General features: G+C 37.9%; 16 protein-coding genes and 1 long non-coding RNA gene across 28 annotated transcripts in view; 5 read left to right on the top strand and 12 right to left on the bottom strand.

Moving 5' to 3' along the window:
* Positions 1-4,075, top strand: part of LOC149948207 (fatty acid hydroxylase domain-containing protein 2-like) — a 5,700-nt gene extending 1,625 nt beyond the window's left edge. Inside the window, exons 3-7 of the mRNA XM_090171037.1 lie at positions 870-1,075; positions 2,641-2,913; positions 3,066-3,217; positions 3,694-3,746; positions 3,860-4,075. Of these exons, the coding sequence (XP_090027163.1) occupies positions 870-1,075; positions 2,641-2,913; positions 3,066-3,217; positions 3,694-3,746; positions 3,860-4,075 (900 nt within the window). The remainder of the gene's footprint in view (positions 1-869; positions 1,076-2,640; positions 2,914-3,065; positions 3,218-3,693; positions 3,747-3,859) is intronic.
* An 11,796-nt stretch (positions 4,076-15,871) lies between these two features.
* Positions 15,872-17,338, bottom strand: LOC149948206 (uncharacterized). The gene is made up of 2 exons (XM_090171546.1): positions 16,482-17,338; positions 15,872-16,422 (listed from the first exon to the last, which is right to left on the bottom strand). Exons 1-2 carry the CDS (start codon positions 17,089-17,091, stop codon positions 16,157-16,159), a joined length of 876 nt encoding a protein of 291 aa, XP_090027672.1. The 5' UTR covers positions 17,092-17,338; the 3' UTR covers positions 15,872-16,156.
* A 153-nt stretch (positions 17,339-17,491) lies between these two features.
* LOC149948205 (uncharacterized) lies at positions 17,492-19,482 on the bottom strand. The gene is made up of 3 exons (XM_090171686.1): positions 19,006-19,482; positions 18,841-18,919; positions 17,492-18,045 (listed from the first exon to the last, which is right to left on the bottom strand). Exons 1-3 carry the CDS (start codon positions 19,195-19,197, stop codon positions 17,783-17,785), a joined length of 534 nt encoding a protein of 177 aa, XP_090027812.1. The 5' UTR covers positions 19,198-19,482; the 3' UTR covers positions 17,492-17,782.
* On the bottom strand, positions 19,314-21,258 carry LOC149948204 (uncharacterized). Its single transcript, XM_090171036.1, has 2 exons — positions 19,900-21,258; positions 19,314-19,319 (listed from the first exon to the last, which is right to left on the bottom strand). The coding sequence occupies exons 1-2, from the start codon at positions 21,256-21,258 to the stop codon at positions 19,314-19,316; spliced, it is 1,365 nt and encodes a 454-aa protein (XP_090027162.1).
* A 19,141-nt stretch (positions 21,259-40,399) lies between these two features.
* Positions 40,400-46,042, top strand: mus312 (mutagen-sensitive 312). Of its 4 annotated transcripts, none has more exons than XM_090173148.1 (18): positions 40,400-40,721; positions 40,785-41,008; positions 41,078-41,556; positions 41,610-41,700; positions 41,958-42,073; positions 42,136-42,186; positions 42,244-42,423; positions 42,501-42,594; positions 42,656-42,883; positions 42,940-43,074; positions 43,139-43,291; positions 43,347-43,501; positions 43,567-44,902; positions 45,000-45,285; positions 45,345-45,480; positions 45,547-45,676; positions 45,730-45,819; positions 45,877-46,042. In XM_090173148.1, exons 2-18 carry the CDS (start codon positions 40,943-40,945, stop codon positions 45,976-45,978), a joined length of 3,828 nt encoding a protein of 1,275 aa, XP_090029274.1. In that variant the 5' UTR covers positions 40,400-40,721; positions 40,785-40,942; the 3' UTR covers positions 45,979-46,042. The 4 variants fall into 4 exon arrangements, 3 of the variants coding, with proteins under 3 accessions (XP_090029274.1, XP_090029273.1, XP_090029275.1); XM_090173147.1 differs by having other exon boundaries at positions 43,567-44,944; XR_016480572.1 differs by lacking the exon at positions 45,877-46,042 and having other exon boundaries at positions 43,567-44,944; positions 45,345-45,476.
* fand (Pre-mRNA-splicing factor SYF1 fand) lies at positions 45,985-48,730 on the bottom strand. Its single transcript, XM_090173150.1, has one exon. It carries the CDS (start codon positions 48,617-48,619, stop codon positions 46,040-46,042), a length of 2,580 nt encoding a protein of 859 aa, XP_090029276.1. The 5' UTR covers positions 48,620-48,730; the 3' UTR covers positions 45,985-46,039.
* Positions 48,731-62,587: 13,857 nt separating this feature from the next.
* LOC149948201 (uncharacterized) lies at positions 62,588-64,675 on the bottom strand. Its single transcript, XM_090171035.1, has one exon. The coding sequence runs from the start codon at positions 64,673-64,675 to the stop codon at positions 62,588-62,590; it is 2,088 nt and encodes a 695-aa protein (XP_090027161.1).
* Positions 64,676-66,420: 1,745 nt separating this feature from the next.
* LOC149948200 (uncharacterized) lies at positions 66,421-68,188 on the bottom strand. The gene is made up of 4 exons (XR_016480442.1): positions 67,994-68,188; positions 67,865-67,913; positions 67,689-67,729; positions 66,421-67,292 (listed from the first exon to the last, which is right to left on the bottom strand). It is a non-coding gene; the product is annotated as an uncharacterized LOC149948200 (long non-coding RNA).
* A 1,043-nt stretch (positions 68,189-69,231) lies between these two features.
* On the bottom strand, positions 69,232-70,372 carry LOC149948199 (uncharacterized). The gene is made up of 2 exons (XM_090171034.1): positions 69,835-70,372; positions 69,232-69,773 (listed from the first exon to the last, which is right to left on the bottom strand). The coding sequence occupies exons 1-2, from the start codon at positions 70,370-70,372 to the stop codon at positions 69,232-69,234; spliced, it is 1,080 nt and encodes a 359-aa protein (XP_090027160.1).
* Positions 70,373-71,034: 662 nt separating this feature from the next.
* Unc-76 (fasciculation and elongation protein Unc-76) lies at positions 71,035-74,428 on the top strand. 2 transcript variants are annotated; one of them, XM_090173144.1, is made up of 8 exons: positions 71,035-71,477; positions 71,889-71,997; positions 72,072-72,224; positions 72,281-72,383; positions 72,536-72,792; positions 72,860-72,935; positions 72,994-73,059; positions 73,213-74,428. In XM_090173144.1, the coding sequence occupies exons 1-8, from the start codon at positions 71,167-71,169 to the stop codon at positions 73,227-73,229; spliced, it is 1,092 nt and encodes a 363-aa protein (XP_090029270.1). In that variant the 5' UTR covers positions 71,035-71,166; the 3' UTR covers positions 73,230-74,428. The 2 variants fall into 2 exon arrangements, with proteins under 2 accessions (XP_090029270.1, XP_090029271.1); XM_090173145.1 differs by having other exon boundaries at positions 71,038-71,477; positions 72,560-72,792; positions 73,213-74,426.
* Positions 74,429-75,550: 1,122 nt separating this feature from the next.
* LOC149948197 (uncharacterized) lies at positions 75,551-77,863 on the top strand. Its single transcript, XM_090171033.1, has 4 exons — positions 75,551-75,562; positions 75,776-76,289; positions 76,376-76,585; positions 77,658-77,863. The coding sequence occupies exons 1-4, from the start codon at positions 75,551-75,553 to the stop codon at positions 77,861-77,863; spliced, it is 942 nt and encodes a 313-aa protein (XP_090027159.1).
* Positions 77,864-82,196: 4,333 nt separating this feature from the next.
* Positions 82,197-93,651, bottom strand: Myo81F (unconventional myosin 81F). 4 transcript variants are annotated; one of them, XM_090173139.1, is made up of 36 exons: positions 93,432-93,651; positions 92,389-92,495; positions 92,229-92,291; positions 92,025-92,168; positions 91,850-91,958; positions 91,198-91,772; positions 90,975-91,124; positions 90,823-90,915; positions 90,667-90,741; positions 90,548-90,598; positions 90,244-90,483; positions 89,908-90,183; positions 89,260-89,834; positions 89,136-89,159; positions 88,837-89,044; positions 88,250-88,774; positions 88,088-88,182; positions 87,724-88,027; positions 87,433-87,657; positions 87,226-87,360; positions 87,010-87,168; positions 86,874-86,944; positions 86,521-86,808; positions 86,367-86,457; positions 86,161-86,281; positions 85,820-86,097; positions 85,632-85,765; positions 85,062-85,560; positions 84,844-85,002; positions 84,694-84,775; positions 84,429-84,565; positions 84,232-84,351; positions 83,921-84,160; positions 83,779-83,862; positions 83,266-83,385; positions 82,197-82,804 (listed from the first exon to the last, which is right to left on the bottom strand). In XM_090173139.1, exons 1-36 carry the CDS (start codon positions 93,457-93,459, stop codon positions 82,646-82,648), a joined length of 6,744 nt encoding a protein of 2,247 aa, XP_090029265.1. In that variant the 5' UTR covers positions 93,460-93,651; the 3' UTR covers positions 82,197-82,645. The 4 variants fall into 4 exon arrangements, with proteins under 4 accessions (XP_090029265.1, XP_090029268.1, XP_090029266.1 ...); XM_090173142.1 differs by having other exon boundaries at positions 84,429-84,541; XM_090173140.1 differs by lacking the exon at positions 93,432-93,651 and adding an exon at positions 93,197-93,413.
* A 96-nt stretch (positions 93,652-93,747) lies between these two features.
* Positions 93,748-106,316, bottom strand: LOC149948194 (CD151 antigen-like). Of its 3 annotated transcripts, none has more exons than XM_090173134.1 (7): positions 105,785-106,316; positions 100,972-101,094; positions 96,013-96,204; positions 95,779-95,952; positions 95,553-95,708; positions 95,404-95,487; positions 93,748-95,265 (listed from the first exon to the last, which is right to left on the bottom strand). In XM_090173134.1, the coding sequence occupies exons 2-7, from the start codon at positions 101,068-101,070 to the stop codon at positions 95,197-95,199; spliced, it is 774 nt and encodes a 257-aa protein (XP_090029260.1). In that variant the 5' UTR covers positions 101,071-101,094; positions 105,785-106,316; the 3' UTR covers positions 93,748-95,196. The 3 variants fall into 3 exon arrangements, with proteins under 3 accessions (XP_090029260.1, XP_090029262.1, XP_090029261.1); XM_090173136.1 differs by lacking the exon at positions 105,785-106,316 and adding an exon at positions 101,195-101,489; XM_090173135.1 differs by lacking the exon at positions 105,785-106,316 and having other exon boundaries at positions 100,972-101,095.
* LOC149948195 (uncharacterized) lies at positions 98,061-99,772 on the top strand. The gene is made up of 3 exons (XM_090173138.1): positions 98,061-98,170; positions 98,689-99,134; positions 99,540-99,772. Exons 1-3 carry the CDS (start codon positions 98,134-98,136, stop codon positions 99,723-99,725), a joined length of 669 nt encoding a protein of 222 aa, XP_090029264.1. The 5' UTR covers positions 98,061-98,133; the 3' UTR covers positions 99,726-99,772.
* A 5,330-nt stretch (positions 106,317-111,646) lies between the features above and the next one.
* Positions 111,647-114,925, bottom strand: LOC149948193 (uncharacterized). 2 transcript variants are annotated; one of them, XM_090171510.1, is made up of 9 exons: positions 114,771-114,925; positions 114,555-114,643; positions 114,254-114,467; positions 114,071-114,196; positions 113,776-114,015; positions 113,584-113,694; positions 112,661-112,762; positions 112,211-112,297; positions 111,648-112,150 (listed from the first exon to the last, which is right to left on the bottom strand). In XM_090171510.1, the coding sequence occupies exons 1-9, from the start codon at positions 114,792-114,794 to the stop codon at positions 112,040-112,042; spliced, it is 1,104 nt and encodes a 367-aa protein (XP_090027636.1). In that variant the 5' UTR covers positions 114,795-114,925; the 3' UTR covers positions 111,648-112,039. The 2 variants fall into 2 exon arrangements, with proteins under 2 accessions (XP_090027637.1, XP_090027636.1); XM_090171511.1 differs by lacking the exon at positions 112,661-112,762 and having other exon boundaries at positions 111,647-112,150.
* Positions 114,926-118,868: 3,943 nt separating this feature from the next.
* Mob2 (MOB kinase activator 2) lies at positions 118,869-137,180 on the bottom strand. Of its 2 annotated transcripts, none has more exons than XM_090173133.1 (5): positions 136,925-137,180; positions 124,582-124,850; positions 124,414-124,510; positions 123,354-123,478; positions 118,869-123,085 (listed from the first exon to the last, which is right to left on the bottom strand). In XM_090173133.1, exons 1-5 carry the CDS (start codon positions 136,927-136,929, stop codon positions 122,370-122,372), a joined length of 1,212 nt encoding a protein of 403 aa, XP_090029259.1. In that variant the 5' UTR covers positions 136,930-137,180; the 3' UTR covers positions 118,869-122,369. The 2 variants fall into 2 exon arrangements, with proteins under 2 accessions (XP_090029259.1, XP_090029258.1); XM_090173132.1 differs by lacking the exon at positions 136,925-137,180 and adding an exon at positions 135,072-135,457.
* Positions 137,181-137,568: 388 nt separating this feature from the next.
* On the bottom strand, positions 137,569-138,556 carry RpL35 (Ribosomal protein L35). Its single transcript, XM_090171506.1, has 3 exons — positions 138,462-138,556; positions 138,083-138,219; positions 137,569-137,832 (listed from the first exon to the last, which is right to left on the bottom strand). Exons 1-3 carry the CDS (start codon positions 138,462-138,464, stop codon positions 137,601-137,603), a joined length of 372 nt encoding a protein of 123 aa, XP_090027632.1. The 5' UTR covers positions 138,465-138,556; the 3' UTR covers positions 137,569-137,600.
* Positions 138,557-139,960: the final 1,404 nt, after the last annotated feature.

Genomic DNA, 139,960 nt, shown 5'->3' with positions numbered 1-139,960 from the left:
GTGAAAAGGGGGCCCAGACTCCTTATCTGCCTATGGGCCCAGGATCTCTAAGTCCGGCCCTGTCACTGTTACGGAAATCGGCAGGGCCGTACGGAAAATATCGGGCCCGGGGCAAATTATCACGTCGCGGGCCCTTCTGACTGAAATTTCCAGCTGGTGCTGGCGAATGGCACTGAGATACGCTCGTAACGTAGCGGGCCCTTAGGAAGAACGCTCGTGGGCCCTTTTCCGCTGTAGTCGCCGTAATCGATTCGAAATAGCTGTAATTGTTCAATGATTACGTAATCGGTGACCAGAAAAAAGTGGTTAACCCCTCAATAGGCGCGCGAAGGAATCACTATTTGTTTTCTAGTTGAAAGGAAACTTAAGGGTCAAGAATACAGTAAAAGCCTCTTTTTCGTTCAAGCTGGACGTTTCTGTTTCAACAATTACATCATTGAATTATCTTTTTCTTATTAGGCTGAACCTTCCTCTAGTGCTTGAAATAATTTTGATAATTCTAATTTTAATAGTTAACGAGATATAAGGTCCTAACTAAAGGGTAGTTGGGGCGCTTGCCCAACTTGTTTAGCTCCGGGGGCCCGAATTAAAACGTAATAACTTAATTATTTTAAAATTTTAAATTGTCAAAATTATTTTGAGCACTAAACAAGAGGCTGTTCTTCAATAAATATTAATTTTATAAGTTAAAATACAAAATTAAAAGAGTTCAGCTTGAAATAGCGTGAAAGTAGACCATGACCACTGTAGTCTTCCTCCTTAAACCCTTCAAAACTAAAAAAGCGAATTTCGGCCAAACAAAGAGGAGTGCCCGTTTTGAAATAGAAAGATATTTAAATGCAATGTCCGGCGTGTCTAATTACTGGTAGATTGCTCCGTGGCGCATTTGGCAAGTGGCGGGGAGCGTTTTGTTCAATCAAACGGTGGTCACTCTCCCCGTTCTGTACGCGTGTTTCCTTTTCAAACGCAAAATTGGTTTCAACGAATCGCCAATCCCGCCGTCCCTGGCCAAAACCGCTCTGGACATAATCGGCTTTCTTTTCATCGAGGAAATCCTGTTTTACTATTCGCACAGGTAAATATAGTTTTTCTCAAAATTAGGGAGCCACATCCTATACAGCGGTTGCGGTTGGCCCCAAATGGGTGCGTCGCCCTAGTCGCCCAGTGAACCTACGAAACGTGAAAGGTTTCGCTCGAAGGGAGTATCAAGTGTTTTCCCCATTTCACACTCATTTCCGTTTCTCATACTCTGGTCTTAACAGTGAAAACCCTTTCACTAACCCTTTCTCTTATCTGTTCAGATTAAATCTGTTCGTCTTTTCCGAATGTCTTAACTGATCTGATTTTTAAGTTAAGAACCAAGTTAATGAAATAGCTAGCCACTACAGATTTTACAAAAATATTACGTTGTCTGATACATTTTATCGGTCTATTCAGCTAACTGTTATTTGCGGATGGTTTTAAAATGGGTTTATCTGAGCTTGATATAGTTCGTAGATAACCTATTGCGGTTTGAAGCACTAACAAGGAGACATCCCGAAGTGTAACCCACTGATTTTGTTCAAACTCGGGGGTTTGGTAGACCTTCATGTAACTTGAAAAATCCTAAAGGGAATTTATTCAATGGGCAACCGTTTTGCCATGGCAACCAAAAATGTTTTTGACAACAACAAATGGAAATTTTCCCATTGAAAATAACATGGGATTCTGACCGATTCCTAGGACCCCCTGTTAAATATTTGAACAATTTTCTAAATTTCTAAAATGCCAAAAATAGAAAAAATAGATAAAAATTGACAAAAAAAAACATCAAAATTGATCAACTTTTGATCAATTTGAGGTCAAAATCCCATGTTATTTTCAATGGGAAAATTTAATATTTTGTGTTGTCAAAAACATTTTTCGTTGCCATGGCAAAACGGTTGCCCATTGAAAAAATTCCCTTTAGGATTTTTCATGATACATGAAGGTCTACCAATCCCCCAAGTTTGAACAAAATCGGTGGGTTACACTTTGGGATGTCTCCTTGTAAGTATGATAGGACTGTTCCCCAAAGTATGTATGACACTGAAAGAGTTCGGTCTGTCGCGGAAAAAGAAAATTACGAGTGAAAACGCGTTTAGGTCGCCAATTCAAAAATGCCTACCTGCAATAGAGGATAATAGTCAATTGGACCTTCCCATTCTATGACTTATCATTATTTTGACCAAGAAAAAGTTATTTATACTGTGGAAAACATTTCAATTTCCAATAAGCCTTCACTGATCCTTTAAATAAACGATCGGGGGTGATTTAATGGGTACAGTTACCCAACACAGACAAGTAACAGCTCGCGGAGAGTTCTTAGCCACGTAATAATTTATAAGGTCATTGGCGAAACATTAAACCAAATTAGCGTAATAAGAGTACGAAGTGTCATACTTAAGGTATTACGTTACTTATGGTGGTGGAAATAGGGGCTCCAACCAATTTATCATCCTAAAAAACAATCAACACTTCTCCTAGCAGCGAAAAAGAGAATTTTTCATCTTTATACTCCCTTTAAAGCAATATGGCGGCGGCCACTGCGAATGAAACGCAACCGCTCTATAACGAAAACCAGCCGGGCTTTAAGAAAAGTTGACTTTTGCTTCTGGACAGATTGTTACACACGTCGGCGTTTTACAAGCATTTCCACAAGAAGCACCACGAATGGATTTCGCCTATCGGCATCTCCGCCATATATTGCCACCCGGTGGAACACATTTTGGCCAACCTGTTGCCCACCATCTTGGGGCCCACGCTGCTGGGATCTCACGTCGCGACGCAGTTTGTATGGTTGTTGATGACGACACCCTTCGGCGTGATCGTCCATTCAGGATACCATTTGCCCTTGTTGCCCTCGCCAGAAGCTCACGATTTTCACCATTTTAAGTAAGAAGCTTTAGCGCATTGCGTCTTTGGGTTGGCTAAGTTCGCTTAACACCCCACAATGGTAGAAATTCTTCTCGGATAAAATTCCTCGATTAGGCATATTCAAAAGTTGGGGCAGTTTAAACTGTATACAAATTGGGGTTCGCGTTTAGGTATACCAATAATTACGGGTTATTGGGCTTCATGGACCGTCTTTGCGGAACCGATCACTCTTTCCGGATGTCTGGAGCTGGTGCCCGCCACTTCCTGTTACTGAGTTTGGTACCTCTAGGCCAGCTCAATCACTCCAAGAAGGAAGTAGAACGTGAATGGAAGATTCGTCAAAGGGGCTAAGGTGCCTAAATAATTACATAATAAAAGACAAATGTGATCATTTCATCGAAGACGTTTGCCATCCACGAGAAAGCTACAAACTGTATTCAAATGTACCACTGGTCGTGTTTTGTGTAATGATAAAAAGCCCAAGTATTGTAAATAATTATATAAAAAGTTGTTGTTGAATATGGCCGACATTTATCTTCGTTAATTAATTAACTCACTAAAAATTTCCCATATTACCAAAACTAATAGCCATTAGGTTGAAATTATTATTAATGAAATTAAAAATTAGCAACTACCAACGAATCCCAGATTTCATTTTTCATTGAGTTCACTCAATCTTAGAATTTCTAGGTGCTCAGAAAATAAGATGTGCACACGCACAGTGTTTCAAAGAGGCCAAATCTTGCCAAAAAATGAGAAATGATCTGTTACAAATAATATTCAATTTTTTGTAATAAGGAAATAACGGAGAGTCACTTAGCAAGAAACGTGTTTATTTACCTTCCCTGAAGGTACATGTACACAGGATTTTCGTTTGAATCATTCGATAGATCTTAGCGAATTTAGAAAGTGGGAAAAAATCAGTCATAAGTTATTTGAAACACCAGTTAAAATTATTTTCAAGATTAGAAAAGACCATTTTTTCCGAAAGAAACACGTGGATAACCATAATGTGGATAACCATAATGTGGATAACCACAATGCGGATAACCATAATGCGGATAACCATAATGTGGATAACCATAATATGGATAGCCATAATGTGGAAAACAATAATGTGGATAACCATAATGTGGATAACCATAATGTGGATAACCCTAATTTTTCTAACATTTATTAGCAAACGTTACAATTAGTCGATTTCATTTCTATTTAAGTTTCCCTTCGCAACCTTTCGAGAAAATTAGATTTAAAATTTGGAAATTAAATTCCAAGCGAAAATGTTACTAGAAAGAATTGTAGCAGAATAGCCCTACCGTTATGCAAATTAGTGTTGCCACTTGATAAAACTAATTTGCACAAATAATTTGATTCGAGAAAGAATATTAAGGTTATCTAATTTGTACCAGTAATTGCTTGAGCACGTCTAAAAAAATACAATTCTCAAACAAATACTGATATCAGTTTAAAAGCGTTTTCCTTAAAACCTTTCGAACAAAAGCCAATATTTATCGAATAGAGCTCGTGGTTTGGATAAGAGATATCCGTTTTATTTGTTTTTATCCATAACCGAAAATTATCTGAATAAAAACTTTTTTTTTGTATATTAAATCGTTTTATAACCGCGAATAATATCCATAAATAAACACCTAACCGAAATTTTTATGAATAATCGAAAATTTCGCGGTTAATTTATCTGTTCCGGCGAGCTCTATCATCGACAAAGGTAAATTTATAAGATTAAAGATTATTAAATTAAGTTTAATTATTTTATATCCGCTTTTATTTTTAAGAAAAGTCTCATTAAAAAGATAAAATGAGTTATTTTTTTTCTCTTACAGACCACTTTATTTCATTTAATTTTTTTATATTTGTAAATTAGTTTTACTCAATTTATAAAACCTTCCTCTCATTGCCGGCCAATAAAATTTATATCCAAATATGGTGGTTTTAGCCTAGAATTCGATAATATTCTACAAATTTTAAAACCCAAGTTTCTCTGAAAGTTGCGTAGGGAAACTATAAAAAATATTAAATACACTAATTGTAACATTTACTAATAAACATTGTAAAATTATGGTTATCCACACCCTTTTTTCAAATGTTTCAAAATGGTCGTTTCCAACACTTAAACTAATTGTAACTGGTGTTTGAAATAACTTATGACTGTGAATTTTTTTCCACGTTCTAAATTCGCTACAATCTATCAACTGGCACCAACGAAAACCCTGCGTTCTTTCGGGGAAGGTAATTTCACCTTTAGAAATTTTTGGCGCTACGTTACTCTCCGCTATTTCCTTATTACACAAATGTAAATGTTATTTGTCACCATCCATTTATTAATTTTTGATAAAATTTGAGCTCTTTGAATCAATTCCTTTTCTCATTAATTGAGGAGCTAGCTACAGCACATGCGCGTTTACCCACTTCCTGCCGGAACTCAGAAAAAATTTGAGCTCTTTGAATCAATTCATTTTCTCATTAATTGAGGAGCTACAGCACATGCGCGTTTACCCACTTCCTGCCGGAACTCAGAAAAAATTTGAGCTCTTTGAATCAATTCATTTTCTCATTAATTGAGGAGCTACAGCACATGCGCGTTTACCCACTTCCTGCCGGAACTCAGAAAAAATTTGAGCTCTTTGAATCAATTCATTTTCTCATTAATTGAGGAGCTACAGCACATGCGCGTTTACCCACTTCCTGCCGGAACTCAGAAAAAATTTGAGCTCTTTGAATCAATTCCTTTTCTCATTAATCGAGGAGCTACAGCACATGCGCGTTTACCCACTTCCTGCCGGAACTCAGAAAAAATTTGAGCTCTTTGAATCAATTCATTTTCTCATTAATTGAGGAGCTACAGCACATGCGCGTTTACCCACTTCCTGCCGGAACTCAGAAAAAATTTGAGCTCTTTGAATCAATTCATTTTCTCATTAATTGAGGAGCTACAGCACATGCGCGTTTACCCACTTCCTGCCGGAACTCAGAAAAAATTTGAGCTCTTTGAATCAATTCATTTTCTCATTAATTGAGGAGCTACAGCACATGCGCGTTTACCCACTTCCTGCCGGAAATCAGAAAAAATTTGAGCTCTTTGAATCAATTCCTTTTCTCATTAATCGAGGAGCTACAGCACATGCGCGTTTACCCACTTCCTGCCGGAACTCAGAAAAAATTTGAGCTCTTTGAATCAATTCATTTTCTCATTAATTGAGGAGCTACAGCACATGCGCGTTTACCCACTTCCTGCCGGAACTCAGAAAACATTTGAGCTCTTTGAATCAATTCATTTTCTCATTAATTGAGGAGCTACAGCACATGCGCGTTTACCCACTTCCTGCCGGAACTCAGAAAAAATTTGAGCTCTTTGAATCAATTCCTTTTCTCATTAATCGAGGAGCTACAGCACATGCGCGTTTACCCACTTCCTGCCGGAACTCAGAAAAAATTTGAGCTCTTTGAATCAATTCATTTTCTCATTAATTGAGGAGCTACAGCACATGCGCGTTTACCCACTTCCTGCCGGAACTCAGAAAAAATTTGAGCTCTTTGAATCAATTCCTTTTCTCATTAATCGAGGAGCTACAGCACATGCGCGTTTACCCACTTCCTGCCGGAACTCAGAAAAAATTTGAGCTCTTTGAATCAATTCATTTTCTCATTAATTGAGGAGCTACAGCACATGCGCGTTTACCCACTTCCTGCCGGAACTCAGAAAACATTTGAGCTCTTTGAATCAATTCATTTTCTCATTAATTGAGGAGCTACAGCACATGCGCGTTTACCCACTTCCTGCCGGAACTCAGAAAAAATTTGAGCTCTTTGAATCAATTCCTTTTCTCATTAATCGAGGAGCTACAGCACATGCGCGTTTACCCACTTCCTGCCGGAACTCAGAAAAAATTTGAGCTCTTTGAATCAATTCATTTTCTCATTAATTGAGGAGCTACAGCACATGCGCGTTTACCCACTTCCTGCCGGAACTCAGAAAACATTTGAGCTCTTTGAATCAATTCATTTTCTCATTAATTGAGGAGCTACAGCACATGCGCGTTTACCCACTTCCTGCCGGAACTCAGAAAAAATTTGAGCTCTTTGAATCAATTCCTTTTCTCATTAATCGAGGAGCTACAGCACATGCGCGTTTACCCACTTCCTGCCGGAACTCAGAAAAAATTTGAGCTCTTTGAATCAATTCATTTTCTCATTAATTGAGGAGCTACAGCACATGCGCGTTTACCCACTTCCTGCCGGAACTCAGAAAAAATTTGAGCTCTTTGAATCAATTCCTTTTCTCATTAATCGAGGAGCTACAGCACATGCGCGTTTACCCACTTCCTGCCGGAACTCAGAAAAAATTTGAGCTCTTTGAATCAATTCATTTTCTCATTAATTGAGGAGCTACAGCACATGCGCGTTTACCCACTTCCTGCCGGAACTCAGAAAACATTTGAGCTCTTTGAATCAATTCATTTTCTCATTAATTGAGGAGCTACAGCACATGCGCGTTTACCCACTTCCTGCCGGAACTCAGAAAAAATTTGAGCTCTTTGAATCAATTCCTTTTCTCATTAATCGAGGAGCTACAGCACATGCGCGTTTACCCACTTCCTGCCGGAACTCAGAAAAAATTTGAGCTCTTTGAATCAATTCATTTTCTCATTAATTGAGGAGCTACAGCACATGCGCGTTTACCCACTTCCTGCCGGAACTCAGAAAAAATTTGAGCTCTTTGAATCAATTCATTTTCTCATTAATTGAGGAGCTACAGCACATGCGCGTTTACCCACTTCCTGCCGGAACTCAGAAAAAATTTGAGCTCTTTGAATCAATTCATTTTCTCATTAATTGAGGAGCTACAGCACATGCGCGTTTACCCACTTCCTGCCGGAACTCAGAAAAAATTTGAGCTCTTTGAATCAATTCCTTTTCTCATTAATTGAGGAGCTACAGCACATGCGCGTTTACCCACTTCCTGCCGGAACTCAGAAAAAATTTGAGCTCTTTGAATCAATTCATTTTCTCATTAATTGAGGAGCTACAGCACATGCGCGTTTACCCACTTCCTGCCGGAACTCAGAAAACATTTGAGCTCTTTGAATCAATTCATTTTCTCATTAATTGAGGAGCTACAGCACATGCGCGTTTACCCACTTCCTGCCGGAACTCAGAAAAAATTTGAGCTCTTTGAATCAATTCCTTTTCTCATTAATCGAGGAGCTACAGCACATGCGCGTTTACCCACTTCCTGCCGGAACTCAGAAAAAATTTGAGCTCTTTGAATCAATTCATTTTCTCATTAATTGAGGAGCTACAGCACATGCGCGTTTACCCACTTCCTGCCGGAACTCAGAAAAAATTTGAGCTCTTTGAATCAATTCATTTTCTCATTAATTGAGGAGCTACAGCACATGCGCGTTTACCCACTTCCTGCCGGAACTCAGAAAAAATTTGAGCTCTTTGAATCAATTCATTTTCTCATTAATTGAGGAGCTACAGCACATGCGCGTTTACCCACTTCCTGCCGGAACTCTGAAAAAATTTGAGCTCTTTGAATCAATTCCTTTTCTCATTAATCGAGGAGCTACAGCACATGCGCGTTTACCCACTTCCTGCCGGAACTCAGAAAAAATTAGCTCCATAGTTGTCATTGGTGATAAACTATAGATAGCGCGCTACGGAAACCAATCATGTGTGCACCTCGGTTTTTCACATTTGCGCAGATATAGTTTTGCATTTTCTGGCCGCTAGAGCACTATCAGAAATGGTTTTTGCGTTTTAGCTGTGCCGAAATATCCCTGCGCGTTAATTAACCCATGAACCGATGGAGGCCCCTTTTGTTTTGGAGGTCTCGTGCCGGAAGTAATAATCATAATAGTTATCAGCTAGGCTAACACCCAACGCACCACCTTACGCCCAATTAAGCTAGCGACTTTTAATGCCTTTAATTCAGGTGGCCGGGTTACAACGCGTAGGAGGGTGGTGACCATTGGTTGGCGACACTCTTGGTCTCCAGTCCCCGATCCTCCAGTCTCGACTGGAAGGTTGGGCCTCCAGTCTCTGGTCCTCCATTATCCTCTGGAAGGTCGGACCTCCAGTCTCCGGGTCCCCAATCTCCATCGCGACTAGAAGCCTCCAGTTTCCATAGAAATCCAAGGTCTATTACCGTTCACCTCTACACGTTTTTATAGAAAAGGGAAAATCCGTTAACCCCCAAAGAACCGTTCAGATTATGCAATTTTATTGGTGTAAAATCAGTGGTTCATATCCGATGAACGAATTAATGAGTCACCCTACGTTTTTCACACCATTCCACTAAACAATGTGTTTATATTTAATTTTTGTGGGTAACAATAGTTGAAATTATCTGTATTTTGTTATTATCGTCGACTCTTCTGGCTGTTTACTGTATGAAATTATTTATGTCTGCTGTTTGGACGATAGCAATATTAGATAGTAAGCGGCCGACGGGTCAAAGGTTTCTAAGTTCCCGCGTCAGTTACGGAATATCTAAATTTCATTGGCCGAATTTCAAATATTTGTATATCTCAAACATATTGTACACGCAAATTCGGTCACCTACCCGAAAATAATGCCTTGTTGTTTACCCAAAATGTGTACCAAAGTTTGCTGTTCACAATGCGTAATTCACTGCCAATTAGTTAGACAAATACGGTGGCCAAACTAACTGCTCTTTGAAAGTTGTAGGGCTGTGGGATTAGTGGTTTTAGGCAATCGAGTCGGTTATCGAGTGTCAATTTTTTTTCATCGAGTATTTGAGTAGAGTAATCTAGCACTTGATTAGGCGGAAACTTTCTGTTATTCGAGTCGAGTAACTAAACAAAAACCTCGAGTAATAATTTTTACGAGTCGGGTTATCGAGTACTTGATTAGGAGCTGGTTTTATTCAAGAAATTATTAAATTAAATTTAAAAGGAGTATAAAGTAACTTTCAATGCTGAAAATTATTCTTTTAATTTAAATGAACCACAGTTTCCACAACTTTGTAGGTACCGTTTATTGCCCCCCTCCCCCCAAATAAAAGTGGTAAAAACCCCTCTTTGAACTATGAAGCAACGAGGATAGAAAAAAACAAATACTCGACGAGCTTAGAGAGCAGCTCAAAAAAAGGCCGAGTATTCGCACAGCCCTAATAGCCTGAACGCCCCCTTATGCGGGCAATCGCTTCGTTACAAATCCGTCAATCGCAAAGTTCTCTGTTTCGAATGTTCCTTTGGTAGTAATTAAGGTTTATTTTTAATGTGTTATTTTCCGTGGGACATCCGACCTGCTGAGACTCGTTGTTTCAATGCAATATCATTACCTTCACATAGGTGGGTTTCTGCCATCTTTTCAATGAAAAAAAGATTGCATTTTTGAACAAACTGGTTTTCACTTATCGGCTATCTTATTCCCATCTCTTCCCTATCCAATAAAGGCAGCGTTACCACGTTACTCTTTTCTCCGCCGACTTTCGCCAGAGGTTTTGTTTTATGACTACGCATCACATCTCAAATTTATCGCATTACTCCGACTAAAAACGTAAAATGTTACTTGAGGAATATTTACTTATAAAAAAACAAAATATTCACAGTATGTGGTCTATTTTTGCTTGTTCCGGGATTTCGGAGTAGGGTGAGAGGAGTAAGGCTATGACGTCATTTTACTCTGATTCTGTGGTGGCGAATAGTTCGAGTCGGAGTAAAAACGTTATTCCAAAATGGCTGCCTGTGGCCTTTTTAGCGGATAAATTCCGGCTAGCAGACGACAAAATCTGATTTACTCCTTTACACCTCCTTTTCAGAAGGAGTAAAAAGAGTAGCCCAAATACTCCGGGACAAGCGAATAGTTTGTGGGGCGGAGTAATTATCATCCCCGGAACAGGCGAATAAAACGTTTTAAGGTAAAAAAGGGTACACTTTTAGTCCGAGAAGAGGCGAAAAGAAACCACCTATGTAAATGTTTTAGAGTGTCACGATATAAAATATTTATCATCGCGCAATTTAAATTAATAGATTCAAAATTGTGTTCCTAGTTTTTGGCGCTGCACCATTCCTATAAAAATTGAATAATGATATTGGGAATCTATAATTTACTCAAATAAATAACTTATTACGGAAACTGGTGTCAATGTTTTTTCGTTCCAGATTTACGGATAATTTTGGAGTAATTGGCCTACTGGACTATCTTCATGGCACTGATGTTCATTTTAGGCAGCGGAAGAACATTTAGAAGGGAAGTTTGACGTTTTCATTCAAGAGATCCGAACTATTTCCTGGTAAAAAGAAGTCTTAAATTTGGTGTATTCAGAGTAAGAGAGATAGCAAGTAGTGGAAATGGGGCGCGCTCAACGTGAAAGCCGTATTTCTATAACAGACAAGCGCTTTTTCTGATGTGCCACGAGATGCCCACTGTCACGGAAATTGTAAACAATTTCTAGTTTTATAAATTAAACTTTGGAGGCTCATTTAAAACTTTTGTAAAATAAGGTTGATTATTCTTTAACTATATTAAATTTAATGAGTTATGTAAAAGGGAATGGACTATCAAATTTCACGTTTCGTAATAGTTTCGTTAGGCAATTTGCCGAAAGCCACCACCAAAGCGCTGGCGTCAGACGTTGCTCTACGCCAACTTAACTCCCTATTGAAAGTGCTGTCCCTGTTTTTTGGTTTAAACTATAATTCAGGTTTTACCGCGTGCTGTATATCTTTCTATTCCAAGACTAATCAGCGGGACTGGTTTGAGTAGGCAAAAAGAATCGGCTCAGGCCGTCAGATTAGCTAACTCAAATCATAATAAAGAATCGTTCTAAGATCGAAAACGTATGTATAGCTGTCACAGCCTGTCAGTGATATCAAAGATAGTAAAGATTTCATACCCTAGAAGGGCCTAGATTCGAATTAAAGGGGCTCCAAAGTTCGGTGGCAAAAAAAAAGAAAATTGAGCATGCTTTTCATCCCCCCAAACCCCTCACTCGGCCTTGGCAGAGGCGGGCAGAGTCAACCGTAAAATTCGCACTTTACTGACTTTACACACATTTTGCCACCGAACTTTGGAGCCCCTTTAAGAGAGCTTTCCGATAGTCTTAGTCAATAATTCAAAAATCAAAAACGCCGCCAATCTGTTTAGTAAAATAGTTATGTCGGCCATTTTCGGTATGGAGATATAGGCCGGAAGGCAGGCAAGGCTGCCAGATTTCGATAGATCGAAAACAGCCAACTCTCTCAAATGTTTTCGTTTTCAAAACGAAAATTTTGCGGCGTAGCTATCGACCAATCGACTAAGACTATTGACAGTTTTGTAACGAAGCGTTTACCGACTTCTGGCACTTGACCTCCGAAAAATCGGCCTTCATCGGTTGCTGTAGGTCGCTGTCTATTGGCGTTTTCCATTGGGACTGCTCCGAGCGTGATCCGGATTTGCCTTCTACGTCATCGCTCTACCACGGAGAACTCCGCTAGGTGCTCGGAGGACTAGACTTCCAGCCCTCCCAATGGAATACGAATTTTTCTCGGAGTCACTTTGCTTAAAAATTGCTCTTTTTTGGTTGCCCCGTCCCTCGAGTTGGGGCAGCTCGGATCAATCCGCGAGGGAGCAACAGTGCCAATGGAAGACGTGCCTCCTTTTTGGAGTTGCCCTTTTTGTCCCAATGGAACACGTTTTATATTTAGGAGCGCTCCAGGAGCGCTCAGAGGACTCCAATGGAAAACGCCATATAGCTGGTAACTATGGAGCTTAATTTTTCAGACTTCCGACAGGATATGGGTAAACGCTATTGACCACACTCAAAGCATTGAATTCGAAACTAGGGTACGAGGTACACGCACTTGCTAAATGGAAACCTAATTTTCCTCCGTATTCCCTTAACTATTTAATAAATGATGACACAAATCATCCGTGATACTTACCTGTCATTGCCCAAAGTCCGAATGCTGAAGGTATAAGTTTACCTTAATAGACGATTCAATAAAACATCTTCAAGGAAATTGCCAAGAAGTAATATTTCTGAGAGCCAGGACCTCCAAGTTACTGTTTATATAGTGCTTGTTGAAATAATGGAAACTTTTCATCTGTTTATAGAACATCGTGTTTTTACTAAGTCTTAATATGTAAAATAGAACTACCTGGTTAAAAGGAAACACTTGTTGCTAGCTTAGCACGCCGCCAGCGAAAATCTTCGCCGTAAACCGCATTCTAATTGTATAGATATATAGTTTCCTGGTATTACAGTTTTACTTTTTAGGCTATAGCGGCTTTTATAATATGTTTAAAACACAGCTATGAGCATTTTTGTTTACCAGTTACTCGCGCTCGCTCCTCTCTTTTGAGCAGCACAATTTTCACTATTTTCTTTTCGCTCTTTTTGAGCATCGTAAACCAAAATTGGAAATTAACCCTTTAGCTAAACTCAGAAAAATTTGAAAATGACTCCAATCTCCAAAATTGATATTATAAATTAACTATTTTCTGCTTTTAATTACCCTTCTTATTACCTTTACTTTACTAATAATTACATTCTCAAATCACCCTATTACCCTAATTGTGGCATTAATTTTAATTACAATTAGTCGCTCCTATCATTTTCAATTTGAACTCTTTAAAAAAATATTTTACCGCTCTATTTCGCTCAAAATGGTAAGAGTGCAGCCAACACTTTTATGCTTGAAATAAATGTTTAATTTAAAATTTATTGAAACATTTTTGGGTCTTTTAAAATATTTAAAGTCCATTTTAATTGTTACAGACGAGTCAAGAGAAGAATATTTCACAAGTATTTTTCTAAAATTGGCCAGCCAATTATTGAGTCAACTTCATGGCCGTTTAACACGACAACGCAACATTTCGAAAAGATTTCCAACGTACTCAAAAATGGAAATGAAGATCCAATTGCAAATACTACAGCAATATTTCCATCATTTGTACTAATTGCATGGTCGAAATCCGGCATGGTCGAAATCCGGCAGTGTCGAAATCCGGCAGTGTCGAACGCCGAATTCCAGTGATTTATTCTAACATTTATACCTCATTAAAAAATATTTTCAACGCTTTCGGTAACAACACGTCATTGAAAGGTCTTCTTTGACCTATCACACAGTCGCCATTAAACGGACAGTCGATACTTTTTATAAAGTAGAGACGTTAACGTATTTTTCTTTAAATAAATTGTTATTTTGTAGAATTTTACCTTTAAAGTTTTATCTGAGTATCCTAATTTAACCATAGTCTCTTCTCATTGGTTGTTTTGGACGGAGATACGCGATTTGCTGAAGCAGCAAAATTAAACTCGCTCTTTCAACCGATAAAACTGCCCAAATCATCAAACATTTCAATTTTAATTTTTTACTTTATAGTAGAAGCACCCAACGAAACTAGCCAAATTGCGCTGCAATTTGCTAATTTCAGTCACATTTACCACCATCTATCGGTTTCAAAAATTTACCACTGAATAAGGCAGCGCGTTCTTAAAATTAATGTCGACATTATTGAAACTGGCGAATTATAGCCACGGTGTACATTTTATATTGGCCCATTTTCTGTGAAAAATTAGATGCAGAACAAGTAAAAAGTATATCCATCTTTTGTTCCAGAACAAGCGAAAAGTATCCTACAATTTAGACCAATCAAACGGTTTTCTTTCCTCTTTACACCGATTGCATTTACTACCGAGACGGTGTAAAAAATGTAACATACCAAATACATCGACCTTTTACAAATAGTTTACGGTGTAGCAGCGTAGCCAGAAGGGCACAGAGGGTTTATGCCCCCCCCCCCCGCCCAGAAACGTACGGTTTTGTTTATCAATCAGGCCTCCCCGCCCGAACCAAAATCGTGGCTACGCTACTGCGCTGTAGTGTAGTTAGTGTCAATTTGGGTAGCGAATTATTTGGAAAAGCGTAACATGTGTAAACTTTTTATACGGCCGGTGTCGCTTACGTAACAGCATAGACGAAGAACGGGTAAACCCGTTCTTCGTCTATGGTAACAGGCTCCATTTGCACAGTGCTGCCAATATTATTTCTAGTATTTCTGTCACCCCCAAATGGTTGTAATATCGACCGCTCCCTCATCTGGATTTAAGTGGATTATGAAATTTTTTTGGCTGTTTACACTGTGGTTGGTTGCGGTCCTTGCGGAAGTAATCTCTGAAATTGTTAGTCTTCATTGGTGGGGTGGCGGAGTGAATAGCACTTTCGCCTCGCCGCAAGAGGAGCCGGGTTCGATCCCACTGCTTGTGGCACTGTGTGAAAACTCGGAACTATTCCTACTGCATAAAGTTTCCACTTTAAAAAAGTCCGAAGGTGTTAACGGTAACAGTGAGTGTAGGCTGTAGGGAACTGTTGGCTCGTGTGGCACGAAGAGCTTACTACCTCCACCCTCCTACTCAATTTAACCCGGCCACTTGGGATAAAGGCAATAAAAGGCACTAGATGATTTGGTGCCTTGGATATTAGCCTGGAGCTGAACCATAATTACTAATCAGCTGAGCTGATTAGTAATTATATCCTTGTTTGAATTTCGCGCGCTACGATGCGAGAAGATAACTAATCTTTACTATAATTTTACCATTAAGAATCCATACAATTTCAGATTATCATTTTTTTACTTACTTTCCCAATTATAACTTTCTCCTGTACTTCACAGCAAGACTACATAAAAGCTTGTTCTAGTTTCGGCGTGTGTAACTGAATAGATTAAATAAATATATGGTTTACCGCTATTTGGATATAATTACCATGAATGTATTCATTTCTATCCTATTGGCTTAGGTGGTACCTTGGTAATGACATAATTTGATATTCATGCTTGAAAGAAATGCATTCATAATTTGATCTAATCCTTTGATGTGTCAAAATTGCCAAATCTGTTATGACCGATCTTAAGTTGAACACTATTTAAATTAAGTCTATATTTCCTGTACACCAATAAAAACTTATTTATAATATATAGCAGGTTTCAATTTACTCCCCAATTTTTATGAATTATCTTCAACCTTCAAAATTCAGGCTTCGTCATGACACACTTCATTCCTCCACTTTAATAAATTTTATCATTATCATGTATGAATTATTACACTTCCTACAAATTTAGAGTGGGGGATGAAGGGATACCTTTTTATTAAATATCATCAGTACCACAAGTTTAATGCCAATATCGGTCACACAACGAATATTTTTAAAAAACAAATTTACACAAATGGCAATTTCTCACAAATGGAAGAGTATGGTAAAGTAAAATAAAATGACATGAAGGATTATTATGGTCTTTGTAACTGGGGTATTTGTAATGGAGTAAGAGAGAGCGGTATGGCTATGGAGACTGGGACTTGAGCGTTATTCTTTCCCCTAGAATGATCAGTTTTTGAACTAGTAGGGCCCAAGTGATTGTTTGGATCTTGGAGACTGTTTCCACTTCCTTGAAAAGAGTAAACCGACTCGTTTTTGTGACTTTTTAAGTGTCTTTCTAAATGTGCCTTTTGTCGGAAGCCTTTTCCGCACATTTGGCAGGGATATGGTTTCTCCCCTAAAAAAGATATGATTTTAACTAACGTAGCCAAATCTGAGAAACAAAAGCAAGACAACCTGAATGAATTCGAAGGTGTTTCTTGAGCGTATCGCTGCTGCCAAAACGTTTAGCGCAAATGTGGCAGGCGTATGGTTTTTCGTTAGTGTGCACTCGAAGGTGTGTTTTGAGACGGCTACTTAAACCAAAGCCTTTGCTGCAAACGTAACAAACATATGGCTTTTCCCTGGTATGAATTAATTGGTGAGACTTGAGGTGAGTCTTCTGCCGGAAGCTCTTGTTGCATATATTGCAAATGAATGCCTTTTCTCCGTCGTGAATCATTCTGTGAAGCTTATAACTAGTTTGCCCGCGGAAGTTTTTGCCACAAGTCTCGCAAGAAAAGGGGCGCTCGTCTTTGTGAATTCGTACGTGAGTTTTAAGGTGAGCTTCTTGACGAAAGGTTTTACTGCATAAATCGCATTGGAAAGGCCTGTTTTGATCTTTTTCATCAAAGTGATGCCTATGATGATCTCCGTTTTTTTTCTTCCAAAGTTTACAGCAAGGACAAGCTTTTTCTATAACTCGAACGGTGTGTAGGTGCTCAGATATTTGCCCATTAGGAACTAGACCCAAATTGCTTTTACTTAGAATACCACTCAGAAATAAATCCTTAGTGTTGGACGACATTAATTTGTCCTAAGCCACGGTCTCTTCTAGGGAGCGTCTTAGGAGAGAGAGTCAGGCCTAAGTTTGAAAACATTCAACCTAGGCCTAAAAACACCGATATTTAACAAGAATTACCATTCGTATCAGTCATTCATACAGAACTTTTAAATTATACTCTAAACTAAGCGTTTAATTTGCATTTTACGACACCGAATTAAGCCTAAAGACCTTGGCACTTGGACATTTTTCATTGTAGAGGGCTAGAGGAAATTTTAGTATTTTTCCTACCAAAAACAGTGGTGTCAATTTTGAAAATGAAAATTTCCTTATGTTAAAAATTGACACGAAATTATTCTATTACCTGAACTTAAAACTTGAGCCATAAAAAAAATCTTTTTAGGATTTAATATACAACACATTTATTCACTAAAACTCACGTAATACATAGTACAATCATATTTGATACAAATTGGCGTTAAACAATATATTTTTGAATAAATTGTTTAGCTAGCCTAAAAAAACAGCTAGTTAATGGAGAGAACACCCTAATCCACATTTTGATATCCTTAAAATTTTGTAATACCATTTCATAGATTTTATAATCATTGTTGGGCAAGAGTCAATGAATGACATAACTGTCCATTAGTTAAATGTTTAAGTCCGAAGTGCGCAATGAAACTGTTTTATTAAAGACACAATCAATATCAATGGCTTAAGGTCTTTGTAAATGAGGTATAGGAATATGCAATGTGGTCTGCGAATGTAAGGTATTCCCTGACACTGAGGCTATCATGTGATTATTATGTTTTCCACGATAATGTTCGGATTTGGAAGAGGTTGGCATTTGCTGGTTGAGACCCTGTATTTGCTGTACTGAGTATACAGGCTCTTTATTGTGACTTTTTAAATGTCGTTCAACATGTGCCTTTTGACGGAAACACTTGCCACAAACTTCACAAGGAAACGGTTTTTCCCCTGTAAAGAGAAATGATTTCAACTAACATACATATTAGGACACTATTTCTTAGTTAAAAATTTAACTAAAATCTACTTTTGTACCAGAAAAATATTAACAGCAATTATTTGTATTTGCCTGGTGACAGTCATTTTGGGTATCAAAACCACCATGCAATTTAATTAAATTATATTTTAATTGAGCGGAGAAAGTACATTCTCACAAAAGACTTCATTGGCAAAATTACTGTTTTCCCTGTTTAATTTTTAACTCCCATGATCATGCATTTGAAATTGAAATAGTGAAAAAAATTGGGTTTCTGAAGGTGACTTTAGTGTTTACATTTTCATTTGAAGAAAGTGCATGCCTTTCAAATTAAACTATTATGTACAGTTTTTAACATGCATAGCGCTAAATAAAATAATTATTATTAATTATCTTCTTCAGCTGGAAGATTATATAAATAATTAAAATACGGAATGTTTACCAAAAGGTAAACATTCCGTATTTTAATTTATACTCTGAATATTATACAAAATGTGACACAAGCTTGACAGAAATGAGTTTGTAGTAGTTTTAAAATATTGCACTTTGAACTATTTACACAAAAAGAAAACATTTGAAAATGATTAATTTTTTTTGTACATTAACATTCAAAGTTCTAGTATTTTACTTAATCACTCTGTATAATATTTTAATATTTTGTTCATTTTTTTTGTTTACAAGGCATGGCCTGCTCAAGTTTGTGTCAGTTTGAACTTTTTTTTTTAAATTTAATTTAAGTATCTAAGTCTGAGAAACAAAAGCAAAACCACCTGAATGAATTCGGAGGTGCTTTTTTAGAGTATCACTGCTGCTGAAACGTTTAGCACAAACGTGACAAGGGTATGGTTTCTGAAAATAGGTCCATTCAATTTCAAGGGGTTTTCAATTTTTTTTCATGAGTGGCTCCTGGGGGCCAGCTAAATCATGATTTTTACCTCGTTAGTGTGCACTTGTAAATGTTTCTTAAGATGTGCTTCTTGTCGGAAAGACTTATTGCATACTTCGCAATTAAATGGCCGATTGGGATCTTTTTCGCCATAATGTCTATGCGGCTCCCCTGTTTTGCTATTTTTCCTCCAAAGTTTGCAACAAGGGCATGGTTTATCCGGAACTCGCAGAGCTAACATGACACCTGGTAGGCCTAAAGCAAAAGGTGAAGGGAATAGTTTCCAAAAGCGATCCTCTGGTGAAATGGATACACTTTGCTGTAGGCCTTGGCTTTCTGAGATTAGTTTTTCCAGTTTCAGGCCTAAGTTCCAAATTTTTAACTTAGGCCTTATTAGATTCTCTAAATTTCTATACTTAACATTGACTACTTTATAAAATAACTTTTAAAACATTTTTGCAGACGAAACTAAAGTAATACCAGCAAAATTCCGACTCTCGAGTGAAGAGTCTCAAGCATAGAGATAGAAAAGAAATAGAGGGAAGATTACCGCGTTAAGGCACCCCTGTTTTTGACCGGTAAATTTCATCCCCCCCCCCACGCATGTATGAAAGCGGAGATGAGCAGAATTTGCATGCCATCTATCCTTCCTTTGTTTACATCAAATGACAGTTGATTTTCTAATCTTATCTTACTATTTTTTAACCTTAAGTGTATATATATTCGCTTACAGCGTTTATTATTACCGTCACTCCTAATATGTCGTTCATCTTGTAAAGTACTCATTCTTAATAAACGTTTGTTTTTTTTAAAATCACTACGTTATGATTTTCTTACTAGTTTCATTAGTTAGTTAGTGTAGGGTAGCTCTGCTGATTAACATTGGATTTAAAACTCCAATAGGTTATGGGCCCAGCACGCTCCCACTGCGCCACTCTGCTACATGCCGTTTATCCTGATGACCCATGCGTTCATGCCAGACTTGGAGATCTGCTTTCCGGTCATTTCTCGGATCTGCTGCGATGTGAGCGGAGCATGATGGCTGCATGACTTTGATATCCAGACGATACAGACTCTCGACCTTGCCAGGTACACAAAGGTTCCTTTTGCCTCCGACAACTTCATAGAGACCGCAAGAATTTGCTGTGACCTTGAACTCCAGATTCTTGTTTCTCTTCATTGCGCTTTTCAGCGAGAAAACATTGCAGGCAAAGTCATGGATGTGCCAGACATTGTGGACTACCTCTTGATAGAGTTTCTTTCCGATCCGGAACTGAATCCTTATGTCTCCTTCACCATCCGCTGTCATCTGCGTCTTGTTTCCAATCTGAAGAGTTGCTGGAGTAGCGAACTTGCGGAAGTTTAGGAACTTTGTGGCGTCGTTCGTGATATGCTGTGTAGCACCCGAATCAAAGTACCATGCTGCTTCAGACGATGAGCAAGCAACGAGACCATTTGCTGCGATCAGACCCCCGATGCTGGTGCGATTACTTTCGTCAACGCTCGTCCTTCTAGGAGTTTTCCTTTGTCCTCGACAGTCTTCCGCTATGTGACCAAACTTTCGGCAATTGGTACATTTTGGCTTACGTCTTACGGTTTTCTTCTCATTTGAGGTGCCAGAGTAACTTCCGTTACTGCGTTTTACCATAAGACCAGAGGAATCTCCAAACGCGTCGCCCTCTCGAGTTGCACGGCCGATTAACAGACGTTCTAATTCTGCGACAGTCTGTTTCTCTGTAGGCATCGTATCCCAAAGCATACCAAATTCTCGGTATTCGTCCTGCGGTAGGGACTCGAAAATACATGCAATAAGGATGCAATCGTCGAACGTTACGTCCTTTTCTGTCTTTGCCGTTGACAAGATATCTGTCCAGAGAGAACACATCTGGGCAATGTGGGTGGCCATATCGACGTCCGGTGACTTCGTAGTTCGCATGAGCTGCGCCAGAAGCTTTCGGAGACGATTTGAAGACTTCTGCTCGAAAATTTCAAGTAGTTTGTCCCACATTTCCTTTGGTGTCTCGCAATTGGTAATCATGTTTTGGACCTTCTTGGATAAGGTTGACCAGAGGATACCACGGACCGTGCTGAACGCCACTCGGTACTTCTTCTTGTTTGAAGTGTATTCGGACTTCTCTGCTGCTGTTGCTCCAGGTACCGGTTCCGTAGGTTCAATCCATTCGCCAGTAAGAATCTCGTATACGTCTCGAACGGTGAGGATGTCGACTAATTGTCTTTTCCAACTCCTCCAATTCTCCGGACCTGATAGTTTCTCGACGTCTTGACGAAAAAGACTATCCATGGTTACTAACGGGAACTGTTGACAGGATACGGATTACGGTGATGGTAACTGAAACCGGGATACAGCAGACTAGATCATCAGCATAGTAGTGGCGCAGTGGGAGCGTGCTGGGCCCATAACCTATTGGAGTTTTAAATCCAATGTTAATCAGCAAAGCTACACTACACCAACTAACTAATGAAACTAGTGAGAAATCATAACGTAGTGATTTAAAAAAAACAAACGTTTATTAAGAATGAGTACTTTACAAGATGAACGACATATTAGGAGTGACGGTAATAATAAACGCTGTAAGCGAATATATATACACTTAAGGTTAAAAAATAGTAAGATAAGATTAGTGATTAAAAATATATCTTATTTACAATAAACATTTTTTAACCTATTAAAAAACTAAACGAGAAAAGCCGATAACGTTTTTTTATCTTCAACACATAATGTATTTCATTTCACCGCGCATCGATGGCACCACGGTGACCCCCTAGCATATGAATTATTAAACTGGTCCTTCTGACCAGTGACCCCCTAGCTTATGAATTATTATTTGGTCTCATATAAAATGTTCTAATGCCATTTATAAGCCTAAAAAAACCTATATTACATGTTTCGAAGTTAGATTATGTTGGTAACATTAACTTTACACGTATTCAAAATAGTTAACTTTATTTTATGAGTACCACAAGAATAGTACAATATAGTACTATCTCACCTAAGACTTCTACCATAGCCTAGAAGACCCTCGTAATTTACCGTATTATCTCTCTTTCTCTAGGCCCCGTAACTCCAGAGTCCCCGGTCCGTTACCGCGTAGCCTACCGTACTTGGGGGAAAGCGAGACTAGAGGATTGAGGGTTTGAGGCCGGAGGGGGGTTAGACAGTTCCACTCGTTTGAGGGATGTAGTAGTAAGCGGAGTCGCTGTACATAGAAATCCAGTGAATAGGGAAATCAAAATTGATATAAACCTTGAATTAAAAGGTCATCTCCTATTATTTGGAATTATGAAACTGGTCACCTTCTGTTTTTTTGTTATTATTTCGAATTAATAAACTGGATACGGTGACCAGTGACCCCCCAAATTTTTAATAAATAAACTGGTCTGAGCAATTAATTAACTGGTCTTTGACCACCTGACCACCGTTATTTCCAAGGCTGCTCATGGCTTCCTACATTTGATGTAAACAAAGGAAGGATAGATGGCGTTGCAAATTCTGCCTATCTCCGCTTTCATACATGTGTGGGGGGGGATGAATTTTGCCGGTCAAAAACAGGGGTGCCTTAACGGCGTAATCTTCCCTCTACTTCTTTTCTATCTCTATGACAATAGCCGAATAATTTTGTCAAATTGGTCTGCTCGCCGTAGTTTACGGCCAATTCCGAGTTATACTTTTACTGGACAGGTATTTAACTTAAAACGTTCCGACGTAGCGGGCCCTCAGGCATGCTTTCCCATTACACGAATTTTGTGACACGATTAATATGCGTTGACGAATTCTTCACGAAAATTCAAACGGAAAGTGTAAACTAATCTTACCAGCAATATTAAGTTAAGAGGAACCACCTATGGACTGCATTGCAAACAGTGATAAAAAACGCAATTAAGTAGAATAGTTCATTATCAAAAAAGATAAAAAAGCTAAACCCTAAACAAATTTGAAGAAATTTAAAAACTTACAAATAGCTCAAGGCTTCGAGCTTAGGAAATATAGCGCCATCTGCCTTAACATCCATAAACTAAATTGTCGATCAAAGAATTCCGCAAAAGCTGTGGTAAGAAACATCATTTTGCCCTCTGCGAAAGAAACCTAGATCAATCCAAGACCAATGGAGAATTCATGGAGATGACTAAATCCAACGAAACTACGGAGATCACTCCACACTGAAAAACTGCATCGGAAACAACGGCTAACAAAGTCATACTACTACAAACTGCAAGAGCGAAGGTTCACGGCACTAACGGCGTCTTTCGAAAAGTATGATGTTTAATTGACGGTGGAGCACGGCGTACGTTCGTGAAAGAAGATATATAATTGAAATTGCCCGTGGTCGGAGAAGAGACATTGAATATCTTCAATTTCAGAAATTCAATTTCACAGCAGGTTAATCGTCGAAGGGTGAAGGTCATCATGGAAAATCTACGTGATTTGCCCCGAAGTATCGAAGCCCTGGAGACACCGTACATTTTCAGCGCCGTCATATCAATACCAGAAACAATTAAGGAACATTGGCGGAACTGAGATCAAGTTGACGAATTGGATGGTGAAGATTTTGAGCTTGGAGCCTCGGAGACTCTATTCGGATGGTCCCTTTAAAGACCGACTATCGCTTCATTGTAGACAGTCTCGGTAAATTCCGTAGCAGCTATGACGGTTGGCGCCGTAGAAAGAAAAGCCACGCCTCTCAAATCAGATACAAGAACTTGATTCATTGGGGATACGTGATGACGGAGTAGCCGATAATAGTGACGTGAGTACGCTTGAGAACTTAAAAACTCTATAACCTTTAATGGTGAAAGGTCCGGCTACCTTAGAATGAACATCGAGATAACCTTAGAAGCAATGACAACGTTGCCAAGAAATGAATGGAAAATCTTATGAAGCGACCAATTTCTATTCGGACAATACGAAACCGTAATACGAGAACCAGAACGGCATTATCGAGAAGATAAAAAACGAAGTATTCAAATCAAATAATCCAACGTATTATTTACCTCATCAAGAATGTATTGAAGTTACTAAGAATATTGGACTACAGGGTTCTGATTTCCATCCTCGCAGCCTTTGTAGCTTAAATTCGTCTGCTTTCCCATTCAAGTTTGCTATATGGTATGACCTTGAATGCCTCTTAAATGCAGACGAACTTTCTCCACAAAAGCTGCGAGGATGGTACCACGGGTTAATGCTATGCTGAAATATTCTTAGTAACTTCAATACATTCTTGACCTCATCAACAACATTCCTGATCGTTTACGACGGGCAATCGCATGAAGCTGGATTATTGTCTCTGAATCAATGCTTATTTTCCGGACCGAATCTTAATCCAGACCTGCTAATCGTGCTCGTACGATTTCGAAAATTCATGATAGCCTTCACGGCTGATATTGAAAAGGCGTTCTTCATGATTTCCTTGGCACTCAACGACAGAGATGCAGTCAGATTCCTGTGGTTCGACAATCCATGGGATACGAAGATAAAGACGTACCGACTTGCTCGCGTTCCGTTTGGGGTAACGTCGAGTCCTTTTCTGTTGTCAGCAACAAGTTGCGCCAATCGTCTGCCAATCTCGGTCAATCTATCAAAGACAGTCTGTATGTCTCAGGAGAATCTAAGGTGGAGTCTGGATATAGTTATAAGATTTCTATGGTCGGCAAACGAGACAGGACTGTACTGCCGAGTTTAAGTATTAGAGTATCCGGTATTTTTTACCTTTAGGAATCACCACGTATTGGCATTTAAGGGGTTGGAAATTGAGACCCAGGTTACGATATATGCCGAGATGTTATTAAAGGCAAGTTGAATATCAGCATATATGGCTAACAGGGAGACGCCGACAGTCCAGGCTGCGATGCCGTCTGCGAGTTATCCTTGTTCTATCCCCCTGGGGCACAGCCCTGGGATCTCGTCCATCATATCACTGAATAAGATAGGACTGATGGAGCTACCAGGAGGTACACCTCTCGTGATCGGGAAAGGTGCAGAAGAAGCACCATTGATCCTGACATGAGCGGTGCGATTCCTGAGAAGGAGATTGCCCTTAGACCGCACTGTTGGAGTTTTTACAACAGCGCGCAATGGTGAATGCTGCCAAAGACGTCCAGTGGAAGAATATTGTCTATCTCCAGGAACCAAACAAAGCGGCCAAACACAAGTATTTCATAAACATTTCCTAAATTCGGGAACAGAGAGATGTCTCTATAGGATGAGGCAACCGTAGAGGACTTTCCTGGTTTAAGAAGCGGGTGGAGAACAGCGGCCTACCATCTCTGCGGCATGATGCCTTCCTCCCAAAGACTATTATATAGGTTCAGAAGCGCCAGACGAAAAGCCGGAATAAATTTTTTATTATTAAATTAGACACATTGTTAATTCCTTGGGAAGTATTGTGGAGGGTTGCCAGAATTCCGTAGAGCTAGTCCATAAAATTCTTCTTGCGGCTTCTTCGAGGAGTTCACACCCAGTTATTGTTTTGGGTGACTTCAACGCCCACAACGCCTTGTGGGGCTGCACCCACACCAACCCTCTGGGCCATCTTTTTCAAGAATGTTTGGAGGACCAGGACCACTTAGTTTTAAAGGAGGAGCTTCGCCATTAGCGGGACGTCACCAAGTGAATTATCTGGAAACGTTTCCAGTCGGCCGCCTGATAGCACCAAGGTCCCGAAAGACGGCGAGGATCCAGCGGGGTAGTGCCTATATAAATGGGAAGATGATCGCTGATACCGTGGTCTAGGACCTTCCAGGGCAGGCGTAGGGCCAGCCCAGAGCTCACGATGGTTAGATATAGAGCGGTGTCCGAACCACGAGTTGGAATCACCAGTATTTCGAAGAACCAAAGTGTCGTGATCCTCCAGTCTGAGTGTACGTATGACGACTGTACATTGAAATCACCCAAAATAATTACTAGTGTCTGGACTCTCCGAAGAAGATGGTAGAAAAACTCTCTGATGGTGGTGCCTCGAGGGTCGTTGAAAAGTGTGACCCAGCCCTAGGCAAGGTGAACTGTCAACACCAGGCTCTCATCCCAATCACACGCTGGCGAAGGTAGGCGAAACACCGGGATCAAATTGGGAACTAACGTGGCCACGCCGCTCCTGGAACCCTGTATTGGAAGAGACGAAGGAACGCGATTCGCTCTATAAACCTCGTAGAAACCAAAGTGTAAGTTGACATTATCCGACGTAGTTAGAAACGTTTCCTGGAAAGCAATGACGGTGAGTTTAGGTCACCGAGGAGGTCGATTATGTCCGGAATTCTCGCACGAACCACGTTGATGTTCCATTGAAGAACGTTGAGTGGCCACTCTTCCATCGTTTGGTGTTGTTGGTGAAAAATTGTGGCACTTTCCCCTCGGGAAGACTTTAGGGTGGTGTGGGTAGCGACAAAGTTATGCTTAATGATCTCTGAGAAGGATTACAATTTGTAATTATATGGCTCTCCGTGAAGCCGGTCATAGATCTCTACTACACTGGTGACTAATTGGTATATCAAGGCGGAAATGTCATCCACCGTGAGATATACCGGAGCCCAGCAACAGATTTTTCTTCAACAGGGGGTGGTCGCGGGGTGGGCCACCTTGGCGTCACACTCCTGTGTCTATCAACCACCCGGGCATAAGATTTCTGCTTCACTATTGCACGGGCTTACCTTGCGTCGAGCTTGAAATAACGTGTTTACCCTTCGTAATAGGAGACAGTCCGATGGCTTCGAGCTGGGCGACGCCCTACAGTTGACGCGAAAAAAGCCGTTGATGTGCACCTCTGAGAAGGGTCGAAGGCATGATCCTTCCCATTGTACAGTTGGCGCAGATCTTATGTGTTACTTGTTTACGACATGTGGACGCAATGTGACCGTAATGCTCGAACTTGTAGCATTGTAGGGGGCGCTACGAGTAGGGCAGCAAAGGAAGACTTTAGCCAAAATGTGGTTCGGATGAATACCAATGAGATAGGTGTTGGTACAACCGCCTAGACGCCAGACGGACTTAAAGGGAACTTTGCGTTTGGGTAAGGCCTCCTCTACATCTTGTTTGGTAAATCCGTTGGGACGTGAATAATCCTTCTCAAAGCGATGTTCTTGACCGTAGGATTATCCTCGACTTGAAATTGGAAATCCCCCAAAAGCAGTTGCAGCCTTGATTATTTCCACGAGCGCCGACCCCTGTATGAGGGGTTTGAAGTTAACGCCTTCGCCGAAAACCCGTTGCCACCGTCAAAAGGGATGCAGCCTTCTAGCGATCCTCTCGTTGAGTGCGGCCGTAAGAGTGGTCAATATCATGATCCGCATAGAATATTGGCCAAACCATGGAACTCCGTACCCTAAATTCGAATTCTGAGAGCCTTTCCGATTGACGGTTTTGTAACGAAACGTTTACCGACTTCCGGCACGTGACCTCCGAAAAATCAGCCTAAATCGTTCGCTGCCATCTAGGAGCAACAAACACAAGGAGAACGCAGCTAGCCTTTAAACAGGCTAACGCAGTGTTGTGTACAAATTTCATTGGACGAACCTTTAAGCTGAACGTTTTACGGGCGGGGGGGGGAAGACAATTTCCGAATTTTCCCCTTCCGACGCCTGCAGGCGTTGAACCGTCTAACCAATGGAATGGAAAAATTTGGAAATTGTCTTCCCCCCCCCCGCCCATAAAACGTTCAGCGTAAAGGCTCGTGACGCTCGTCCAATGAAATTCGTACACAACCCTTCGTTAGCGTGTTTAAAGGCTAGCTGCGTTCTCCTTGTGTTTATTACTCCTAGCTGGCAATATAGAGATATGAAACTCCTCCTGAAAAGCGACCCCCGTAATTTTAAAAAAATCCTGAGCGGAGCGACGCCTACGGCCGGAAGAAAGCGCATTTTTCGAAATCCCAAACAGCGGATTTCAGATGCAAAAATGTTGGTTGTACACTATTGGACCGAATCCCGTTTAACCGAATCCCATTGAACCGAAAAGTATTTTCGTTTATAGCCCAACATGGCGGGATTCAGTTGAATGGGAAATTTAAATCTGGTTCGTTTTCACTTCGGGTAGGTTAGTTCAGGTTGGGTTAGGTTAGGTTAGGTTAGTTCAGGTTGGGTTGGGTTGGGTTAGGTTAGATATGGTACTCAACTATTTAACGTCGGATCTTATCAAGGTTATTATCCAAAATTAAACCCGGAAAATATCAAATTTCAAGGGCAAAAGGTCTAAAAATACACGTCGGTACGAAATAGTAAATATTTAAGACATAGTTTAGTCCAAATTAGATATACTATCGTCACGTAACCTACGATATATAAATATGTATCACTAACGGTATATTGAAAGAAAAACGCGGTTTTCGGTCGATTGGAATTCGGTTGAATGGTACATTCGGACGAATGGGATTTCGGTCCAATGGTCTACAATCAAAAATGTTTAGTCTCAGAAATTATTATCTTGAGTGTTTGTAGCAATAAAGAAATATGCCTGGAAGTAATTGTTCTGTAAAGTTATGTAATAGTTCTAAAGAAAAGCCAAGGATCTCCTTGTTTAAGTTTCCAAAAGAGAAAGAACGGTGGGAAAAATTAATTAATAGCTTTTGTTAGGTCTATCAAGAACGCATAGAGGTACTAAGAACCATGAAAAACTTAAATGGTGGCGCCATGAAGTTATACTTTTCCCATGGCTTAAAGTGTTGGTTGCACAAAAAATCGATAGTAATAAAAACGAATGAATGCGGGCTTGTTTTGAAGCCCAGGACGTTCTCTTTCCAAAAATGTCATTGTCGTAACAAATTTTCAAGCCTAAGTGTACTAACTTTGAGTCCGAAACTGACCTATTTCGCTCCCCAAAATCCTGAAATTTTCGGCCAATTTCTCTCCTTCGTAGCACGAGCAATTTGGGGCCAATCAAAGCTGTAGTTTTATTCCTAAAATAGAAGGAACTGAAGTGGAGGGATTCTGTTTACTTGTAGAAGTTTTCAAACCAGAGGTTTTTAATCATAATATTAGGTTTATTATCGAAATAAAAAAAAAGAATTTACGGGCGCGCGACCCGACGTTTTAAGAAGAATTTACAAGGAGCCTTCGGTTTCATATCGTTTTCTACTACGTAGGCTCAGGGCCGGCGGATCGTGTTAATCTCGGGTGGGTAGTCAGACGAGGGGGGGGATTTATTGGGTTATCCTACATAAAACGATAGGCCTATATAATACTAATTAAGAGAAATTGATAGAGGTAAAAACTACAAAAATTTAGTATTCTCAAATTTATTATCACATAGTATTAATTGTGCAATGCAAAAACTGTACTGCGCTTTGCATTTTCGGAAATGAACTGATTCAACAATTTTTCCAAATATTTTGACGCGTGACTTCATATAGGTCTTAAAATTCATATGACTCTACGTGTAAAGATGTTTGAAGGATCTGAGTACAAATATTTAAACTCAATTATATAGAAAGGTAGAGACAACGTTATAAAACGTAGTACTGACAACTGTGGGTACTTTCCCTACCCCAGTTTGTGGTAGAAAACGTCGTTCCTTTAAATTAGGCACCGATTATTTAAATTACAATTATTTAAAAAATAAATGGAGCCTTTATGGCTTTGGTGTCAAATAAGCAGTTTTGGGAGAATCAGTTATTTATTATTTGAACACTTACATTAGAGCCCACTACTAACCGAATAATCAACTCAATATCATATAGGTCATATACATTTAGTATCGTTTACCTTCTAAAAGTTATAGTGTACGCACTTATCAATCCTACTTCAAAACGCGAGGTAGAAATGTAACAGCTGATAACTATTTTATATAAATGTTTGATACAGAGAGACTAATGACGACAAACATTAACGTTAAAATACACTTATGAAAATTATGCTTTTATCATTTTATGTATTTTTAAATTTTGATTTTGATGATTTACTTCAATCTATTTTAATCGGGGCAGTGCCGCGTGCATAGTTTTCAACATCACCGATATTTAAAGCATGAGATAAAGATAGTGTTGTATTGATCTTCCGCATCACTTCCCGATATAAGTCCGTCTTTACCGTATTTTCAGAAATAGAAAGGGGATTGACGCGAGGGAAATAAAAAAAAACTTGTCAAAGGTCTATGTTTAAGTTGTGATTTGCCCTTTTGCGAAGACTGCGTTTTATTATTCACGCTTGTCTCATTAGAATTAATAACTTATATTTAATAACCTATTTTACAAATTTACTTCTGCAGTTTTTATACTGAAAAGTGTCACGCGTTACTCGGACTCACTCCTACAATGGGGAGAAGAAGAAGGTGGGGAAAAACAGGGAAAGCGGTTCTTCTCTCAGTGACGAATTTTTAATTGTGGCCGGTACAACGAAAACCATTAAAGGGAATATAACCTGCAAGGCAATCTTTATGGAAGACCCCTTCAATTTTTCAAGATTCCCTCTACAGTGGCGCCAAATTTTTTTAAAGCCAAAGGCAAGAGCGGCCACAGCTGCAAACGTTGGTGTTCCACACCAAATACCTGAGGTTATATTCCCTTTAAATACGATCCCGTTTATGAACTAACTTCATCAAGGAGGGGATAGGAAAAACACGTAGTCCCGGGAAAATTGTGCAAATTATTATGTAGGCGGCATGGCTCTATTATTCGTTGCAAAACCTTTTCGAGGAGAGTGGAAACCTAGCTATTATGTGACAATGGCCGTGGCTCTATCCCCACAGTACCGACTTTGATGACATCAATTCCGGGTGGGTAAAATACCCACCCGGAATTTCCCGGGTTGGTACTTCTACCCACCATACCCACATTATCCGCCGGCCTGTAGGCTTGTGTATGTTTATTTCAATTACTACTGCATAGGACTTTTTCCTGGGTGTTAAATCAACCTGTTTTTAATCCCAGATGTAAAGAAATATATTACAGACAATTAGCCAATGATACGCTTCGGATTTTCTGACGTCATGGGTGCCGAGAAGTCTGGAAATTCGCAGAAAAACTCGATTTCAACCATTTCGACTTCTTTTTATAATAATTCAAAGACCACTTAACCGATTTTGATTAAATTTTCTGTACTTGCTATAAAATGTTTGCTCTTTCTAATGAATCATTAATTAGCCATAGCTAAAATTTCGTGCAATCAACACTTTAAGCTGAACTTGTACCTTGGTGTAATGGATTTTTACATAGAGAGAGAACCGTAGACTGCTTAGACTGCTTCTGAAAGTATAACAACAAGGCAGCATGGGCGAATGTTAATTAGGTTCCAAGTTCTTAGTACCTCTATGCGTTCTTGGACCTATCTTTAATATGTGATTTTTCAATAAACTTAACTCTGAGAAATGGCTGATCAATATCGGAAGAAGCGATCTTTATTTGAAAGATGCTATTCAATTACAAATATGCGCCCTACATTTTGAGGATTCTTGTTTTTGTGAATAGTAAAACAAAAAAAGACCGACACCAAACGCTATTCCAACAATATTTTCGAATTAATTTAGGCCAACAAGTAAAAATTGAGTTTTAAGTATTGTTTTTTATAAGTTAATTTAAATGAAACTTATTTTCAAATGGAATGATAATTTAGTTAGTTGCTCAAACGTAAAGGTTTGTAGAACTTAGTAGAAAATAATATCAAGGACTGTCATAAAACAACTGGTACGATGAAATTTATATATTAGTAACGGCAGGAGCTGGTAACGGGGTCATCAGTTCAAACTCAAATTTCAAATAGAAACTAGTAAATGGTATGTAGAAATGGTGGTCTTGGTGGAAGAGCTCAACAATAAACCTACAAAAAGGAGCTGTGTAGCCTGTGTTTCAGTTGGAGCAAGTTCCAGCGAAAATATATCTACAGAACTTGATTGTAAACAGTTTCGTTCGAAACAACTCTATTAAATTTTAACATGATTTTCTTTATCAGTGGAAATTCCTACAATTGAAATTCAGCAGGCTACTAAAGCTAATATCGAGACAAAGTTAAACAAAACAACGGCAAACAAAATGGTTCAAGTAGCGGATTTGAAAACATATGCAAATAAAAATATTCAAGCAGAAGATAGCAAAACATACGAAAACAAAAAGGTTCAAGCCGTTGGATTTAAGACCAAAAAGGAAACATCATATTTTAGAACTATAAGCAAACAGAAATCTTAAATAAAAAGGTTGGAATGGAAAATTAAAAAACTAAATGAAAAGTTGGCAAGTAACGTACACAAAGGTAAGAGGATTACAAGAATTATTTCAAGAACAATTGATCAATCTTGGTTTATTTCAAAAGATGATATGCATCAGTATCTTTAATGTGTTGATTACTCGAAAGAAATAATAAATTTTTTTGTACAACTTTCCATTCGTAGTACATTGGAAAAACATAATTTAAACCACAAGTATGACAAAGCCCAGAAACGTCTAGATCGCAAATTACTTAAGGTTCAAATCCGCAAAATACTTATCAAACATTTTAGTCGTTAACCATTTGGTTAACATATACTTGGATCAATTTGGATTAATAATATTCCAATTATTTATCCAAGAAATATCCTTGGATTAATCATGGACTATTTAACACAGGGACACTCCGTTCCCAACTTCCTATGTTATACCTATAGGCAGAAGAAAATAGGGGGAAGTACGCTTCTAGTCAGCTTTAGCAAGGCGTCACTTTTCACGAATTTTCGCGCCATAACGGTTTGCCGGGAAATCGCGGATGAATACATCGTTTAAAAAAACAATTTTTCTTAAATCGAACAATTGTAACATATTTTCCTTTTCATTTTCTGCTAAATGAGCTAAAGTGTCTTTGCTTTCGACGTTTATCGCCGTGTTGAAATAAAACCAAAGTGGAACTACTTTTTCAGTTTGGTTTATTTTGCGTTAAAAGGCGTTTTCGTGGGTCACACGACGACTTCTACGGCTCAAAGCTACAGATACGTACTTCCCCTATTTTCTTCTGCTATAGGGAGCTCCGAAAGACCCTTATTAAATGCTCTTCCTCTTTTTATCTTCACACCATGTGCATCATACAGAATTAGACAACAAATTTAAAGTATATACGAACAGTGATAGGAAGATAAATAAACAAACCAAAAACAAAACTATTATAGACTCGGTAAAGTTATCGAATGCCAAAGGCGCGGAGCAGAGTACACACGTCCGAAATAATCGGTAATACACCTCGAGAAAAGGCCATACGGAGACCCGATACAGAATGGAGAAAGTCACCTGCAGTAAGCGACGCCAAAAACGAATGGCGGGGACCTCTAGCTGCCCGACATTCAAAAAGAATGTGGTGAAGCGTCTCTATCGCCCCGCACTGTCCGGATCGACACACCGAAGACGTTCCCAAGCGAAAACGGAAAAGCACCGCAGCAGTTGGAAGCCGTTCACAGTTAACACGTGCTACTAACGAGTCTTGCCAACGTGGCAACCGAAGACCCGCAATACAGTCCCGTGACGGATCAGTCTTGTACCACCCGACGCCCCGAGCCGAAACAAAGTGGTTCCATGAAACCTGCCAAGAGTCCGTAACCAGAACCGAAACCTCTGTTTTAAGGTAACTTTTGGTGCGAGGCAAAAAAAAACCATCGACTGCGCAGGATGGTCGATAGCCGCTACTGTGGCACATTTGTCCACCATCTCGATCCCTGGGATACCGGCATGAGCCGGACACCACAATAGTTTAACACGCCCGGGGTAACCGTGACAGAGGCTCCGGAAACGTAGCACTTGAGGGTCAGGGCCATCCCCCAAAGTCATAGCCAAGGCCGATTGTGAGTCGGAGCTTACGACAATGTTCCCGAGACCTTCACTGCGAGCGAAGGCCATCGCCTGATTAATGGCAAAGAGCTCCACCGTGTTAATCGGGTGGCCCGGATCTACAATGAACGGACGAGCGACATCGCGATCGGGAATGCAGACGCTGGCGCCGGCACAGCTGGAGACGTCCTGGAGGGAGCCGTCGGTATATATGACCACGGAATCTCCGGCCATTGCATGGAGTTCGAAAAAGAAGAGCTGGCGCAACTCGACATCCGAGAACTTGGACGTTGAAGAGCTCAGCCAGCGACAGTTGACGTCCGCCTGGACAGGGGTCCAAGAAGGAGGGGAAATCAGGCTGGGAGAAGGAACCAAATCATGAAGCCAGTCAAGATTAAGAGTGAAAAGTTGACGCCAGTATTTGAGGATAGTTGGAGTATTATGTAACGTCCAGATGTGTTCAAAGTGACTGAGACGGGCCACCGAGCCAGTTATGTAGCGCCTGTAGTAGTCGGGAGTATCGGCGGCAGCGGCCAGGTTGACAAACTGCATACCCAGCAGATCTCTACGGTGGGAAAGCGGCATGATCGCCGCTTCAGCTTCCATTAACTGAATACTCGTCGACTTGGGAATACCCAAGATGACACGAAGCGCAGCATTTTGGAGACGGTCCAAGCGCCGTAAGTGGGTGACAGCCGCGGAGTTATAGACGATGCTAGAATTATCGATCCGGGAGCGAATAAATTGCAAATACAACACCTTGAGGGCGCGGCGAGAGGCTCCCCAGTATGTACCAGAAGCCGCGCGCAACAAATTTAGCCGTTACATGGACGATTGATATAAGGCGTCAATGAGGGTAACACCGAGGTAGACAAATTGTTCCACCCTCGCCAAAGGAGAGGTCCCGAGTTAAAAGTAGATATCATCGTAAAAGGCCACGCTTCGTTTGCGGGAGAAGACCATGTATTTGAACTTAGACGGTTAAAAAGTTAGGCCCCATTCGCTACAATACTCCACCATATTATAAGTGCAATCTGTAAGTGCGCCTGCAGAGTGACGGCATGAAGTGACCCAGAGTGCCAAATCATCGGCATGCTCACCGTGTAAAACGCCCAGTGGGCAAGAGTCCGTGATGGCCCCGAGAATGACGTTGAAAAGCGTTGGGCTAAGTGAACTCCCCTGCGGGCAAGAGTCCGTGATGGCTCCGAGAATGACGTTGAAAAGCGTTGGGCTAAGTGAACTCCCCTGCGGCGCGCCTCGTGCTACCTCGAAAGTGTCCGAGACCGTCTCCCTAATTCGTATTGCCGCCGTCCGTTCACGTAGAAAATCTGCCAGCCAATGGGAAAGTGAGCCTGACAAACCCTTCGCCCGGAGTTTGGTGAATTCTTCCAAAATCGTCTTTCAAATCCAAAAAGATAGCCACACAAGAGTGTCCCCTGGCAAGGGCCAATTGAGTATCCTGCACGAGGCGCACTAAGTTATCCGTGGGCCGCCTGCCCTTACGAAAGCCGGATTGGGAAACCGGGATGACAGCGTTGTGGTCCAAGAACCAAGTCAAACGACCCAGCCCAGCTTTCTTCCGGTCGAAGAAAAAACGGGGTCGCAGCGATGGGAGTTTGATATCTCTATATTGTCCGTATCTGTACGACTTTCAAAAATATTTCAAATGGATGAGGGAAACCCACTAAAAATTTTCAAGGAATTACATATATTTTTCGAAACCATGCTATCAAGAATAATTAGACCTTCAACATTTAGATCATTTAAAGACGCGGATAAGTTGATGGTAATAGACTTGAAAATGATTAGTATATTTTTGAGTACCGAAGACAGTGACCTTGGCTACGAATTCCAAGATAAAATTTCAAAAACTAAGTTAGATAGTAACACCAGAAATACACGAACCGAAATTATCAACGACCTCCTTTTTATTGGGGGGGCATTTTCCCATAGTACAAGGAGAGGGAGGAAATAAAAACCGAACGGATTTCAGCCCGCCCGCGGGAGAGGAAAAATTCTAGTGCATCACAGGTAAATTACTTCGACATCTAGTGAGATGAAAGATCAATAGCCAGGTGGCGTACTCAAGTAGCCTTGGTGAAATCGGGAGAGGCGGAATTTCGAGGGGGGTTTTCTCCTCCTTACTAAATAGAGGGGGGGGGGGAATGGGAACTTGTCTCCCGTGTTAGAGAAATAGGACGTTTATAATTTCGGTTCATGTATTTCTGGTAACACCAAATTAATAATTAAAGAGATATGTGTCACTTATATATTAAAGGCAGTTTCTACTGAGCTCCAAGGTAGAATTAGAAAGCCTTTCACCGGTAAATATCCTTTTAAATGGCGCAGAATGTACAAAATTTATCCCGAATATATTTTATTCTTGCTCGGTTAACACTCTGGAATAGCAACTAAAGGCCTTTTCACACGAGCCAACTTTTTGATACAACTAGATGAGTCAACTTGAGTTGAGTCAACTAGTTGGTTCGTGTGAATAAAAGTTCGATGAGTTGATCCACCAAAAAAGTACGCGAGAAAAAAATGGATCACTGATCCATTTTTGCTGACTCAGCATTTTGATTTGAAAAGTTGGCTCGTGTGAAAAGGTCTTAAGATATATGAACCAATTGGCTTGGGAAAAAAAAAACGAACCAGTTGAGTTTTGGATTAATGTATACAAATACGTTGACGAATCCGGCGAACATGTCTTTAAGGACATTTTGCAGAAGTGGCTATAAAACTTTTATATTTGCCATTATCAAACGCGCACGTCGAGAGGGTTTCCTCCCAAGTAACGTTAGTTAAAAATAAGCATAGAAATAGGATGGGACTAGAACTGTTACGAAGTATCTTGTACATAAGATTTGGTTTATCGAGATTACAGATAAAACCGTCTGAATTTATACCACCCGAAAAACTCATTAAACGTTTAAATGTAACCATTTACGAATGATTTCGTATACTATTGTAAATAACTTGCGCAGTTCAAGTTAAAATAAAACAATTTTTGATATTTTGTTTTTTTTTTACCTATAAAATACGATAAATTTAGGGCTCAAATTTGGGCTACTTTAGAAAAGAAATTTTTATTTTGGGCGGATTTTTGGGCTCATTTAGGTTTTGATTGGGCGGAAGATTGAAATTTTGACTTGTCAACTCTGGTCGTACTGTAGCGAATGCGCATTCAACCACCCTGATTCAACGGTCCAACCGTTTTCTGTTACTGAACGCGGCCCTGATTCCTGGCGTGCGTCAAATCCATAGAAATCTTATACTCCTACCTAGAATGCTCTAGTCTACGGGAGAACCTGACACCAAGACATTTTGTAGCAACGACTAATGATTATATAGTCTTTGCTTAAGCTTCAGCCAATCAGCGGCCATTCATTGATTATGGCAAGCCACTAGCGCCATAACATGGCGGTTAAAAATAGTAGAAGCTCAGATGATCCAAGCTCGCAGAATTCCCATAGGTTTTTGCTGGAATTTTTCACATGAACCACTTCAACGTTTTTGAATTTTTATTTAATAATAGTGTTAAGATTTATTTAACTTTTAGTTTTGTTTTCATATTTACTTATTATAAGGAATATTTAAATGCCATTGTGAGGAAAATAAATAAGATTTAGTTTAGGTTCGCTTTGAAAATATTTAAGCCTAGGCCTGACATAGGCCCAACTTTTAAAATAGCAGGCAATGTAAATGGTAAGTTAGAAGAAACCACCTATGGACTGTGAGAAGGATGATAAAATACGCGAAAAAGTAGATTAGTCCATAATTAAAAGGGATAATATAGCTAAATCCTAAACAAATTTGAAGAAATTAAAAAAACTTACTAATAACTCGTACCAATAGGTCTTCGAGCAAAAAACGCGAAACTCTGATCAAATAGATCTTCGAGTAATAATCTAAATTAAAAATAAATAAAATAGCCTGAACTTATCGTATATTCTATTCTCCACCACACTCCCCCCTTTTCGGCTTTCCGTTGCTATATGCAACGCGTTTTGAAATTTTTAATGTTTAGGCTTAGTTTCTCCTTTAGATTTGACAGTCGCCAGCCAGATTTCCCGCACGGTACTGATGAGTTCCAAATAGAACGAAACCGGTCTACCGTTGGAATTTCTGGCTATTTTATTTATTTTTAATTTAGATTATTACTCGAAGATCTATTTGGTCCGAGTTTCGCGTTTTTTGCTCGAAGACCTATTAGTACGAGTTATTAGTAAGTTTTTAAATTTCTTCAAATTTGTTTAGGATTTAGCTATATTATCCCTTTTAATTATGGACTAATCTACTTTTTCGCGTATTTTATCAATGTAAATGGTAGTTTTGGGAGAAGCAGTGACTGAAGGTCCTTAGTATTAACCTTAGTATTTAAAGGTTATTTCACATTTAAAGTAAGTAATATTATATTTATTATTATGTTTGTAGAAACTTAGACAAACAAAAACCTTATGAAAGAGTAATTATATCCCAGAAAAAATACATTACACTAAAGAATGACACTTATGACGAATTGACGACAGTCATTGAATTAAACAGCAACAATCATACTGATAATTGTCTTATTTTTCAAAACTTTGCCTTCTATTAAATAATATGCTTTTTCTCTTAGAAGCTTAGCCAAGATAAATGTCTCACACTCTGCTTAAATTCAACATTCCACTGTTAAACAACATAAGAGATAGTACTCAACGAAGACCGATATTTACAATGTTAAATAAAGTGTTTTTAAAAAACGGATATTGCAGTAATTATAGTCCTGAGTTGTTGTTCCACTAGGCCACGGCCCCCTGAACGCGTGAGCGCGTGCAGGGGGCCGTGACTAGGCTCACTGAACTTCCTGAAGTAACTTTGACCAAATCATCAATTTGAAATACGCGAAAAAGTAGATTAGTCCATAATTAAAAGGGATAATATATCTAAATCCTAAAGAAATTTGAAGAAATTAAAAAACTTACTAATAACTCGTACCGATAGGTCTTCGAGCGAATCTCGGATCAAATAGATCTTCGAGTAATAAACTACATAAAAACTAAATAAAATAACCAGAAATTCCAACGGTAGACCGGTTTCGTTCTATTTGGAACTCATCAGTACCGTGCGGGAAATCTGGCTGGCGACTGTTATATCGAAAAGAGAAACTAAGCCTAAACATTAAAAATTTCAAAACGCGTTGCATAGCAACGGAAAGCCGAAAAGTGGGGAGTGTGGTGGAGAATAGTATATACGATAAGTTAAGTTAGAAGAGACCACCTATCCATAGGTGGTCTCTTCTAACTTAACTTATCAATTTGAAAGCCCGCCGTTTGTTAACATTTCAAATTGCCCCGAGGCTTAAGGAAACCCAAACTTTTACCTGTACAACGACACATTACCGTCCACCGTAAATCGTTTTCTACATGTGTAAATGAAACGTCGAGGAGCCATAACAACAAACAACGCAATAATTATCCAAAACGTTTGCATATAAGAGGAAAATCTTTACGTGAGCGCGTGCAGGGGGCCGTGACTCGATTGACGTGGGCCAATCAAATGCGGGTTCTTAGGGTGACGTAATCTAAAATCGAATTATTATTTTCAGTAACTCAAACTAGATGGCAACGAGTCGTTGCCGTAGTCACTCTTTGAATCGTGATTGGGTGATAATGACGAAACCTCCGAAAATGTAATTGGCCCATTTTGTATTTATACGGAATCACTCTTGGGCTATGTTCAGCGGGACTCAGCGGACTCAGCGCTGAGCGTTGAGCTTACTGTACGCTTTTTTTAACTTCCGGTTTCTACGTCATGTTGCTCAACGAAGTCAGCGGTCGGAGGAGCAGGTTTTTCCGTTGCTCATCGGTGTCGTGACGTCATTCGACAAAGTTAAAGGAGGGGTAGCAGACGATATTTTGTTCGTTAAGTCAGCGAACCAGAAATCGTACAACAACTTTTAGATTTTTGTGACGTAGCGTTGATTAAAAGAACTCAACGATAACTCAGCGGTTTTTCTCCGATGATAGTTGTTGAACGCAGCCTTGGTTATAAGATTTCTATGGTCAAATCCATAGAAATCTCATAGGTAACTAGAATGCTGCCGCCTACGGCCAAGCTTGTCGCCAGTTCGTTTTAAACCTTCAGCCAATGAGAGGCCGTAGAGTGGTTCCGCCAAGGAGGATAATAATCATTTGCCAGTTACACGGCAGCATTCTAGTTACCTATGAGATTTCTATGGTCAAATCCCTGTAACTTTTGGCGCGAAACACAGCGCGCAAAATTGTTACAAGTATTAAAGTGACTTACACTTTTCATCTATTTAAAAATAAAAATAGTTCAAATTAATAATTGAAATAAATGATTATTTCTAAATTAATTATAATTTATATTTAATAAAATATATTAAAAATCAGAGCGTATTCCCGTCCCCTTAGGGATATATACTGTCTATGGTTTGCATGGGCAAACTACTACGCTGAAAGGCTGAAATATTAAAAAATCCTGTTTTACCAAGAATGTATTTATTTATACTCAGGGAGAATGAATATGTCGAGATTATTTTTAGCGTTTCTCCAATTCCACCCGTTGGGCCCCCCGGTATGCTCCTCCACTTAAATAATATCAAATACTACTGCAATCTCATTGGTTCTTAAAAATTACGTTTTTCGACGCGATTAACGCTGCAGCGAGGACGCAAAAAATAAGACCGCCTCCTTTTTCCCTCCCCCCCCCCTTAGCGCGACGGGGTTAGGGGCTCAACGTGTCCGTCGATAGTCTCGACATATTCATTCTCCCTGAGTATAAATAAATACATTCTTGGTTTTACCTAAAAGAAATTAAAAGTAGGTAAATCTAAAAAATTGTTGAGGCTCATCTGCGACTCATCAATTCTTTTAACGTGCGATTCTGCTAACGAGTTTTTGTATGTTTATACTTCAAATTTAAATATGAAAAAAGCACCATTTAACCAATTAAGAGGAACTATAGCTGCAAAATACAGACATAGATTTGCGTTGGCCGGCATTTCGTCTTGCTTTGTATTGTTTGGCATTCCTATAAGGTTATAAATTTTTATAATAGGTCCTATACTTGATATTCAAATTTAAATCAAAACCATTTTCAGTTATTTGTTATATAGAACCAAACGTGAAAAAATAGAACAAACGAGTTTAAATGAAAGAGAAGACGCTATCTTATTTCCATTTCCTATGCCAACAGCCAAATCAATTAAAGAAGGAATGAAAATTTCAAATCAAGAAGGACAATTGTAAATGCTCAAGAATGTCTCAACGCAAAACTAAAACAGCGGCTTGTAATTTAGATGACTCTTTAGACGATTTTACCCAGGTATTAAATTATAAGAGTAATATAATTGAAATAAAATAATGAAAAATTAAAAGACTTGTTTATTTTTAGCCTAAGAAATTGCGTAAGATTAAATCATCTAGTGATGTTCAAGTTTCTAAAACTCAGCACTCACAGTCGATCATTAATAAGTGTTTGGAAGTTAAGAAACAACCCTTCCATGAAACTTGCAAAAGTGAGCAAGATTTTCAAAACATTGAATCTTTTTTCGATCACAGTAGAAACATTAAATTAATTGAACACAAATCAACATGTGAAGAAATTGAGGCCTCCGTTTTATCATTTTGCCCAATTTGTGAAAAAGAAGTAGAAAATTTTAGTGTGCATCTCAAAAACTGTTCTAAAGAAAAATTTAGCTACAATAAAAAACGCATTTTATCAGAGAAGAACAAACAAAGTACTATAATTTGCGGTGTTCTATATTCTGGCATACCTGGTGAGAAAAAAGAAGTGGAAAGGGAGTTTTGCAGTATTTGTGAACAAGATATTACGCATATGAACAAGCAGAGACGATTACTACACGTCAATTGGTATTAAATAAATAAAAACATTTAAAAAAATATTTGAAAGTCATTTAATTTAGGTGCACAAACAAGCCGTTATTAAATGACAAGTTAGACGCCATATCAAATTTTCCTTGTCCATTTTGTGGTGAAATTTTTTCAACTGATGAAGTAAAGTTTGCTATTCTTTATGATAATTTTCACCTAAACTATAAAATTTTATATTTATACCAAAAATAATTTTAACAATTTGTATGTTCCTCCTAATATTACTAATTTCAATTAAACCTTAAAAAAATATTGTCCAACAAAATGTTTGTTCTAGTAGCTATAACAAAAGATAAGACCAAAATGTAGTAAATTATTTTTGGTTAAAGTTGTTACTTTTATTATAAACTATTTTTTTATGCAAATTTTTGATTATTCAGATACTTTCAATCCATGTAACAAGCTGCTCAAACAAATTGAATTTAAATCCCAAAGCATGTGTTGTTGCTGATTCTGAAAGGAAAACATTAAGACTTCCAAACATTCCTAAATCAAAGTACAGTAACTTCTTTGCTTTCCTGTTCATTTTATTTTTTTTTCAAAGAAATTTCATTCCAGAGCACCTGCCCAAAGAAGGAAAAAAGCCAAAATTATTTCAGAACCTAAAAAGTACATGTTTTATTTAGTTTATATTTTAATATTAAAGTAATTAAACATACTTTTTAGTGCTGATGATGCGGAATTGCAGATGGCAATGGCTTTATCAGCCTCACTTGTTGATGAGCAAAACTCTGAAAATTCAGCTCAAGAATTGGATCCCTCAGATTTTGAAGAGAAAAATGTTGAAAAAGCCAGGTTTAAAAGCTTGTTTTCTCCTGCTCCTAAAAAGGCGCAAGGTCGTAAGAAGTAATATTTATCAATAACTTTAGTTACAGTTATTCTCAGGATTTTAACCTTGCTGATCACATTCTTTTTCAACATAGGAAAGAGGAAAAGGTATATCAGTTGAAGTTGCAAAATGAAGAAGATAGGATGTGTCTTGTTCAACGAAAAGTTTCAGAGCTTTTGGAATCCCAAGTCAGTTAAAATGTATACATTTTTGTTCACTTAATTAAATTTTTACTTTTCATTATAATAGTTATTACGTAATTCAGCAAATGTGAATTGGCCAACCAAAGTTAAACTTGAAAACTGTAGACTTTGGGTTTTGGCATCTTTGAAAGAAGGGAATGTATCTATTGATGATTTCTACGTTTGTGATTTAATCGGAAAAATTGAACCTACTAAAGTTGAAGTTGGTAATCGGCCAATGCATTTTCGATTATCCCAAGTTGCGGGCCGCCAGAGCAATAATACAGTCACAGAAGTATGGACCTCATAAAATATCTTTTGGCGTTTTCATTTGAAATTGATGTATTTTAGACTAGCATTTTGGGAGTGGATCACTCTGTACTTCCAATTATTGGAACTCCACCACTGATGCAAAACTATAATCTTATTTCAAATTTGGACAAAAATGAAAGTTTTGGTGGATTTTGTAGTCAAGAAAAGGAAAATGTAATATTCAATTGGTATAATTTGCATTTTTGAAGTATTTTAAATTATTTATGTAAATTAACAGAACAAAAGTTCAATTTTTAAAAGCAAACTTGCTTCCGATTTTTCCCAACTTATTGGTAAATCTGACTATTCGGATGCCATTATTTCTACACAGGATGGTGATATTCCCATTCATTGTGCTGTTCTTTTAGTTCGGTGTCCACAGCTTCTTAATGTATGTATTTTTGTCATAGAAATTTCATTATGTAAAAATAATTTTAAATCTTTAGGCATTTTCAAATGACCAAACCAAGCTGAGCTTGTTAGATTTTAACCGTGTAGTGGTTATTAATTTTTTGGAATATATTTACACGAACGAATGCTTCACCAATGATTCTGATTTGAACGAGACAAATCTATCCTTAGTTAAACAACTAGCTATTAAGTGTGTAAAATTGTATGTATAAACAATTGAAGCAATTGCAATAAAATGATATATCTTTTTACTAGGTATAAAATAGAAGATATGATGGAATATCTGAATTCAAAAGAAGCAGACCTTAAAGATCGAGTAGAGGAGGAAGAAAATGTTGCATTTCAGCAAGTTGATATGACATTAAACAATATAATTCACAGCATTTGGAAAAAACACGAAATTAGTACACAGGTTGCTGATGGAAATTTGAAACAAAATTTGCTAACTCAAAATAGTATATCAGATCTAGCTCTGGATTGCGATATTGTTCTCTCCATTTCTCATTTCATAACTCAAGATAATAGTCAGGAGCAGAATTGCTCATACAAGGATATTAATACCAAGGAAATGAAAGAAGTTGAAGACAAAATGCTGCTGGGAGATACCACTTTGTTTACTAGAAATAATTCTTTCTTAAAACAACTCATGTCTCCAAAAACATGTACCTTAGTAAATGAATCAATTTCCTATCAAGTGAGAGATAAAGCAACCCGAGAAGATGTCTTTGGTTGTGGTGATTTTTTACATGAAGAAGACATCAACAAATCGGTGGAGATTGTTGATGAAAACCCAGATTTTGAAAATAAATATTTTAATGATAATGATTTAGTGTCATCACCTACTGTAAATTCGACTAAACTGGCAATAGATAAACAGGAAAATATCTTTAACAATGCATCTCCAAAGATAAATTTGTCATTTAAAGAACGTTTGAAAAATGGTCTATTTTGTGTGGAACCCGATAGCCCTTTTTTGGATAAGTTCACAACACCTCCCAAACAATCTTCCAAGCCTAAAACACCTTTTACATCTCCTACCCAAAATAAAATACCTTCATCACCATCATCAAGTGGTGTTTGGTTAAGTAAAACACCACCGAAGTCAGCTAGAAAATCATGCACTGTTTTACCGTCACCTCATACAAGCAATGAAGTTGGGGAATCCTATGATTTGTTTAGAAATTCATCAGAAGTAAAAAATATAAGGGAGGAAAGAATTTCGTCTCCAGATATATTTGCAGATGAGTATACGGATGATGAATTATATAATCATACATCAAAAAATTCTTCTAATATCGATGAGGTTACAAATTTCTCTGCATTAAAGAATCAGTATCCAATGACATCTATTATTCCAAAAAACACGCGTGTTGAAATTTTTTCATCACCAGAAACACCAGTTGCATTACCTCTTGCAGAAAGAATTCGAATGCGCAAATTCAGCAAAGCAAGCAATTGTGATGAATTTATCGCAAATACTTTGCCAATTAATACTGTAATAACCCAACAAATTTCAATCACACCAATTGAGAAAGATATGTGTGAAAGGCAGCTGGTTGAGCTCAATGAAAGTGGTGATAGTTTACCGAATGTAAATACCTTTTCACCATTTTCACAGCGTGACTTTACAAATGTAAGCTATTTTGTCCATCTTAAATCTTAAACAAGTTGAACATTGTTTTTTTTAGAATGATGATGTCCCTGAAACACCTAAAATAGCTGTCTCAAAGAATTCTAGAGTTAAAAAACTTAGCAGAAAGAGAATTTCTCTCAGCCAACCTGAATTATTTAGAAATCAAAAAGACTCCATTGGCTTAAATAACAAAAATTTTGCTGCGGTAACACCCATGCCAGACTACAAAGGGATGATCACCCCTGAACTCAAAGAAGCCTTAAAAAAAATTGGTGTTAAACCATTGGCAAGGAGCAAAGCTACAAAACTTCTTACACACATTTATGATTCAACACATCCTTGTAAATAACTTTTTACTTTTTCTTAAATAAATGAATTACCAATTAAGCAAATTTTTAAGATGTGGACAAAACACCGAGTAGTTCAATGCCGCCTCCTGATATATCCAAGTCGCCAAAAAAAGTTTTGAAAAAGGAAAATGATGGAGCTAGCAGTGATTTTTCAAGCTCTCAAGAGTCTAATACAAGCGTAAGTAGGTATGTATATTTTCTATACTTTAAATACCCTACTATTGATATTGACCTCATGTTTTACATACGTAGCTCTAGCAGTGAAATTATTGAAGAATCCATAATGGAAGGAAGTGAAATTATTCAGCAAGATATTAAATTAAAGATAAAGAATTTTATTACCACTGATTCTGAACTGCATGAACAAATTTTATGCTATCAAGTATGACTATCAGAAATTTTATAAGTTTCAAAATTAAATTTTTTTTCATTTAGCCAATTCAGCTCAAAGATCTACATGACAATCTTAAAGTTAATGGGATTAGAATAACACTCTCAACACTAATGGAGTTTTTGGATGAAGAAGTAAGAAACATTAATTACCCGAATTATTTGCTAGTAAAAATTTAAATTTCTTCTCAGTGCATTACATTTACTATGCCAAGAAGTGAAAAACAAAGACAGAAACAAAACCAACGCAGTCAACGTTTCAGGAAAAGAATGCTATCTCAGTTAAAGAAATAATGCAAATTAATTTTAAAACTATTTAATAGTAAAGTTTACAAAATTTTAATTAAATGAATGTTTAATCGTCTTCATCTTTTTTTAATGAACCAAACACTTCGCGTGGTACAATCTGCTGCTCAATTTGAACTTCTTGAATATTTGCCTCAGTGTCAGATTCATCATCAGCATCATCAATGACAATTTCATCTGGGTTGGCACTCTTACTCATTTCTGCCAAGTTTTCTTCCGCTGCACCTGTATCGCCACGGACAAATTGAATATCTTTTCGCCCAGGTACTCTTGCTTGATCTCTTTGAGCTTCTTCGGCCATTGCTTTAGCTTTTGCTTCGAGTTCTTGCATGCTATTTGAGGAAATGGCATCCCCAGTTCCTGGTTTAGTGGTTATGCCAGCTTCAGATACAGCAGCACTTAGCATCTGGGCAGCCATGATATTAACTTGGGTATTGAAAGTGGCTTGGACACTTCGTCTAATACGTAACATCTCCCTCATTGTGTCTTCATTTCCATGACGAACTTCAAACTCCTTCCACGTCTGCCAGAAATCTGCGGTCGTTCTTGGGTCACACATTTGACTGCAATGAGCGTAGATAGCCCGTCCTCGGTCAATTTCTCCAAGTTTGCATTCCAATTCTGCAAACTTCAGACACATCTCAATAGCTTGTTTATCAGGTAAAGAGTCAATTGCTTTTTCATAAATTTGACGAGTGTATGTAACACCGTAAAGTTCCGCAGCTTTTTTTATGTAGATATTGAACATTTCAAACTGTTCCTCAGGTGGTATAGCCTTGGTGCAGCGATCGTAAATGGTCATTGTATGTCGGGCTAATCCGTGTTCTTCTTCAAGCTTGGCGTAAAGGAGATACAGATTTTTGGCATACTTTGGTGGACAATTTTCCAAGCATTGTTCAAACAGATCCCTAGCCCTTTCCAATTTTTTTCCTCCATACCGTTTCAAGAACTTGGTTAAATAAGCATTCCAAATATCATACACATTAGGCCATCTGAAAAGGGCAATTCCTTTTTCATACGCTTTGAAAGCTTCTTCAAAATAATTGTTCTCTTCTAAAAACAGTCCGTAGTTAATAATAATTTGAGGTGTTGCTATACGAAGATCTATTATTCGATCATAGACAGTTTTGGCTGACTTGAATGTACCAAATGTTTCTTCCAAGTCTGCACACAATGACCAAACTTTTAGCGACTTGTACAATCTCATCTGAACCTTTTCAGTTTGGTCATGGTACGCTACTTTCCTCAAAGGAGCAGCTGTGGCCTTTTGCATAAGCTTAAGGGCTCCTTTGAAATTTTCATGTCGAAGTTCCATTTCAGCCCACTCACACCAAATTGTGGCTAAATCTTCAACTTTAGTAAATGGAACTTGGGTTGCTTTGTCAAATATGGTTCTAGCATCTTCAATCTGTCCACTTTCCTCGTAATACTTAGCAAAATTAACCCACAACAAGTTCAATTTTCCAACAGCAAGTTTAGGATCAATGATCTGAACTGCTTCCGTATAAGTTTCAACCACTTCTAAAGGTTTATTGTCGTAGAGTTTGACCCTTTTCATCCATTCATGAACATTATGGGGATTTTGGCGTAGTAATACGCTATTCAAAAGCAATGGTCTGCGTTCCATTAGATCTTCAAATCGTGCTAATCTTAATTCAATATCTAAATCATCTTCATCCGATGGTCCTGTTTCAGCTGTAGCTTCCATTTTTGCATTTATTAAACTTTCTTCAAACTGTGAGTAAGCGTCAAAAACTTGGGTAAAGTCTCGTACTGTTTGAACTGTTTGAATAGCTTCTTCATAAATATCACGAGCTCGTTCGAATAATCCACTCCTTATGTAGTAATCAGCTAATGAATTCCATAATTTCCCAACTTGGTCCGTGTAACGTCTTAAACCCCCTCTGATAATGCTATCCACTTTCAGTGAGTGTACTTTTTCGGGATTTTTAGAAATGAGATCACATAACTCATTCCATAACTGATGCTTTGATTTTCCTTCTTTTGAAGAGAAATATTCATTATTAACTATGGTAGCAAGTTGTATAGCAGCCTGGTCAAGTCTGCCAACTGCTTTAAGATATTCGACATATTCTTCCATATTCTCTGGGCTTAATTTTAAGTATCTACGATAGACTCGAACTGCTGTTTCTGGGATGTTATGCATTTTCACAAATTTCAAGTAAAGAGGCCAAATTCTATGATGTTGAGTTATAGGTAACGCTCTTAATGCTCTATCAAAGGTATGCCTAGTTCTTGTAATTTTCTGTTGATCCATGAGAAACTGAGTATAATCCAACCATATACGTGGCATCTTATGCATGAAAACCAAAGATCGTTCAAAAGCGTTGTTGACATCTTCATAGCCAGGATCAGAAACGCATAACCCATTGACTTGCTTGCACCGTAACTTGAGATAATTGTACCAAAGTTTATAACTGCCAGGAAGCTCTTTTAGAGCTCTTTCATAAATCATATTTATTTCTGATTTTGTTGCATCTCTCTTAAAATCCACATACCGTTTCCAGTGTTTGACTGAAAACGGATTTCTAAGAATTTCTTCTTCGTATGGTAAATCATTTTCATCTATACTTATTAATTCTGGTAAGCAAATTTCTTTAGCTTTCATCGTGAAAAATATTTACTGTTATGTTTTAATTGAAATTTATTCTCTTATTCCTCACTAAACGCTTCACTTTGCACTAGGAGCTTGCAGTTCAGTACAGTGATGCCAAGTTTTGAAAGTAACATTTCCCTCTCAGAACGTAAAAATTTCCCTTTTTGGGTCAAAAATTCCCTCAACATCCACAACCCCCTTGCATTCGTGAGAACTCCTCGGATTACCATTGAGTTGGGAATATTAATCTAGAGGTCCAATCGAAACGTCGGATTTCAGTATTTCGCGAAACAAGTTTTTAAAAATAAGAATACTGTCGTCTGCTCCCATCGGCGTCCCTAATGACGAGAAAACGTTTACATTCTACCCGTGGCGCCGTCTACCTCTCAATGATTCGTTCAAATAAGACGCGTTTTCAAGCAAAAATATTTTTTTTCTTCAAAATAATGGATGGCGCCACGGGTCATATGATAACGTTTGCTCGTCATTTTAAAGCAGACGGCACATTCGTATTTTTCAAAAACTTGTTTCGCGGGGAGCAGATTTGATTGGATCTCTAGATTAATATTCCCAACTCAATGCGGATAACAGGCTCAATATTTCGGGAGCGACCAAATATTTAATATGTTTAATGAAATTATATAAATATTTAAAAAAATATATCATCATTTAATGAAATGAATGATGTCATGCGACTATTCCCTACCGAAAACTACAGCTATGCCTCCTTTCAGAGGTAATCGGAACAGTCGAGAGGGTACAAATACGTAATGCAGTTAATGTTACGATGGCAGAAGGGTTTTTTTTTTAATTCAAAGATGGAAGAAACAAGGGCTGATTGAGTCTGAGAAGACCGCGAGCCCGGCGAATATTTTGAGGCGTAAGTGGGACTTGTGGGACAAATGTAGTCCGCTCGTCCACCTGATTAATCAGGGCAAGATATGTGTAACGGCCATGCCAACGGGGGAATACGTGGGGATAGGGGTGGGGACACCCGAGGCGGAAGTATTCCGACCACCCATTGGGGGATTGGTGGTCGTCCTCACATGGCCATCCACAAACTCTGCCTCCCAGACGCTTGGGATTACAGGAGTACGCCACTACTCCCGGCATGGCAGAAGGGTTAGCAGATAATTGATACACGGTGGTATCTTGTCCACTCAAAATTTCCGCAAAATATAAGTATTTCGACCAAAATTCCCTTTTTCCCTCCCTAATAATTTAACGACGAAAATTCCCGCAAAAAGGAAAATTTCCCGCACGTTGGCAACAATGTGTGCGAATAGTGTTTTTTTAGGTATTTGGCGAATACCAAATACGTCGGTTTTTGGGAACCATCCATAGAAATCTCATAGGTAACTAGAATGCTGCCGCCTACGGCCGAGCTTGACGCCAGTTCACCTTGAACCTTCAGCCAATGAGAGGCCGTAGAGTGGTTCCGCCAAGGAGGATAATAATCCTCCTTGGTTCCGTTACTATAGCGGGAGATAGGTGACGTCATTCTCTCCGGTGACATTAAATTCTTGGCAGAACCGCTCTTTGAGCTCTGATTGGCTGAGATCTGGCGTCGTCTGCCACGGCGTTTGGGCCATTTGCCAGTTACACGGCAGCATTCTAGTTACCTATGAGATTTCTATGGAACCATCTGTCGGATCGAATTTCGAAAATGACCAAATAGCGCGACATTTAAAAATTTGGACCAAATTCATTTTTTATCAAATTATTCTATCAAATATCAAATTTTAGTTTGAAAAAGGTTTTTAGTGTATTCAAAGGATTTAAAGGGAGTAGTATTGGAGTTTTAAATCCAATGTTAATCAGCAAAGCTACACTACACTAACTAACTAATGAAACTAGTGAGAAATCATAACGTAGTGATTTAAAAAAAAACAAACGTTTATTAAGAATGAGTACTTTACAAGATGAACGACATATTAGGAGTGACGGTAATAATAAACGCTGTAAGCGAATATATATACACATAAGGTTAAAAAATAGTAAGATAAGATTAGTGATTAAAAATATATCTTATTTACAATAAACATTTTTTAACCTATTAAAAAAACTAAACGAGAAAAGCCGATAACGCTTTTTATCTTCAACAAGTAGTTTTACCACGGCCAACTTTGATCATGCGCTGTTCGCGCTACAGCGGCCAACACATTCGTCGAAATTCCGCAAGCAAGGATTTTCCCCCTATAAACTGTACTGTACACTCTTTTACGCGCGTCTTTCCCCCCATCAAGGACCCTCCCACGATTTGCTCCACAGGCAGCTGCCATAGACGTAACTGCACGTAGCTCTACCGTGGAAAGTTCTTTCCCCCAAAACCCGTTCTCTCGCGTGTAGCACGGTATTGGCGACTCCCATGAAATACGCGCGTAAAAGAATCTATAACGTGTAGGAGTTGTTATATTGTCTTCAATGTAAAAACTATTCTAAAAATAATAATCCACTAGGGTCGCTCACGTCATACACATCTTTTGCTCATAGGTTAACACAGAAACGTCAACGAATGAGATGGCCGCTGCAGCGTGAGAGATCAAAGTTGGCCGTGGTTTTACGTCGCTAATCGCTAATGAGTAAAACGATTACAATACAGCTTCAGAAAATAAGACACTTCCTGATTTTTTCGCACAAACAACCACAGCTTATCTAGTACTCTAGTATCTACCCACTACCTAGTAGTAGCTGCTGTTTGACCTTTCTTCCCAAAATATAACATTTATCTCCATATATCCAGTAAAGAAAGAGGCTCACTCGCCTCCATAGAAATCTCAAGGGTAACTAGAATCCTGCCGTGTAACTGGCAAATGGACCAAACGCCGTAGCAGACGATAGCCAGATCTCAGCCAATCAGAGCTCAAAGAGTGGTTCTACCAAGAGATTAACGTCACCAGAGATAATGACGTCACCTAGCTCATTTTTCATTACGGTACCAAAACCGAATTTGATCATAATAGAGTAATGGCAGTGTGACGTCACGGCACGTCACCCATGCTTTTTCCTATAGATAAAAAATCGCGACCAAAATGGCGACCATGGTCAAAGCTACGGAGTGCCATTACTCTATTCTTCAAATACGGCGCTCTCGGCGAACGACAAGTTTTCTGTAGACATAACGTTTTTAATATTTTATTTACAAAAATGCCTTCGCGGTGTTTTATTCCGTCGTGTAAAAAGCGTCGATATTCCGGTCGCGAAAATATGTAATTTTCAGGTAAAAAACATTAGGCCTCGGCTAATAAACGGCGGGACATTTAGATGTTTAGGCTTAATGTTTATGAAGCGCACCTGCAAATGAAACGGAGCTATCTTCTTCCAAATAGGTTTACAGATTCCTTATTACAAATATATTTAAGAAAACCAATATTAAATTTAATACTTTTACCATATGTAACATAATTAGTCATAAGTATGCCACTAGCTCTATTTCTTCACTAACGGTTTGTTTCATAGATATTGCGTCATCCGTACCCTACGTAATATTTGATGTCATATTTGATGTCATCGAATCTCAAACATAGAAATAGAAAAGAAATAGAGGGAAGATTACCGCGTTAACTTCCGTTAAGGCACCCCTGTTTTTGACCGAGAAATTTCATCCCCCCCACGCATGTATGAAAGCGGAGATGGGCAGAATTTGCAACGCCATCTATCCTTCCTTTGTTTACATCAAATGACAGTTGATTTTCCAAAAGGCATAATGTATTTCATTTCACCGCGCATCGATGGCACCACGGTATCTGCCCATCTCATGGCCAGCCTTGGAAATAAGGGCCGTGTTCAGTAACCGTAATCGGAGAGTAAACAGTTTATCAACCGTTGAGTTCCGATTGTTAACGTGACGTAGTATTCTACTGAACGGCTCCAGGCAAATTGACTGAATTTTACGTTGAGTCGTCTGCTATTTTGTTCTGCATCTTAAAAACTCAAATAAGTTATTTTGACTGAGGCTTATTCTAATTTAAGTATTTTGAATAAATTTGGTAACTTAATAGCTGAAAAATTAATGAAACAACACTTACCAATTCGTATTCTGTTATAATCGTCCGATGGCGCTGCTATGCTGTAAATATTTCCTTCATTATCGGAAAAATCAATTTGCTTAAAACTACTAGGCCGATTACAAGTCGCCATGCTTGCAACGTCACGATTGCGTTTATCAACAAAATAAGCGGCTCTTCCAGCCGTGTTCGGTTGTACACATCGTAATTTTGTATAGTACATGTACCTATATTCGTTTTCAAATGTTTATATATAGCGCACGCGCGCGTGAAAGTGAGTTTTTGGTTGCTGTTAAAAAAGGTGTTATTTTGCGCGTGTAAAAATAAATTAACGGCCAGTTCTGTTTTGAAATAAGAGGAAAAAGGTTTACCGGTTTTTATGTCGGAAAAGTTCGCGTCTTTTATTTCGCTGTTCACGACATTTTTTGGTCCGTCGAGCCGGATACATTCGTCAACTTGATTATGTTCCTCAACTAATCATCGAATCGGCTATCTTTCCGTGAGAGACAGTGAAAATTAGCGTGGATTCTCCGTTGGAAACCGTTTAAACCATCGATCATATCCCGATCGTAAACGAATCAACATAAGTCATCATGGATGTTCTGGTGAGAAGAAGAGCAGCTATCAAGGGACAGATCACCAGGATTGAAAATGCGGTGGGTCAAACAGCAACGAATCTATCTGACGTCGCCTTGAAGCTGTATGTAGACAAGGTGGAAAAACTTTCGAAAGACTTGGATGAGGTTCAAGATGCCGTAGTTGCAAATGTCGATCCCGACGACGACGATTTCGCGGATCACGAAGATGAATACAACCCCCTAATCGCTCGACTCGAAGATCTGACAATCCTACTCGTCACTGAATCGAATGAAAGAGCAGCAAACATTCCAGTGAGACAAGTCAGACCAGCTAGTGATGTACGTTTACCGAAGCTGGAACTTCCATCATTCAGCGGTGGTTACGTCGATTGGCTTCCATTTCATGATCTCTTCACGGCCACCGTACACAACAACGAATCGCTCACCGGAGCTCAGAAGTTTCAGTATTTGAAGTCATCATTACGAAACGAAGCAGCGCTCCTAGTTCAATCTATTCCGGTAACTGACGCTAACTATCTGGAGGCTTGGGATATCTTAAACAATCGGTTCAACAATACCCGGGAAATCATCGATGCACACGTAAAACGTCTCTTCAGTCAAACTAATGTCATCCAAGAATCTTCATCCGCTTTACGAACGCTCATCGATACCACCGCCGAATGCATAAGGGCGCTCAAGGTTCTCAAAGAACCAGTACAACATTGGGACTCCATACTACTTCATCTTGTAAAGGAAAAACTGGATTCAGAATCTCGCCGACAATGGGAACTTTCCCTGAGGGGGACCGAAAGACCAACTTTCGAGGATCTCGTTACATTTCTTGAACAACGGGCCAGAGCCTTAGCAGCAGCTCCGCCTACAACTACTGCAATCAAGTCGAAGCCTCCATTACATCAGAGACCGAGTACAAAGGCTCATCATGGTGCTCTGAGCGAGACGTGTCACTTTTGCAACGAAACACACTCTGTATACAAATGTACCAATTTTCTGAATGCAACTTCGGACGAGCGTTGGAACATGGTCAAGAGGAGTGCCATGTGTTTCAATTGCTTACGAACCGGTCATCAAAGCAATGACTGCAAATCTGGTCATTGTAGGAAATGCAACGCACGACATAACACACTTCTACATCAAGAGAAGGAATTAACGAAGACGAAGGCAACCTCCGGTGTAGTTTCATGCCCATCTCGTGAAATAATTGGATCAACCCAAGTTATCTTGGCAACCGCAATGGTCCAAGTCAAGGGACTTGACGAGCAACTTTATCCAGCCCGAGCGCTTCTGGACTCGGGTTCTCAAGCCAGTTTCATCACGGAACAATTCACGAGGAAACTAAGATTGAAGCGAACACGTTTCAACGTCTCGGTTGACGGAATTGGAGCAACCGGAATGAACACCTCTCAAGGCAGTGTCATGGTGAATATTCAGTCAAATATCATTAACACGTCGGAGGTCATCGTCGAGGCAATCGTCCTGAAAAAGGTCACGGATTATTTACCTAACAGTCCGTTCGATCCTGGAAATTGTCTACACTTGAAAGGCTTAACACTTGCTGATCCAACTTTTCATAGCCCTGGACAAGTGGATATTTTACTAGGTGCTGACGTGTATCTAGAGCTCTTACAAGATGGCATTTGCAAGGGGAAAGAAGGTCTTCCAGGTGCCTTTAATACTCTTTTCGGATGGGCAGTTTCCGGTCCATTGCTGATGTCCGGAAGAAGTTCGAAAATAAAGGTCCACCATTGTACATTGGAAGCAGATTTGAAACATCTTTGGGAGCTAGAAGACATCCAGCCTCGAAGAATACTATCTCCAACAGAAATTCAATGTGAAAAGAACTTTGAAGAATCACATACACGTGACTCTACAGGAAGATTCACTGTACGATTACCAAAGATAAACGATGCACCAAAACTTGGAGATTCTAAACAAATGGCAATCCGTCGATTCTCTCACTTAGAACGACGTCTACGTGTTAACCCGAATCTCTATGAGGAGTACCGCAAGTTCATGGGGGAATACATTGCCCTTGGACATATGGAACTCATTCCCTCGAATGAAATAAAAATCGAAACCAATCCATCTTACTACGTGCCTCATCATGCGGTATTCAAAGAAGACAGTACCACCACGAGAGTTCGTGTGGTGTTCGACGCCTCTGCCAAATCTACAACTGGAGTTTCCCTAAACGATCATCTGCTAGTGGGGCCAAAACTTCAAGATGATTTGGTCAACCTCCTTATTCGCTTTCGTCAACATCGCATTGTAATGAAAGCAGACCTTGCCAAAATGTTTCGTCAAATTAGAGTACATCCAGACGACTCCGATCTTCAAAGAATTGTTTGGCGAAACAACTCACACGAATCCTTGCTCGAATACCGTTTGCTAACGGTTACATATGGAACCGCATCAGCGCCATACCTAGCAACTAAAGTCTTGAAGCAACTCGGCCATGACGTGAAAGAGACACTTCCGTTGGCATCTTCGGCTTTACAAAATGACTTCTACATGGACGATCTAATGACAGGAGACGAAACGATTGAGAACGTTTTAAGACTTCAGTCAGAAATCATTCAAGCTACATCTCAAGCAGGATTTGAAATAAGGAAATGGGCGTCGAATGAAGCTGCATTATTGGATACACTACCAGCCAACATGAAGGATTTACAAAAGCCACTATGCATCGAGAACGACGAATCAGTCAAGACTCTCGGCCTATATTGGACTCCTTCGGCTGATAATTTCTCGTTTATGGTAACTTCTCCAGCGTCAAGAAGTTCAATCACTAAACGTACGATTCTTTCGGATACAGCAAGGATATTCGATCCTCTGGGACTGTTGGCACCAGTAACCGTTCGAGCGAAACTGATGTTACAGGAAATGTGGCAGCTAAAATTGAATTGGGATGAGCAACTTCCCCAACCACTTGAAGCTAAATGGAGGTCGTTTCGAACCGATTTACCAGAAATTGAAAACATTACGGTTCAACGGCACATTTCGCAAGCTAATGCTACAGACATTAGCCTGCATGGATTTTGTGACGCATCGGAGAAAGCGTACGCAGCTGCCGTATACCTGAAGACGGTGAATAACAACGGACAAATCAAAATACAACTGATCGCTGCGAAAACAAGAGTCGCTCCGCTCAAACAAATCACACTTCCGAGACTGGAATTACCTGGTGCATTACTTTTGGCTTCTCTGATTCAACTGATCAGGGAGTCATTGAGATTGGATATAGCTGATGTTCATTGCTGGTCGGACTCAACAATCGTCCTAGCTTGGTTGAAAGCTCCACCGCAACGTTGGAAAACGTTCGTAGCCAATCGAGTGTCAGAAATCCACGAGAAACTACCGAGAGCGCAATGGCATCACATTTCAGGAGACAGCAACCCTGCAGATTGCGCTTCTCGGGGAATATCCGCTAGCGAACTGGGAAATCATGGTCTCTGGTGGCATGGACCGCAGTGCCTTATTTTCGCCGCAACAACGCAAGAACTACATGAACTCTCAGAGCCAAATGAATGTTTATCCGAGGAAAGACGAATTATTTCTTTAGTAACACATCATCAAATGGATTTCACGCTCCTTTCCAAATTTCCAGCGCTTAAAAAACTCATTCATATCACCGCCTACATTCTACGTTTTGTCTTCAATTCGCGAAATGTGACAGAATTGAGGATTACTGGACCTTTATCGAAGGAAGAGAACGAAAAGGCGCTATCCCATTGGATTCGGGTCGTCCAAAGCAACAGTTTTAACGAAGAGATAGCTTGCCTTAAACAAAACAAAGAATTACCACGGAAAAGTAAAATCCTTTCGATGCGTCCGTACATCGATCAAGATGGGATTCTTAGAGTTGGTGGCAGACTTTGCCACTCCAACTTACCATACGAACAAAGGCATCCGGCACTGTTACCGAGACAGAGCAAATTAACAGAACTTCTAATACAACACGAGCACGAGAAACATTTTCACGGAGGTGCTCAACTACTAACTTCTGTCTTACAGAAACGTTATTGGATCGTCGGTCTTCGTGATGCCATACGTTTCCATATCAGAAGATGTGTTTCATGTGTACGACAGCAGGCAGTCACTGTAAAGCAACTTATGGGCGATTTATCACCAGCGAGAGTAAATCCTGCTCGGCCATTTTTGAAGTGTGGAGTCGACTACGCAGGACCATTTACCCTTAAACTAATGAAGGGACGAAGTCACCTCAGGTTTAAGGGATACATTGCCGTCTTCGCTTGCTTTACCACAAGATCAATTCATCTTGAACTTGTCAGTGACATGACCACCGAAGCATTTCTGGCAGCATTGAAACGCTTTGTTGCTCGACGAGGAAAATGCGCCGACATTTACAGCGACTGTGGAACCAACTTTACAGGAGCCGATCGAGAGATGAAAACATTCATCAAATTCATAGTCTCTACAAACAACAACGATCAAGTATCACGATGGCTCGCAGACGAAGGAATTAATTGGCACTTCAACCCGCCTGCAGCGCCACATTTTGGAGGCCTCTGGGAAGCCGGGGTGAAGTCCGTCAAGTATCATCTGAAACGAGTTCTTGGCACCATGGTTCTAAACTTTGAAGAAATGCAAACGCTTCTTTGCCAAATCGAAGCTTGCTTAAATTCACGTCCTTTAACGGCGTTAAGCTCGGATCCAAACGACTTCAATGCGTTGACACCTGGACATTTCCTAATCGGAGATGCACTCACCGCAATACCCGAACCCGATCTCACTTCTGAAAACGTCAACCGCCTGTCACGTTGGCAATTGGGCCAACAAGTACTGCAGCACTTTTGGAACCGTTGGCGAAATGAATTCCTCTCTCGCATTCTACAACGTCCAAAGTGGACTACACCAAAACCGAATCTACGAGTCGGCGACTTGGTCTTGCTCAAAGATGAAGATTTACCTCCAACCAAGTGGAGAATGGCAAGAATCACTGAACTTCATCCAGGACAAGACAATCAAGTTCGCGTCGTAACTGTCAGAACCTCTGACAAATCACTGAAAAGACCCGTAGTTAAATTATGCCAGTTACCACTAGACTGATTTTAATTGTATTCAAACTGTTTACTAAGGGTTATTTATGTATGCAAATGTAACTTTTCGGACTTTTACTATCTCATTTGAAATTCGTTATTTCAAGGCGGGCGGAATGTTCGGTTGTACACATCGTAATTTTGTATAGTACATGTACCTATATTCGTTTTCAAATGTTTATATATAGCGCACGCGCGCGTGAAAGTGAGTTTTTGGTTGCTGTTAAAAAAGGTGTTATTTTGCGCGTGTAAAAATAAATTAACGGCCAGTTCTGTTTTGAAATAAGAGGAAAAAGGTTTACCGGTTTTTATGTCGGAAAAGTTCGCGTCTTTTATTTCGCTGTTCACGACAAGCCGCTTATTTCGATTGCTATTCGATTGCAAACGGGACGTCAGTCCCGGAAGTGAAAAAAGTCGTACAGTAGCGAATGCGCATTCAACGGTTAAACCGTTTGCTGTTACTGAACGCGGCCAAGGTTTTTTTTAAACTGGTCCTTCTGACCAGTGACCCCCTAGCATATGAATTATTAAACTGGTCCTTCTGGCCAGTGACTCCCTAGCTTATGAATTATTATTTGGTCTCATATAAAATGTTCTAATGCCATTTATAAGCCTAAAAAAACCTATATTACATGTTTAGAAGTTAGATTATGTTGGTAACATTAACTTTACACGTATTCAAAATAGTTAACTTTATTTTATGAGTACCACAAGAATAGTACAATATAGTACCATCTCACCTAAGACTTCTACCATAGCCTAGAAGACCCTCGTAATTTACCGTATTATCTCTCTTTCTCTAGGCCCCGTAACTCCAGAGTCCCCGGTCCGTTACCGCGTAGCCTACCATACTTGGGGGAAAGCGAGACTAGAGGATTGAGGGTTTGAGGCCGGAGTGGGTTAGACAGTTCCACTCGTTTGAGGGATGTAGTAGTAAGCGGAGTCGCTGTACATAGAAATCCAGTGAATAGGGAAATCAAAATTGATATAAACCTTGAATTAAAAGGTCATCTCCTATTATTTGGAATTATGAAGCTGGTCACCTTCAGTTTTTTTGTTATTATTTCGAATTAATAAACTGGACACGGTGACCAGTGACCCCCAAATTTTTAATAAATAAACTGGTCTGAGAAATTAATTAACTGGTCTTTGACCACCTGACCACCGTTATTTCCAAGGCTGCTCATGGCTTCCTACATCGGTGAAAAGGGGGTCGGCACTCGCGGTCAACTTCGCCAGATACAATAGTGCCTCTATTTCTTTTCTATCTCTATGGTCTCAAGATAAAGTATATTTTTTATTTTTTACTACAATAGCCATGAGGAAGCCATGAGATGGGCAGATTACGTGGCACCCTCGACGCGCGGTGAAATGAAATACATAAGCCTGACCTGCCTCTCAGTCATAGCGCCATGCACATGGCTGCGAACCAGGCCATTGGGTATTGGAATAGCAGGTTCAGCACCTAAGAACCTAGCCTCCGCACCCTCCTTGGCCAGAGTGTCGGCCATCTCATTGCCATGATGCCCCTTATGACCAGGCACCCAATATAGTTGAACCCTATTATGGGTGCCCAGTTCCGAAAGGAGATCCAAACAGCTAAGAACGAGCTTAGAAGCAATACTAAACTGATTAACAGCCTTAAGGCAGCCTGACTGTCCGAGAAAATCTGAATAGTCTTGCCCTGATTATTCTTTTTAAGACAGAAGTCTACACAGAAGCAGATGGCTGCAATCTCAGCCTGAAAAACCGTAGCAAAAACGCCAAGGCTCTCAGAGAAGCCTTACTTCTTAGTCTGACAGTAAACTCCAGCACCCACCCCTGAGTGAGCCTTGGAGCCATCCGTGAACCAAACAATTTCGCCCTTGGTTCCAAACACTGTGTCGCCAGTCCAGTCTAAACGACTTGGAAAGTAAACACTAAACTGCTTCGAAACACAAGTTATTAAATTAAATATGGTTTGATGCAGTATCTGTGGTTGTAAAAGTATTTATGGAGCTCAATTAATTATATTTAATCGCTTTCCAAAGAAGATAACTCGCCTTTAGGCAAGAAAAAAACACAGAAAAAATTGGAGCCCAACGCTGAGTTTGAGGGTTTGTAGCAGACATTTTCGGAGCCCCAGGACTGGATTCCAACGCTAAATTTACCATCTAGTATAATAATACTCCAATCAAAACGTGAATTAGTGGGGAAGAAAGTCAGCTAGATAAGAATAAATAAATATGAAATTGGATAGTTACGAAATATTAAATGAAATTGGTTCCTTAACTTAAGCCTTTTTAAGTTTTTAGTAACTTAAATTTCTAGAGATAATTCGATTATGCCTTCTTTCTAGGAAGAGTATAAAGTTTTTATGAATGAATTGGTTCAGCAGCAAAGACTTGGTATATCACTAAATTTTCATAATAATTACATGTCACTTGTAGAGATATAACCATAGAAGATAATATGGAAAACTATTCTAAAGAAGTTGAAAACTCGTCCCACCATACACCACCACAAGATAGTATTAAAAAGAACCATATCACCAATAGATAATTTGCATGAAAATTTTATCCAATTACCCGAGGCTTTTCGATTAAAGTTTTGTTATAAAGGAACCCAGACAGACTACAGATGATTCAACCTGAATTTGAGAACCGAACTTTACGAGAGAGCATTAGAGCACTGAAAGAGGAAACATCACCCATGCTTTTTCCTATAGATAAAAAATTGCCCTCAAAATGGCGGCCATAGCCCAAAGCTACAGAGCGATACTACTCTATTGTGGATCAATTTATCACTGTCATGATGAGACTGAAAGTCCAATTCCAGTCTTAAATTTATTCCGAGTCTACAATTTGCAGTTGAGCCCAATCTGAGCCTTATATTAGTCAGAATCATTCCAAAAATTAAATCAGTAATTAAAATTTAAAATTAGTACCAATGTAGTTAAACATTACGAAGTAATTAACTAATTTTCTTTAAAAATGTTTTTTAAATTTCTAGATTTGTTGGTTTCTAACTTACAACAGGAGTTGTTTAATATTCACACGCAGGTCAGCAATATACCATAGAAAAATAGAATATATTTTACATTTCCATTTCACAAAATCAATGTTAGAAATCTCACAATTCTAATCTGAGTCAAATATTAATGTATAAAAAAACCTAAAAGAGCTTAGAAAGGAACTTTGTTTTAATTAGCTGTATAATTTTATACCACATTGAAATTATTTTTAAATTTCCTATAAAAATAAAGATACAGGAGTTTAGAATTTTCAATCTCTTAAAACTTAAATCCTTAGTAATCCTAATGAAGTGGTTAGAGTAAACCATATCAGTTATTTTTCCACTCCGGTGTACCTTTCCATGTAAAAGAGTAGCGAACCTGCATGACTGATGTTATAATATACAAAAAATATATAAACCATTAGAAAAATTTTAGAACTTGCTAATAAGTTACAGAAAATATAAGACACAATTATACCCAATAACCAAATCGCAAGCCCCACCACAAATAGTTCTATAAAAATTGTCAAGTCCGAGGCGTACCAGCCTGGGTTCAGGAGTACATTTTAAACCGTGCGGCAAAAACACTCCTATCTTTAGAATATCAAAGCTAATTATAATTTGTTTTGTCTAGAACCGGGCACCATTTACCCACAGTACACCTCTGGGTCAAGTACCATAACCACAAGGTAACTGACGGATCTCATAGATGGGTAACATCTTGATTTGATGTAAAGAAACTGCCCATTAATTTATTTATTTAGAATGAAAAATTAGTCACGAATTAAAGCAGGAATAAATTAATCGATATCACTATCAACTCACCACACAAAAATTGTAGAGCTTCCTCAAATTTTAACAAAATACTAAATAGTTTAATGTGCTACTGCTTTCCAACTTCTGTAGAAATAGAAGGCCGAGCAACATCCACGTTTTCGTCAAGGCCTAGATTTTTATCATGATCTAAGTCCGGCAAACCGTAGCTGTTACCACTTACATGTAATATTTTCTCGTGTTCGCTCTTTTTTTCTTAAATTCAGTAATATAATAACTTTTTTCATTTAAATTTAATTCCTAAATTTGTTATAACACTTTCAATGTTTTATTATAAGTTTCACTAAATATTCGTTATCCATGGTTAAGATTTAAGATTTAAGATTTATTTACTGGCAACCCTTTTGGAACAGGGCGGCTCACTCACAAACGAGGAGCACAGTCGAAAAAAATACAAAATACATACACAAAACCAGCATCGAATATAATCCAGGAAATACCAAAGACCCAATCCAGAATTTTAAAGCAGAAATAAAACCCGCCAAAAACTCAATTCAAAATAAGCATATAAATGTAGATAACAAACAGTAGGGGGGACAATGGACAACCCTGACGAAGGCCGACAGAAGTCTTCATAGGAGTGGTGTTAACTCCTTGCGCTTTATAGACACAACTACTTCCTGCATACAAGCGCTCAATGCTGTCTATCGTATCAGAATCAACTCCCATGTTCTTCAAGGCCATCCAAAGTTGGGGTAACCTAACACTATCATAGGCCTTCTGTAGATCCAGGAAACCGCAATAAAGCGGACGCTTCTTTAATTGGTAAAGTTCAATAAGTTGTGTTAACACGAACAAATTATCAGCAATTCGTCGACCATGTCGAAACCCATATTGCGCCTCGTTTAAAAAACCATTCAACTCCATATAAATAGCAAGACGTTCCTTCCACAAAATTGCGTACACCTTATACATAATAGAAGTAACGGCTATCGGCCTATAGGAATCCAAATCATCTTCGGGCTTCCCTTTTCCCTTGTGAATCAAGCTGACTCGACACTCCTTCCAACTACTAGGAATATCGCCAGACTTTCGGATTTCATTATAGATGGACAACAGACATTGAAGAGCTGAAGAACCAAGAGCCAGAACTAGTTCCCCGTAGAGGTCATCCATCCCAGCTGCTTTACCCCGTTGTAATTTTTTAATAACGGCCAAAAACTCCGGTAGTAAGAATGGTTCATTAAGGCGTTCGGCTGGAGTTACAGTTGGAACTTTCACCACGGAGTGCGCTTGGCTATCCGTCACAGTAGGACGACTCAATAGCGTTGCCTCCATGTCGGCTATATATTCTTGAATTCGGGCTTGCATGACGGATTTTTCATACAGAAGAATACCAGACTTAGACCGAAAACCCTTTAATCCAGAATCAGATTGGGAGGATAAACGTCCCATTTTAGAAATATACCTCCAGAACTTTTTCCCCTGCGCTTTGCCAGCCTTGATAATATCATTCTCAATACGTTTATTAACAAGTTGGATCTTTTTTCTTATCAATTCTTTAGCTTCATTTTTCTTCTGTAGATAATAGACCCACTTTGTAAGCACCACTTCCACCGTGCAGCCCTGAGATTTCGCCTGTCTATGATCCTTACACGCTCTTTTCCTGGCACGAATGGCATCAGCAATTTCCTTATCCCACCATTTCTTTGGCACAATACCTTTCTTCAAAATGACACTAGGTGATTTTTTTATTAAGTTTTTCCGCGCTGCTGCTTCCATAGCCTCCACAAAATCACCATACGAGGGTTGAGCAGTTAGCGTAGACACCCACTCTTCCATTTCGTCACTGTAAGCCTTTAGAGTTGTCTCGTTATCGAAGTCCCAGAATGTCTTCACTGGTACACCGTCAGGAACTGAATCAGTTTTTGGTTGATCGTTGTTTGCTTTTAAATTGGAACGAGGCTGAAGTGAAACGGAAACCAAGTTATGGTCACTACCAAGGCTATCTGATCCAGATTCGTCAATTTCCATCGACATAACATTATCGACAACGTTAGCACTAAAGAGGACGTAGTCTATGGTAGACTTACTGTTCCTACTACTTCTAGTAGTGCGACCAACACAATTGTCTAACAAATTCCCTATGGTAAAACTTTGTTCTTCTGCAAATTCTCTCAAAAGTTTACCGTTATAGCAATCCGAACCATCAAATTCAGTAAGATGTCCATTCATATCTCCGCCGATGCAAAAACTAAGAACACCATTAGCCCGAAATTCCTCAATATCCTTAGCTAAACAGTCGTAGATTTTATGATTGTAAACTCCACTACATTTACCCGTAGCACAATACACTAGAGCTATGACAAGATCCGGGAACCTTTCATGAGAAAACCAAATATGCTCTGAACAAGCCTTAACAAGTTTACAAGATTCACTAGCTCGGCACAGAACTCCCAACCCTCCACCTTTCTTCTCACGACCCTTACGATTCAAACCGAACCATGTGAGACCCTTTAATGGAGGAGGAAGGTTCCCCTCCCGCAAATGAGTCTCAGAAAGGCACAAAAAATTTAATTGTTTGTTACTAAAAATTGAATCGATTTCCATCCACTTTTGTATGGAAGCACCCTGCATATTAAGAAAACCAAATTTTAAAGAACTATTTACACTATTTGCCAAAAGAGATCGGACACGTCTATATTTTTTACGAATTCCCCTGCGTGTCCTTCGGGTAGCCAAACGGCATCCCACATTGGAAATCGGGGTTTCGTGAATTCCTAAACCTGATTCCCCGAAGGCAGGCCAGGAGTCAAGTTTTTTCCATCACCATCCTTGAGGTTGCCGACAGCTCTGTTAGTTTGGAAACGGTTTTTTCGCCACCTCTGAAATTCGGAGAATGTTCTTTCCTCCCTAGAGCGATCGGGCGCTAGTCTAACGCGACTATACTCCGGTACTTGATGGTTTCTCAACCTATTGGCGACAAGAAGTATGGACTTTCTACTTTCAGCACTGTTCAAGCAGATCAACACCGGTTTGTCTTTTTTATCCTCTCTTCTACCAAAGCGTTGGCACGATTTGACACTGAAATGAACAGTTTCATCAATGCCCAAATTTTTCCGAAGCCAATTTTCAGCGCCACTAGGTGAGTCCAGATCATCAAATGCCACACCAAAGGCGACTAAATTAGTAGCTAGATCATCCACAACATCACTTTCCTTGGAAACAAGAGCAGTGTCAGAGTCTTTAAATTTCATAGTCTGACCCTTTAGCGTATCAACTTGTCCCGAGAGAGCCGAAATCGAGTCACGCATTGCCTTGGATTCGTTTTCACGTTCCTGTATTGTAATTGCAACAGCTTCCACCTGTAATTTTAGACCGCTGATATAGTCCTCCTGGTCAGTCTGTCGTTTTTCCATGGTTTCGAAACGTTCTCTGTTAACCAAATCACGTCTATCCAGTTCACACAAAAAGATAGATTGTACATCCGTCAACCGCTCTTCCATGATGGAAAACTTTGAGACAATCAAAGACTCCAGACTAGAGAACATAGCCCCCAGAGCAAGAGTATCTTTAGTTCCACCCAAAATCAGATCGCCGCTAGTTCCAACCACAATCCCGGAGTGACTCGCAGATGGTAGCTCTTGCAACTGCTCCTTCACTAGACTTTGACTAAGCTGACTTTGGCTTAGGGAACGGGTTGCCACCGATCGAATAGCCACTAAGGGCCCTTGACTATATACCGAGCAATCCTTCTTGAAACAGTTACTGCATTCCCACATATCCTTTAGCCGACGGGCATCCCCTATGCGCAGCTCCACACATTCCACATGAAACCACTGCTTACAAAGCCTACAATCAATCCATGTATTCGGTTTCCCCGTGCCTTTATTTTTAGGAGCATCTTCCTCTTTACATAGATAGCACAAGTCCTCATTTGTTACGTCCGCTTTACTCGAATTCATTTTCGCCCTTTATTTGCAAGATATAAAGACAACAACAACCTAAGACTAAGCCTAATCAGAGAGTGTAAAGTCGCTTCGCTACAGAGAGGCGCCTCTCTTTAAAAAATCCGTGGTACGATTTTATTCGCCGAGAATGTCCACAATTCCCGGGCGTTTGATGGCGCTAGTAGTATCTCCGGCGCGCGCTAGATTAGAGTTTGAGAAGACGCAAAAAAGGAAGTGTTTTAGGTATTTTTGCAAGTTTAATTTATTTTGAAATGTCTTGTTCGGCTAAAAATTGTAAATCGAATAAAAAGGTAACCACGCGTCTGTCTTTTTTTTTCAAGTTTCCAAGGGATAAAGACCGGTGAATACACGTTTTAATTTAATAAGCATTAACATTTCTTAAAACTTAATAGTTCTGCAGTGGCTGCAAAATGTAAACAGTGAAAAGCTCCAAAATAAAACTACAGATTACTTGCACTTTAACCACGTATTTTGCGGTCTTCATTTCACTGACGATTGTTTTATGAATATCAAAACCAAAAACCGGCTTACACCATTAGCTACACCTACTATTTTTTTTGTAAAATTCCAATGAAACCACGGTTTTCCCTAGGTAAACTGAAGGCAAAAACATATCCCGCCATGGTCTCTTACTGCCTTATGTTCATTTATAATTAATTCAAATAGTAGCAAATATAAATGCACCTGAAGATCATATTACAACTACAATCTTGTGTAAGGTAAACGCAGCACTACAAATGCCAAATTATGCCCTCCAAAATCAATTCAACGAAGAAAATGATAATTTATATAAAATATTCACAATGATGAACACTAGCTTTAAATGAATTTTTTTTTACTGGATGAAGTCAATTCCTATGAATTTAAACCCAGAACTATATATTGAATTCTATTCCATTTAAATATATTTGTACTTAACATAATTATAGCCATTCAACTAAACATTTTGACAATAATGAAAACGATAACATTGAAGGTTTCGTCGAGGGGGTAGGCACTTGGAAAAAAATTGTACACCAGATTTCCAATATTTCTTGTGGATTTCTAGGAATGTTTATTTTTATTTCTCGCTATTTGTACACCATATTTCTTAAGTGACTACCCCCTCGGGTTTCGTAGACTTCGGTCCATATGGAAGGTCAAAATAGTACGCAAATCAGGCCCTAGTGTTCATGGTGAATGACATAAAACTGAAATTCAAACCACCAATTGGTTACTTCCTCACAAAAGATGCTTGTCACGAACAGACTTTGAAGATATTGCTTCATGATTGCGTAACCCACCTAAAACGTATTGGTCTTATTGTCAAAGCTGTAGTCTGTGACCAAGGAACAGGCAATCAAAATTTGTTCAAAAGTATGGGGATATCAGTGGAAAAGCCATTCATTGAAATTGATCCTCCACATCTCTTGAAAAGTGTGAGGAACAATTTCAAACGGTATCCCATAATAGTGGAAGGCAATCTAGTTTCTTGGGCAGTCCTAGAACATTTTTTCAAAATAGACCAAGAAATTGGTAAGTTTCAAAGCACACATATGCTGAAACGTAAACATATCAAGTTACCAGCATTTTCTAACATGAAAGTCAGTTTAGCTGCCCAAATTTGCAGTCAAAGTGTTTCTAATTCAAATGGCCTGTTCAATGGGATTAGGAGAGTTTTAACAATTGAAAGCACATACACAGCAGAGTTCCTCTTACACATGAACGGCCTTTTTGATTGCTGCAATAGCAGGACATTAAACAATGAAACACACTGTAAGAGAGCAATGACTGATCAATCCATCCACATACCAATGCTGAAAGAAAAATTGGAAAGGTTTAATACATGGTAGCTTCAGAACTGTAGGTATAAAACCTTACCTTTTATTGAAGGGTGGAAACTATCAATTCAGTCTTTGCTACTCCTATGGAATGATATGAAGGATAATTTTGGTTTTAAGTTCTTAGTAACTGGAAGAATTAGTCAAGATTTTTAGAAAACTACTTTGGTTCCATTGGCCAATAAGGAGACAATTGAGATCTTCCAAATCCTCAACAATACCAGGCAGCGTACAGAGCTGCATCAGTCAATAGCCTCTTAAAACCATCAGATTCATATTGAATTGACAATTTGGATGACTTTATTTTAAACAGACTCGTTTAAAGTACCAGCTCCTGGACCATGATGAAGAATTGTCCAAATATGATAACCATTGGGTTTTGCAAGGTAAATGACAATTCACTGACAAAGATTATATTTAATTAAGATTTGGCCAGCCCATAAAATATTCCACTTTAGATTCCACGAATTTCTTTTGATATATTAAAAAAGTACAGTTGATAATAATGAAATGAAATAGGGAGGGATTTTTCTTGTACTTACTTTTATATTTCTTACGAAATCAACTGTTTTACTTAAATAGTTAAAATAATTCAACATCACAGCTGACTGAGCTGAATTCAACTTTAACCTACTGAGAGCAAATTTTATTTTTCTTTGATAAGCAATTTTACAGTGCCATCGTGTGTCCGGGAATTGCAAACACCGTCGTCTGCTTCTTCAACGCTCTCATGGGGAAAAAACGTACCACGAAATTTTAACATTACGGGGATAGGAAGAGGCGCCTCTCTGTAGCGAAGCGACTTTACACTCTCTGGCCTAATACCCTACCACTGCAGGATGGCGCCTCTTAGCCCGTGCTTTTGGCACGGGCCGCTCTTCCTTCGCTACAGCGGTAACTCCGCTAAGCCTAACTAACAGAACTATCGAAAACTTTTTTAAAACCAAGAAAAACACCTTTTTGTTCAGAGTAAAAGAAAAATGGACGTATCAGGAAACTCTCTCAACAAATAAATTACAAAAACCTCACTAAATAACACTAAAACAAAGATAATTAGGAAGCAAGCAACGTATCACTCAACTTCAAATCACGCGCTCATAAACATACGGAGAGATGGCGTCGTCTGCTTCTAAGAAACATTGGGCCGTAAGCGCATGCGCGTAATTAAAACCAAAAAGGTGTAAATGCCATGAAGGGTAGTCTCAGTAGATTTGCCCTTTTGATAGGCATACTGAGCATTCAAGAGGGGTGTAACACTAAGAACCTCCTCTCTAATATATCTATCAACTAATTTCTCCAAAACCTTTAGGAGAAATGAAGTTAGACTGATTGGTCTAAATGCCTTAGCCTAGATATAACTAGCTTTCCCAGGCTTAGGAATAAAGATAACCTTTGAATGATTTCAGGAGCTCGGTACGTGCCCAAGAGCAATACAGGACCTGTAGATTCTGCACAACACAGGAGAGAGAATATCTATTCCCTCCTGCAACAAGATGGGTGATATCCCATCCGGACCAGAGGCCTTGTAGGGCTTAAATGACTTAATAGCCCACATGAGCTTGGAGTGAGTGACAACTTGTTTTGCCACATTCCAATCTACCTTTTTAGTTCTTTTGAACCGAAGAGGAAGATCATAAGAGTCATCTTTGTCAGTGACTTTAGAGTCCGGAAAGTGAACCTCCAACATATGTGTCAGTGTTTCCTTTCCAGAACTACCGTCCTTCAACTTAATAGTATCTAGATGTTTTGTATTGTCATGTGCCATTATTTTCATTAATTTGGCTGTAGTGGGAATATCAGAGATACTCTCACAAAAATCCCCCCAGGAAGCCTGTTTGGCTTCTCGGATGGCCTTATGATTGGAAGTGAGGGTCTGCTTATAGGCTGACCAATCACCCGTCCTCTTAGCTCTATTAAAAAGCTTAGGAGTAGTCTTCCCTATACCTAGGCCAATTAGTTGATCTAGGATTGCGTATTTCGGTAACTACAACCTCACTCCTGTTACTTGTAACAAAAGTGGGTATATTGTGTTTATTAAGAATATGAAGTTTAGTACTAACCAGATATTCCATTAAGTCATCACCGCGTTGGTTGCAGTCACTGCTTCCCCATGCAACGTGGTGGGCATTGGCATCGCACCCAATGACAAGCTTCTTGCCCAGTCTCTCACAGTGGTTCACCAGATTGGCAACCTCCTGTGATGGAGGGGACAAGGCATCATAGGGAAAATAGCCAGAAGCCATCATTAATTCGTCTTCTCCATCAGCTGATGAAGAGAAGATTTTTATGGTGGCAGTGTCCCTAGATTGGTATAATGAAAGAGGAAGAGCGTGAATACCCTTTCGTATCAAAATACATGCTCTAGGATTGGCAGATTTGTAGTCATAATAAACAGTACCTGCATTTTTGAGCCCTAGGATCCTGCCATTATGGATCCAAGGCTCCTGTATGAGGGCCACGTCTAGGCCCTCCACAACAAACCTGCGACAGAGAACTGCCGAGGCTGCCTTACAGTGATGCAGATTAATCTGTATCAGCTTCATGTCCAACCACAGTTGCCGGTGTTGGTGCTTGGCTAATCGCTGGCTAAGGGGGTGGGTACAGGACTGACCCTACCTCCATCACCAGCTGAACCACTCGAATCTTCACCTATTGCCCCCCCCCCCGAAACGTATGGTCGTACGTACAAATATTTTTATTTTTTTACTTTTTTTTCAATGGTGTGCCTCATTGAGGAAACACCCCGTCCAACCTTGCTGTCATCAGCGAAAAGTTTCAAAAACGACTCCTTGATCACGAGGGGGAGATCATTAATAAAGATGACAAAAAGTGTGGGCCCTAACACCGACCCCTGGGGGACACCACTAGTAACCTCGCGCCAGGATGAGGCTACACCATTGAGAACAACACGCTGAGACCTATTGCTCAGGAAATCCGCAATCCAGTTAACAATAACAGATATAACATTGGCGGGGATATTATTGAAACTCCAATTAACACCTTCTCCTGGCGGAAAATTTAATAAGAATACTAAATAATTTGGTATTGAAATTTTTTAAATAAAATAGTCGGTTTTCCCAAATTGATTATTTAGTTTTTTAGAATAATAAAAAAAAGAATTATATTCGTATGTGCGAATAGTGAACTCAAAAAATTAAGATCGAATCATGGATTAAAATCAGCGTCCATAATTCGAATGACGAATACTTTGCACAGCCCTATAGGGCAGCCACTACACCAAATATTGGAAATATTCTTAGTTGCTCAGAAAAACTTCCTGCCTGTTACCAAAGGGAAATTACTAAACCCACTGTGTCATCACTGCGCGTGTGAAAATATGATCGAAAAGATGGCCGAGTTGAAGGCCGAAGCTCCTTTAGCCAAAACAGAGGAATGGAGTGATTTTAGTGATTTCCAAAATTCTGAAGATTTTGAAAACTCGAACAATGACTCTTTCTCTAGTCCGGAAACCAACAATGATAATTCCTTTGCCGCAAATTTTACTGAGACCTTTTCCAACTCCCTTGAGGACTTGGTCAACACCTTCGATGAGAAAATCACAAAGTGTTTCTACAATTTCGAAGAAAAAGTGGATAAAATTGCACCTGTACAAGTCCGGAGTCAAGAAGAAATCATGAATGAATGCCAGTAAGGAAGTTATTTACATTATTAGTGTTGCGAAACATAATTAAAGTTAACTCCGTTAATTCATTCATGGGCCATGGCGTCTGACTGGGGTGGCTTGGGCCTAGCCTTGTCTTGTCCACAAATAGGAGCCAACGCCTAAAAACACTAGAATTCTTTAAATTTTATTTGGGTATTTTAAATCTGTTATATTGATGCAATTATAATTTTACAAGACAAATAAGTTCCACCAAAAGTGATGGGGATATGACTTCATTTTAATAAACTAACCATTATCTGAAATTCTTAACTAGAAAAGAATTGGAGGTACACATGGTTTTCAAATAATTATTGAAATTTGACATAAATCATCAACTTAAAGGGAATTGACTTATGCTATAAAGGAAGATTTTTAATATCATTAATCATTTCTAGAATGTGGTGGACTATCACTGGGAATTTTGGAAATATATTACCCATTGATTGGTCAAAATCTTACGCTCGAAAACTGCACATTAATGCATTGAACCTAAACCAGAAAATGGTAAAACTTAATATATTTTTAACACTATGGCAGTGTTTCAATATTGGAAAAATTGTTTACCATTATAAATATAGCAACAAGCAAAGCAAAATGCTGAAATTGATGCGTTAGAAGAAGAAGAATTAGCTAAAGACTTGGACATGCATTCTCTTATTATATCTAGCCTACAACAAGAACCAGTGTTTACGGCTGAACAAGTTTTGGAAGAAATTGATGAAATAATGCAGGTTTGCCATGTTCCATATAATAAATTTTAAGTAGGAAATCTTACCTTTGTTTTCAGCAACAAGAGTCACCAGTGCTGGAAGGTCAAAATAGCGCTGACAAAACACCAGACAGCTTAGAAACAAAGAAATCAACCATGAAATCTTTGTTCTATGAAGAGAGTAAATATCACTATTTGTATCTCTATCATCATCAATTTGCTCGCCGCTTTTCAGCACTTTTTGGATGGAGCACCTTTTTGCTAGCTACTTCTATAGTTTAATACTTCTATTAATATTGATGGGTTTCCCTCCTTCCCTAATTCGTTTTTTAGAAATGAAATTTTTCCTTGCTTCAGAACTTAAAACCTTGTCGGTGTCGCAACTAAATGAGCTATACCTTGAATTGGAGCGCATGATTCGTGATAACTCCGAGACTCTAATTTCCGAACTGGCTCTAAGGGACGAGCTAGAATACGAAAAAGAACTTAAAAATTCCTTCATCTCTTTGCTCCTGAGCGTTCAAAACAAAAGACGACAACAGAATGTAGAGAAGAAAAGAAGAAAAAATTTGGGTGGAAATGAAGCCAAGGTCTTAAAAACCAAATCATATAATCAATGTTAAAAAAACTCACCTTTATTCTTGGTTGCTTTTTTAGTATCTGACAACCGTGATACCCTACAGTGTCGAGCAAGGTCCCGCTGATAACCCCACACTACAAATCCTTATTAAAAGTAATTATACGGTATAAGCAATAACTAATAAAATATTCAAATACAATTTTTCTTACAGTCCTTCAGGCTATAAACGAGGACAGTCCTACTGTTCCAACCCTTCTGACAGATTACATTCTGAAAGGCAATTTTTTTTCTGAATTTATGTGTTGCATTTGAATGGCAGTAGAGCATTGGTGTAACGAATGTCCAATATCACGTTCATTGTTTACACAGCCTCCTGCCATCATGTTTATCTGTAAAAACAAAAATAATAATCTTCTTATTTTTATTTTAGTGCTTTGTCCTACCTGAAAAATTGGCGTAAACTTCAAAGCCTCTGTGAAAAATACTTTTAAGTTTTTAATTTGACCCACAGTTTAAGCATTTCTAAGTCACAATATATGAAGATGGTTTAAAAAGCAAATTATTACGCATGTATTATGAAAGTAAAAAAAAGAGAAACTTTTTCAATATATTACTATAAGCCTCAAATGTCTACTCACCAATGTACGTTACAATCCTCAAAAGTTTGAGCCATCTCAATTTTTGAGACAAAGTTATATTTATTACAAAGTTTGTAACTAATTTTAAATGTTGAGTTTTGTCCCAATAGGTTTTTAATGTAAATATATTATCTGTACACAATACTCGTAGTTGTAGAAAAATTTCCTATCACTGAATGGTTCGTGTTTATGATCAAAGAGAAGATTTCCTCTTTCATTTTTTTTGTTAACTTTTAATTTGTTTAAAGAACTAATTATGGTTGATGTAAGCACTCCGGAGTTTTAAATCTAAATCCTAAAATTATCCAATATTTGGAAGCTTTTTGTTGTAAATTAGCCATAGCTTGGAAATATCAGTATCAAATTCTGCACTAGGACTTAAGTGTTTACATCAACTATGATCTCTTTCTAGAACTGTAATAGGCAGCTTTTAGTTATTGTGATATTTAAGAAATTTTAGATTTTCCTTATTGAAATATATGCTGTACAAATAAATTTAACTCCATTAAAATACACTTAAATTAAGATTAAGTCTAGGATTATGATCTTTTGACTAAAGCTTACTAGAAATATTAATAACAATTCTTTAGTGCTTGTATGTGCATACACGCATGAAAGTATAACATTGGAATCAATGATAGATCAATTATCACAACACGGATACCCGATATTGCATTAGCAAAAACGCCAAATTTTCAAGTTGTTGAATGTGTAAATTTTGAGTCTTTCATTTTGTAAAATTTAATATTACATAATGTGCAAGAGAAATGTGTTCTCAAAAGAAACACCCTTAAGATGAAACTAGATGGTTTTGGGGTAAATGTGGCAAACCTGTTTTGTACTATTTTTGAATTTTTCAAGTGCCACTTAAATAAATTTATGTTAAATTTATTATTTAATAAATGAAGTTTTTAATAATTATTTATCTAAAGCCATATTTGCTTTGCTCCCTTTGAGAAAACAATTGGTGTGTAAATTCAACAATGTTATTTTTTTAGCCTAATTTTCAATTTGCTTGTAAAATTTACGCTGTTTGCATCAATTCTAAAAGAAAATAAAATCTAATCTAAATTTGTTTTTTTTTTTGGTAGCAATGTAGCCAATAAATATGTAATTTCATAAGTACAAACCAGTGGTATAAATATATCCCCACAGGCCTGTGGCGCTGGAAGAAAACGAGGCTATCAAAAGATTCCCCCGAATTATAAAAGCGCCAACAAAATTATACCTTAGTTGCGGCACTGGTACAAGTGATAGTATAAATAACCCTTCCATAAACTGCAACCTCGTACCTCTTCGTGGTGGAAAGGAGTAACAGGTGGAGGGGCAACCCCTTCATGTTGGCCAACTAAGACTCTGCTTCTTCCTTAAGCTAAGGTGTGAGGTATCGTGCTGAGGGCTGAGTGGTACCAGAGAAGCGAAAATACGGTATCGTGAACGATCCCTTCGGGGCACCAGGCGACACCCCGTTGTATTTTAGCCTTCCGCCCGGACAGAGGATTAAGGGCGGTGACCTTTTACTTTCCTCTTCACTCGTGGGATCTTTTATGAATTCCAAAAAAAACCACCGGACAAGGGTCTGTCTTTGACAGTACCCGGCTCTAGCCAGGGGATGGGTGTATCTCAGGATACTACCCTCCCTTCAACAAGTTCAGGTCGTGGGTCTGTCTTGGAAGAAACCGAGCCCATGTTGCTAGAGTCTGCCTCCGGCATTAACCAGCATCAGAAGCAAGGGTCTACCAAAGACAGTACCCCGATGGAGGGAAGCACGGTAAGTGCTTCCAATGCTCGTACTCGCAAGAGGAACAAGCGTCGAAAGACACTCAGGAAGTCGGCAGAAGACCCTACAAAGGGTAAGTTCGCTTCAAACAAGAGAACAAGGGAGTCGGACCAAGACTCTCCAAGCTCTCAACAACAGGGTGCCAAGAAGTCCAAACCACTGACCTTCAGTGAAGCTGTGGGTTCGATGCGGATGGCCATCATAAAAGAAGGCTTTCCCTCGAACTGCTTAACCGAGGCAGAAATAGGAACCATCCAGCGTGGAGTTCTGGAGAGGATAGACGGGATACCCTCTTCCTCAATTCCTGCAATTCCAGCTGAAAGGTAGTGCCCTGGTTTACCAGTGTAAGGATGACTTCACAGGTAAATGGTTAAGTCAGGAGTTCGACCACAACGAACAGGTTCTCCAGGGAACAAGGCTTTTGGTGACCTGCCGAAACCTTTTAAGTTCGCTCTCCGCACAAGGGACGTCTGGACAAAGGACCCTAAAGTCCTTCTCAGACACCGGAAAACCTCCAATCTAGGCCCGTCGCCATGAGCATTAAGGTGGTGCATATAAATCTTCATCACTGCTAGGCAGCCTCCTCTGTACTCTGTCGAAGGCTGGCTAAGGAGCAAATTTATGTTGCTCTTATTCAGGAGCCTTGGATTGCCAAGGGTAAAATCCTTGGTCTTAGTAGTGCAGGTAATGTCTATTATGACTATAATTCCGTTTCACCTAGAGCTTGTGTATTGGCACACAAGGACATTCATGCCCTTCCGCTCTCAATCTATCTCTCTAGGGACACTGCCGTGGTTAAAATCATTTCCCCCATCGCTGTTGGGAATGATGAACTCACGCTGGCATCTGCTTACTTTCCTTACGATGATGCTCTGCCTCCACCATCACAGGAGGTGACCAATCTGGTCAACCACTGTGAGCGGTCGGGAAAGAAACTCATTATAGGTTGTGATGCGAGCGCTCACCATGTTATCTGGGGCAGCAGTAACTGCAATGATCGTGGTGATAAGCTAATGGAATACGTGGTTAGTACGAAACTTCATATTCTTAATAAGAACAATGAACCAACTTTGGTTACTCGTAACAGAAGTGAGGTCATTGATCTCACGCTGTGTACAGAAAATTTCGCAACTCTAATTAATGACTGGCATGTGTCATGAAACATGCCATTATAGACTCCTACCACCGCAACTGTCCGGTGAAGTCTACCAACCAGCCAAGGCTAGTTCCTTGGTGGAACCATGAGATTGGCAGACTTCGCAAAGAATCTAGGAGGCTCTTTAACAAAGCTAGCAGGTCGGGTGACTGGGTTGCCTACAAGCACACCCTCACTGCATACCATAAGACCATCCGCGAGGCCAAGAGGGACTCGTGGAGGAATTTCTGTGAGAGTATCTCTGATATTCTCAGTACGGCAAAATTAATGAAAATTATGGCCAACGATAAGACTAAACATCTTGACACTATTAAGTTGAAAGATGGCAGTCATTCTTCGTCGGGTAAGGAGACTAACTCATATGTTAGATGTACACTTTCCTAACTCCAGAATCACAAACAGTACTGATTCGGACCCCCTTCCCATTAGGATTGCACGTACCAAATGGGAGGATTGGGCGGTGGAAAATAAAATTGTCACACACTCCAGACTTATTTGGGCAATAAAGTCTTTTAAGCCCTATAAGTCTCCAGGGCCGGATGGGATATTTCCCATTCTGTTGCAGGAGGGCATTGATATTATCTGCCCAATGTTGAGTAGAATCTATAGGGCTTGTATTGCCATTGAATATATTCCTAGCACCTGGAAACTTTCTAGCGTGATTTTCATACCGAAGCCAGGGAAATCTAACTATCTCGACGCTAAGGCCTTTAGGCCGATCAGTTTGACTTCATTTTTCTAAAGATTTTGGAGAAATTGGTAGACAACAATATTAGGGGGGGAGGTTATTTCTCATATACCTCTCTCGACGGCTCAGTATGCCTACCAAAAAGGCAAATCTACTGAGACTGCCCTTCATGGCTTTAAGGAAATAGCGTTAGCAGTTTCCCTTGATATAGAGGGCGCTTTTGATAAGGTGTCCATCGCAGTCATCATGAAGGCTGCAAAGCGCTTTGGCATTAATGACACTGTGTCTTTGGATCAAAGCTATGCTGACGAATCGTGTGGTGGTATCCTCCCTGCTTGGTGAATCCCTTATGGTCACCACCAACCGCAAGGTGGTGTTCTATTACCTCTGCTGTGGTGCCTGGTTGTGGATGAACTTTTGGTGAGGCTAAACAGGGATGGGTGCCGCTGCTTCGGGTATGCCGACGATATCGCCATCATCTTTACAGGAAAGTTCCCCAACACTATTAGTGATTTAGTAAGAAGGGCTCTTGCATCAGTGGAAAACTAGTGCAAGGAAGTTAATCTTACGGTTAATCCTAAAAAACGGTTCTTGTTCCTTTTACTCGTAAAAGGTTGCAAAACTCTTAATGATACCTCATTATTCTGGACTATTTTGAGCGAAAGCACGGAGGTGAAGTACCTTGGTGTTATTCTTGACAACAAACTAATGTGGAAGCCTCACCTTGACTCTATAGTTAAGAAGGCTAAGATGTTACTTTGGAGAACCAGAAGTGCAGTCAGCAGGTCATGGGGACTTAGCCCTAAAGTGGTCTTCTAGCTGTACACCATGATCATCAGACCATTGCTCTCTTATGCTGCAGTGGTCTGGTGGCCTAGAGTCCGAATTAAGACTGTGCAGAGTGATCTGCGCACCCTACAAAGGCTGGCTTGTGTCAGCATCACAGGAGCTATGAGAACAGTCCCAAGTGCTTCTCTAGAAATTCTCCTGAACATTCTTCCTCTTCATCTTTTTATAGAGGAAGCTGCTGCTATGGGAGCCTATAGGCTCAACCAGAATGGTTGGTGGAAGGCGAATATTTGGGATAATAGCCACACCAAGATCTATCGGGAAATTTCATGTCAATTACCTGTCTACCTAATGGGTTCTGATATGATGGCTACGAAGCTACATTTTAGTAAGTCTTTCAATACTTATTTTCCAAGCCGTACGGAGTGGGCCAACCACAGTACCCTCGGGGCCAGAGGAGAAATCGTCTGGTTTACCGATGGGTCTATCTCGGCTTCTTTGAAAGCCTTGGTGTGTATGCTAGTGTTTTTCAGGCGGAAATTGCCGCTATTTGCTTCTGTGTTGACTTTTGTCTTAAAAAGAAGCTTCATGGCAAGGTTATCCAAATTTATTCGGATAGTCAAGCAGCCATCAAGGCTCTCAACCAGTTTCAGGTCTCTTCAAAACTGGTTTATAGCTGTTTAAATCTCCTCTCGGGGGTAGGCACCAACAATAAAGTTCAGCTCTATTGGGTTCCTGGCCATCGGGGGTACTATGGTAATGAGAAATCCGATGTCTTAGCCAAGAAGGGGGCAGAGGCTGGGTTCTTTCTTAAACCTGCCGTTCCTCTCCCCTCTAAGTCTTAAGGTTCGGGGTTGCACAATGGATCTCTGGTCGAAGTGCCCGAACGGGCATGTCCCAAGCCCTTCACCCCTTTCACTAATAATAATAATAATAGTATAAATAATGAAAGTTTGGCATATATTAAGTAAGATTTACTTGTAAGTAAGATTGCAGATTTATAGCTTAATTTTTGGATCACTTTATTTGGAAGACATTACAAAAATTCTAAAAACAAAACAGCAACATTTACAATCTAATATATTTCGTCTTCAAAAAAGGTGCACTATATACGAGTAGTTTTAAAAACAAACCCATAAGAAAGCAAACCCTCATAAAACTTTGAATAAATTGTGTCAGATTCCCTTCCATTCCGAATATAATAACTCCGATTTCCATATAATTTAAGGATTATAACTTAAGAAAATATTACCAACATAAAATTGATTGTAAGAAAAGTAAAAAATTAAGAGTGACTAACTTAGACTAGTTCTGAAGTTTAAAATTCAATTTTACAAAGTACACAAATTTACATCTTGCAATTCACGTTTATCCTTTTTTTATCATATATAATATTTCCTATTTGCTTTACAAACTTTTACTTTGATCAGAAAGCCAGATTCTTAAAATTTAAGGAATTAAACGTGCCGCAAAAAATTATACGATTAAGTAGCTTAAGGCATCGTGACTATGTAACACGCTTATTATTAAACTTTCTGAAAAAGCCTAAGTATATTTGTACACAACATTAAATGATGTAATAAGAGTATTTTAAGCTATAGTGCTGAAAAATTGCTCCGGTTTTTCAACTTTAATTAATTAAACACATAAAAAGCGGCTTAACTATCTGTTAATTGATTAATTGAATTTTTTTTAAATACAAAATGATGCTAAACAATTATCCCTGAATGAAAAATTGCGTTGTATATATAAAAAAGATAAAATTTAAAAATAAAGATTTCTAGAGCAAAAATTTTGGCTTTTTGGAACATAATTTAAACACTCAATTTCAAGTTATTAAAATAATTTTTAAATAAATAAATAAATACAGATTATCAAGAATTATAAATCTTCAAGTTTTATGAAATTAAAATATTCTAAAGAATAAAGAATAGAAAATTTCATTCTTAAGTATAATGAATAGAAAATTTCATTCTTAAGTATAATGAATAGAAAATTTCATTCTAAAGAACAATGAATTGGAAATATCATTCTAAAGAATAATGAATTGAAAATATCATTCTAAAGAATAATGAATTGAAAATATCATTCTAAAGAATAATGAATTGAAAATATCATTCTAAAGAATAATGAATTGAAAATATCATTCTAAAAAACAATTTCCTTCAAAAAGCTTAACAACTAATAATATTTAATATTGAATTTCAAATACTATTTATAATGATTTTAAATACTATTCTAAAGAATTAAATTCAGTGACAAATGCTATACTAAAAAATAGTTATTTTTAAATATGTGAGGTTAAGTGTTTTTGTTAGCTAAATCTCTGTATTAAAATTAAGATCATGCACATTTTGCGTGTTTGTAAAATCGCACAAGCTCCTTAAAAAAATAATTATAATATAGTTATTCAATTGAAATACGAAGTGGGAAAGAAATTGCAAATATAATTGGAGGAAAAAAACTAATTCTAAGGAATTTCAAGAAATATTAAAACAGCATTAAGAATTTCAAATCCATTCCAAAGAATTAATTTAAAATAATATTCCAAAGAATTAATTTAAAATAATATTCCAAAGAATTAATTTAAAATAATATTCCAAAGAATTAATTTAAAATAATATTCCAAAGAATTAATTTAAAATAATATTCCAAAGAAATAATTTAAAATAATATTCCAAAGAAATAATTTAAAATAATATTCCAAAGAATTAATTTAAAATAATATTCCAAAGAATTAATTTAAAATAATATTCCAAAGAATTAATTTAAAATAGTATTCCAAAGAATTAATTTAAAATAATATTCCAAAGAATTAATTTAAAATAATATTCCAAAGAATTAATTTAAAATAATATTCCAAAGAATTAATTTAAAATATTCCAAAGAATTAATTTAAAATATTCCAAAGAATTAATTTAAAATAATATTCCAAAGAATTAATTTAAAATAATATTCCAAAGAATTAATTTAAAATAATATTCCAAAGAATTAATTTAAAATAATATTCCAAAGAATTAATTTAAAATAATATTATAAAGAATTAATTTAAAATAAAATTCTAAAGAATTAATTTAAAATAAAATTCTAAAGAATTAATTTAAAATAAAATTCTAAAGAATTAATTTAAAATAAAATTCTAAAGAATTAATTTAAAATAAAATTCTAAAGAATTAATTTAAAATAAAATTCTAAAGAATTTATTTCAAAAACTATTCTATAAAACTAATTCCAAATACTAAAAAAAAGTATTACTCAAGAATTTATATATTACTCAAGAATTTATATGAATAATAAATCCCCAATTAAATTATACTAATATTTTTGATAATAATACAAGCATTTGTATTATGTTCCAAAGGGCGGTGCTCAAATTAAACATATTTAAAGCTAGTGACCCAACAAAAATCTTTGAACATCGTCCTTGCCTTTAAAAAAGTATCAGTAGGATTTGTTTTAAGATTTCCAATCAGCCCAACAACCTCTAAATTGTAAACACATGTAATAAATATTTAACTTAAAAATGCACTATGCACAATTTCTCAGCCAAATGTACATATAATTTTTATATTACCATAGAGAGGCTTAAATTTCTTACATATTTAGAATTAATAATTATCTGGCACTAAAAAATTTAACTTACAATTGGCTTTTTGTTATATGACACACAGTATAAATAGTTTTGTATAAACTGTAAATCCATTATTGTATATATTACATGTATAAATTTTGTATTTTTTTTTTGTAAATTATCTGATAAAGGTTGGCTATAGTAGGTTTGGTTTAAAGGAAAGTTTATACAATGAAATTTATGTGAAGTGAGCCTTTTTTAACACATACACACAATTACAAGCAGCACCTGACGGGAAATAAACGAACTATTTCCCCCTTTATTTCTAAATTAAAATTTGGCATTGGACAGAATCCGTTCGTTTTTGTTATAACATTCACAAAAATGGAAAGTAAGGTTCGAGTTCAAATGAGAATAATTACGGCGAACTTTAAAAAATTAGATCTTAAAATATCACAAAGTTTACCCCCAATTAATATAAACCAAGTAGCGAAGATTTTGTGGTAAGTGAGCATAAAAGAGTCTAAAATATTTAATTAAAAAATGCATGATAATGTTTTGTGCATTATGTTAAATGCAATAATGATAAACTTGAAAAAGTGTAAAATTGTGATAAAATCAAAAAAGTAGGTCCTAAAATTTTCTAAATAAATTTACCAAAAAAAAAAGGAATGTCAACAACTTATCTAATTAAAATAATTAAAGAACTACTAAAATGTCAACATTGAGGAATCATTCCCTTCAAATTAAATAAATAATCTCACTTGAATTTTCAATTAATGTTTTGGGGTATTTTTCTAGTTTTTTTTTAAGTACCAGTACTAATTTCTATAAAAACCTAAAATACCTTCGAGCCAAATCTGGGTTATCTTCATTTTTGTAAAAGTCTTAATTTTTTATATACATATAATTTCCCCATTTATTTGTCTTGAATGAATAATTATAAATTTTTGGTTTAAAATAAATCTTACCCCTAGAACGTGTTTAACCTAAAACTATGACTAGGTGGAAAACACGTTTTCAATACGAATAGAGATAAATTTTAAGATATATTTAAGTACGCAGATTTGTGGTCAAAAGTAACGGACATAAATTCCTAGACCAAGGTGGGTAGTTATTGTCAGAACCCAAAATTTCAACCCACATTTGAGAGCAAACTACAGAAGCGGAACTGAAGAGAGCGTTACCCATATAATTTAGAAGTTACATTGTGTAGGGTCTCTACATATGATAAATTCTTATTACACAGCTTCTTCAATAGACGTTGAGTTTGTGGTAGGCCTAACGGGACGAACTCTTTCTTTGGTTCCTGATAATCGACGGCGACTAATTTCCACAGGGCGATGTTCATTGGTCATAACACTGGTGTAATCTTTGATCAGATTGGCTATTTGAGTCGCCTGCACAAAATCACATTGTTTTAAATATTTACAAAAAATACGTAACAGTTTATGGTTTTGATTATTTAAATGCCAATTATTAATTACTACATGGCAGTTGTTCATATGAATAAAGAAATTTAAAAGAAATACCACTTATTGTACAATTTACGGCATTTGTTTTTCATTTCTCTACTTTATGAAGTTTGTAATCAATTATCTACATATTTTATTTATGGAAAAAATAACCTTAAGTAGAAAACCAATATTGCAGACAATATTAACTTGGTGAAAGGCAAGCTTAAGGTTATTTGCTACCACAAAACTTCCATTTCTCTCTCCTCTTTGAGAAAAGGTGCTTTGGCGAAAATAGTTATTTAGGTGCAAATGGATTAATTGGTATAATTACCAAAATAGAAAAATTTGCCAAATTGGTTTGTGCCCATTACTATATAATAGAAATTATTCAATAATTGTCTTACTTGACTAGTGGTAAAGATGTATTTGGATCCTTTACGGCCAGCCCCAGTTACGATCATAAGGCTATTTAACGACGGACTGTAGTTCACAATATTTTCATACTCGCAAGTGCATAATATATTCTGAAAGTGTATTAAGAAATCTTTTAGAAAATTAATTTCAATAAGAATCTTTTGAATATTGAAGCTTAAAACCATAATTTTTAGAATAAATAAGGCCCAAGTTCAGATAATTTACACAGGCTTTTCAATCACTATTGTACTTTGTATTATTAAATGTTAAACTATACATTAAATTAATGTTTATTAATGATAATGGTAATTATGTCAGTTACCCTATTGGAAATTAGGATCAATTTTAAAGGCTGGTTTATATAGATGTAACAAATTCATTAATTCAGTTCATAAAGGCTAAGATTATTTCTTTTACTACAATTAATTACCTAGCAATTACGGCAACAAAGTATAAACCACCCCTAACTGTTCTTAGTTAATTTAAGAAAAATGTATATTTACCCTTGATCTTAATTCTAAGAGATGAACACCAACTTGATCAATAGCCAGCCAGAGGGATTTGGGCCACGTGGACGTGTACGTTTGCTAGCATTAAACCATTTTTCAATACACAAAAGTATTTTAAAATAAGAGTCATTAGTACCGTGACTTCAAAAATGGTAGATCGATGTAATGGCCAGGACTGAATTAGAGCCAGAAAAGCCCTTTTGCTTTGTTCAACTGTCATACCAGACAGAATCTGGTGCTGCATTTCTATCGCTTCTGGTCGAATTGTGGCTAAGAGCCGAGGAGGCAAGCAAGCTCCCATTATCTGCTTATAATCAGCTTGTTTGTCTGTTATATCTCCAAGTTCTTGTTGCACTTTGAGAGCGCATAGCATAACCTATGGAGAAATGGGAAAGTATTGTAAATGAGACATTATTAAAAAAAATTTACAAGGAATATCGTACATACCGCCTCTTGTTCAGTAACTGGGAAATGATCGTGTCTTATGTTAAACACAATTTGGTGGTAAATCAACTCTTTCTCTACAGGGTCTCTTAGATCAATATATGTTTCAAAGAACAAATGTTTCTGAATAAAGAAAAATCAATAATAACAAAAACGATTAGGGATTAAGAAAAAATTAAAGAAAAAGTAGTAGTTCTTACTTTAAATAGGAAAACTTGTTGCTTTTTGGAACCAGCTTTTCCTTGACTTTGTTGCCAGCGTTCCCACCTGGCCATTGCATCAGCAACTTTCTCATCAGGTAACAATGCTCGTTCTGAAACAGACACAGTACCCGGTACTGTAGTAAAACACACGTGTATATTTGATTCAGACTTACAAAAATTTGCAAGTCATTTTGAAGCACCCTTAATAACTGCTGATCTCGCTAAAGCGGCACATTGAGAATTAATAAAAAATTATATTTACCAGCGCTTCCTATGACTTCGTAAATAGCGTAACCATGGACACCTTGTCGCAATCCAATTTTTGTTTGAATCATGTCAAGTACCTTATTCGATTTCAAGACATAGTTAGGGAATATGTAAAACAAAAATGTTGTAATTTAGCTCAACTCACTTCTGTCATAGAAGCACTTGGATCAAACTCTACAGCTTGGAACTGTCCATCTAGGAATTGTATTCTGGTGTGAATAAGACGTCTGCTAATAGTACAAGAAATTTCATGTTTTGATGGGGGCCATTTACGACCTCTCGTTTCCAATGTCCTTATAAGGCACTGCATAGGTAAAATAGTAAATAAAAAAATGAACAATACAGTCTATAATTATTTGTTACCCTAAAGGAGAACTGAGCGTATTGTCCTTCCTCAGTGACTTCGTCCATTGAGCATCTCCGGAGATGAGCTTGCAGATAACTCAGAATACGGCGATCCGTTGGAAACGTAACAGTGGTGGCCAAAGCAAGCAACTGCCAATGTCTCAAATTTACCCGACTATTTGGATCTGGATGATCGGTAGTTTGTTTTATGAGCTGAAGAAAGAGATCATTGGTCAGGCTTTCTTTCTCCATCGCTCTTTCTAGTATTGTCTGGGCTAGTTGCAAGTGGTCTCGCTCCCCTTGCCATTCTTCATCCTCTTCTAATAGACCCGAATAGGCCAATATGGAGGAAAATATACGGAGGGCATTTTCTTCCGCCTCAGTTTCGTTGATTACTGTCAAACTCTGGAACATTGGGTTTTTGCTGAAAGCCCAATAACTGTGTCGAAAAGACTTGTAACCTTCTTCCATCTCTCCATATTCCAGTCTCAATTTTTCCAGCTTACTGCGATTAAGCCTTTTCAAGAGATTGAAATATCATTATAGTTAGCAATGTTGCACCACCACTAATATTTTAGTTTAGCTAACTTTCTAAGAGTACTCCTGAAAAGTCCAACAGTTTCCTCCATTGGCTTTCTGAGCAGGCCACTGTCTACTAAGGCACGACGACAGTTAATTATGTCATTGTACAGCTTTTGACGATCTTCAAATGTGAGCTTAATCTGAAAAAAATAAAAACATATTATGTGGTTAAAAAGTGCCTATAGTACACTTACCCTTCTACTGTATTCATAGGGGGGCTTGAGCCACGTTGCATGAGCAGGTGAGTAGCTGGCGACTAAATTAGCAATGTCTTGTTTCTGAGGGGTTTCAAATATGAAGCACTTATGGGTGTCCTGAAGACCTCTTAATAAATTAAAAGTAATGATTTCATCGCTGGGATCAACCATAACAGACTCAAGGTCGCAGTAACGATATGCATTCAAGATATTCTTGTCACTTGGATTAACCATCAATATACCATCAGCATTTACTCCCAGTATCAGGTGGTGTCCTTTGTTGACAAATAAAAATTAGTAAGAAAAAAATTTCTTTGAAGTTTATTATGTCAATTCACCATAAGAGAGGTAGCCTTTGTAAATGACTGGAAACAATGCGCTTCCATATAGAGGATATTGCATAACCACCGACAAATACCACACTTTGGCCACCAAATCAGATTTACCCATACCATAAGCCTTTTAGTGCAAAAGAAAACAGTTTAAACTACAAACCAACAATTTGCGAGCCAACCTTGCTATAACTGAGCTTATTAAAACTCACTTTATGAGCTTCAGATATTGCTTGTACCCAATCTATGTCTCTCCTAGTTGTTCGTATACGTCGACAAATGTAATTACCAACATCGTTGTACCTTTGAAAAGTTTAAAACCATATAGTAAAACTATGGTAAACTTTTTTTTTATAGTTTGTTTACCTATCAAGTCGCCCTGGTTGAGGTTCACCAACAGTTACTTGCGCTTGCAAACCAGCTAGCTGAAGCGCAATTCTATCATTAACTGGAAATTCATCAGCTCTGACTACGGAGTGTACAGCTTGAGCATAAAGAAGGTTAACTTCCACTGGATCTTGAGGTATTTCACGACTGCTACGGAACAAGCGTTTCCGGAAAAGAAACCTGCATTCACCACCCCCTAAAGCCTGTGTGGGTCCCTTTCTCGAAATAGTTTGATATTTAGTAAAAGTGGCCGATGTTCTGCAGCATCTGTAGGTTTGAAATGCCAATTTAATAATAAAATACAAATATAAAGGTTGAAGACCATTTATTACGTTTCCCATTGACAAATTATGTCGGCTAGATACTCGTAGCCTTTTATGACGTGATCTCTCTCAGGAGTGCTCTGATAAAGTAATGTAATTTTAATTTAATCCCAATTTCCTCATAACATTAGCTAAAATCACAAACCTCATATAATGCCCATCCTTCTAAAGAGCGAAGGCCAATTTTGGCAGCCAGCCTTTGCATCGCATCAGTAGCTGTGTCTGAGGGATGGATATCTATTGCTTTTGTACGGCCATCCATAAAAAAGAAACGACAAACCAAATTCCCTAAACTTCTCACAGCCTAAATACACAGGACAATTATTATTAGACAATGAATATGAAAAAATAGGGCACCAACGTTAATTTCCAAAGACGATGGAGGCATTTTTCTGCTAGTAACTTTGGCACATTGCAAATTCTCCAGGCACCATTCTGCATATCGCCTTATTGTTAAGTCTTCTCTCATGTTTTTCCGAAGAAAACTGTAAAAATACTTTAAAGGAAATCTATGTTAATATTCAATTTAATTATATGTATGGAATGGAAAAACACTGATTAAATATACTTTGGCTAGTGTTTTGCTGGGATAAAATGCTACAGCACACAATGAAAGCAAAAGCCATGCCCTGAGAGTTGATTCTCTACAAGAATTATTGGTTGACTGTCGTAATAACTGAACCAATATTTCATCTCTAAGTTCTTCTCTCTCTATTCCGTAACTGATAATACTTTGAATAACTTGCACTTCCCCTTCCGCTTTTAAATCTCCTTTTAGATATTTACATAGATCCTACAATTTAAAAAAAAAATTCATTTTCTATCAAAGCATTTATAAAAGAAAAAATAACTCAAATACCTTAAATATTGTACACGCAATGACAACATTCTCAGGATCATACATGTGAATGTGTGATGTAGGAATGTAACTACTTCTGGTGTATGTAACCATTTCATATTTTGGTATACAATCACCAGATGATTTCCGTCGCCTTGTTAAAGTTCTCATGACAGTTCCACCTGTGTCCCTACTATGAAGGTTGAAGTATTTTTCTGCAAACTCAATCATATCATAATGTTTCGTGTCTTCTTCAGCACCCTCGAAACGATGCTGCTCTTCATTTTCGATCTCGTTTAAACGCCGTTCCACTCTTTGTTTACGTCTACAAATAAATTTTTTAAACCTAAACTTAAGTTTTTAAGTAATAATTTCTACAACAGACCTAAGCTCTCTTTCCGGATCTTCAGGTTCAGGTTGAACACTAATTTGTCGTTTCGCATTACCAGCCCTGTACTGATTCCTTAATTCTGCCATATCCTAAATTTAAAAAAAAAATTGTAAAAAAGAATAAAATTATTTCTTTAATTACAAAATGAACACTTACAGGAGTCACCCTCCCCATGGACTCCCGATTACCAATGGACAAAGCTGGTGATAGAGGCATAACGGATTTACCATTTTTCCCATTTGCATTGATTCCAGGTGGGGTGGGAGATTGAGCATTTGGAAGCAGTTGCTGGTTTCTTTTGAGATCACCATTAGGAAGATTATTACTAGTAAATGGAAGAGGAGGCGGAAGGGGAGATGGAGACATTTCACGTTCAATTTGAGGTTGAGTTGTTGGAGGTGGTGGGGGAGGGGGAGGCGGGGGTGGGGGAGGGGGAGGCGGGGGTGGGGGAGGGGGAGGTGGTGGGGGTGGTGGAGGGGGAGGTGGAGGAGCTATGACAGAACCACTTTTAGTATCAACAACGACGCCTTTGTTCATTGGTGAACCAGGAGGACTCATATAAATAGGACTAGGCGGAGGTAAGGGACTAGGGGATGGAGATGGTGATAGACCAGCAGCAATTTCCGTTACTACGCTTTCTTCGGGTTCAGTGTCACTGCTACCATCAGCATTCGCTGTAAGCTGTACAAATTACATTAGCTTAGAGTTAATTATTAACTTAAGTCTATAACATTTTATTTTACCTCTTCGCTAGCTTCTGCATCTTGCAGAATGGCTTCCATTTGATCATTAATATCAGACACAAACTGCTGAGTGCTTGCTTTAGGATCTTGCAAGTCAGCCAGGAATGAGAACATTTCATCCAAATCCAAACAATCAGACACATCCTGAGCTCTTTTGACGTTCCATTCGACAAGACTGCTTATTACTTCTAACTCTTTCTGGGCATTCCTAATAATAAAAACATTCAAAAGTAAATCATTTATTTAAAGTATTTCAAACATTATTTCTCAGCTCAAGCTACCAGGTTTGAGAAACTTACCCATCATCCTCTGCCAATTGCTGGCTACGTTTTTAAATAATAGCTTTTACACCCATTTACTAACTTACTATTGGACTTAACTAACATTAACTTGACTAAATACGTATGCCTAATTACTACTTACATAATGGATTCCTCTAAAAGAAGCCTCTCTTGTTCCTGTATTTCAGTTTCCTCCAGCGATTCCTCCATTTCTTTCTTTTCTTCTTCCAACTTTCTCTTTTCTTCTTCTTCTCGTTCTTTTCTTTTCATTTCTTCTTCTACCTTTCGCATTTCCCGCATAGCAGCAGCCACTTCTCGAGCAAACATCCCTCGAACAAAGGCCTGAATTGTAATGGCTGCTCTTCTCATTCTCAAGAAAGCAATTTTTTGCCTGTGACCTCGGAAATATTTCTGAACCATCACCGCTGCTTTTCTATTCTTCAAGAATTCTTTACGTTTTACTGAACCGCGCCATGTTTTCTGGATCAAAATGGACATCTTATTCAAAATGGATTTCCTTTTATCTTCTAAAGGGTCATGCACTTTGTCCCTGAGAAACACTTTAGATTTTCCAATTTGCCATTCCATTTCTGGCATATTTAGAGTTTGTAAAACATATTTAACAGCGGTTTTTTGATCTGCAGGTATTTTTGATTTATTAAGTAAACAACGATATCTTTGGATGAACTCCATGAACACCATATGAACTGGGAAACCCTACAAAGATTAAAATAATTAGTGGTAAATTTCATACATTTATTTTAGTAAAAATGTAAATTAAATGACTCACCTCACGGCGAATACGGATGATGTCAAGCATACCAAGATAACGAAGTTGCGTTAAAACTTGCTGATCATCAAAATGGTTTGAAGCTTTTTTGGTATTCGGTTTAATACAACGAACATACCATGGATTAGTGGAATGTAAAACCTCTACCAAGGAAGTAAGTTGATGCCTAAAAGCATCTGCTACTGTAGGCCTTCCTTTAGAGGTCGTACTACGATTTACAGTACCCGGTGTGGAAGAATTTGGTCCCAAACGATTAATTGTTACTCCCAAAAGATCCTATAAATGAAAATGTTTTATGATTTCTTCCTTTTAGCAACTGAACCGGTAAATATATACCTGGAATTTGGTCAATTCTTTTACAAATGTATTTTTGGATTGAAGCATGAGCTCAAAAAGCTGATCCTGTTGTACGTCTCTATTTTTTTCAAGAAAGCCTTCGACTGTGTAGACTACTTCACCCGCGTAGTGTCTAACTCCGAATTCAGATTCCCACCTTCTTCTGTCATCGCCTTTAACGTAACTGGAATGACTTTCAAATTCTTGGTGCAATTTTGTCAGAAATGTCAGGTCAGTTCCCTAAAAGAAATGAACAAAAATTTTTAATTGGTCCATAATTTTTCAGTTATTCTAGAATAAGCACCTTTGGCATTCTACATTCCTCTGACAGTAGCCTTAAAATACATTTTGGTGGCTGCAAATTGAAATGACCTATACTTTATAACACAACAATGGACCAAAATGAATACTTCACAAATTTACCTTTTCTAATAACTCTAAACACGTTGAATTATCAGTGAAGGTTATGTGTGAAAATGCAATTCCTTCTAGTTGATACTAAATATTGCAATGAATTATTTTTTTATAATTGTCTAAAAACTCAAGTTTAAAGCTATATTCAATATAACGCAAACTTACAATTTCTTGTTCTAAAGCAAAAACGTAATGGTTGAAAAATTTGTGCAGTTTTTCATTTGTAAAATTGATACAGAGCTGTTCGAAGCTGTTGACCTAAAACAAACAAAATTGTTGCATGTATTTACGAAATAAGTATGACATCATTAACTTACATCAAAATTCTCAAATCCAAAGATGTCTAAAACTCCTAAGAACCTATCACTATCTTGTCCAGGATTGGTACAAGCATTTAAATAGTTAACAATCCAAGCGAATACTCTGGAATATAATGCTTTGGCCATAGCATGACGATTATCTCTAGCCTAAAATAGGAAATAAATTCCAAATTAGGGAACTCAATAAAGCAATAAGTATTCAAATTATTAGTAAATTTACTTCATTCAGTTTTAAGGGAATCTCGGTCACGTTTCCTCGTACATTAATTTGACGATACAGTGCTAAATGCGTAAGTTTCTCAGGGTCAAGCCCTAAGAGGGTCGCTACTGTAATAATAATCTCTTCGTCAGATTCCGCCAACTGACATTTCTCCCCATCTATGTCCGCAAAAGTCAAATTGCCAAGCCAGAGAATGGCTGAAAGCACACCAAAAATTCCATCGCACATTTCGTAGGGAATGTTGAGCACTGACATTGCAAGTCGCAAAGAGTCAAACATAAAAGCATCATTCACGCCTTCTATAGTAGTGCAACCACTCTGATTCAAATACGTATAGCTATCAGCAGTTCCAATCATAAACTGATCTCTGAGATCAGCATTTCGTCTCGCACCAGCAACCAGTTGATAGAATACGTGATAATTGCGTTCCATAGGAGACTGGAACGTTATTCGCGACTGTTCCAAAAGGTAATCTTGTATAATGCATCCCTTAATCAGGAACCTTGAGTCAAAGCACACTTGTATGAATTTTCCAAAACGACTGGAATTGTCGTTACGAACTGTTTTAGCATTTCCTATGAAAAAGAACAGGAGTTTTGGAATTTGAAATAAAAACTATTAGCTGCTGAATATTGAAAAATATCCAATTTACCAAAAGCTTCCAATATCGTGTTAGCTTCAATAATCTGTTGCTCAACCCATGTTGATGAATTACTCGTAACCGTACAAAGATATTGCAAAATAAACTTAGTGGTTTCAGTCTAACAAAAATAAAATGCATCATAGTCAAACCTAGAAATTATTAAATCATATTTCTTAAGTTTTACCTTTCCAGCACCACTTTCACCACTAATAACACAGGCTTGATTGACATTTGTTGACTGTAGGCTATTGTAAGCAGCTTCAGCAATTGCAAAGACATGAGGTTCTTGTTGACCTATCTTTTTTCCACTATAGTTGAGCACCCAATCCTGTTAATAAAATTTCTTAATTTCAAGCTACTAAACCTATGAAAAAGAAGAATTACTTACAGTCTCATATATGCTTAATTCTTTATAAGGGTTAACCGCAACTAATATGGTTCCAGTATAAGTCTATAGTTGCAAGTTAAGTACCTACTAACTTTAAAAATATATTTGAAAACAATTACAAAACTCACAAAATTCCATTACTAAAAATATAAAAGGATACATATATATGATCTTTGTTGTATCTATTTTTTAGATTAGTGTTTATCCCTTTTTCATCAATCCCACTGATAACTGTCATATCAGGAACCCCATCCTCTGGAGAGCACCCTAAATATATGCAAATTTCAAGAATTCATCCTTCTTTTATATGAAACCAGTTACTTATTATTTTATTTACTTATATTAAAAAGACTACTTTCTAACTTATTTAAATGCACTTTCTAATCCTTTAGATGGTTTCATAAAAATGAAAAAACTCCCTTTTATAAACTATATGCCCTTTTATCAAAACTCAAAATCAAACCAAACAGTTTGCAAACAGCTAATTTTTGAAATCTTTTCTTTCTCAATATACTGAAAAGAAGCTAATTAATAAAAAAAGTTATATATATATATATATATATATATATATATATATATATATATAATTATGAAACTTATTAACTATATACATTGAATTAATTGAGCACTATATGTTAGTCTGAAGATTGAGATCATTAAACTTGGCTGAAAAGTAATAGACCAACAAATAAGAAAAGGAACTATAATTTCTATAAGGTTTTATCAGGTTGAAGTATGTAGATTTTCCCAAAATAAAATTTAGTTACTGCTTATTGTTGGTCTTTATTAGATTTTGGAGCAGTTTAATTATCAACTATATAGCCGAATTTTGAGTAAATTGGAAGAATATACATTCAATGGGTTGATTAAGTAATACCAGTTACAAAATTACCTATACTCATGGGGTATATAATTCTAGACTTTTAATAGATGTTATCAAATGGGCTTAAAAACTCCTAATTACTTACTAAACATTGCAAGCAATTTTCTTTTGATAGGTGAAATAAAATTTTGAATAGAACTTTCTTAATACACTTAAGACTTAAATTAAATAGTGAAATGGCTGTAAGTATGTGAACAATAGGGTGACTATAACCGAAAATTTTACTTGGAATTTATTAGTAAATTGTGACTTAGTCACTGGGGGTAAGGGTTGGGCTCATGGAAATCAGAAACAAACAAAAAAAAACAGCAAAGGCTTACCACTTTTAAAGTCTGAGTAGCACTCCATAGTTAAGTATTATTGTGTTATAAGGGAATTAGCATAAAATAGGATATCAAACGGCACAAAATACTACTTTCACCACACGTTCCCATTATAAATAACGTTACTTAAATTAATATACTATTAAATGTTATTTTGTTAATAAAATAGGACTCGTCCATGACCCATCGGCAAGTTGACGGCAAATTTTACTTTTTCAATTTTGTTTAATTTGCAGGTTTGCCAATATTTGAAGCTAAAATTACCATTTTTCCTATACACTATATTTAAAGAATAGGATTACGAAGAAAAAAATTATTAGTTTAAATCTTCAATAATTTTATTTTGAATAATTTGTCAATACAATATTAAATTTTCAACTTAGTTGTACATTTATAAGCTGCTTTCTGGAGCTGGGCTAAATTACTTTCTCGATTTTAAGAGAGGTTAAGCGAATTCTGGTAAACATTTGAACGGGAACTGCCGATTGTCCATTTAGCTTGATGAAGCACAGACGTTCACGTTCGTAAAGTCAGGTGCTTACCCTCTCTAATATAAGGACTAAAAAATTAGCTTGACGAGGAGCAAACGTTCTGAAGTTTAATTTCTACATAACTTGTAACTTGTTTAATTTGGTTTCACCCGTTATAGTGTAAGGTGTAATAAAGTGCAAATAATTATTGTAAGAAATCTCTAAAACACACTTCCATCATAAAAAAATAAAAATTCCTACACATTACTTATGGGGATGTAAGAAGAAACTTTGGGTTCTTTTGGCGTGACCGACCTAGATGTCATCACAGGACAGTGCAGAGGGGCGGGGCAGATGGGGAAAAATCCCAGGGTTCGACTGAAAAAGGCCAACAAACACGTTTTTAGGGGCCCAGTCAATTCCGCATTATCCATAAGGCTGACTACGCTGAAACCTACGGGCCCAGTGGCGTAGCGGGAAACTAGTCAAGGGGGGTGTCAGACTATGTAAAAGTTAAATAGGGGTAAGGAAGGGGGTAAAATTTAGTACAGTCAAAAATACGCCCAAGGGAGGGGTTTGACACGGAAACCTCCCTTGTCTACGCCACTGTAGGAGCCCACCAAGAGCAGGGGCCAAGCAGGGCCATCACAAGGGGGAGAGGTATGTTGAGGAGTTGAGAGGCCCAAAGAAGCTCGAAGCTTAGGGGCCCTGCCATGAGTTAATACGGACCCATGGCCTTGAACTTCACCAGCAGCCCAACCTGGAAATTTCAGTTAAAAGGGCCCGCGAAGACAATTTTCCCGGGGCTCAAAATGTCTCTGCACGGCCCTATGTCCTCTAAGCAGACGGTGCCTTTTTATTTTTATGATAATCTTGACAACTTGTATTTATTTGATTAGTAGACTTGACGACAAAAGTCGAGTTGTCTACTTAGAGGCTCCGGCTTCCCACTAGCGGCGAAAGTTTATTCTTACATTTCATGAATGTATTCATCGAAATAAATAAATCCATGCCCATAAAGTTGGATTTTTTAATGTATTAAAAGGAAAAGAAAAAATCTACTTGCCAGGAAAAAGTTAAAATTTTCACCTCTTTAGTTTCGAAAAAATTCCGCTGTATTTAAAATTAATTAGAATGCTACGACCTTTCGATACGCGTCATTTTCTTAGAACACTGCTTTTGAACTCGAAGCGGAGTTTATGTATGAGACGAGATGACTTTCCCCCTCCACATAATGTACATTTAAATAAAAGTGATGACACAAAATCACGGATGAAACGCGAAACGTATAATTAGTAACGAATTTCTTCATAACGGCGGAGTTTTATATACAAACAACAGGAGAAGAACATTCCAAAAACCTTAAAAAAAGATAATGAAAAATATTTAATATTGCACAAGGTTATTGGACGATCCGCACCAAATACCGGTGCAGATTTCAAAATTCAAATAACCACGTGCGGGCTATCGAACATTTAAAGGAATCAAATCGTACTGACCTGAACTAAACATATTCCCAACCCGACTGCTCCCAATATATTTAGATGCTCCTTAATTTCATTAGCAAGAGCGGTCACGCAACCCTTTATATGACGGAGAAAAATTATTGCTAAATATTATCTTATTGGAAAAGTAAAACAGAACCCACATCGTGATAAACATTAGAGGGATGATCGCGAAGTCCACATTTCAAACTTTCTGAACGACAACAACTATCAGGTACTTTGTTTTTAATGGAGATATTTTCAGTCAGCCATCTGGTATGACGCCAATCGGCGTAACTAGAGCTGCCGCAACATTTGAACTAAAATAAGCGGTAAAACGGTTAGTTAAATTAATTTGCGAAGTAACATCGTATTTGAACAAATCTTTACTTTTCTCTGTAGGTCATCAATGGCGTTCGTGACGGGTTCATCAAAATTGTAATTGGTGACGAAAGAATCGTTCAGGGAAGACTGCAACTCCAGTAAAACCTGCTCCTCGTAAATGTAAGCAATGACTCCGGCGACTGCTTCCAACAGGAAAACCAATAGCAGCATAAACGTGTACTATAAACGAAACAAGTTACTGACACTGTCAGTTTGCACTCGCGAATATTAATTACGAACAAGGACTATGAGACATCGATTCTCTTGCCAGATTCCAACGCATCCAATGGCTGTGACAAAGAGTACGATGACGCCGGCAATGATTAGAATGTAAGTAGTGGCGGCGTAAGTACTAGTAGACAAGAGGCTAATGTAGTGATGTTTGTCTATAATTGTCCAGAGTCCAACGCCAAGTACAACACAGCCGGCAGTCTAAAATAGATTTTACAAAACATGGCGATTAAAGATATGATTCACGCATTTCATTATTTGGTCGCTGAGCTCATAAAAATTCACGATGCTAGAACAACTTATTCAAATGGTTTTCCGTTTAGACGAAAACGTATGGTTGAATTTCTTATAGACAGTTAATATCCCCTTGAAAATTTACAAACGCAAACGTTTGGATATTTCTACATGTTTGGTAGTTGTAAACATCATTTAGCGAGAAGCTGTGGAAAAGTCATACCATGAGTCTATAACTTTGTTTCGTATAAGTGTGAAAGCTAAAAATAATTATTCATATCTATGGATGAAGTGACGTGGAATTGACGTCATACCCAAAGAGCAGCTCCTCTAATATACAAATAAGCACAACTATAAAACATTATCATCCCTTCGCCTCGGAACGGCTGCCTGCTAACTACAACGATGATCGAGGCTACGATATAAGAAAGAAAAGAACAGAGTTCGTAATCCATCCGAATTTAGCTGCCTATATACTCTATGTCAATGGGGACTTTTTGTTAATCTTTAGCGTTGGAAAGTGGGGAACTGAAAAATCGTAAATTATGTTACTTTTGTATTCTTTATTCTAGCTTAGAACTATCGCTTCTTTTGAAGCCGAATAGAACGGAATTAATAGCAACGAATTAATTTCGAGTATGTCAAATATTTTTCAATAGAACTGTTAAGAGCTCGACGTTATGAACGGGGATGTCATGGTTTCCACGGTGCTTCGAAGACATTTCGTCAAGCTAACTTGCCAGTGCCGTCAAAGCATTGTAAATTTCCCTTTAAACCTTCATCGAGGTAACTTTTAAATTTTTACAATAGAGGCTCCAGAGTGGAAGCTAAGTAATCGAGCCATATCCAGTAAGTAAAATTGTAAAATTAATATTTCTGGCGCTAGAATGCGCGTTTAAAATCGCAATTCCTACGGTGAGTATCATGCCTAAATAAGTCTCGCTTCTGGGGAATCTCTGCCCACACCATCCACCAGCATCGCCAGAAACGCCCGTTGAAACAGCGCATCGGGATTGTTTTTAGGAGCGAGGAAATCTAATTAACCTCATTCGTCCTACGTCTGAACGAATAAATCCTCATTAAATCCAATTAACATCCTTAACGGCGAATTATGCGAGTTTTCAAAAGTACAACCACTTTTAAGCGTACAGGCTTCGTTAAGTTCACTTTGTTTTTAGAAAAGCCGCTCTATTTATATATATATTTGTATAAACAAAGTTTTTTGCACTGAAAAAAAAAACGTTTATTCTTGGTAACAGAAATTCACCAATAACGTTGTTTGGATGTTCGATTCGTAAAAAACATTTCTATATTACATTTTAACTAAGGCCATAGTTGTTAGGAAGTACGAAGAAGTTGTATTGGGTATTTTGTATAATTTTTGGAGAACGGAAATAAAATAATTCTTGTCGAAACCTTGTTAGCGTGACTGAAAAACCGCAAACAAATCAACTTCGACATCCAGATGCCCCTAAGAAAGGGTAGTATTTTAAAGTGGTGTAATTGACATGATTCGGGAAATCTTTTATTTCCGATTTGTAGAACGGAGCACTTGATAGCGTTAAAAGTATGTTTTTTGAATCTGGCCATTTGGTCGATCACCTCAAAGTCACTTTGTACTTTTGTAGAACAGCGCACTGAGAGTAGTTAGTAGTTTGAGACCCTTTTACGCAATATCTAACAGGACCAGTTTAATCTAACATTATGATAAAAGAATTCATTTCAGGAACTTATTGAATACGCGTGAAGAAATAATTGTTATCAATGATAAGAAGGAGTAGCATGTGAATGGCTTCCCAGGTGAAACTGAGAGGCTGCAGATATATATGAGTAAGCGAGATTCACAGAGTCGTGCTTTTATTTTTGGAAGCGCACTCTGACGCCTCGTAGATCAGCATGCAGAATTTAATTGTCCTCGCTGTTTTCGCCCTTTGTAAGTATCGATATACAAAATAGTTCCACCTTGGCGACAACGCATTTTGGGATCGGGACAAATGTTTCTGGGTGTACCTGGGTATGGTCGAGAGATAGTCATTTAGGGTTTTCAGATGCCTGCTTCGTATTGTCTACTCTTACGAGGAAATCGCAAACATTAAGTAATTTGCGCGTTACATTTAAACGAGCGGTAGGTAGCCGATGGATAGTTCTAATTTTAGAATGTGGGTGTACGTAAAATATCAATAAAAATAATAATTTAACGTTTAAAAATAAGAAGACCGAATAATTTCGTTGTGCTTAACTCGGTGGTGTTAGCAATTTGTTTTTGGGGTGAGGGGCAGAGGCCAAAATCTAGAAGTTAACAGGTCGGTGGAGACATCATTTTGAGTCAGTGCTTCACCCTTTGAAGCTGCCATTCTACAAGTTTTCTTGACGCGTATTTAAGTGGCTGTATAACTATCGTTAAATTCCACCATTTTCAACGATATACTAAGTAGTAGGTCTATTACCCAGGGGTCTCCGTGGCCTATGGATCGACTCCCCAACAGTCGAACTACTACATGGACCAGGTGATCAACCAGCACTTGATCAACGAGGTCCGTAACCGTCGTCTCGACCCAACCTTCTTGAACAATTTCAAGACCGAATTCAAACACAACATCAAGTTAATCAACGTTAACGTGAAGACCGATTACGAGAAGGGCAACTTGACCGGTCTGAGCCGCGTCTACCGTCTGGGTAACTGCGGAGCGCCCTTCTGGGCCAATTTCGGAGCGAACGCCACTCTAAACTGCACCCTCGCTTTCGACGGCCTCGAAGTCAGCTACACCGGCAAGACCAAATACGGAGTCGTGCCCTCCTTCACCATCAACGCCAAGGCTAATCTGACCAGAACCACGGTCCAAGTCGCCGTTACCACGTCTAGGAACAGAAACTCGCCCCGAGTTAGCAGTTTCCAGGTGGGTATTACCTGATGCGGATATCCACATTCGGTTAGACGTATTTAAAATAATTTCTAAAGCCATTCCCTCAAACCAACGGATCGTGTTTTGATAACTACGCGCAGTAAAAATACAGAAAACAGCGGCGTAGACCCGGTGGATTCCGGACAGCCCCCCCCCCCCTTTAACGAGTTCCTAGCTACGCTATTGAAAGAGACCACCACATAGAAAGCTTAAATAGCTTACGCCTTCCTTCCCAAAAATAATTAGTAAATTATAAAATTGATCGGTTAGCCAAACTCCGCAAATGATTTTCTCCCGCTGAAGAAAGGTTTAGTAGATGCGTGTGGTCTTCCGTTAAAGAAAATTATTTTGTAACCCTGCCAAACTTAGAAAACAACTAATAAATTTTTCTAAATGTAGATTATTTCCATGGGACAAGTACGACCGACTTTCACCGGCCTGGGTCCGATCAATTCGGCTCTGAAAGCCTTGACGGACACCTTCGCGTCTCAGGTGTCGGGCCAGATCTATTCGGCCTTTAACTACGGCTTCAAGCAGTCCCTCGAAACCGTCGTGTCGAGAGTGGGCATGCCATTACCTCGATAGAGATGTAAATAATCACGAATAAAAGCTACGACGCCTAGATAAGATAATGCGTTCGCGCTTTATTTATAATTTAACCAAAAAACATTTTAATTTTCCTTTTATACGGCTTAGTTTTAATCCGAGATCCGTTCCAAGTTGAGGGAAATTTGGCGGCGGTCCAACCAGATCCCACCGCGTCCGACGTATTTGACCTCGAAAGTCAAAAGCGCGTTTCGCGTCAATCCATTCTCGTCGACGTTGCTAAGCCCGCCGGATCACCCGGAAGAAACTACGGAGCGAAGACGGATGTCTCAGCGAAATTTATCGAAGGTGGGTTAAGGGGCTCTTCGCTGACATTTCGCTCAAATACGTTACTCCCCCACCTCATCCTAGGGCCTTAGTTCGGATGGCCTAAATATAATTGCTCATATTTGCCATAGCCTCGCGCCAGTTAATAGAGACGTTAAGAAAATGACGAAATAGCATCTAGATATATCTCTAGCTAGGTCACTCCTCTATCCTATTTAAATTCGAATTTAAGTAACTGCCAAGATATATCGTTTCTTCGAATGTAAACAAAAGAGAGAAACAAAACAGATTCTCCGCTAAACTTAAATTTACGACTTTACAGCGTGGCGCGGGTTATTTATAGAGTTCTTTTCAAAAGAGAAATTCCTATTATAAACAAATGGCAAATGTGTTCTTCGGAGTTAAGAAAATATCCGGTTTATAAAAAACCACCGAACTCTGTTGGTCGCGGGAGTGACTCCGGGAAACGGAAAATATAGCTTTCGTTAGGAGCTGAAGAAATTAGTACATTGAATGACGCCACCTTTAGGAAACGCCCTGCTGGAATCAAAACCAAATATACTTAAAAGTTAATAAAACCCGCGTTTTGTAATGGGGCCGCAAAGTTCGTACGCGTAATCGAACTCAGCCTATGAAAAGCTCGAGGTACCTTAACCAAAGTGTAGCTTACGAGAATAATATTAACTGGGAAGACATTTTTGATGAGTGAAGTGGAGTCCTTTTATAGCTTTGAAATCGTAGTTGTCGGGGAAAGAATGCACATGGCCCACCCTTTACGGCGTCAAACCACTCAAAAATGAGGGGAAGGAATAAGTACAAAATAGGCGAAACCCGGGCTGAAAAAGGATGAAAAAGCGCTTAAACGCGTGGGTGCCAAATACGCCCGAAAAAATTTTAGAAACAAATTCCATCGACACGGAGGAACAGCGGGGAAAACTAAAATGAAAAATTTACTCACCAAAAAGACAAAGTTGAAAATAAATAGAACGTATTTTAAGAAATGAACGTTGCAGCAGCCCTGATCCGATCTGGAGTTTTTATGGTACGTGGACGTCATGACTGATGATTAAAACACCCACACCTAAGAGAAAATGATACACGCAAAATAAATATATTTTCATTCGGGATTTCTATTGAAAATTAATATTAAATACTATGATACGCTGCTAATTTATACAAACCTTCTTTAATAATAATTCCAATTTGGACGAAATAACCTTCCGTGGAATGGTTCAAATATAAATCAAATAAGGTGGCCAACAGTGGGGTTAATGGATCTAAGCGGGTTTAAACAAGTGAGGGTTTTCCAAACAAAATTACGAACGTAGAGCACTGGGTCATCTTTCTTAGGGACCAATTTTTGGGTCACGCGACGATCGTAATATACGGTAATTTCGGTAAATATTTGACTACTCCCCAACTAATAAAAGACCCGCGTTCGAAGGCGATCATATGACTGACAAATCGCCGGAATTAGCGGTGAATAAATAGCGAAGATGTATAGAATTAAAATTAGCCGTGACTAAGAATAATATCACGATTATGTAGAAAATGTAACTGCGGAGATGAATGACAGGGCTCTTATATTTCCGTCCATTCCCTCAGCGACGTGTTTACGCTGATTAATTTCACAGACGTCATTCTCGTTGCTCGCGAACAAATACTTCCCTTTGTGAAGACGGCACTTCAATATAAATCAACTCGCGCTTTCTTGCAAATTTAAAAGTTTCTTCGACATCTACACTCCTTATTCATAAACTCCGTATTCGGAAAACCTCTACTTTACGAAGAATAGACTTTGTTTCGCGCCCAAATGTGGGCGCCGCCATATTAAACAAACCACTAGCTGTCACTCTTCTACTATCGTTTATAGTAGGCAATATACAAGGTGTTTTTCAGAAGGTTATGCAAAAATTTGAAGGAGTTGTAGGGGGTGAGTTGAGAAGTATGCCAAGCAGCAGGAACTTTAAATACTATTTAAGTTTACATTTTTACGCTGTTTACCTCGATTTGTTTACAAAGTCCTTTTTTACCTATCACACGAACTCAAACCTTAATGTTCGCATTTCCCTACTGCTTGGTTTCGCGCTTGTTGCAGCCTACTTCCAGGGGCTAGTAGGCCACACTTTGAAGCTCTCTGGCGCTCTTTTAACTCTTCGTAGGAAAATGGGGGAAAAACAGGCATACTTCTCCGAGTACTTCTCAACTCGCCCCCTACAAAACACCCTGTATTTCTTTCGCGTCTTTAATTTGGTGTTGTTTAATGCTCCAGTTAAAAAGTCGTTTTTTTTAATATATCCAAGGTAACCTACGTGAGTAGAGTATTTTTTAAATACAGGTATATTATAAATGGAATATAAACCAAATCAATGATATAGCGTTATTTCACTAAATACAATGGTTTGTTTAAAGCTTTTCCGAATAAATGAGTGAGGTTTAAAATCTGGCTAACCATTCGCCCCTTCACACTCCAAGGAGTAAAACGCTTTAACTGAAGCTTGCAGGATGACTGTAGAAACATGGGAGGAATTTCCCAGCGCCTAGAACTTAATTCGCGTGTTTTGCTTTTTGTCCAAATTTGGAGAGATATATCTGCCGGACTTTAAATTTGCCGATAACCTATATACAATTTACGAGCGTAAAATAGCTTCGACATAGGAGCCGTCGTTTGTCCTTGATCGACGGAATGGATTTAAAATTATAATGTTTTTATCTCCATTGGAGTGTAAATCGACAGGTACGACGAGCCGAAGGGGCAAGGACGTACACCGAAAATAAAATTCAGTTTTCCGACAAGGAGGAACCGTGGATAATCGAGTTTAGTTAGATTCTATAATAAATCGTGATAAATTCGCGATTACAAATTCGCCAGATTTGTTCTTTTTCGTTATCTAGCTTTTGAGGTTTGACATAGCGTCCCGTGGTTTAACTTATTGCCCAAAAAAACGCATTTTCTCCCTTCGTATAGTCGGTTTATTTTAATAGCGGAGGCCCCTGTACAGCTGATTAATCCGACGCGGTCTCCAGCAAAGCGTCCGTGTCACGCGCCCGTTGTTTCCTATTATATTACCATGCACAAAGATGTTTCGCTTCATCGTCAGATCATTCGCGACTTTTCGGAATCTTTCGCGTAATTTCAATGAAAAGGCCAAATAAAATGTACTTAATAGACGCTTAAATAAAACATCGCCAAGAAGTAATATTTCCGACAGCCAGGACTTGCAAGGTACTGTTTATATAGTGCTTGTTGAAATAATGGAAACTTTTCACGTGTAAACAAAACGTCGTGTTTTAACTTCTGCCTAGAATTCTGTACATTGAGTCACCGATCACAGGCATATGAATCTGATTACAGCCTTTGGTATTGCTAAATCTGTATTATAGCTACAGGCTTGAACACTGATTACGGGGAGTGATTAGCCACTCGTTTTTTGCTAAGCCTTAATATTTCAAAAAAAAAACTACCTGGTTAAAAGGAAACACTTGTTGCATACCGTACAGGTGATAAGTTTCCATTATTTCAACAAGTACTATATGAACAGTAACTTTTAGGTCCTGGCTCTCAAAAATGTTACTTCTTGGAGATTTCTTTGAAGATTTTTTATTTAAGAGTTTATTATAAGAAATTTTGAAGTTCGACATTTCTTCATTTCGCTACAAAAATTATTAAAAAACTTAAATTTATCGGGTAATAGAGGAACTTCGGATGGGCATACTAATTTCTTTTACTTCTGGTAATAGGCCTAACTATAAATTTATTAGGTTAAATGCATTGCATTCATAAAGTAAATAATTGCTAGGACTACAATTTAAAATTCCTCCCGTTAATGTTTTTCGTCAGACCACGGACTCTATTATAGCTAAAGTCCGTGGTCAGACCACCCTAGAATTTTTAGTTTTTCGTTATTTTTCTAAGTAAGGGGAAAATTAATTGGTAGACCTTGAAAAGTTGCCCACCCCCATTTTCGCAAAAAGAAAAAAAAAGTGTTATAGCCTCGGACTACGGGCCTATTTTCACCTCAACTTTATAGATTTTTGTTAACCAGTGGCGTAACCAGGTGGGGGGGTTTCCGTGACAGCCTCCATTCGATGGACGTAGCTTTGACTGTACTAAATTGAACCCCTTCTCGACCCTCCACTGAAACTTTACATTAGTCTAACCCTCCAGTTAACGAAATTCTGTCGTCAACCAAAATAATTTAAGCAAAATATGGATATTATATTTGTACGTGTAGTTTCCATCGCCTTTACGGTGCTTCTGGCAATAAAAAAGGCATTGTTTCAAACCCGCCGCGTTTACCAGTATTTCCCAATTTATATAACGCGTCCACGTTTCAGAGTAGCGCCCTACGGCAGAAAGGAAATTGTGAAACTTCTCAGGGCGCCCTGGGTCACAAATAGTAATGAGTCGCTCCTTTTCAACCCGACTTAATTACCCTGTCTGTCTTCTAATTATACAAACAGAAATCCTTTACGGGACCCCCTTTCCATTAGTTTACCGCAATTTAAACTGGAATTGAGACTGTCGCTCTGGGGGCCTAATGAAACTAAACATTTCGACATTATTCGTGAATGTAAGCCCCCTGAAACTGGTAAGAAAAAAAAGTCTAAAATAATAACTTAATTCAGTATTGCTCTCAACCCTAACGAAATCTACCTATAAAAACACCATAAATTGGAATTCAAATTATGATAAAGTTTTTATAATCACAACCGCTAAACGGCGCTATTCCATTACGAACACGTATATTTTTACTGCGCTTGAAAACCAGATATGTTATTTTGTATTCCCCATGACTAAGGGGAGGGGGAGGTAAAAACTAAAAAAAAAGGGCAAACCAAAACATAATAGCCTTGACGGGTTACCCGATATTTCAGCAATGTTTTCAATATGGCTTTTGACAGTTGAAAAGTTATTAGAATTGCCAGTGTTTAATTACACTTTTCCTGGTTTTGTTCATACGTGGTTCTTTCAGTCTACGTCTCTACGAAGCAAATTTACCTTAAATGACGAAAACGGATTACCCTTATTTACGTTTAATTATGGCCACGCCTACAATCACCGTAAAACGCACCACGCCCTCCACACAACCCATCAAATTAAATGTCAACCTAAAAAATGGGATGCTACACAATACGTTTGTATTATGCCCATAAAATACGCCGTCACGTTTAACTCTTAAGTTCAGAGAATAAACATTTATAAATACAGCCGGAAGTAAATAATATCAAAAATATAATATACATCTTAAAGAGAAGCATCTATATAAGACGTAAATATTAAACCAGAATCTTCACAGGCTAGTTTTTATCAACAAACCGCTTAAGCATCTTGACTAAAAATTTACACCTGAAGGTAGAAATTGTAACATTTGTACAATAAGGGATATTTGCTAATTTATAAACCGTATTTCCGATGTAATAGATTTAAAAATTATAATGAAACTATTTTTTTTCTTTCAAACGTATTTTGAAAATGCTGTCACTTAAGATACAACCGATATTTCAAATGAATAAAAACTATCAAAACAGACTATCACGTTTCATTCAATCTACGCAGTTTTTGACATACATTTTATGTTTGCTTGCATGCAAAGTGGGACAGATCGAAGTTCGCGCAAACTAACATTTTGAAATGTAGTTTTCCTCTACCCTACATCTACTGTAAGCGTTTGAAAGCAAAACACGATAGATTTTTCAGAGTGAAAACGTGCAAACGTTCGAAAAAAGATCTATCGCGCAAATGGAAGAATAAAATATTTAAAACTCACCAAAATAGTAAAAAGTTAAGATTACCACTCCAGATTGACTTTAAATTCGGACTGGCAATGTCTGAAAACCCGAGAGTTACCGAAAATAACTAGAAATCTACACCATCTGGATGGGTTTAAAAATGCAAAACTCCGGTTCCAAGACGAGGAAAAGAAAAGATCCAAAAAGTTGACGCAAGAACAAGGTTGGCGCGCGAAATTACGTAGAATTATCCAGCGCCGCGAAGACGAGGAAGAATTTTCCCTGCCTTGTTTTCAAGGGCGGCCGAGCGAGCGAGAGTTAGCCACTGGACACGTTTCTTACAGACTAGCGAGATAGCGCTGCCTGGTGGTTGGAAAATTAACGAAACGCCCGGAGTATGGGATCGTATGCGCAAAGGATTATATTTTAGTTACGCAAGTGCGCACCGCATCCGCTCCTACGCGGCCGATCTTTTGAAAAACGTTTTCGCCTCTCTAGCCGGAAGGCTTTTACGTTCTATTGAATATTGTTTAAAAAAACTCACGATTTGGCGCCACCCCAAGGCACCCGCTGTTCAATTGACCCACATTATAATGAAAACTTCCTCGACTAAGGCGCCCCCTTTATTTAGCGGCGCGCAATGGGGTTCATTCAATACCCAGGCAAGGTGGGCGTTCGCCCTTCTACAAGTCCTCATTGCTATTAAACATTAATTAACAAATATTAGTAGTTGAGTCATTAATATATCATGCCATTCCTACGAACCATCTGAAGCGACGGTCATACCACAACTTATTGATGAAATTAAATTTAGAGAGACAGTGTGATCCTCAGAGGGGGTCAGAAAAAGGTAAGTTTGGTGTTGGGGTTTGTCACGGTGAGCCTTCACCCTATGAGCGCTATTTGGGTAAACACAAAATGTTTACAGATATAGAAAAAAACAACACACACACACACACACACACACACACACACACACACACACTGAAATAACTTAAAGAGTGTACTGTGAAGTTCAAGTTTGTAGTGCTTTTAAATAGGGTAAAAACAACATGAGGGGTTTAGCAGTTACCGCCAAAATCGAGACGACAATAAACTAACGATTATCTCGTGATTAAATTTATTGCTAAAACGCAAAAAAGTTATCGAAAATCCTACCCCGATGGTAGAAGTAGTATTCATGGTAGAGACGTTTGAGTGTAAAGCTTGCAGGAAGAGAGAATGGATGGGGATTTCGGTTTCGTAATAAACGCTTCAATAAAATATCTTCAAGGAAATTGCCAAGAAGTAATATATCCGAGAGCCTAGACCTGAAATTTACTGTTTATATAGTGCTTGTTGAAATAATGGAAACTTTTCACTTGTACGGTATGCAACAAGTGTTTCCTTTCCAACAGGTAGCTTTTTTTTGACATATAAGGGCTTAACAAAAACACGACGTTCTATTTACAGGTGAAAGGTTTACATTATTTTAACACGCACTATATAAACAGTGATTTGCAGGCCCTGGCTCTCGGAAATATTACTTCTTGACAATTTCCTTGAAGATGTTTTATTGAAGCGTCCATAGGCGCTTCAATAAAAGATCCTCGGTTTTTACTCCCCTCTCCAAATTCATCTGGGAAGGAGCTATTTCCGGTCGGTCGGTTAAACGGTTAGAATGGCTAGCCAAAAAGTCATATTAAAGCCAAATGTAGACGCGTTTTTGCCCTCATGAGAATTTTGCATCAGATAAGAAACGCATCGGCTCACGTGTATGAGGAACATACTAATGTTAATTTTCGATAATATATTTTAAGGTAAAATATATAAAGTTACTAAAACTAAGTATAAGAAGATAATATTATTATTATCATCCTCTTATGGTATAAATAATTAAAATTATGTGTAATATTTTTATTTCGTATAAAATTATCTTTTGGAAAAAGATGAAAACTCATTCCTTTAGAAGTAAACATATTACTTTTGTAGTACGGTATGCAACAAGTGTTTCCTTTTAACCAGGTAACTTTTTTGGCATGTTAAGGCTTAGCAAAAAACCGATGTTACGTTCGAGAAATTTTCCAGCTTTCTAATATTTCAACAAGCACTATATAAATAATAACTTATGAGTCCTGGATGTCGTAAATATTACTTCTTGGTAATTTCTGGGAAGATGTTTTATTTAAGCGCCTATTGGCTGAAGAGCCGTTGATCAGCCTTGGAAATAAGGTTTTTTTTAACTGGTCCTTATGACCAGTGACCCCTTAGCATATGAATTATTAAACTGGTCCTTATGACCAGTGATCCCCTAGCTTATGAATTATTAAACTGGTCTCATATAAAATATGCCAATGTCATTTATATGCCTTAAAATACATATACTACATGTTTAGAAGTTAGATTATGTTGGTAACATTAACTTTGCACGAATTCAAAATAGTTAACTTTATTTTACGAGTAGCACCAGAATAGTACAATATAGTACTATCTCACTTAAGACTACTACCAGAGCCTAGAAGACCCTCGTAATTTACCGTATTACCTCTCTTTCTCTAGGCCCCGTAACTCCAGAGTCCCCGCCCCCCGGTCCGTTACCACGTAACCAGGTAGCCTACCGTACTCGGGGAAAAGCGAGACTAGATGATTGAAGGTTTGAGGCCGGAGGGGGGTTAGACAGTTCCACTCGTTCAAGGGATGCGAGCGAAGGGACTCTACATAAAACCTCGCTGTACATAGGGAAATCCAAATTGATATAAACCTTTAATTAATCTAATATTATTTGGAATTATTAAACTGGTCAACTTCTGTTTTTTTGATATTATTTCGAATTAATAAACTGGACACGGTGACCAGTGACCCCCCAAATTTTGAATAAATAAACTGGTCTGAACAATTAATTAACTGGTCTTTGACCACCTGACCACCGTTATTTCCAAGGCTGCCGTTGATAGATCGGGGCTATTTTCGCCTCACGCCATCTTTATACGGCTTAGGAAATTATGTTCTTATTTTGCCATAATTTGCTTCATCGCAAAGAGATGGCGCGAAGAAAACATAACCCCAACTCTGAGGGCTGGGCGTCAGCGGCCCTTTATGAAACCGAACTGCCCACTCATTCGTTATTCCTATCACCAAGTGTCCATTATCCTATAAGCTTTATTCTTCCAAAATAGAATTTAATACATTAATGCATCGACATATTCTTACTATCTAGGAAAAATGCCACTACTGGGATGGTTTTTGCAATGGACGGGAAATTCATAGTATAAACAATATGTCACTGACAATATGTCACGGACATTTAAGTACACATAATCCCCCTATGTATTAACTATATTTTAAATATTAATTGTACCGAGAACTTTTCAAAGCTGCGTTTCATTACTGATTTCATATGTAACATAATTACTCATAAGTATGCCTCTGTATAACATTTCCATTGAAAAAAATTCAATGAGACCTTGTTTCACGCGGAACATACATTAAGCGGGCCCAAAAATGCAAAAATGCTTATAATCCTTGCGCTATTGAAAAGGTTACCATGGATGAAATCATGTGATCGCGAGGCACGAACTAAACTTGACATGGGCAAAGCCAGAAACGCGCGAGGAATTCTCACTAACTTCCGTTTCCCATCAGTAAAGTTGATGACGCGTATTTCGTCACGGAATTGTAAGTGACGTAATTTACGTCATATCCCGTGAACAAGGTTTCATTAACGAAAATGATTTTATGGCATACTTATGAGTGATTATGTTACATATGCTGATTTGAAATAACGATTTTAACAAAATTTCCAATTTTCTTGTACATTAACTTAATTTTTCGAGTTAACTGGTTTTGGAAATAAGGTAGCGAAACGCGAACACTTTGATTTAAATTGATTTTAAGACAAACCGAATTTTTCGAGTTACCTGGTTTTGGAAATAAGGTAGCGAAACGCGAACGAGTTTGATGACGCCTATATCAATTGGCACGAAATTCAAATATGACTATAGTGGGGTGGGGTTCATTTTCCCAACTTTTCATATCTCCAACAGTTCATATATCCAACTTTTCATTTCGCCAACTAGTTTTTTTAAAGGAGTCCCCAACTGTTCATTTCACCAACCGTTCGTTTCTCCAAATACTAGATTGGGTTGGGAAAATGAGTTTTTTCAAATCTACCGCTCGGAAAGGCAATACTTTATATATTTCCAGAGGGGGGGGGGGCCGAACTTTCTCCATGTTTTTAGAAACGAACGGTTGGCAGAGGCGTAGCGAGGGGGGGGGGGGCGCAGGGGGCATCCGCCCCGGGCGCCACTCATTAGGGGGACCCAAAACTGTTTGACGACCTTTTTGTCAACGGAAAACGTTGCATTTTGGGGATTTTATATGCTAAAAGGGCGCCATTTAAGAGATTTGCCCAGGGCGCCACAAACCCTCGCTACACCACTGAGGTCGGTTGGTGAAATGAACAGTTGGGGAAATGACCTATTCATTTCACCAACTACGTAAAAAAAAACTAGTTGGCGAAATGAACAGTTGCGGAAATGGAGCATTTGAGGTTGGGGTAATGGCCTTTCCCTAGCTGAAGACCGAGCCATGGACTAATTAATGTATACATTAATTAGTCCATGACCGAGCATTAAATATCGTTTTGAAGTTGTCACTAATTTTTCTTGCTCCAATATTATAGTCGCACTGGGGCATTATAACAATAAGGACATAATTCATTACAAAAAGTATGGTTAAAATCAGTGGCGTAGCCAGAAATTCGTCAAGGGGGGGGGTCGAAGAGGGTGGAAATTTAGTAGTCAAAGGTAGGCCCAAGGGGGGGTCTGGACCCAGAAACCCCCCCTTGTCTACGCCACTGATTCAAATAGACAGGTGTTTTTTTAATTAGACACTTGTGGTCAAGTCAGGGAGGGAGTTCTATGCATAGCTGTACACCAAGACTTAGTCTCGGGCTCAGTCTCACCAAACGTTTTGTTTGGCCTTAGTCTTGTCTCGGTCTCACAATAATTTCCCCAAGAACACGAGAGTCTCGGGCTCATAAGATTCTTTTTTAAATACGAGGGCTCGTCTCGGGCTCATTAATATTATTTTTTAATCACGAGAGCTCGACGTCTCGGGGCTCATATTTTTTTTTTCCTAAACACAAGAGCTCGTCTCCAACTCACAATTCCTCTATGACACCGCTTTCCGTGACGTCAGTTTTCTAGGGTCACGTTCTACAGTTCTACGGTTTCTACCCAAAGTTTTTGGTCACCGTTTTTTAGTGAAATGCAGTGTTGCCAATGTGTGGGATAAATCCCACATTGTGGGATTTTTGGCGATTTTATGGGCTGTGTGGGATAAAGGGATTTTTAAGCGAAAATCGTTGATTTGGTGGGATTTTTGGCTTGCATTTTTGAAAAAGCACTATTTCCAGAAATTCATAAACCGAAAATATCAGACTTCTATAATCACAATAACCATAATATTAAATCTCTTGCAATTTTAAAAATACTGCTCATTTAAGCGTACGTTTCAATCAAAGAAGATGGTAAAATGACTTAACAAAACATTTCCTAAAGATTTTTTTTATAAAAATTATTAGTAATGTTTATTTAATTTTTTTTCCGCGCTGGCCTACGAAACTTGAAAATATTTGGCATGTTTTCCGCCGAGTTTTGGGAGGGGGCGTGTCTAAAAACGTGTAGGGGGTTTGGCTGGAAATTTTGGAACTGGACTGTGGGATTTTCGCTCGTCAAACATTGGCAACACTGGTGAAATGTTTCTTTGAATTGATCTTGAAGAAAAATGTACTCTTTTAAAATAGTCGTTCAAAACTTCATTTTCCCAACTGACTCAATACCGCCTGGAAAGGCCGTTATTCAACTTTAATAATTAAGAGAAAAGAAATTGACCATCAAAATTTATTTCATAAAATTTAAATGAAATATATTAATATTTCTATTAAACAGAAATAATTACTTAAAGAACATCAAAATAATTAGAACAATGGATTTACATTTTGGAAAACATCACACACCCACACCATGTTTTATGCAGTTTAATGCGTGGTTTTTAGTTAGTAGTGAGGTTAGGGGGTCTGAGGAAATATTTTGATAAAGTAGATGGCAGCATAATCCTTTCCCTTACAGTACTATCTTAGGTCAAAATATGAACTATAAAATTTAATGGTCCTTATAATACCCTTTAATAATAAAAAGCTTTCACTTAAAAATATAGTATAGTATAGTTTTAACAGATTCTTATTTCTAGAAAGAGTTAGGCCTAGTATCATTGCTGAAATATTTTATAAAAACATTTTTTAACATAGTATTTTAATCCGAGCTACTACTGCTACTGCTTCGGCCATGAAAGCCCCAGCCATGCTTATGTTTATGCTTAAAGTGTTTGTGTTTATACAATTTCTTCAACTTCTTTGGTTTCAGCTAATTATTAGAAATGAAATTAGCTATACCCACTATTTCCAAGAAAATTTAAATAATTACCGGATTATGTCCCATCATGGCAGCGCCAGCCAAAGCTGCTGTACCTACTCCAAGCCCAATCGGAATGGCTTTACTAGATTTGTGTTTCTGTAAATATAAGCAAAGGCTATACTAGATTCCAGTATTCTTATTGAAAGCTCTTTCACCGTAATCCAATATTATACATGCTATTCAGTAACCAAACTACACAATCCAAAGTTAGAAATGGCACAATTTGGGCTTGCAAAACCCATCTAAAATTCTGTTAATTAATCCCTTCTTCCAAATGTTAGGTAAAATTAAATAACTTTAGATCAAACAATAACTGTTTGTATCTGTTGGTTAAAAATCTCAAGTTCTAGCAAAAAAAAATCATTAAGACATTGTTATGTATATGAAATAAAGTGAGCAAATATGAAAAGCCAAGAAAGTATTTTACAAGACAACAAAAGAAACAAAACAAAAACTAACGTGACCATGATGGCCACCTAGCATTCCAGTTGCCGCTCCAAGGCCAGCGGCCAACGGAAGGCCGCCTAAGACACCTGGAAGTCCACTTTTGTGATGAGATTTCTTTAAAATATTAAAATTTAAGGAACAAACTTAAATTTGTTAAAGCTAAGGAAATAATGTAAATGATAATCATATATTTCATGCAATGTTGCCAAATTAAATAAATTTATGGAATATGAATTTTTCAATTGTGAAAAATAAAAACAGCTGGCAACACGGCTATACACAATGGTAGTCAAATTAGCCTTTCAGTTAAATAGCATCACAGCAGCCAATTTGAGAAGTTAATAAACTTCTGTCTTTTCATATTGGCCGCTATGTGGATTTAGGTAAACTGAAAATGACAGGCAACAACGTTGTATATATTATATAGACCGGTATTTGAAAAATATTTTCAGAAAACCATTTAAAAATAAGAAAAATCTTGATTAACTAACTAATGATAATATTTAATTTGATTGGCCGTGTCACGTACGCCAGACTTCAGAAGCTAGGTCATACCTTTTTTAGACAGGGGGTTATGAGTGTAAACAAATAAAAATCTACGATATTCGATTTGTGAGAGAAAATATGTATAAAGTAAAATGAAACGAAACATACAGATATGCTCTTGAATACTTTTTTTCATGAAAAATAAGAATAAAATGGTATGCTAGTGTACTGAACCGTCTTTTACAATGATTTTATCATATACACTACTGTTATGATAGATAACTTTGTTAATATCGTCCGATATTACTGCCAATGTTATCGGCTGTACCCATATCGGTGCATTCCTAAATTTTTATTTTGTAAAAATTAGGACACCCGCTCATTTAAATGACCTTAGGTTAAATAAATTTATGAGATAATTTAAAAAGTAACAAATAACCAAAACATACATGATGTCCACCAGATAATAGCGATGAAACCCCAGCACCCAATGCTGCTCCTCCAAGGCCACTAGCGAGAGCAGCTCCTAAGCCCCCTTTATGAGCCGTATTAGGTGAATGCTAATAATAATTAAGAATAATCCACGTTTAGCTTTCTAATCAAACAAAGCACATTGAATTATAAATAATAATGAATAATACAGGATATGCTTGACCAGGATAACCTTGCTGACTTGGGTATCCTTGTTGCACTGGATAGGCACTTGGTTGAGAAGGATAGCCTCCCATTTGCTGAGGATAACCTGGCTGTGGTCCGGGGAACGAAGGTTGTCCGTAATTATACCCTGATGTTGGGACTGGAGGGACTTGGGGTATTGGAGGAACTCCGGGGAAGCTTGGACTCGTTGCCCCATAAGGCATTCCTGTGCCATATCCAGGAGTCTAACACGCAAAAAAAGATTAGAAAAAATACCCAGTTTAAATATATAAAATATACCGGAGAAGCAGTCCCACTAAATTCAATTAATGATATCATGGTATCACCATCAATGGCCAAATGGGATATTCTTTGTGAAGGTACCCGAAAAGTAAATTCAGCAAAGTGCTGACCATTTACTGCAATCTATAAAAACAAAGGAACATTTTAAAACTGAGATTTAAGTATTTAACATCAACAAACCTTAAAACGGTCTGCTTCGGCAAGAATGAGAATTTCGAAACTCTGGCCCACACTGAATGGAAAGAAGGCTCCATAACTCTCCTCAGGACCCCACATTTGCCCTTGAAGAGAGTTGCGAACTAATCTTGGCGGAGATGTGAAAACAGGGCTTAAATGTAAAGCAATGTCATCTCTGGGATTGACATTTGGACCACATTGAAGATTCACTGCAAAACTAAGAATATTTTACGAATTTACATAGGTAGAGTCACAGGAAATCAATCAAATGTCAAATCATGTTCAAAATGATTCTATACTCTACCATCGTGAACTTGGATGTGCTTGACCCTGAACCTTCAACATTCGGCCAGAGTTAAAGCCACCCATAATCATGTTCGTATATGGTATAGCCTGAAAGAAAAATTTATTACATATAAATAATAAATGGCTACATTAAAATTAAAACTCTTGAAAATAGAGAAACGCCTATTAACACCCAAGCCTTTGAAAATGATACAAAATTGAAAAATCCACTAACTGGGTTGTAAACTGGAGGGTCCATTATATATTGGAAATGTAGTCAAAAAAAGGTTAAAGATATATATATTTTAACATAAAGATAGAAATGAGACAGTTATTAAGTATTTAGTAACATATTTAGCAACACGTCTCAGATCACATCCGGTGATGCTCGACTTCGCAATACGAAATTAAAGCAGACATCAAAACAAAGACTATATAAGCTATGTAGCGATAGCTTATATAGTCTTTGCATCAAAATGACGCATGAAATACTCATTGAATTGGGAATAATAGTATTATTCCCAACTCAATGGAAATACTCGCTAACTCAGAGCAAGAGTCAAGCAAGTCTGAAAACCCCTATTTGTGTAAAACCAGTTTTAAGTTCGAAATCTAGCATAATAACAATGATAATCTAATAATGAAAATTGTTCAAAATAGAGTGAAAATATAGATTGAAAATTTTGTACTGAGGCACCTTAATTTAAAAACACTCAAGGATTCTTATTTTTAATTTCTTTCAATAGTCACGTATCTTGACTTACTTGACTTTTGCTCTCAGGTAGCGAACTATAGTAGGTAAATGAAAGTGTTACCAGTATTACGCTAGACAAAATTACCGCATAAACAAGCTAGGCAAGCCAAATTAACTTTTTGTCCCAAATAGTCATAGAAATCTCATAGGTAACTAGAATGCTGCCGCCTACGGCCGAGCTTGACGCCAGTTCGCCTTGAACCTTCAGCCAATGAGAGGCCGTAGAGTGGTTCCGCCAAGGAGGATAATAATCCTCCTTGGATCCGCTACTATAGCGGGAGATAAATGACGTCATTCTCTCTGGTGACATTAAATTCTTGGCAGAACCACTCTTTGAGCTCTGATTGGCTGAGATCTGGCTATCGTCTGCCACGACGTTTGGCCCATTTGCCAGTTACACGGCAGCATTCTAGTTACCTATGAGATTTCTATGAAAATAGTGTAGCGTAGAAGGTAAAAAGATTGCATGAAAGAAACTGTTGTGTAATATCATAAGTATGACACTTTATTCTCTAATCGCAATTTTATAATGATAGTGTGTTTCGCCAATTACGGTATTTACTTATTTATTTATTTAAATACATAATAGACTGCTAAGCTACAGTAAGCTTTTGTGCAATCTTACAGGTTGTGGCTTATGGAGATATGACAATAATATGATATAGAAGAATAAGAAGAAAAAAAATAAAAGAATAAAAACAAATACGTTAAACATGAGAAAAAAAAGAAAAAATGTGAAGGCAATAGTACAAACAGGGGATAAATGGGAACAGGGCGGGGTTACTGAGAGTCTATGAGATGGTTTCTAATGTTGCGTCGGGCCATCGGGCGTGAGGTGCAAAGGAGTACATCGCTGGGTAATTTATTCCACAAGGTAATTGTACGGACGGAAAAGTGCCATTGACGGGTGGTAGTACAGACATGTGGTTTGACTATCTTAGCATTATGACCTCTGGCGCGATTTAACGAATCTGGGGGAAGAAAGTAGCGGCCTCTGCTGTTTCGGTCTACGGTAAGGGACGTAAAGTTCAATACCACGGTGAATTATTTCTAAGAAACTGCCCCAACATGAATCCACATCTTCAGCGCTGAGTTCGTCATTCCAGTTGAATTGGGAAAGGTATGACTGAAATCCTTCGAAGTCCCCCTTAAAGAAATCACGACAAAGGCGAGTGGGTTGGGACTCGTGGTTCTGGTTTGGACTAGCTAGTTTGAAGACAATGACGTTATGGTCACTCTTACCCAAAGGCGGGAGTTGCTCAACGTCATAGACCAGGTGTTCATCGGTAGTCAATACCAGGTCAAGGATACTGGGACTTTGGAATAGATGGCCCAATCGGGTGAAGTCAACGACTGATTGAATGAGGTGATGCTGATGAACTGCGTCAATGAAGGACTTAGTGGCTTGATCGGCTGATGGGAGAGGTCGGGCTAGGGGCCATGAGATTTTGCGGTAGTTAAAGTCTCCCGGGAAAAGGGGCACAAAGTCCAGCGGTGCACAGTAGTTGATTACTGCTGTTATGACTTGTAATAGTTCTGCGTGATTATTGAACGAAGGAGAGCGGTATATAAGGCAAAAGATCAAAACCATAGAGGGCAGGTGGCAGCGAGTTGTCAATATATCCAGTCCAGAGAATTCAGAAAACATGAAGAGCGTAGCTGGCGGAAGTATGTCCACTTGGTGGACGTTAATGTTTGAGGGAAAAAGGAGCGGTGGCGCCGATCCCATGGGGGCGGCGGGGCCGAAGCCCCCATTGGTAAAACCGCCGATGTTAAAGGCCATTTACTTGTAAGCAAGAAAGTGTTGCCAGCAGCCTCATTCCAAGATTATTAGTGAGCTTCGGCCCCCATTGGGAAAAAAAGCGATCGGCGCCACTGAAAAGGAGAGCTACGCCACCGCCTTTATGAGGTCCACTCCGATCCATACGGAAAATGTTAAAGTTTGGGAGCTGCAATTCACTGTTGAAGATTTCAGATGTGAAACTAGTTTCTGTTAACGCCACGATATTCGTCTTGTTAGTGGTTATGATCGATGAGAGCTCTGCCAACTTGTATGCCGTCAAGGTACAGGCATTGGTGTAAAGGACGTTGAGTGCATGTGATTTCGTATTCCTGTGCATGGTGGAGACTGATGGGTTGCCCGTGAACGGAATGGCCAGAGGGTTCAAGGCACTGGTGTGAAAGGTGACATCGTTACGGGAAATAGTAAGTATTGGAGGTGGAATGTCGATAGGGTTCATTAATTGGGGATATAAATCTTAACGTCACTGAAAACTCTCCGCAATTAGTTAGCAGTCTTTGGAACTGACAGGTAACGATGCCCGAGCCAGACCAATATTTGAATTGTAACGCTTTTCAAAGTTTTATTTAGCCAATGTGATGAATAATTGAATAGGGAGATAAAATTTACTATTAACCCTTCCTTCGTTTCTGACGGTAGTTCTTTTAGAATTTGATACCTAAACGCGGTTTCACTCGTATTTTCCGCCATCAAACTAACCTGACAGTAATTTTGTCGAAGGGAGCAGGAAGTAATAAGTTTCCTGGAGGGCTATTCTGTAAAAATCAAAAATGACAACAAATTATCGATCCGTCAAAAATGGCAATGCGCATGTGGAGAAAGGTCGGATATCGAAATATCCAACTATCGATTGTGTAAGTTCAATTTTAAGTAGTGGCAGTATGTTATGCTATATCTGGTATAAACTAAATGCTTAAGCGGACGTAAAATACCTGTTTATTTTTGGTGCCCAAGACTTAAATTGGCACCATCGACGGTATGTTGAAGCATTTCATTAAAATCACTTACGTCGGCATTACAGACCGCCATTATTTTGAATTTGACCAATACTATTAATAGTTTGATATTTCGATAGCAGCTTCTTCTGCACACGCGCAGTCATTTTTACCGGATGATGAGTTTTTGTCATTTTTACCTCTCCGAGGGGACTTTGTACCCTAGGAGGGGTTATACAACCACCGTGTCTGTCTGTCTGTGGGTGGGTGGGTCTGTCTGTCAGGTCTGCGAACGCGTTCGCATTTTCGGGGCAAAGGGTAATCACTGCGTACCCAGTTTCTTAGAATCAGGGAAAAGGTTTTTCCAAAAGCGCCCTCTTTTTGTCATTGGGTGTAGTATAATTTTTTAATCGGCCGGGATTCGAACCCGAGCCCTCTTGCACGACAGGTGAGCGTTCTACTGCAGAACCACGGATACAGTTACGCTTTACTGAAAGTTAAAAACTCTTCCGAGGAGAGGTATATTTTGGCTTGCCAACTTGTTGATTTTTACAAGCGAACACGAATTTTGTCCGGTTTGGCATTCCATATCCCTGTTCTCCATGCTGTTTCAAAACTCTCTGACAGACTATCATTAATAGAAATCTTTAATAGCCTTTTCCATTTGTCTCCTCGAGATTCGCTCCGTAGAACTCTCCGACGTAATTGATCTCACGGCGATTGGAAGTGAAATGAAACGTGTTTCGATGATTAGATGGTAAACGCTATCAGTGTCACACTTATATGTATTATGGTAAAAGGTATTAAATACGTGAATATGCTAAATAAAGACAAAATACAAAATGATAGTCTATTTTTTATTTATATATCTTCTCTTTCGTGAAACTTTAATTCTTCGACCGCTGCTGAAGATGCTGACTAGTTTTCACTGTTTGCAGTGATGTCAGAGGCGGTAATATCACAGTATAATTCAGTTCCTCAAAAAGAAACAAATTAATCTAAAAAACCAAATCTACAGAGAATGTGTTAATCACTAAGCATCCTTACAATAAACCCTACTAAAATTTCTACATCAATTATACACGGGGTTACAAATTTATGGTACACACTTGGTTAAGATGTTAAAAGAAATAAGGTTTTAAGTACCAGTATCACTAAATATAATAATTAACCAAACTACAATTTTTCACAGTATAACACGGTACACCATCGGGTTTCTTTTGGATAAAAAATCGTATTTCAATACAAAGCTGAAATATAATGGGGGTAAAATAACACTTAATCGCTTTATTGAATAAATATCACTCTAAATATTGTTTAAACAAAGGTTCCGCTTGATTAACACTTTGAATCATTTAAAACTGGTAGATAGTATATTTATCTTAGTTGAATAGCAGCTTATGAAATTATAATTTAAATCTAATTAAAAAGGACCGCCAACAGTTTATAGAAATGATGTGTTATATCAAAATAAAAACTTTACTTTCAGTGATTTTGAAAGAAAAGCTATTGCAACAGCCTAAAAAGCTGGCTGGCTTTAACAGTTCTAAATTTCATGCTCAACACAACCAAAGTTAGGACTATTGAAAAATAATTTTATTATGTTAACTGCTTGGTGCTAGAACTCGCCTATTTTCAAATTCAAAACCGCTCTTTGAAAAAAAAAACGACAAAAAGTAATGAAATAGTAACTTTCATACGTTACACATTAAAAGTATAATGGTATTTTTTTAATAAATTCGAAGTTATCTATAAATTCAATATTTTAAAACTTTTCCAGAAACAAATTCGGATAAAGTAAACAGACGTTTTTCTTACATTCGAAAATAATTATAATTGCAGTTTCCCCAAATTACCAGTACCATAGATGGCACTATCTCAACTGAAACAGTGCAATAAACGATTTAAAACCAATTTTTTTTTATAACGTATACTACAATAATTTAGGAGTGGGAATGATTTTTCTCTACCACATTTTTTAAACTTTGTAGCTAAATAACGTAATCACGTTACTTATGTTTATAGATAGAGGGTAATCTACTAAAGCAGTGAAGATATACATCTTGGCGTTCAAACAATATTCTCCCACAATGTATTTTAACAAATACAGCAGCCAGAATGGACCTTTTGTCGCGCTCTTATTTAAATTTTAGGCCTATGGGGGTCAATAGTTAACAAGTTTTTTTACCTTTGTTTATCTTCATCCGATATATATAAATTAATAGTTTACATTTTTTTCTATTATTGACCTATTAGATTCTTAACCTATTTATACTTTTTATAATTTCAAGATATTTGAAACGGAAAAATCTTGAAATCGTGCATTTATTAGTTACATTTTTCTTATATATATATATATATTTTTTAATTTTACATAGGCGAGGAACATACGTTTCAACCTTTTCACTATCATACAAGTTAATTACATTATTTACAATTATCTTTTTTTATCGTCTACACTATTTCTCATCATTTTAAAGCTTTTTCATAATTTTTTATTATTATTATGAAGAAAAGATTTAGAACTAAATTTAGACAAAATTCGATAACGTTTGAAGCTGGGCGGGGAATTTAAATGCATTAGGCGAAAAAATCTTCGCTTTTTTTCGGAACTTGAAAAAAATGAAGGCGAAGAAGGTTCGGCACAGAATAGAATGAGCGGGCAGAATTCAAAATGTAAAAACAGGCTATTGAAGAGAGGCCCCAAAATGCCCTGGCTTTAGATTTAGAGGTGTGGCTGATAGGTAAAAAAAAAGGCGCCACACCCAGTTTGAAAGAAACTTTTCTCAGTTTTCTGGCACAAATTACGTTTGCGGCGTCAACGTAAATGGTCAATGAAAAACATTATCACGCGAGTAAAACAGAAAAATCTTGATGAAAATTCTACCAAAAACCATAAGGGTCGGCTTTTAAAATATTTCCCAGAAAATAGGGGTAGAAGGCACAAATTTCGGAATACAAAACCAAGAAAGCTTATAGTATAATATTAATATGCCGACTGAAAACTAATCAAAGTAGCTGCGATGTATAGTAATCGAAGCCATCATCAAAGCGGAAGTACTCGCAACATCAGCATCTTCAGCTGGCACATTTATTTTCCTAACGTTTCAGCGAGGTTTTATTTTAATTAAAAAATATCAGAACAGCTTCATAGTACGTATCTTAAAAACAGTGGGTAGTATAATTTACTTAAAAAAAAACTAAATATCATTACAACCATTTATTATCTAAAACTTAGAAACGGGGGCGCTAGGTGCCCATTTAGCTAATCTCGAATTTTTAAACTCTTAAGAGTTAGATAACTAGTAGAGCAAGTTACCAGCGTAGTGCTAGGTTCAAATTAAAAAGGTCTATAGATAGAGAGGGCTTTGTACAATTTTTAGCTATATTCTATAATTTGCTAAAACAACTTACGGTGGCAAAATTAGCCAGCGGTATTTTGCATGATCCAAGTTGCTACCGCTAATTGTTAACTCTCTTTTTCCTACGCACAGGCATTATCACATCTCATTCCAAACTTGATCATTAAACAAATAATGACAAGCGACATTTTATATAACACTATCTACCAGTTTATACAACCAACGTTCCGATCGGAACTGTATCTTTACACCGAATTTCTCAATGGCAAGGGGAAATACTCTTGTCCTATTCAACACTTTTTTTTTTATCAAACCTTAACAATTCTTCCCATTTACCATTTAAAATAAGCCTTTTTTGCTCTTTCGTAATCTTTGAAATTACATATTTAAATATTTTCAAAAAATAAATAGTTTTTTACGCTGGACTAGAAAAATTAAAAATCGATGGGTTATGGTCCAAAACTAATAGCTTAACTTTACGAAGAAAACAAACACTTTTTTTTCGATAAATTGGAGAAAATGTTTTGGTACTCGCAAACCAGGCTTATTTTAAACGATGATGGTTTTAACAATGATAGCCAATAACTTTTGGGTATTAACCTGATTGCCTTTATATATACGATAATTTCAGTAAACATCTTTTTCCGAGACTGAGAATCTTTCACTCGCAAATTTTGCAATCAAGTTTCCTGTAAAAATATGAATTTCAACCTCCCGCAATATCTATTTCTTTTTCCGATTTAAACTCTACAATTCCTGACAGACCATAAAATAATTTGAATGATATTTTTGGTAATATTCCCTTTTGATTGGAGTTTTGTTTTCTCATTTGTATTTTTCGTTTCGCATAATTTTTCTCGACTTCTATTCCGAGACCTAAATGGTGGTTATAATATTTCCTCTACGACTGTTAATGTAGTTTTTCTTCAAAGAGATATATTTGCTTATTTAAATACTGTAATATTTTAGTATATTAGTGCGACTATTGAAACTTGATGGGTGACGAGGAGCCTAAAAGGCGACTCGAGGAAGCTTGGGAAGACTGCTGCGAGGTCACAACCATCGTCGACGCGTTGTTGCTGTTTCCTCCGCCGCCGCTAGGAGGATAATTATGAACCATAGCCGAGTCCATAGCGCAAGAAGCGTAATTCTTGGCGCTACCTTTACTCTTGGACGCGCTAGATCCAATACGGCTGTTATGTAAGGCTGTTACGGATGAAGAACCTGATAAAGCTAGTAACGTCGAATCAGCAGCGTGTCCATCCGCGTTGAACGCGGCGGCGGGCGAGCAATGACTCGTCTCCCGGTCGTCTTTGTCCAGACCATCAGCGCCGACCCGCGGCGATGGCGATCTATCGCGATCTTTAGTGTCTTCCGAAGCGAGGGCGGCGGCGGGCGGCTCGTCGGGGCCCCGAGAAGAGGAGCCCTCCGCGGTCTCGCTCGGAGGTTTATTCTCGGGATCACAATTGAGTCGTAGCGCTTGCACCAAGTCCCTGAGTACGTCGGTTTCCTTTTCGTCGATAACCGAGTACTGTTCGTTAAAGACCATAAAGTGAATGAATAGGCAATTGAGGTGGGCATGAAGATTTAGTAAAACAAGCTCGCGAAAATGGCCGTGGTAGAGATGCGCTACCACGTGGAATAGTAATTGATGAATCCTCTTCACCAGCGCCTCAAAATTGGGAGGAAATTCTTTCTCTGTCGACAAAACGGAAAAACAAATCAGTCAATTCGCTCGTAAAAAACAATCGCTAAATGCTTACGGGGAAGCTAACATTTCGAGCAAAACCATTAGAGGTTCGATTTTAACGCTTTTATTTACACTAGATGGCGCCAAATTAAACTTTTTGTTAGGGAAAATAACGTTATTTTAAGCGATACCTGGAATAATTCAGCCGAAAGGAAACGCGTAGAAATAAATATTTTTGGTCATTTTTAGATAATTTAAAGTAAGCGAACCACTTACCAAATTTAGTTGGAAAAATGGTTTCGTCGTTGACAGTTTTCTGGGTAAATGTCATGACGTAGTCAATATACTGCGGGGCTGCCACGCGAATCTTTTTACCTTTTTCATCATGCCACTGATAACTCCTTTTGTTTTCGGAAGCAAATAAAAGAACCGTGTCCTATTAATCAAACTATGGCGGAGAGATATACAGGGTGTCCACTAAAAAACGAAAAATGATAAATAACTGACAAACTTTTTTTTTAAAAAATTTCAAATTTCTATGGAGCATTCCTCGTGGGGGTCATTTACTAGTGTAAAATTGAATAACCTTGAACCAGGTCTTCAAAGTCATTCAAAAACTATCTCGAGAACCGTAGGCTTTACGGATTGGGTTAAAGTTAGAAAGTTGTTGCTCGCCATATTATTAGTCTAAACACAGATAATTTAAACTCGTACCCTAGATTCGAAATCACTCTCGCGCGCGTTGCCGATAGCGTTTACCCACTTCCCGCTGGAACTCAGAAAAAATTCGCTCCATGGTCTAAATAACTGTTTGACCGAATTTGACCAATCAGAAGCCGAGAAATTGAAGGTGAATGAATTCAGTGTTTGATAATCAAATAATCTGATTAGTTTTAATGTGAATAAATCCAATAAATACTGTATATTTTACAACGGTTCAATTATGCCACCGTCGGCTACGATACACGCTTGAGGTCGTTTAACGACGGAGTTCATAGTGTTGTTCAACATTTCAATTGAAGTGTTGCGAGAAAGAATAATTAATGCCTTCAGTGATATTTCAATTTATCGGCAAGTTATTTGAATTAATAATATCGCGAGCAACAACTTTCTAATTGGAACTAAATCCGTACACCCTACGGTTCTCGGATAGTTTTTGAATGACCTTGAAGACATGGTTCAAGGTCATCCAATTTTATAATATTAAATTTCCCCCTCAACGAAAAAGGTTCCATAGAAATATGAAATTAAAAAAAAAACCCTTTTCAGTTATTTATCATTTTTCGTTTTTTAGTGGACATCCTGTATATACATACATTTCCGAATAGATACTGACCTAAGTTTAGGGCCCGTCATCTCTGGACAGCCTGACATGGTACAATACTCGGATATGGTACCGTAGATAAGGTTAATGTGGTCGAAAAATGCAATCGCTAGAAGGAAAAGTACAAAAGGGTTGAGAGAAGAGAGTAAATCTCGGCGAAGGTCATCGAAAGGAACTCACTGTGAGAGGCGAGCCACTCGTTGTAGTCCAGGCCACCGGGTAAGTTAACCAATTCCCTAATTTTGGGTTCCGGCAGAGTGCACTCCAGAACGGAGGGTTCGACGTAGAGCTTGGAGGCCCCATTTCCGGAAGAGTTGGCCGGTCCGCCGGTGCCCGCGCTGGTTCCCGAACCGCTGGAAGCTGTCGCGCACCACGAAGAGGAATTTGAAGAAGCTTGTGACGGAAATTGCGATCCGGAAACTGATTCTTTGTCCTTTCTTCGAGCTCTCCTGTAAAAGGGATTCTTTAAGCGACCACTTCTACATTCGATCAAATTATTCTAAATAAATTCGAATATGATGCCTCAACATAGTTTATTATCTCTTAAGTATAACTTAACACTCTCTCTGTAGTGTTCTACGTTTCTACCCGAGGGGCAGATCACTTTATTACAGGGTGTCCTAATAATCATGATTTAATCATTTTTAATCTTTGTACAACCAAAGCTACAGATTTAATTTTAATCTAATCATGATTTAATCATACGAGGGTGTCCTAATAATCATGATTTAATCATTTTTAATCTTTGTACAACCAAAGCTACAGATTTAATTTTAACCTAATCATGATTTAATCATTTTTAATCTTTGTACAGCCAAAAGCTACAGATTTAATTTGAATCTAATCTAATCATGATTTAATCATACGAGGGTGTTCTAGTAATCATTGGAGTGAGCTGCCCCTCGGTGCTACCTGACGATGTAAAAATTACAACGTGTAGTAAGGGCACTGCAATCGAATTACATACCTTTATTCGGTTTGGCCCGTTTGGGGGTCCGAAAGCATTCGTAAAGACCCTATTATTTAGTTATTTATTTATTTTAAAATAAAATGTATTGGGTAAACCAATGGCAGATTGCGAAGGTTCAATTTAATAACATTCGGGGTTTAGAGAGATGGATGTCTGGCAGTAATTATTTTCTTCGTGAAATTTCCGATAAGGGTAAAAATTAATACCGGTATGGCAAATATAGCGTTTAAATTGTTTAGGGGTGCTCCGATATATCGGCCTATTTTTCTTATACCGGTATCGGCCAATATCGGCTTAAGCGAAGCCGATATTGGCCGATACCGGTATTCAAAAATTATTTTCAGACAAACATTTAAAATTAAGAAAATTATCGATTAACTAATGATATTTTATTTGATTGGCTAGATCATACCTTTTTTTAAACAGGAGGTTACGAGTGTAAACAAAAGAAAAACAACGATAATTGATTTGTGATAGAAAATATGTATCACGTAAAATGAAAAGAAACATATTCGGATATGCTCTTGCGAACTTTTTTTCATTAAAAATTAGAATAAAATGGTATGACAGTGCACTGAACCGTCCTTTACAATGATTTTATCAAACACAATGCTGTTATGATGGATAATCTAATTTATTAAAAACAATTTTAAGCCACAGGCGAGAAGACAAGTTAGGCGAATCTCCGAAATTTTTGACCATTGAAAACACCTAACATAAGTTGAAGTGGGGGGGGGGGGGGGGGGTGGGACATTTCCGAAAGATAGGTGTTCAACACGTTCACTTTTATTACCCGAGTCGCTCTCACGTCATTCTTACATCAGGAAGAGATAAAAAAACCAAAAAGAAAAGCTTGGCGCGATGATCGGACGCGAAAGAGAAGAAACCTTTAGGATCAATTCGCGCTCACCTGCAAAACTAATAGCCCCCTGAATGGCATCCTTCATATTTGGCAGGGGGACGGGGGTGCGAGGAAAGGGTTATCAATTTCGGGCCTGACGTGATGCGAGAGTTGGCGTTTTTAAATTTGCCCGTAGACGTTCTTTTCATCTACACCGCCGCAATGCGGTTGCTGGGGATCGCACTTTGCGGCCACATCACGTTGATATTGCAAATATCAATCACTCTTATAATAATAATAATATATAATAATAATAAACTAATGTCGATATTGAAAAAAAATCCCGCTTTTTAAATATTTAGAGCGGTAACGTTAGCTATGGTATACATAGAGAGCTCTGTGTTTGGATAAAAAATAACCGTTTTATTTATTTTTATCCACGACCGAAAATTATCCGAATAAAAACTTACTTTTTGCGTATTAATTCGTTTTATAACCGCGAACAGGAATCCATACCTCTACATGGAATGCTTATTCTACCGTATATCGCGTATGGTAAGATCACTCTGACGGCTTTGGCCCCGCCTACGAGAGAAAAAATCCCCTTTGCACGCGCTCCCCTCTCACGTTGTTGTTTGTTAACTTAACATAGTGACGTCAAACAAACCGTCGGCCACATCGCAGGGTTGGCATAGAACCAGCCATACCGGTTATAGCCACCTGGTTAAACCCGGTTATAGCCACTTGAAAAAAAACCAGATTTTTGTGGCTTTTTTTTTAAATTACAATATGAATATTTTAGTAAATTAATAGTTTTATTTAGAAATTTAGTTTATATTTTGTTTCATATTTAAAAACCGGTTTACTTTTACCAGTTTTTCGGTAGGTTTAAAGTTCCAAAGTTCGCTGCCTCGCTTCTGTCATACACAAAAACTAGGGGGAATTTCCCGAGGAAATCAAAAGATTTCAGTTTTTTTATATAGTTATTTCGCTTAATTTGTTTAGTTTCTTATTTACGACAATAACTGCAGACAATTTCTACTTACATAAGTAAAAGGTACTGTTTATATTTTAGCCAGTTATAACCGAAAAAAACCGGTTATAGCCAATTAAAACCACTGGTCTGGATTTTTTTCCAACCCTGCCACATCGAGACGAAAATCTGCCGCGATCAGCATTCCAAGTAGAGCTATGGATTCCTGCCCCGAATAATATCCATAAATAAACAATTAACCGTAATTTTTATGAATAATAGAAATTTTTAAGGTTAATTTATCTGTTCCGCCGAGCTTTAGGTATACAATTTAAAATAAATACAATAAAAAATAACGCTAAAATGATATTAAAAAATTTAATCCGCTAAAGTATAATAATAATAATCAGCTAGGCTAATACCCATGGCACCACCTTAGGCCTAAGTCATCATGCGACTTTTGAAGCCCTTAATTCAGGTGGCCGGGTTACAATGCGTAGGAGGGTGGTGGCAAGCCCTGCATGCAACGAGATCGAGCCAACAGCTCCCTACACTAACTATTGCCGTTAACCTAGACAAGTTTTTATGGAAGGGGAAACCGAAGAACTCGGGGGAAAACCCCTTAAACCAGTGGGGAGAGAACTTGCAAACTCAACGCAGAAGGAGTTGTTCCGAGTTTTCACCCAGTGCCACAAGCTGGGATCGAACCCGGCTCCTCTTGCTGCGAGGCTAAAGTGCTAACCACTCAGTATTTAAAGTAACTATTGTATTTAAAAGGTCCGCGCGCGAGAGATTACTTCGGAGTCCAGCGATAAATTAGGTCGATCCGTTTTGCTTTATTGGAATAAATGACATCGGAGACATCTGACGGGTAAAAATGTCAAGCGCATCGGGAATACAGTTGGCGGCCCTTATCGTATACGAGCTGTTTACAAAAATGAAATTGCGCATTTTCGCAGCCAATCAGATTAAAAAAAAGGTCACGAAGGATAAAGGGCAGAAGGAGAGCCGACAATGGTTTTCGAATAGGTGACGCTCGAGAGGGAAGGCTAAATATACATTCCTTTTCTCTCCAATAAAGGACGACGAGCCAGATAATAGAAATTAAGAGTCCTTTCTCTCCGTCCCGACGAGAAGCAACTATCTTGGACGCGAAGAGGGCCTTTGCTAGAACGGAGAAGATCGCCACTTTTAAAGGTTACGCGAGCGCCCCGATTCAACTAACATCGTAAAAAAAGAAGCTTTTAGAGATAATTGCGCACCCGTTCGGAGATACTTATAAAAGGCTAAATTGGCGGATAGCCCCCGTCTACTAGACAACACTACACAAGACGTCAGATCGAAAATTATCGTTACTTCGTTTTAGTGTAGTACTCCCGCAGTTTTCATTTTTTACACGAGAATAATTTCGAAGAAATTAAAATTCACTTCTTTTTAGAAAAAAGGAAACAACAACGAAATTTTAAAAGTGCACGAGAGTTTTAATTTAAAATTTATTTCACCCGACTAGTTTCGGACCGTCATCAGGGGTCAACGTGTCCGAAACTAGTCGGGTTAAATAAATTTTAAATTAAAACTCTCGTGCTCTTTTAAAATTTCGTTGTTGTTTCCTTTTTTTTCTAAAAATAAGTATATATTTGTAAAAGTCGCTAAAATTTATTTATTATTAATTTAAAATTCAGTTTCCAAAATCCGACCAATAAAAATTTAAAGGCGGAGGAGCTCTGACCTCGGTCGGCTAGTTTAAACCATGGTTTAAATCATGGTTCAAACCAAGTGATTTAATTTTTTTTTAATTAACTAAAAATTATTCAAAAATGTTTGTATATTTTCTTACCGAAATGATTACATTTACAAGGTGACCACATTTCCCATGTTTTCAATAACTTCCTATAAATTCCTTAGTTTTTCTCAAGTAGTATATAACCCGAAAATATTCCGTCATCGTGTACCCTTCATTATCCTATATTTCACTACTGTTTTTCGATAAGAATCCTTATTTTTGTTTATGGTTTTTCCTACATTTTCCTTTAATTCGCTTGTACATTTTCTAAAATTTTTTCAAAAAGATTGTGCATGCTTTAATCTAGGCATATTTTTTATTACTCATTAATTTTTAATTGATTGGTAATATGTATGCGCGGAAAAATAGATTAAAAATTAAATAAAGGTTTAAAAAAACGGATTTAAAACAAAAAAAATAACGGTTTATTGGGTTGTTAATTCCAACCCTGACTCCGCCCAAACTAAATTTTAAAGGGGGAAGAAATCCAATTTTGGATTCAAACTTAATTATTCCTTGTATAAGTCAGTAAATGCGCGGAAAAAGCAATCCGGTAAAATGCGAGCCGAATACTCGATTTAAAGTTCGAGCGGAAGGGTTCAAGGTGAATATATTTCGGTGGAAGCATTGGGGCGGCGCACGCTCTTTTTCTCGGATATTCCAAAGATGTGTTTTGATTATCCGTCTCCTAGCAACATAAACTGGTAGACCGCGTTGTTTTGGTGTTTCCTTATTACCTATTTTGTCGGATAAATGTTCCCCCCAAAAATCGTTCGCGAGTTAAGAATACCGCGCGCATCATGACAGCTATACTCTCGAAGCCGCGACACTTTCCAGATTTGACCTACTTTGAATTTATGTCAACTTTTGGATTAAGTAAATTTCGGCCTAACTAAAATCTCGCGTTCGACCGTAAACCGGTATTAGCGTACTGGAAAGTGGACTCTCCAGCGTGAAAGATTAGGCTTCACCTTGAGCGCGGGTGCCAAACGGTGGTAACACTTCTACAGGTGTTTTCCTCTATTTTGGCCAACTACGCTAACCCGTACGCTGTAGAACCATACACAAATAATAATATCCCGTATCTTTCGCTTAGTTCCTTTATCGAAGGAGGGAGGGAAATAAGGAGTAATTGGAATCTCTAGTATTACAAAATTACTTATTTCTGCCATCGTGACATTTTTCTCAAGCTGGCGCTACTGTCGAGAATACAAGAGGGCGGACGGGTTGCGTTCTCCTTGTGTGGGGTGCTGCGTTTGTTGCTCCTAGCTAACTCCTGTGAATCCATATTTAAATGGTTTCTCCCCTGTTTCAATATGGGTTTGTAAATAAATATGTATGTATGTAGCACGAATTTCCGGTAAATCGGCGGCGGGAATTTAAAATTTCGCCTATTTTCTGTTGAATTCCTAAATGTTCCTACGCGTGTAATATTAATACATTTTAGAAATATCTATCGCGTAAATTTCAAAGTGATCAATAAATATTTAATGTAGATTATTATTTTTAAGCTTCATTATAGCTAATTTTTAGTATTACGCTCCTAAACAATCAAAGACAACGTAGCTTACGGCTAGACCCAAACATTGCGCAAAATAGTAGACAGGTTAAACTCAAGAGTGACCACAGGAAGACCTCCAATGTTTTTATAGTAAAATTAGGAAATTTAAAGTAATTTTAGGTAAATATAGGAAATTATAGGAACATTCAGAGGAATTTATAGGAAATTATTGGAATACTTTTAATAAAAACAAAACAAATGATTTTAAATTAAATAATAATATTTAATATGAAACCATCACAAACTTTATGACTAGATAAATGTATTAAAGTAATATTGCATTTTTGTTTTAAAACAGCAGCCAGCCGTAAAAGCCAATTAAATTAGTGCTTTAGTAAAAGGCTGACTGTTTTTGGGCGCCTTCTATCGAACTTTAAAACTAGGGTCAATGGAGATAAGTGTGATCAAAATATTTTTTTTGGGAGTTTACTTGAAATTATTCCTGAACTAAAAATAGCACCATCTTAAGAATTGGTGCCATGAATATGGCCACTTTATCCTACACAACTACGCAATCAAATTTAATATCAAATAAATAGTTATTTAAATATTATTATTTAATTTAACTCTGTTAGTGATCACACTTACCCCCAAAATATGGGGCAAGTGTGATAGGGGGGTGGGGTAATTGTGATCACTTGAAATCCCTGACCAATCGCAATGGAATTACATACAGAGGTTAAATATGGTGTCCCAATAAAGCTGTATTTTTTCATAGCTCTAAAATAATATCTTTTCAAACTAAAGTACCCAGATGTTTATATAAGTTTACATCAAGAAAATTATAAAACGTTGTCTTATAAACCATAAATTATTTTACTAAAATTTTTCATTCCACTAATATATTGTTTGCAAATTTAAATAAAGCGGCATTTTCGCCTCATTTTTTCGAATCTGAAAGTAAAACTAAACCTCTAGACTAGTTAAGCTGATTAACAATGTAACACTATTAATGTTTTGTATTATGTTTACTGATATTAGACATTTTAAATCGATAAAAAGTTAAAAACATCAAAAACCGTTAAAAAGTAATTTACGTTTCAATTTTTTATTTTTCCGCAATTCGGAAAATTTTCTGGAAATTTTTCCGCATTTTATTTTTCCGGAAAATTAACAACACTACGAAAATATAAAAAATGTGTATAATTAAGTATATTTAATATCCATTCATCAAATATTTTATAATAATAGAATTTGTGGAAAAAACAGGGGTGATCACACTTACCTCCATTGACCATATATTGAAAGCAAAGCGCGAAGTATGAAAAAAAGAGTCTAGGGCTGTGCGAGTCCTCTTTTTTGGATTTCGAGTCGAGTCCGAGTCCCAAAAAATTGGACTCACCAATTTGCGAGTCCCACTTTCGAGTACTCATTCGAGTCTTCGAGTCCCTAAGAATTAGCCACGAGCAATATTCGAGTCTTAAATTTCCGAACGAGTCCAGTATGAGCATTAAATTTATTCCGAATCCAATTCGAGTCTTAAATTTATTCGCGAGTCCAATTCGAGTCATAAATTAATTCAGAGTCCCCAATTTGCAGTTGAGCCCTATCTAAGCCTTATATTGCTAAAAAGTCAGTATCATCCTAAAAATTAAATCAGTAATTAATATTTAAAATACTTAATTTACTTATATACAATTTTTATAATAAGAAGTAATTTTACTAATTTACTAATTTAAGTAATTAAAATTTTCTTCAAAAATGTTTTAATATCTGGAATCTGGATTTTTTTGGTTACTAAAACTTACTACAAGAACTATTCACCATGCGAGTCATGTGACCTCTGACTAAACAAACTGCGTTAACGCTACCGCAGCGCCAATACGGGACTTTTACCAAAAAAAAAATAAACAAATAAAAATGACGGACTCGGTGGAAAATAACGGACTCGTCTTATAAAAATTGGACTTGCGAGTAATTTTTAGGACTCGGTGAACGGCTCGCAAGTCCATTCGAGTAATAAAAATTAAAATATTCGAGTCCGAGTCCGAGTACTCGACTCGGACTCGAGACCGAGTACTCGCAGTTTTCGAGTACTCGCACAGCCCTAAAAAAGACTAAGTTATAGCGAGCGTGGTCACCCTGTAAGCTAGATAATACGTAGGGAAAATAAGAGACATTATCATCCTCCCCACGAAAACGTTCGAGCAATACGTATATTTTCCAAATGATCCTCCAAAACTGAATCGCTAATTAAGGTAAACAAAAAAACGCGTACTAACGAGGGGAGAATGAGGGCTCACAATAATGATAATATAAAAACGCTATTTCTCGGTTGCTGTAACCTAGGAGCAACAAACACAGCACCCCACGCAAGGAGAACGCAACCCGTCAAAAGTCGTGGAATTTCTTGCGTACGTTTTTCATTGGCTAGACGCTTTAGCGCCTGCTGCCGTCGGAAGGGCAAAATTCGGAAATTGCCGCCCCCCCCCCCGTAAAACGTTCATCGTAAAGGCTCGTGCAATGAAATTCGTACACAACCCTTCGTTGTTTAAAGGCTAGCTGCGTTCTCCTTGTGTTTGTTGCTCCTAGGTGGCAATAAATTCATAAAAATGATACAAGAAATAACACGCGAAGATAAACAAATCTAATCCGATATTAGAATATCCTCGTTAGTCAAGGCCCACTATTTCGACATATCAAGCGACGCGATATTCGCCTAACCTAGAAAAAAGGATTTACGAGGGGCCAAGTTTGAAACGCGTCAATTGGCGACCCGTATCCGAGGGTTCCCGTCTCAATTCATCATTTGACGAAACAATCGTGGCCTGCTTAACGCGCGATAATTCAGTTTACGCGACTGCGAAAAGTGCGAATCAGGCGCTGCTATTATTCAATTTCTAAATCACAGTATCACACGCGGTCTGTCGGGAATACGCCACAAGACAAAAAAAAGACTCGATTAGAAATGGCCATGAGTCACTCCGCGCGGACCATTATCCGCATAAGGTCACATGCCGTAATACGTCACCATAATTATTCCCGCAGTTTTTAGGAAATAGAGCTAGCAAAGGGTTTCCCCGAATACGCCAACGTTAGCTTATGTTATTAATCCAAGACGCCAGCCACTCGCTAACCCACTTAAGCCTAAGCAGATATTAGTTCCAATGAAAAAACAGCGGAACGTAGTGTGATTTTTAGACAGGTTTTTCAAACCCCACTCGAAACCTAATACCATAAGTCTATAATATTATTCTATAAGTTTGTCACTTTGGGGAATATTTTACTGCGAGCTAGTAACGGAGTGACGTCATCGCTAGAAGAAAATCTCCCCCAAGCGAGGCGCTGTCAAAGGCTACGTGTGACGGGTTAGAGAGAGCGGATGCGAAACGGCGACGAAGCCCGTTATGCAGTCTGTCTCGTGAATAGCAGCTCTCTCAGTAAAACTTTTGCACGTGAGGAATAGGAAGTGTCACACTTAGGTAATAATATTATACACTTATGCTAATACCAAAGGTTACAATGTTACGTTTCGCACTCCCCCTTGGTGCGGGGGAAAGGCCATAGGGAGGAACCTAGGCGTAAAACCACCCCCGCGAAAGGGCCAGAGTTTGTACCTTTTTCCAAATTTATCCCTGAAAACGTACAAGTATTTCCATTAATAACGGCACACTCGGAGGAGCCAGAAATTTTGGTTGCAGTGGAGGTTCGGGTAAAAAATGGAAAGGTAGAACCGTGGCAAAAGAAAAATCCATTTCTGATAACTCGAATAGTAAAATAAAGAAGGGATCATATCACACGTAATAAAAACTTGTGTAAAGCATTCCTATACACTTTCAGGGGTAATTATAGTACAGTTTCTCTTCTGTTTTTCGTATCATTCGATAGTGCCGGCAGGCGTCAAAAACAGGATGGCGTAATGTGGAAGTAAAACCTTAAAAGTAGTTAAAGGGGGGGGGGGGTAAAGGTTATATTTTAAACTCCAACGGAGCGAAACAATTGTAAGCGTAGCCAAAGGACGCGGAAAAGCGGTGTTTTTGTCCACCCTTTTTAAAGTACCCTCGTTTGACAAACCCCCCCCCCCTCCCTCTTCGCGGGTTTTTAACCCAGAATCGGTTCTCTCAGTCAACTCTAGGAGCACGTCGAAAAAATACAATAAAACGTTCAAGGTCATCTTCAAAAGGGACGCGGTTGCGGTATCTGTTATGGGACACCACTTTAGGGACCACTGCCGAGTTTCCCGTAGTTTTAGTTCAGATCTAAGTTGGCCGTGGTTTAAATCGCGGCGTTTGTAGGAAACCTCGCCGAGTCGTAGTAGAAATACGCGCGTTTGCTCCGGAATTTTTTCGCGTCATATTTAACACGGCTCAATAATAAAACAAAACTTTCAAAAAAGTGTAGACCAGAGGTAGTATTTTGACGACTCATATGAAGCGTAAAGGCAATGTAACGCCAAATTATAGCTTTTAACCACCTTTTTATTATGAAAATTCCCGTAGATTCGATCCTGTTTACGGGTATAAAAATATAGGAACTCTAATTTGTAAATTTAAATATAAGCCTCGGTTTTCGTGTTTGTAAATAAAAAAAATGCAAACTCACCAGACGAAATTTAAGACAAACATGCTGTTCAAGACTAGCTTCATTCGCTATTTCCTATCACCGTTAATATCGGCTAACATCCTGAGCGAGGATTTTCATAATTTTCTCGAAATCCGATATCGTGCCGCGAAGATAAACATCAACGATAAAAGGGGCAAAAACGCCACAGCCGATTTAAAGAAGGACGAAATCTTCGAATAACACACCCGATATAAAAGTACTAAATGAATGACATCAAAGCCCGACGGGTTCGACTACGCTAGAGTAAATTCCGCTTTCTGGTCACGAAAATACGTTCACCGATCCCGTATCTGGAGCCAGAGAGGCGACTTCAGCGCCCTTTGATTAGCGGTGGACAGGTAAAGAACAACGCCCGTTGCTAAGCTTCGTGTAAAATCGAATGTGATCATTTCTATACCGGCCGTTACGTCGAATAATTTCTCGGCGGGTAAAAAAAACGAAAATGAAGAAGGAAAATATCTTCCCAAAGATAAATATCACACGTACAGACATTTATTGAGGCAATAATAAACCCTCAATACTCTCAGGGGCCCCTTTAGTTACGTCATCAAGGACTCTGTTTACAGGAGGACCTATGATGCGTGGGAATAGCATTTACCAGGCCAATTTAATGAGCTACGCACACGAGGAATTATACCTGTAGCTTTTAGGGGTTTATTCTAATGGTTTTAACCTTCTAAAACCAAAGACTGGATTACATTTTTGCCAAATCCCCATTGAAATAATAAAATATTCTTGTTTTTTCTCTAAACACATGCAAAAAAATTAATTTAATTACGGTTTCAAAAAAAAATTATGAAAATTAGTTATATTAGATTAGCTTTGCCATAAGTACCATAGTTTGTGCGTATTTTAAGCTGTAAAATTAATTATTTTATTTAATAAGTTAAATCTATTATTAAAAAAAATTGCATTTCTTTAATGAAACTTAGCTCTAACCATGGACACTAATCTTCCCAGAGTTAAGTGAGTAGAGACTGACCCAGCTTAAGATAAAGTAAGGCAGTGATTAGATTGACCTTTAAATGTATAGGAATAGTAATCAAAATTGATGACTGTATCAATTTGTTAGCCATGGTCATTGGAGGATGGGGAAAAAGGTAGAAGGGTAAGTTATGGTTTAAGGCCTGATTTTCTGATGACTCCATGATGGGCATTCCATGTTATCTTATATCTAACCCCCCAAACAAAAATGTACAGCTTGACGAAATGCCAAATTAGATTTTACCAATAGAAAATGACACACACCAAGCCTTTTTTTTATCATTAAACAGAAAATAACATGCCAAATTAGTAAGATATTATACAGGCTTATGGTATATATAAAATAAGTGCAAATTCCAACCTTTAGATATAGAATTTATTCTAGTCCTATTTTGTATTTATTCTAAAGTAATTATTAACTATGGTTTATGGACAATATACTTTTCGGTGTTACAAAGATTTTCTGTAACTTAAAGTTTACATTGCCGAGTTAATTATTAAATTTCAACTAAGTATTATAGTTTATTAGCATCTAAACCAGACAGAATTGAAATAGCATTTTAAGTGAAAAGGTCATGATATCCTTAGATTGGGTTAATATTAGAAAGGGTGCAATTAAATAATTTCAAAGGCAATAAAATTATTTTTATAATTACCAAATATGAAAACGGCCCAGCTATGTTATAACTGTAAAGTATTGTACTTAGGCCTTACATCTAATAAAAAGAAAACCAACAGCTGCTTTGGCAAAATGGCAAGTCTAATTATTTTGATGAAGTCAGCTGTGACAAGGCCTACGGACAATCACAAATTACATAGCAACAAAATATAGCAGAGCGGTGACTTACCCCATAAACCAATCCACCGTGTCACGCAAATATTCTGGTAATTTATCCAGTTTGGCCTTTTTCTTTGATACTCGACTTCCAAGATTGCTGATATTCTGTTAATTATAATCTTACTGTCTAGATATAAGTGTAATTTCCGCTTGCTTTTTTGGTAAAACGACTGTCCCATTACGAGTCATGGCGATGATGGCGGACGAAAAGACTGGCAGACTGCAGCGCCAATGGGCATGCGCCCGAAATGGTGTGTTTTCCTGAAAGATATTAATTTTTGAACCACTGCTGCCATCTTTTATCACTAGTACACTCAAAATTATTTAGCTTTTAAACCGCAATTTCGTACTTAATTACCTATTAATCGTTTATTTTAACCCCTTAGATTACTCTCAAAATATTCTTGCTGCTGCTATATTACTCGCTGTTGTACCATATGTACCCTCATTAACTTAAAAAAGTACCTGGGCTGTTAATAGGAAACCAATAGGATCATAAAATAGATTAAGATTTTCTTAAAATATTAACTCTCCTAAAAATGCAAAGTTAAATTTAGGCTTACGGTATAAACTGTGTTACTACATTATTTAAAATAAAGTAAGCAGAAACCATAAAATAATGCTTAGTTCAATTTACCGAAAATAAATATCACATTTCATATTACTTTGAACAACAACCTTATTGTTTATTTTTTTACAGCATATTTGCGCATTGGCCAAATAGTACGTTTTTTCTGTTCTTTTCTCGTTTTCAAGCTAGCTTCGTGTTTAGTTAAAGCTCTCCTCATAGCACGAGTTTTTGTAGGCCTCAAGTCCTTTGGTTTGTACTTCTTGCCACGGTAAAACTTCCTCAAGTTTTCCTTTTGCGTTTGGTTGATAACTGTGAGCACGCAGGCAATTGACTTACGAACCACACATCTGAAATGAACGTTATAAATGTAAATAAAAAATACTTAAGCATTAGAACCAAAGTAGTAGAAATATTTCATGCAGTAATCAGTCCTATCGATCCAAATTAAAAATATTCATAGATTATCACATTCAATGTTCAAGTCATCATTATGCAAAACAACAAACAGGTTGTGAAGGTATGTTACGTTAATGTAGGAAAACACTGTAATGTGCAAAACATGCCTTCACAAAAATAGACCATGTGATAATCACTCACATTTTGGAAAGCTTCGATGCAGCACCACCAGTTACTTTTGCTACTCGCAAGGCTGCAAGTTCTTGTTTCAATTCTTCTAATTGTTTTAAGAGTTCCTCCCTCTTCTTCCCACGAAGGTCACGGGCTTTAACTTTTGCCTAAATTATTATAAATTTAATGTAACAAGTTTGGAAAAGAGTTCACACGAAGACGACTGTGTAGGTAAAGAAATAATGTGTATGCCAAGGCATAGCGCGAAAGTGAAAAAAAGATGCACATTTAAAAGGAAACGACCTAATAACATTTAACTTAACGTAATACTTAAGTATTATGACAAAATATAACTTATTAACATTAATAATCAAGTATAATATATTGATTAAGTTGGATTAGCAATTACCATGATCGAAGCTCCACAGCTCCTCGTTAACACTGTACACAGGCTGGCAAAACGGAAGTTTCACGACTAGTGACGTCTGCTAAAAGCAGCATTGCCAGATTTTTCTAACCGAATTATTGTACAAAGGGTAAAAAGTTATAGTACCACAATAGAAATTTGGGTACCGATATAAAATATAATTAATTACTTTAAATTTGTGTCAATATCGACCGCAGAAATCGGAATAACTAACAAGAACGATTTTTTGAAAATTTGCAGCGTACGCTGATTAGAAATTTCGATTTCTATAGTATCGACTATCAAGTGATCTGGCAACACTTGAATGTGGGCTTAATATTTAATAAATATAAAGTTACGTGGTTTTTGCTTTCAGTATATGTATAGTTAATATGAAATTCTTATTATTTTCGTAGTAGAAATAATGTAAATATAAAAATAGTACCATTATAGTACAATAGGTTGGAAATATGGTACATTTTGTGTAACGGTTAAAAGAACGCAATTTGAGCCCGTAAAAGCTTCGTATATATTTTCTTCTTTGAAAGCTCTTCCACCGTCCTCGTCTGCCGTCTCTCCTTTTTCACACGAACCCGCTAATTGCTTATTTCGGTATTATATTATACCAAAGATAATATAACTACGTATCCTAGACAGTAGCGGCGCTAAGGTATTTTCATAGGTGGACTAATTATTTTGTGGCCCTTAGCGGGAACCTTGGAAAATCGAAAATACCCGAAATTTTTCCAGGAAGCGAGAGCAGGGCAAGGTCGTTTCATTGTTCCGGCTCTCGTCGCGTTTACTGGACCCCTACTGACATTTTATCTGATCTGGAGGGGACAAGTGCATGCCTGGGAAATTTCCCTAAATTCCCATGAGCCCCTTTCTTTTCAACTTTCTCTCAATTTCCGCTACCTTCCTCCCGAATCTGTATGGTATACTACCCTTTTGAGTAAACGAATTGATTTTGAAAGATTTTTTACCAGAAAAACGTTTCTTGGCAATAAAACAAATTTCTAGAGATAAAGAAAATTCATAAATTAAAATATGTGGCCTCTTAATTATAAATATGTGGCCCTTTTAATATATATGTGGCCCCTCTCAGAAATGTAGGGGGGCTAAAGCCCACTTCAGCCCACCCTTAGCGCCGCTACTGATCCTAGATTCGAAATCTCGGCGTTTCTCGATAGCCCGTTTTCTCGTGAGGCTTTTACCAAAGATAATTTAATCTCGTACCCTAGATTCGAAATCACTCTCTCGTGCGTTGCCGATAGCGTTTACCCACTTCCCGCCGGAACTCAGAAAAAATTCGCTCCATGGTTTGCGCCTTACCGCAACCACGATCACGCGCTATATAGCGCGGCAGCGCGTGATCGAAGTTGGCCGTGCCACAACCGATGGAGCCCGATTTTTCTGAGGTCACGTGCCGGAAAAGGGTAAACGCTTCGTAACAAAACCGTCAATGTGAAAGCTCTCAGTATTCGAATCTAGGGTACGAGTTT

Source organism: Leiobunum rupestre, chromosome 4 (genome assembly GCF_980474605.1).
Source record: "Leiobunum rupestre chromosome 4, qqLeiRupe1.1.hap1, whole genome shotgun sequence".
Classification (NCBI taxonomy): domain Eukaryota; kingdom Metazoa; phylum Arthropoda; class Arachnida; order Opiliones; family Sclerosomatidae; genus Leiobunum; species Leiobunum rupestre.
Note: the sequence above shows the minus strand (reverse complement) of the source record. Positions and strands in the feature narration are given on the sequence as shown.

Coding starts and splice junctions, on each gene's coding strand:
- LOC149948206 (XM_090171546.1), bottom strand. CDS start 17,091: ATGTCGTCCAACACTAAGGATTTATTTCTGAGTGGTATTCTAAGTAAA. Junction 16,423..16,481: donor ACACCTTCGAATTCATTCAG/GTTGTCTTGCTT, acceptor TATCTTTTTTAG/GGGAGAAACCATATCCCTGC.
- LOC149948205 (XM_090171686.1), bottom strand. CDS start 19,197: ATGTTAGCTCTGCGAGTTCCGGATAAACCATGCCCTTGTTGCAAACTT. Junction 18,920..19,005: donor TACAAGTGCACACTAACGAG/GTAAAAATCATG, acceptor ACCTATTTTCAG/AAACCATACCCTTGTCACGT. Junction 18,046..18,840: donor GCACCTCCGAATTCATTCAG/GTGGTTTTGCTT, acceptor TTCTCTTTACAG/GGGAAAAACCGTTTCCTTGT.
- LOC149948204 (XM_090171036.1), bottom strand. CDS start 21,258: ATGGATAGTCTTTTTCGTCAAGACGTCGAGAAACTATCAGGTCCGGAG.
- mus312 (XM_090173147.1), top strand. CDS start 40,943: ATGTCTCAACGCAAAACTAAAACAGCGGCTTGTAATTTAGATGACTCT. Junction 43,292..43,346: donor GGTGTCCACAGCTTCTTAAT/GTATGTATTTTT, acceptor TTAAATCTTTAG/GCATTTTCAAATGACCAAAC. Junction 45,286..45,344: donor TTATGATTCAACACATCCTT/GTAAATAACTTT, acceptor CAAATTTTTAAG/ATGTGGACAAAACACCGAGT.
- fand (XM_090173150.1), bottom strand. CDS start 48,619: ATGAAAGCTAAAGAAATTTGCTTACCAGAATTAATAAGTATAGATGAA.
- LOC149948201 (XM_090171035.1), bottom strand. CDS start 64,675: ATGCAGGGTGCTTCCATACAAAAGTGGATGGAAATCGATTCAATTTTT.
- LOC149948199 (XM_090171034.1), bottom strand. CDS start 70,372: ATGAAGCTGATACAGATTAATCTGCATCACTGTAAGGCAGCCTCGGCA. Junction 69,774..69,834: donor TATACCCACTTTTGTTACAA/GTAACAGGAGTG, acceptor TAATTGGCCTAG/GTATAGGGAAGACTACTCCT.
- Unc-76 (XM_090173144.1), top strand. CDS start 71,167: ATGATCGAAAAGATGGCCGAGTTGAAGGCCGAAGCTCCTTTAGCCAAA. Junction 72,793..72,859: donor TGGGTGGAAATGAAGCCAAG/GTCTTAAAAACC, acceptor TTGCTTTTTTAG/TATCTGACAACCGTGATACC. Junction 72,936..72,993: donor ACTACAAATCCTTATTAAAA/GTAATTATACGG, acceptor TTTTTCTTACAG/TCCTTCAGGCTATAAACGAG.
- LOC149948197 (XM_090171033.1), top strand. Junction 76,290..76,375: donor TTTGGTTACTCGTAACAGAA/GTGAGGTCATTG, acceptor ATGCCATTATAG/ACTCCTACCACCGCAACTGT. Junction 76,586..77,657: donor GGACTCGTGGAGGAATTTCT/GTGAGAGTATCT, acceptor TACTCGTAAAAG/GTTGCAAAACTCTTAATGAT.
- Myo81F (XM_090173139.1), bottom strand. CDS start 93,459: ATGGAGTGCTACTCAGACTTTAAAAGTG. Junction 90,599..90,666: donor GTTTAGAGTTATTAGAAAAG/GTAAATTTGTGA, acceptor TTCAATTTGCAG/CCACCAAAATGTATTTTAAG. Junction 85,003..85,061: donor ACGCTCAGTTCTCCTTTAGG/GTAACAAATAAT, acceptor TTACCTATGCAG/TGCCTTATAAGGACATTGGA.
- LOC149948195 (XM_090173138.1), top strand. CDS start 98,134: ATGCAGAATTTAATTGTCCTCGCTGTTTTCGCCCTTT. Junction 98,171..98,688: donor CCTCGCTGTTTTCGCCCTTT/GTAAGTATCGAT, acceptor TCTATTACCCAG/GGGTCTCCGTGGCCTATGGA. Junction 99,135..99,539: donor CCCGAGTTAGCAGTTTCCAG/GTGGGTATTACC, acceptor TTCTAAATGTAG/ATTATTTCCATGGGACAAGT.
- LOC149948194 (XM_090173134.1), bottom strand. CDS start 101,070: ATGACGTCCACGTACCATAAAAACTCCAGATCGGATCAGGGCTGCTGC. Junction 95,953..96,012: donor ATCGATGTCTCATAGTCCTT/GTTCGTAATTAA, acceptor TTTCGTTTATAG/TACACGTTTATGCTGCTATT. Junction 95,488..95,552: donor CCTCTAATGTTTATCACGAT/GTGGGTTCTGTT, acceptor CGTCATATAAAG/GGTTGCGTGACCGCTCTTGC.
- LOC149948193 (XM_090171510.1), bottom strand. CDS start 114,794: ATGGACCCTCCAGTTTACAACCCA. Junction 114,644..114,770: donor ACCCTCCAGTTTACAACCCA/GTTAGTGGATTT, acceptor TTTTTCTTTCAG/GCTATACCATATACGAACAT. Junction 112,763..113,583: donor TATTATCTGGTGGACATCAT/GTATGTTTTGGT, acceptor AATATTTTAAAG/AAATCTCATCACAAAAGTGG.
- Mob2 (XM_090173132.1), bottom strand. CDS start 135,115: ATGAAGCTAGTCTTGAACAGCATGTTTGTCTTAAATTTCGTCTG. Junction 124,511..124,581: donor CGAGTGGCTCGCCTCTCACA/GTGAGTTCCTTT, acceptor TTTTCCTTCTAG/CGATTGCATTTTTCGACCAC. Junction 123,086..123,353: donor CATTTTTCCAACTAAATTTG/GTAAGTGGTTCG, acceptor TTTTGTCGACAG/AGAAAGAATTTCCTCCCAAT.
- RpL35 (XM_090171506.1), bottom strand. Junction 137,833..138,082: donor GCATCGAAGCTTTCCAAAAT/GTGAGTGATTAT, acceptor CGTTCATTTCAG/ATGTGTGGTTCGTAAGTCAA.